The 144,179-nt window shown below is 41.0% G+C and overlaps 6 protein-coding genes and 1 non-coding gene across 8 annotated transcripts in view; 3 read left to right on the top strand and 4 right to left on the bottom strand.

Moving 5' to 3' along the window:
* Positions 1-36,054, top strand: part of nrxn2a (neurexin 2a) — a 219,570-nt gene extending 183,516 nt beyond the window's left edge. The window contains exons 18-23 of the mRNA XM_030781149.1: positions 5,088-5,269; positions 19,816-19,987; positions 23,248-23,337; positions 27,576-27,904; positions 32,540-32,618; positions 35,246-36,054. Of these exons, the coding sequence (XP_030637009.1) occupies positions 5,088-5,269; positions 19,816-19,987; positions 23,248-23,337; positions 27,576-27,904; positions 32,540-32,618; positions 35,246-36,054 (1,661 nt within the window). The remainder of the gene's footprint in view (positions 1-5,087; positions 5,270-19,815; positions 19,988-23,247; positions 23,338-27,575; positions 27,905-32,539; positions 32,619-35,245) is intronic.
* A 12,013-nt stretch (positions 36,055-48,067) lies between these two features.
* Positions 48,068-69,623, top strand: LOC115818662 (pecanex-like protein 1). Its single transcript, XM_030782094.1, has 35 exons — positions 48,068-48,460; positions 51,099-51,307; positions 51,491-51,596; positions 52,077-52,116; positions 52,462-52,557; positions 52,982-54,787; positions 56,021-56,150; positions 56,262-56,428; positions 56,533-56,590; positions 56,676-56,817; positions 56,916-57,073; positions 57,237-57,390; positions 59,185-59,217; positions 59,432-59,603; positions 59,994-60,104; positions 60,250-60,341; positions 60,446-60,555; positions 60,642-60,747; positions 60,849-60,941; positions 61,077-61,227; positions 61,330-61,474; positions 61,770-61,947; positions 62,252-62,360; positions 62,659-62,788; positions 63,124-63,182; positions 63,373-63,588; positions 63,990-64,243; positions 65,116-65,346; positions 65,501-65,604; positions 65,830-65,977; positions 66,176-66,406; positions 66,822-67,096; positions 67,563-67,732; positions 68,445-68,848; positions 69,158-69,623. Exons 1-35 carry the CDS (start codon positions 48,308-48,310, stop codon positions 69,308-69,310), a joined length of 6,894 nt encoding a protein of 2,297 aa, XP_030637954.1. The 5' UTR covers positions 48,068-48,307; the 3' UTR covers positions 69,311-69,623.
* Positions 69,624-75,701: 6,078 nt separating this feature from the next.
* Positions 75,702-80,478, bottom strand: LOC115819542 (immunoglobulin superfamily member 11). Its single transcript, XM_030783051.1, has 6 exons — positions 80,415-80,478; positions 79,231-79,388; positions 78,623-78,821; positions 77,077-77,232; positions 76,350-76,472; positions 75,702-75,901 (listed from the first exon to the last, which is right to left on the bottom strand). The coding sequence occupies exons 1-6, from the start codon at positions 80,476-80,478 to the stop codon at positions 75,702-75,704; spliced, it is 900 nt and encodes a 299-aa protein (XP_030638911.1).
* A 2,267-nt stretch (positions 80,479-82,745) lies between these two features.
* On the bottom strand, positions 82,746-101,083 carry pacs1a (phosphofurin acidic cluster sorting protein 1a). Its single transcript, XM_030782151.1, has 24 exons — positions 100,932-101,083; positions 98,276-98,363; positions 98,084-98,173; positions 97,336-97,461; positions 96,989-97,133; positions 96,681-96,772; positions 96,299-96,376; positions 95,605-95,664; positions 95,110-95,270; positions 94,677-94,770; positions 91,684-91,770; positions 91,451-91,566; positions 90,747-90,879; positions 90,031-90,135; positions 87,306-87,412; positions 86,785-86,939; positions 86,402-86,512; positions 85,559-85,661; positions 85,126-85,168; positions 84,983-85,025; positions 84,717-84,858; positions 84,273-84,511; positions 83,463-83,582; positions 82,746-82,864 (listed from the first exon to the last, which is right to left on the bottom strand). The coding sequence occupies exons 1-24, from the start codon at positions 101,081-101,083 to the stop codon at positions 82,746-82,748; spliced, it is 2,709 nt and encodes a 902-aa protein (XP_030638011.1).
* A 1,555-nt stretch (positions 101,084-102,638) lies between these two features.
* On the top strand, positions 102,639-102,710 carry trnad-guc (transfer RNA aspartic acid (anticodon GUC)). Its single transcript has one exon. It is a non-coding gene; the product is annotated as a tRNA-Asp (tRNA).
* A 2,867-nt stretch (positions 102,711-105,577) lies between these two features.
* On the bottom strand, positions 105,578-112,811 carry bbs1 (Bardet-Biedl syndrome 1). The gene is made up of 17 exons (XM_030782769.1): positions 112,780-112,811; positions 112,091-112,167; positions 111,859-111,893; positions 111,078-111,350; positions 110,909-110,955; positions 110,529-110,567; positions 110,301-110,373; positions 110,051-110,182; positions 109,620-109,726; positions 109,031-109,151; positions 108,163-108,321; positions 107,822-107,891; positions 107,406-107,564; positions 106,641-106,774; positions 106,387-106,521; positions 105,994-106,080; positions 105,578-105,664 (listed from the first exon to the last, which is right to left on the bottom strand). Exons 1-17 carry the CDS (start codon positions 112,809-112,811, stop codon positions 105,578-105,580), a joined length of 1,767 nt encoding a protein of 588 aa, XP_030638629.1.
* A 7,129-nt stretch (positions 112,812-119,940) lies between these two features.
* On the bottom strand, positions 119,941-133,211 carry adssl (adenylosuccinate synthase, like). Of its 2 annotated transcripts, none has more exons than XM_030781238.1 (13): positions 132,975-133,211; positions 127,286-127,388; positions 123,967-124,035; positions 123,757-123,807; positions 123,335-123,401; positions 123,125-123,232; positions 122,727-122,808; positions 122,384-122,510; positions 122,028-122,182; positions 121,521-121,645; positions 121,276-121,373; positions 120,750-120,899; positions 119,941-120,600 (listed from the first exon to the last, which is right to left on the bottom strand). In XM_030781238.1, exons 1-13 carry the CDS (start codon positions 133,197-133,199, stop codon positions 120,548-120,550), a joined length of 1,413 nt encoding a protein of 470 aa, XP_030637098.1. In that variant the 5' UTR covers positions 133,200-133,211; the 3' UTR covers positions 119,941-120,547. The 2 variants fall into 2 exon arrangements, with proteins under 2 accessions (XP_030637098.1, XP_030637099.1); XM_030781239.1 differs by having other exon boundaries at positions 123,973-124,035.
* Between the last annotated feature and the right edge of the window lie 10,968 nt (positions 133,212-144,179).

Genomic DNA, 144,179 nt, shown 5'->3' with positions numbered 1-144,179 from the left:
GAAAACGTTTGCTGTGGGATTTCTGAATGTGCTAACAGAAATAATGTTACTTGAATTCCTCTCTTTTTTGGTCTCTGATTTCAGAGATTAATTTCTTTGGCATTTCAAATGCTCACAACAGATGGAATGCCAGACAGTCCAAGTCTAGTTATAGTGTCATAATCATATCCTGATAGAGGTACACAGATTATCTATTAAAAAAATATGTTGGACGTTAAGATCTTACCTCCCAGTTTGTTTGGTTTGTATTCCATCCCAGGATTGTTTGTTCCACGGACCCAGTCACTCCACTACCCAGGCTGAGCTCTTTTTCTAAGATTTACTGGACCTCAAAAATATTTTGGGGGTGATGAATTCCTCCAATGGTGCACTGGATTCAATTCCCACCACTTTTTTTCCCAAAGGATTTTTGGATAGCTTTAGTAGCAGCACACTCACCATTGTGAAGCACCCTTTAGAAACTTGTTTTCTACTGACAGCTCTCCAACTGGCGTCAGTCAAACTTCACAGAAAAAAATCTGGACCAGAGACTTTACTCAAATAATGATGGATAGACTCTCTGTTCCTATTCTTTTGAATCTAACTCCCTCAAAACATCTGACAAGTACCATCTGTAACTTGTCAGCTTAAAACACTTTTTTTTAACTTGGCTTTTGATATTTAATATGCTTGATAATATTTTTACATCCTTATTTTTTCTATTACATCATCACAGCTAACTCACTATACTCCTATTTCCTTTGCTCAATTTAATTTTTTTATAGAATTTATTTTATGTATTTGTTTTCAGGCATGGCAAGCACTTTGAGTTGTTACCATGACAGGAAAGATTTCATATAATGTTTATTATTGTTGTTACTCACATTGTTGTGTAAAGCAGCAAATAAGGTCACATTCACCAAGTCTCAAAGCACAACTGTTTATTACTTCTAGAGACTGTAGATATTTTAGATAGCAGTAGAAAATGTTCCATTGCACTTACACATTTAAAATGTTTTCCTTTTGATCAAAAATAGGTTTTACATGTAATAAAGGAAAACAGCATGAAAGTACATAAGTACACTGTCCTTAAAAATTTTCATGGAAATCCACACCGAGTCAGGCATAATGCACCTGAGGAATCAGGACAAAAGTTACAGAAGTAGTCTTTCTCTGTAAAGGCTATCCTGTCTATTAATCTGCAGTAGTTAATTTAAGCCTTTTTTTGTCTAATACAACAAACTACTCACTTTATTGTTGTCCTCAAAGGACTGTAGACTTGAGCTATGTGCAGCAATCATTCTCAACGTGTTTGAGTGGTTACCGCCAGCACTCTTGGCTCGACTATCATGTTTTCATCTAAGTGGCTGACTTTGATCTACAGCATCGCGATGGTACAACAGTCCAGAAGGGACTGATCCAGTAACCACATGCTCCCCTGGACAAAGTTCCAATTTCAACAGTAAATATGTCTGTGTAGCCTTCTCACAGTCACCTCCACAGACTGAAAATATCTGATCAGTGGATCACAGAGGGATATTACCTTGGCCCACTCTACACCCTGCTTTTGGTATTTTAGCCGCAGTGAAAATTTATCATTGTCCATTGTCCTGAGGTAGCATTTAAGTCCAGAAAAATGGTGAAAATCAAAACATGCTTAAAAATTCAAGTCAGATGTTTTCAGGAAAAGTTTGTTTCACGTTAAATCACCAGATAGATAGATAGATAGATAGATAGATAGATTTTTCAAATAATACTTTTTTATATTTGCAAGAGAAGGTTTTAATCTGTGACCTGCATACAAGATCATGAAGCATCTATTTAGAGATATTTCCTTGTCAAAGGAAACTCATTGTTTGGATTGACATCTCTAAAAGTGTGATGCTTGTGGACCAGGCTAGAGGTTAGAAAGTCTTTTACTGGAAATCTTAACTGGCTTAATGCTATGGCCAGGCCTTTTTAAAATCAATTGTGAGAGTCAACTGAAGCAAGAACATTGATTTTTTTCTTTACTTTTGCCCAAAGAGGGACTATATGTACTCTCCGGAACAGTGCATGTCATGTGCAATTGCACTGAATTTAATAGTGTCTACAAGCACTTAACCTGGAGTGGTTTGGATTTTTTTGAATAAAAGTAACTGAGTATTTGTATCATTTCACATAAAAGGAAAATCATATTCTTATGATCAGAAAAAAAAAAGTCTGTGGGATTTTTGTTTGCCTCTGCAATAAAATAGGCTTTTATTCTGCAACCGTTTGATTATATTTACAAGGTTGTTCAGATTAGTTGCGCTATTAGCCATAACTTTAGTCCAATATATCAGTTTTATAGATCGTTTTTTATTTTTAAAAGCACTTTGACATTGAGACATCTCGACCTCTCCGATCACTGACCGGAGATCAAAAATCAACCAAGGGATGAAAAATAATTTGTTAGTACAAGTGACAGAGAGATGTAGGGTTGGGATGTGAGGTTTACTAGATATACCTAGCTTGAGTTCTTACCTTTTACAAGCTGTAACAGCATGCTGTCAACATTGTCTTTAAGACTTAATATCCCACATCATAAACAGCAGAGCTAAACTCTCTCTAAATTGCCTTATTGCTGAAATCTCTATAAATTTGCTTATTACAAAGAAGCCTGATAGTTGTCAGCTAAAAACCAGTGGTGATTCGTTGTGGTTGCCCTTTTATGTGATTCAAACGAGAAAATTTCGGGCAACCACGGCCTAATGGTTACAGAAGCGAGCTTGCAACAGGAGGGACCAGCAGGAAAAATGTGGCCGGGGTGAGTGGGTGAACAGCCCCTCCCACAACATCCACAGCTGAAGTGCCCTTGGGCAAGGCACTTAACCCCCAACTGCCCCCAGGTGCAGGCGTGCTGCCCACAGCTCCTGCTCCTGGTTTGTATGTGTGTGTGTGTGTGTGCGTGTGCGTGTGCGTGTGTGTGCTCACTGGCAGTGTGTATATGATGGGTTAAATGCAGAGGTTAAAGTTCACTACTCACTGCTCTCAGCATGTGTGTGCGATCACAGAGATTCTAAATTCTAAATTATTGGCAGTTCAATTTAAGACGTAACGTTCAAGACACTTCTTAGTAATAATTAATTCAGCCGACATGTGCTAAATCGTCTAACTTTCAGAAATAAAATGAAGATATACAGTTAACCTATGAGAACACCACAGAATAAATGAAGCTCTTTTGCATAATGGGTGTGAAGCACTGCCGCCTTTGAGTTAAAAAATTGACCCTCCAAAACCTAGCATATGCTTATGCAATTTAACAGCAAACACTGCTGACATTTGTCTGTTAGCAAGGTAATAACAGTATCAAAAAGCCAGTTGCTCAGTTTTGAACATCTGCTAGACTCTCCTGGCTCAATGATAGACCAGACAAAACTGAGGCAAGGTTATGCATAGCACTACATTTTTAGCTAGGGCATGTCTTGTATTTAAAAACTGACTGCTGGCATCAGTATTGAATAACTGAACACAAACAACCAAAACAGAACTAATCGACTGACTACTGCCACAGGCAGCAATTTAAACTGTTTATTGTTACAACCCCCCTAGTATGGTGAGAATGCAGTAGAGGTTGGGGGCAACAGAAACAGAAAAGGCTGAAGCAAATGCAGAAACTGAGTAGCCAGTAATGCAAATATGAAAATAAACCATGCAAATGTTTTCTAAAGTGAAATCCAGTCTGTTGCACATGCAGGTACCAGACAGCGTGTGGCATTTGGCATGAAGTGTTTCTATTCCTTTTGTATGTGTGGCTATAGACTGGATTCCCAGGTCTGATCTACATATGAGACAGTCAAAACCATCTCTGAGTTGCAACATATCAGTGTGACATAATCAGTCTGACAGGTGCTATATCCCAGTGATGGCTGGCACACCCCAAGATTAGCAACAAGTTAGCAGGTTTCAGGAGCAGGTGTTCAACACTTTGTCACTTGGAGTCTGCCTAAGGGACAGACTTGCCAGATAAGCTAATTAGATCCCCCTCACCTCCTCTGTTATCTCATTTAGAGGGGCTTCACCTGCCAGTAATGACAGGTGGTACCACTCTGGCAACCCTGTGGTGTGGTGAGATTAAAAAAAAAAAAAAAACAGGAAAAATCTGAGGTAGCATTAATTTAGTGGACCAGAAATTCATTTGATGAGTATTTGCTTACAAAAGGTAAGTCTAGGTTGACAATAAAAGAACATTTATTCAATGTCAGATATAAATACCAAGATAGTATTAGGACAATTCTTTGTTATTTCTAAAAGACTGCAGTGTGTGGGAATGCCAACTCAGAATCATTTTTTCACAAGGCCAAGACTGTGGGTACAGTATGTCTAAGTTCATCGTTTAGACCTGCATCTCTGCTGGTCCCTCAACATGGCAGCATCTTTCCAACTCGGCAGTGCTCCTCGGGCCAGCTGACACTGTTTAATTCAGACTCCACCTCATACTCTCTTCCAATATGCACTGGAAATACATACATTTACATAGTAAATATAAACATTTATACATACATGTAGATATATATGCATATATTCATTTGTATATTTTTACTATGGATACAAAAGACCTGCAGAAGTTTGTCTAAAAAAAAAAAGAAAGAAAGAAAGAAAGAAAGAAAGAAAAGGGAAAAAGGAGAGAGAAATGATCCCTCTACAGCCAATGGCATTTGATTCTGCATCACAGAGGGAGGTTTTTTTTTTCTTTTCTTTTTTGCTCGTCTCACTGGATGACAGGGCTAGCGACAATTTCTCCTCCGCCAAAGTAATGTTTTGCAAATGAGCATCCAAATCAGGCTTGAGCTTAACTGCACAGGCATATCAGAACAGATGGCAGTTCTTAAGATGGAGCCTCTTTTTCCTTCTAATTTGAAGCTGTACACTGGGTGAATCTAAAATGTGAGAGACTTGTCCTCTAACATTCATCTCTCTCCTTCTCTCCCTTCCTCTCCCACCTATCTCTTCTCGCAATGTCTTTTGTTCTCTCTACCTTTGCCTATCTCTCTTTCCTTCAACCTGTCTTCATCTCTACTGCTTTCTCTTGCCCTCTATCTATCTATCTATCTATCTATCTATCTATCTATCTATCTATCTGGCAGCTGGCACCACGTACATCTTTGGCAGAGGAGGGGCCCTCATCACGTATACCTGGGCACCCAACGAGAGGCCAAGCACCAGAGCAGACCGGCTGGCCGTGGGCTTCAGCACCCAGCTCAAAGATGCCATCCTGGTGCAGGTGGAGAGCACGCAAGGCCTGGGGGACTACCTGCAGCTGCATATAGTGAGTACCAGCCTTACCATTTCTATGAGCTGCCCAATCTGTTCTGCAAAACAAATCTTTCATTTGTATTTTTTCAAATTTGCTTCGTTTTTTTGCAAATTAGTGAATACATTTTCAGTATTTTACAGAGCTATCTATAACAAGCAATCTGAGAGAGAGTGGCAAATATGGTGTAAAAAAACAAACAAAACATAATACCACATTGTTTCTATTTCATGTACTTTAAGCTGTCCATGTTGGGCAATGCAGAGGGGTTGAGTTGTTGCTTTGCACGTGATCCATGTGAACAGAAACATAACAAAATTAACTATACTATAACTCACTGATTAGTATAAATAGACAATTAATAAGGTAGCCATATGAAACATGAACAATAGGACAGAAGAGATTAAAAAAAAAAAAAAAATCTCCATCATGTCTCTGTGCAGTGTCGCTAGCAGCAGTAGCACAGAGGAATCATCTATTTCTAAAACCTGCTGGATGGAGTTAGGAAAAGACTCGTTCATTTGGACAAATATTCCAAATAAGTTTGTGCGTATTCAGTGAAGGACAATTAGATTTTGTAAAACCTCTCAATCGAGTTACAGAGGTGAAGAAATATGAGGAAAATTGCAGTATGTTGGCTTGGTTTGTGATGATATTTATCTCAAATGAGAGTATACCACAGATAGATATATCTGAAGATAGGGTGATTTTTTTTTTGTTCACAGTATTAGATAATGTTTCAAAAATTGCCCCCCTAAAAAACACTGAGAAAGCACCAGGAACAAAACGGGCGGATTTAGGATCATTTTTAGTCAAGATAATGAAGCACTTTAAGAAGAGTAATGAAAGTGGATATTCCCTATACTGTAGTGCCAGGTAGTATGCTAAATAGTATGGCCCAAGAGGTCTTATGTTTGTAAGATATGGTGGGATGATGTTTCTAATGATGCTGTCAATTCCAGAAACTTGGCCTATGAGATAGGCAGTGTAACTATTGACGCATGACTCCATTGGTCTGTTTATTTGTTGGTGGTGGAGGAGGAAAGACCTGAAATTTCATTGGCAAAATTGCAGACCTAAAGGTTTCATTTAAAAAGTGAGCTAAACTCACTTGTCATTTTTTAAAGAGAGATGTATTATTGAATATTATTGATATGTATTCAGAGACCATTACTGTGCCGCAACTGAAACGCTGATTCCAAATGAGCATGTATAAAGAGAGTACTGAACAGCAAAAAAGCAAAATTTTCCTTGCAAGGGATGGGCTAAATCAATTACATTTGAATAGGGTCATTATTCTCAACAAAGGAGGAAATCCAGGTGACTTCTTTCTACAAAAAAAAAAAAAATTGTTAGCTGAGCAATAATAATTTGTAAATTTTGGGAGAACTGAAGCTCCAGGAAAACCATGCATATTCAAAGAAGCTTTTATTCCAAGTAAAGATGGGGAGATTGTTCAGAGGCCAAATTGTCCGTTTAGTCATCTGAACCTGAGAAGGTCCCAGTGATGTCTCGTCCAATGATTAAATAAATTGCTAGGCCTGAGATTATCTCAGTCTGCCAGGCTCAGTTGGACGAATTACACCCACGCATCCCGTCATGTTACTGTTTGTGCTAGGATTTGAAAGAGGCTACAAATTACTTTCCTGTATCAAACCATCAGTAGCCTTTAAGGAAATAAATAAATCAATAAAACTTCCAAATACCACATGCACTGATGAGTGCCAGGGTGCTCTGTAAGCCTGCTAAATCTCTCTCTCTGCTATATCGTTCTTTGCAATTTTTGTGCTGACTGACCAGTATGCGTAATGTCCATCTACCTGCACTGTTAGGGCTCCATCATTACATGTAATTGATAAAAATGCATCAGATAATGTTGAAATTTGCTAAATCTGGAAAAGATTTGGACAACTTGAATTTGGACTTCAAGTTTAAACCACTGCTGCCTAAGAAGCCCAATGACAGTTGGGTTTCTGCATGTAAAGATACTGTTACTTTTGAAATTACCCTCGTTTAAGTGACACCTTGAGTGCAAGGACTGATTGATTGACCAATGGTCATAAGGTATTTGTCATGTAGGTCGAGCAAGACCATAGCCTATTAAGAACGCACATCCTCTGAAGGTCTTCTGAGCTCTTCTAGGGCTCTCAGTGATAAACAAAACAATGCAAATTAGGTCGGATAAAGAGAGGTTGCTCTCAGGTCTCCAAGGAGTTTGAGGCTGCATTAATGGGCACAAAAGTAAAAAATAAGCCTTGTTGATTGTCCTCCATGCAAAGAAGTTGACAAATAAAGTAGACAAGACTGATTTTGATGGACCGATGAGATCATTTATCTGGGGATCCTTTAGAACCAGGAGACATATTGGTTGCACATTATTTTAATCCCACTTATTGAAAACAACCTAAGGCAGTGAGGGGAAGACAGTAGATCAAGCTGGTAATTAGCTTTTTGACCTCTTGGCTTATCACTCGCCATTAAGATTTCAAGCAAAAAGAGATGCAGTAGTTCTAGTTGTCTTCTGCATGAATAATTCATTTGCTAAGTGACAGTGACTGTTGCGTCAGCATCAAACATGGTCATAAAAAAAAAAAAATCAGAGACAAAGAAAAGCTGCTTAGATCTACTTCTCTCCCCCTACAGAGAACTGCCCAGACCTCAAAAACAACTGTGAATTTTTTCGGGGGTGGGTGAGGGGATTTTATCGGGATTTGTCTGTGGGCTGTTTTGTGGCTCATTCTAAAATAGTCATCTTCTGCTTGGCAAGGTCTTATGGAAATGCTCCTTTCTCAAGGCATTCTCCTTCAAGCTATGGCTTGCAAAACCCCTATGATTGGGCTCAAATAATTTATAATACTATGTTGTAAGTAAGATTGAATGTGTTAACTGAAATGGCTGGTTTAGATGATGGGGACCAGTGCCAGATAGTCTAGAGGCTCCATGCTGCTTTCATAAAAAAAAAAAAAAAAACGCAAGGCTTCTTGCCTCAGTTTTTGTCCTTCATGAAAAGGAGGATTTATTCGGTAGTTGTAAATTACAACCAAGGACACATAATCCAATTGGTCATGAATGTGCAGGCATAGCAGAGTATCTGACTGCCACGAGAGATGGTAGAGCAGAACTGGATGTTTGCTAAGCTTTTCTCATTCTCTCTAAGAATTCACATCGAGCTCTTCTCCCTGCATATCGCCCCTATATCTCCATCCAATGTCTGAGTTTTACAAAGGCCAACTTACCTTCAGTGAAGATCAATGAATTGAGGGCGATAGTTGTTGTGTGGTCCAGCAGTGATAACCACCTGTAATTAATAGCAGGCGCTCTGACATCCCAAGGTGTATGCATGTGTGTGTGTGTGTGTGGGTGTGCGTTTGTGTGCGTGTGTGTGTGTGTGTTTGCGCATCGATCTACACACAAGCTCCAGCCTCTTTGGTCTCTGAATCATTGGGAAGAGTGCTAAGGGACCTGACCAGTGCACCTGTCAGAGGTGTTGTGCTGAATTAGTGAAGCAGCAGGTGCTACAGTCCCTGCACATAGAACATCCAGGGACATTAAGCTACATGCACACTGCCTCTGGCGATGTGCGAATAATTCAAATTTGTCCTCTCACTGTGGCTGCATGCAAAGTCTGAAAGTGCCACTTCAAAATGGAGGAGAGACAATGATCATCCTAGCTGAATAAAAAAAAAATAATCAGATAAATAAGTATTAGAAAAGCGACTGAAGTATTTGCACACACACACACACACACACACACACACATAGATAACAGACTTGCATGGGGAAATAATAAGAAGGATGTCCTACTTTAAAATCAGCTGCTTTTGTCAAAATACTGCTGGTATTTCCCAGCACAATCCTGCCTTCCCATAAAAAGTCCAAGCCATATTTGTACCTATAACATTACCCCAAGCCAGTTTGGTCTTAACAACTTTTTATCCTGACTTTAAACCTTAACAGGAGATCATTGCCAATATTTTGAAAAGTTATGTTGTGTTATGGTTGCCTCTCTCTCTCTCATGCACACCCACACAAATGCATGCACAGTGGTTTCCCAGGCACAGAAATGCTTAGCTTAGTTACTGTGGAAGCAAGCATGGACAAGGAATAATATGTGTTCAGCGGTTGCCAGTTTATTTTTCTCTATATGTTTCTCTGTATTTGAGCTGAATTGTACATAAGAAACAATTAACAAGTGTCCATCTTAAATTGTGGTAAAGCAAGAAGGTGACATCTTATTATATTCAAACCGATCTAATCTAAAATGTATATTTCCATAGTTTATGTAATTTGGAACCAGACAAAATAGACTCAGTGTTCAAATTTATTGGTTAATTTGTGATCTATAACAAAAAGGTAGTCTTAGCTTTAGCAATAAGTTAGGTCCAAGATCCAACCGTAACTGAATAGTTTTGCTGCAACTTTGTGGTAACAATCTCTGATATGAAGACTCGTCCAGTTAAGACAAGTTAAACTATTTACAGTCATAACACACTGCATTAATAGGAATCATCCTAGAGGAGGATTGTGTCCACAGATTGAAGGTAAAGGCATTGTCATCCACTCCTTCACCATTAGCCCTGCCAATCTAAAATTCAGCTCGCTTCTACCACCACTAGCTGGAATACTGAACGCTCTTCACAGCCCAGAAGAAAAGAGCTGAGATCTGCCATGCCCATCATCCAGAGAAACAAAAGGGAGGGTTTTTTTTTTTTTTTTTGCTGATGAGAAGTTAAGATGTTGGAGCCATTCCCAGTGTAATTAGCCTAACCCAGCTGTGTTTGATTAACGCTCAGCTGAAACGAGCCTCTCCCGATCCATGCATCACTGTAAGCCCGTTTTATTAGACCGCTTCAACGACAACTGGGATCAAAGGCTATCTCTGCAGACAGACTGTGAATTCAGAACGAATTTTTGTGTTATTTGTTATGGTAGGGTGAAGGACTTATGTCTTTCATTTGGCAGATAGCAAATACGGATGACAATCAGAACAGTTTTACATATTGATGTTGGTGCTTGTTTCAGTAATAGTAACAAGAGGATTTTACTTGATCATTTTAATCTGAATGCTCTATTCCACAGGCTAAGTATTATTAGTCTCCATGTTCCTGTGAGGAAATTGGTGTTTACTCCATTTCCTTTTTTTTTCTGAGGTGATTCAATACCACAATCCTCCTTGCCAAGTAGTAGCTTAAGTGGAGCATACCCCAGCTGCACAGCTGTGCCCACTGCTCTCACCATTGACAGTAGGTGGCAGAAAAAGGCAGCTTTGAAACATGTGCTTGCTCTGGGTCAGACGGCATGCACCTGACAAGCATCCAGCTTGTTGTAGAGCACTTTAGCCGTCGAGAGGGGCAGTCTGTTGTTCCCTCCCTTGAGAGAGATCAGTCTTTTTGTTGTGTTTGTCCCTCTGGACAGATGTGCCTTGATTAAAAAAAAAAAGGGGGAGGGGAAAAATCTGTCCGAAGGCAGCGTTGAGGCATCATAATTAAAGAAGCACCTGTTCCTGAGAGTGTTAGCGTCACGCTGAAGGGGAAAAGGTTGGAACACTGATTCAGCACTTTTTCAAAGTCTTCTTCCTCTTGTCTCTTTTATTTATCTCACATGGTCTCTTGGCTCATCCAACAATCATATGTTACTGACTGGTGGCCTGCAGTTATTACTCTAGATGTGTAATATTGTTCTTCTTCCAATGATTAGCAGTGTGAGTCTGATGCGCAGGCAATTGGTTAAGTGTGTACAGAGTGTGGGGAAAATGTTTAAACCCTTACTTTAATTCATCACAGGGACATTAGTTAATTTAATTAACCATTAACAGTCCCATTAGGCCTTTCTGACATATTGTTTGAGGAGTGTATTTTGTATTTAGAAAGAATTTCCCTTTAAGAAAAAAAATGAAACACATTTAGGTTAATGAAATCACATAGGACCTTCAAAGAGTGAGAGAGACAACCTAATCTCCTCTGTTTCTTTAACTCAAGCAAAATTAATGTGGGCATTGAAATAAATTGTAATTTGGAGACATTTTTGATCTCAAAGCCTGCCTGCCGCCCCTTCACCAACTAAGCATTATTTAGCCACTTAACAGTATGCTGTGGGTTGTTACTATAAAGTGTGGGAAGTAGAGCAATGTTGTCATGCATTTTGTGCTTATTTTTGTGCGAGACTTTTTGGAGCAGAACTCAGTCCTTATCATAGGAAGAGAGCAGAATTCATCCATAAATTAGCTTTGACAAAAATGAGAAGTTGGGTTGGCTGTTTCTGGTGGTGAAGCCTGTTTGGAAGAAATGTTGCCTCCTGTGTACCCAGCGCTTCCTGAAATACTGCAGACTTGTTGCATTTTACATGAGCCAGTGTCAGCAAGTCAGAAACTTTTGTATGGATGCCATCTCTGTCAGTGGAAACTGTGTTTGTCTATGACCTGGATTCAAATGTTGAAGGGGAAATGCAGAGAACAAATCATTATTCTCAGCTTCTTTTGCAAGATGCTGCTTCAGTCGAATCACAGAAATGTGCAAATAGCTACAAATTTGGATTCCTGACTTCAGATACAACAAAATAATATGATACATCAAAGAACATGTCTCTCTGTATCATAGAATCTCCCGTTAGTTTTTCAGTACCGCCATGCTACATTATAAGCAATCGTTAAACCATCTTTGGGTGTGAGACAGTTTTGGTCAGTAGGCAGCAATGCCTTTTTTCACCATTAGAGGCACTGTCTAACAGTTTTAGGTGGGTGTGTCTTATTTACTGATTTTCCAGTCAGAGCGTAAGACCTGCTTTTTTCCATTTTCTAGAAAGGTCAGAATCGTTGGTCACTTCAGGAGAACAATTCATTTTTCATTAAAAATCCCTGAGGCTGGCGCTTGCACTGATCACACTCTTTATAAGAAACTCAAATAAAAACAGTTTTGTTTGTGTTATTTAACTAACAACAACAAATAACCCCTGAAGAACGAGTTTTCATTGTGGACTTTGTTGATTGGATTTTAGAAAAACAAGAAGCATCTGTCCTTGGAAATTGTTAAAACAGAGTAGTATTTTTACCAGTCCTCTGAGAAAATGATTTTCTGGTACAGTTTCTCTGTATGTTAATTTCTTTTATTTCTGTGTGATTAATGTCTGCCTCGCGCTCAAAAAATGGAGAAAATGTTACATGGTATTCATGGTAAACAACAAATGTGAGTGGGCATCCTTAGTTGGCATTTTAAGGCTGTTTCCACCTGCCACACTGTTTAACGTAGCCATGTTGCTTTAAATGAGTTCAGATGAACTGACTTCATTCCTCATGTCTGTATCATCAAGACACAATAGTTTATTATTCTTTTTCACTGATTCTTCTTTATTTCCCTCCGTAACTAATGAAATGGGCTTGAGAATTACTCATGTAAAAATACATAACGAAGGACCTCAGAGAGAACATCATACACTAAATACTAGACTAGACCATTGTGTTTGGCCTGTTAGTAAGACAGTTGCTAATAAGATATGTAAACAGGATGAATCTCAGCTTTAAAAAGTTGCACATATTTAACAGAGGTCAACCTTTAAAGTGCATAGCAGATGGACAGTGAGAGGAAACTGTTTTAAAATTTTAGGGCTGTAGAAGTCAGTAAACCCTCACTGGACCTGTTGAATGGAGTATCCAGAGAGCCCAGTCAGGAATGAGACCGAATGCACTGGTTTAGAACTGTGATAAACGTGTAATCACAGTGTCATCAGAGTTTCAAAAGAGAAAGAAAAAATACAGATAGGATGTTGTCTGCTAAATGTTGGTTGGCCTGTTAAACTACATTAAATTTTGGCTGAAATTTAAGAACAGCTCTCAGCTTTCAGCTTCTCTTTAGATCTTCAGTTTAGAGTTCATAACAGCTCAGAGAAGTAAATACACTAAAAACAATCGCAGCAACAGAGAAGCCACCGCAATACAATGACTAACTTCTATCTGTGGGGTTTCAGAAGTCCTCACAATGCACCCGTAATCAGCTGAGATGACCACACAAATAAATAAATAGATAAATAAATAATGGACATGCCTCTCAGTTCCCTGGGTGCCAAAGCCAGTCGTTGATTTATGGCTGTCTAAACAGCCAAGCCATTGTCAGGGTTGGTCCCAGACTAGCCCCCCCCCCCCCCCCCCCCCTCAGCAGAGTGAATAGATGACTTGCCGCTGGGGAAATGAGAATTTTGTCCGCAAAGGCACAACTGTAAAATTGCTCTGATGTGCATAAAGAAAGGTTAGATATATACGAGCAATAATAGAACAGAAACAAAGGTGACTTTCTTGTTTCTTGTTAAACTTAACAGAGAAAAGGCTGTAGCATAGAATACTGTCACTCATTGCAGTTCTCTGCATAAAGAGTGTGTTTACAGGGCTCGATTATTTACAAGGAGAGTGGGTGTAGGAATACGTGTTCAAATACATATCGACTCTATTTAACAGACAACCTACTGTTTAGTTTGCTTCAAGACATAATATGCTTTTCTCTCTGAAAGCCAATTAATGGTAGATTGGTTTTCATGTTATAATATTCTGTGTTCATCTCAGTGCTCCTAGACATGGCATGTTTGCTCAGCTGTGTGTGAGTGGAATTGTGTGTTTGTTCCCATCTCCATACATGTGAAAATCCATGCGTGTAACTTTATACATGCAGCAGACATAATAGTGTGTGAGCAGCCCATATGAGAGATTTGTTGATGATGATTATGATGATGGTGATAATGATGATGAAGATCACTACCGCTATCTCGTCCTCATAAACCATATGCAAAGGGCATCTGTGTTCTCAAAACAAGTCGGTTATTTGTTTCTCTCGATAAAAAAAAAAAACTTACTCAGAACTCAAGCTTGGCTTTCGGCTTTCAGCAGTCCACATACATACCCAGGGCAAAAGAAATGTTCCTTCAGGCAAGACTAGCCACGGTTTGTACTTCTGCTCTCACTATATTATTATCAATACTGCTGCTGTTATTGTTATCATTAAAGGTTTTCTGTTTTTTGGGGGGGTGTCAAAAATCCAGGGCCTCTTATCATCAGCTGCTGTTTCAAGTTCTCGGCCCTCTGGCTAAATTGCAGTGGTGGTTTGTACACGTCAGAACAATTTACAGCCAGCTTTTTATTTATGGTGTTGATATTATTAGGTGAGGACAACCACACTTCTCCCAAAGTGTCCACTGAGGCTTCTACCTCATGTTAGTTCCAATTCATTTAATCTGCTCCATTCAGAACAGTTGCTTTCACTCACAGCACTGCCTGTGGGAAAAACTGTCTAAGAACCCTGGCATTCATCTCCGGGTCCCTAAATGTAGAGTCTAGCCCAACAGCACCTTCTCACTCACCTAAAAGGATTTTTACCCCATTTTTGAGTATTATTATTTTCCAAAGATTCAACCCTCTTCTGCCAACCAGACTATAAATCATGTCCTGCTGGCCCTCAGTGGTGTGAAGGAGCTAAGTCATTACAATGTAACACATATGAATATTCATGTAACCTCAAACATTATGTAACGCTTATTCAGCCTGAGAAGGTTGTGTGTCAGACATCACATACTCAAGCTAGACCATCTCTGCCTCTGATGGCCTAGAGAAACCACAACCACATAGTGCTGTGGTTATGCGATACAGGACCTCATGCTTTTTTTAAGTGTAGGGCATAGCATAGCAGTGGATTATGCTACATGGGCATTTATTTGTGTGTTCTTTTATCAGGTACTTCAGAATTTTTAAAGTTGTAAAAGCAAAATAGTGCATTAGTTAAACTAACACCCTCTCCTCTGAGTATTTTGTTACTTACTATGTTAAAAAAAATGGTCTTTAGTGGTCACAAAGGGGGAAAAAATAAACAACTTCAAATAGGACATATTCCAAAATAGTCTGTAGTTTCTTGTCAAAAGCTATTTAGGACCAGAGTTAAGTTTGTCCTCTTCACCAGCCAAGATGGTTTGTGTTGTTTTCAGTGCTTGGCTTCTGTAGAGCCATCCTCAGGAACACTTGTGTCACCCTTAGTTTGAGCAGTTGAAGCAAAACATTAACTGAGACAGCAGCCTTGAATGTTACGCTTGCCAAAAAGCTTTTGCTCTTGCAGTAGATAAAAGCACCTGCTTAATGGATGTTACTGTTGCTTCCTTTTGGGGAAAAGTGCTCAAGGAGCGTTTCAATTTTCCTCTTACAATCAGATCATTAATGCGATACTGAACAATTTTGAGAAGAGTTTTTTTTACTCCTGCTTCCAAGACTAAGCTACAGATGCTTCCCTATCTTTCCCATCATCTCCAACCCTCTGATTGACTGTCAAGGTTGTATAGTTTGACCTCGATTATCCTGTGGTGCTTACAAACAGACAGGTAGGTCCACACACACACACACACAGATATCCCTCAGCTGCCAAAGTAAAGGTCTGGTCCCTCTGTCTCTGAACTCTTTGCCAGCCCTGTTCAGATGACCTGGAAAGGCATATTTACTTTTCATCAGCGTTATCTGTGCAGCTCGGGAGCAGGGGAGATCCATCGCATCGTGCTGTCTGCCTCTTATCTGAAAGACCCTGGCAATAACAGAGAAGTCTCAACTGGCGTTATCACTGCTCCCAAACCAGTAAAACCATTAGCAAGTTCTGTAGACGTCACCATTCTACTCCATCTCGACAGAACAATAACGGAATAACCTCTTATGTAATGGAGTGAAGAACAGATGGGATGGCAACCCTCATTTGACGACCAGACCTAGCATTATAAATCATCTCCGGCTGGCTTTGAGTGGTGTGAAAGATCTAACTCATTACAATGTAACATGTATGAATATTCATGTAACCTCGCATGTTATGTAACTCTTATTCAGTCAGAAGAGGTCTTATTGAGGATCAACGAGCACTTGTGTCTGGTTTCTTGCTTTTGAAACTCTCTGGGTCCCAGTTAGCAGTACCAACCACTGACCTAACTGGGCTGAAAGCATTTCTGGCAGGTGCTGAATAGAAGTCATTTTCAGGTTCAGGTGATGATATGAGCGTTGACCCTGAAAGTGGCTCTAGACCAGGGAAACGCCTCTTGGCGTTCACTGCGTTAGTCATTAGCCGTTTCCCTCTCACCTTGTGCCAGATGAAATAATCTATTTTAGAGTACCAAGGTGGCAGTAGGGGTAAGATACAGCGCAACGGAAAGCGAGAGGAGCTTGACTTCTCCTTCACCTCCCTCTGCTGCCTCCCTTCTTCATATAACACCTACTCCATTTTTCTGACCCTTCAATCCTGTCTTCCCTGCACCAAGTTCCCTGCTGACCCAGGCAGGCAGACAGGAATGTTGTATGACATGTAGGACACAAAGGTATGAGAAAGGATCAAGCTGACCCCTTGGAGAAGAGATGCATCCCTTCTTTTTCTTCCTCCTTCTTTTAAAGGCTCCATGTAAGCAGTACCGTGGAAAGGAAAACCCAGAAGTTAATTGTTGTAATAGAGCAGAAGTGATGGTGGAGTGGTTGGTAGTTAACAATGAACAGTCTGGTTGAACGTCCTAGTTTCCTTTGTGGTTTGGATCAGTTCAAATGAAATCAGAATGCTTAAGCGCTATTCACTGAAAGCAAGCTGAGATTGGAGTTAGCATCAGTCATTTAGGCACAGATATATGAGCCTTTCATCCCACACTCATAACCATGGGTTTACATTTCAGAGCTTCAACATCACTTTATCACGCACTCAGGCTGTTGGCCTTGTCTGAGTTTGGTGCTTCGTCAGTCGGTTTTTTGACATATGACATTCAGGTACTGGAGATGAATACTCTGTCTCCAGGCAGCCATGGGGACAGCCTGCTGACTGAAGACTCTTTCTTCTTCACCCTGTGGTTCCATATGCTTGTCATCACATAACTTGCAGAGATTAGTAGGCCAACATTTCTTTCGTGATTTTGCTCTTGTCCACAACTTTGCATCTCAGAGACAGCAGGCATGACATCTTAAGACCTTTTGCTTGCATCTCTTCTTTTTTTTTCCCCTCTAATGACATCAGTAGTCTTTCTAACTCAGTCATTGGCATCTCTCTCATTCTCTCTCTTTAAATCACAAGGCTAATGTAGACTATCGCACAGCGAATGAACAGAGATCATGTGCCTCAGCCTTCCCCTGATCTGCAGTCAGGACAGATGAACACTCCATATATTTATAGGGTCAATAGGGAATGGTGGAGCTATCAAAAGTTACACCTTTGGCTATTAAGGACTAGAGCAACAGCCCCTGACATCTTCTGACTGGACCTAAGTCTTATGGAGAACAGATTGTAGACTGAAAATAAGCTGAGAAGGATTAGGTTCTGGGTTAGCTCCATTTGTTAAAATTACACTCTATGCAAAATGTAGCTGGAGAGCCGTGTTCAGCGTCCAAGACTTTCCCCCGTCAATGTGTGTGCCACGACAATCAGCCCACACCCACTTGTGCTGTGGTTCTGGTGTCGAATCCTCTTTGGCCTACCCTTTACCCCATCTCTAACCTTAACCACTTAGCGAGGACTGAGAGCTCTCAGGGTAGATTACCCTCAGAATAGCTTACATTCCATTAAACATTGATGGCATCTCTAAACGTCCTCAACGTGACACTTGGCATGTGTTAAAAGAGTCAGACACAGCTGACTCTTCGACAGGTGAGATAGAGGCATGGCCGGAAAAGTGGCTGTCAGGGACAAAAAGAGATAGAGGGAGGCGGAGAGATAAAGGGAGGAGAAGAGTGGACTGACGGAGAGTCAGTGACAGTGGGTCTCAGGGGTACCAACAGATGGCCAGAAGCACAGCATCAGCCTTCCTACAGACAGCCAATACATCTGCCTTATCTGCTACAAGTCTTGTAATGACTTACTTTACCAGTGTCACAGACAGTGCCAGTGGATGTTCATTTGCAAATGGATAGTCAAGCCGACAGGCAAAATTTTAAAATGAGTCATTTCTGTTATACACTTTTTTGGTTCGTTTTTTTTTTTTTTTTTAATCAGTACAATACCATGTGTGTTTTATTGCTTTCTTGTCTCTTCTTTGATAACAAAGCCATACACTGATGGAGGCAGTGCAGTGGCACCCTGTTTTTTTACACTTAAAATGTACACATGTTGTTGTGACATAGCCCCTGTATAGCTGAAAAACTCAGAGATTAAATGTCCATCCATCACATCTCTATCAAAATGTTGATTAACTGGAGAAATCCCACTCTCCACAAAAAGAATGTAACTAAGCTGGTTGTTCCAGGAGTTTGGGCTGCATTGATAAGACTTCAGCTTAACAACAGTGGAACATTACATGTTATATATACTCACACACACTGAAGAGAATGTGTCAGATTGTGAAAATTTCTCAGGACGTTTAAACTCAACTTGATGTCACGTGTCATATGACGTCATATGTCATCATGTTTGGCTGCAGCCTCAACTAGCAAACACGTGTTCTACACCTTAAAAGCAGTCCTGGAGTTTTCAAGGGCTTCAGTTAATATCCCAGGTCTGACAGAATTAAGATAATGCATGGCTTATTTCTCTTGACGTGTCTGCAGGGCCATTGTCTTGAAAAAATAACTGTTACAGTGAGGTGTTTTTTCATGTTTTCGTTGTTTTTTTCCTGACACTTTTTTGGAACAATATTAACACACATTGGCAGGCTTTCCTATCCCTGCCCTTCAAACTGGAGAGCACTCTCTAAATTCACCGTGGGCTCTGTTTGATATTTGTCAAACATCAGTATTTCAATGAGAGTCTTTCAAGTAGGGTCAGAGAGGAAAAGAGAGAGAGAGACAGAGAGAGAGAGAGAGAGAGAGAATTCATCCAAGCGCCAAACGTGGCTAGAAGTTTTATTAGCTTTCCCCACAGGGTCATTTGAAGGGGATAATATAAGAAAACTTTCTGTGTGCTCTCTCCAGATTTTCCAACCATGTTCTGCGAGTGAAACCCAGGGCTGCTATGCCGGGTTGCAGTGAGGGTGTCAAATAGCTAAGGTTTACCCTTAGCTCCTGCAGTGCTGCCACTTTAGCACTGTAACGTGTTATTCCCAATTGCACAGTGACTGTGAGAGTGTCTTTAAATCACAGTATCACCGACTGTGTCCTCTCAGCATCGCCACCTGAAGGTGACTGGTAGAAGTGCAACCACCGGTGATTACAAGGCTAAGGAGTGAATAAAACGACGAACCATTATTAAGAACAGAGCAGCAGGAAACTGTCACTGCTCATCCATGTCAGGGGTTGTTTCCTGGCTACAGAAATGTCATCGCCTAACACACACGCACACACACTCACACACATGTGCACGTTCTGTTACAAAGGACATGGCTGTCCTCCGCCTCCCAAGGGTAAACCACTGACTGCAGTGTGTTAGCTAGAGCACTCAAGCAGCTGCTGTTGGTTTCCATCCAAGGTCTGCACAGTCAGTGTCTTTCTGTTAGTGTCCTGGAACTGTTAAATGTCTATCTATCTATCTATCTATCTATCTATCTATGCCTCGATTTGTCTGGCTATCTATCTATTTATATCACTTCCTTTCATAAATATTTCATACATGAGTACCTTGCAGTCTCCTTCAATCAGTTTTCATTTGTCCATACAGGAACAAGGGAAGATCGGCGTGATTTTCAATGTGGGCACTGACGACATAACCATCGATGAGCCTGCAGTCGTGGTGAGCGATGGCAAGTACCACGTCGTGCGTTTCACTCGCAGCGGCGGCAACGCCACTCTTCAAGTGGACAACCAGCCCGTCATTGAGCGCTACCCTTCAGGTATGGCACAAAAACGGGATCATGGACTGTGTGTGCTGTAGTGGGGAAGGAGGGAGGGAGAGGGAGAGGGAGAGGGGAAAGGGAGTGTGGGAGTGGGTTAGTATTAAATATAGCTGCTCAAGACAGGTTCAAATGGAGAGAGAGAGAGAGACAGACAGAGAGAGAGAGACTACAAGAGAAAAAGAGAGATAAAAAGCAATACCTAAACAAGATTAATATATCACTGAAAACTGACAGAAACTCCATTTCTCAATAGCTGTGTTGTAGTCCTGTTTGAAGCTCTTGGCAAGAGATTTAGAGCAATATTAGAGGCACACCTTTAGCCAAAATGCAAATTGATTTATTTTCTGGAAAGCGAGTTATTCAATTCTGAAGTGTGCTATTTCACTTTCAGACTCTTTCAGGCACTTTGTGAGTCATCACACGCATGGCACAGATAACCACCACACGAACAGACCAATAACAATTGCAAATTGACATATTTCCTCTGAGCGGTTTTCCCTAGCACACTCTGCAGAAGATGGATTTGGATACTGTGTGGTTATTACTGTTGCCAGCTTTGATTCGGGTGGTATAAGGAGGGTGTTAACAAGCTTGAAAAAAGCACCCACTACTGAATCACACAATAACTTTTAACCCTGAAACCTTTTGATTGTTATTTTACAAAATACCTCAGTGACTAGTCTTATGGATACATCTCTGGTTTCAGTGAATTTTTAGATTTAAATGATTCTAAATTTAAAATAAATTCCAAATTCTAAAACTTCCTCTCTCGGAAACCATTCCCCAGTGTTTTTTAATGCTGTGGTATCTCTTATGTGTCCTCATATGAAAGACATAGTGAAAACTCTTCTAGACCTTTTGAAATCAAGTCCCTTTCTAAGGGCCTCATCTCTTGCCCTCCCTGTGCAATTTCATTGAAGGGGTTGAAATCCAACTGCTCTTTAACAAACACGTCCCCTTGCCCTCTTTTGATGAAATTTCAGTGAAGTCTCTCTCTCTCCCCATTGTTTGCTCTGGAAGAAAAAACCAGTGGTACTCTATCATAGCAGCTATATCGGAAGACATTCTCTGCCACTCTAATAACAGCTCGGTGACACCACTAAGTCCCCCGCCTTCACTTGTCCTCGTTGTTCTGTTTTGCTTCTTTTTGTTTGGTTTTTTCTTCTCTCGAAATTTCTATCTACTCTTGCATATCATGCCTAATGGAATATTTAGCATCATCAAAGGAGGTTTCTGGCAAACAAGAGCAAGGGTTGGGACAGTGAATAAGCAAGCACTTTTTCAGAACCCACTTTCCTCTTCGATCTGTTTTTTTCTTTTGTTTTGTTTTGCTTTGCTCTTTGTCGTTTTTTTCCATCACCATCATCTCAACATGTAGTGCTTAGCCTAGATCCCAAGTTGTTAGAATTTGGTCGGCAGACTTAGCGCTGCTCTCCTCAGGAAAGGCTGCACGATTCCTGAGAAGGGAAAATGGGTTTTCTGCACAACCGTGACACATCCCTGCAGTGTGACAGGGTGCTGTAAAGGATCAACACTGTTCCCTTACAGTCGCTTGACGTTCTGCCTTCGTTCAGAAACGTTCATAGTTATACCTGCATGCAATTACTGAGCACATGTTACATAAGCGTCTGAGAAAAACTCCGGCAAAGGTTTACCACATGATTTGGAAACGCTAGCTGCATATACCCATATACGCTAGCAGTATAATAAAAAATAACGAACTTACTCAATCCAGTCAGTGGGTTAGATGTCTAGATATATCAAGACCGAGGGTTAGATGTCTGGATATATCATCTAACGTTAGGTTTGATGCTCCCAATGGATTACAGAACATTTTAAAAAACAAACTTTCTTTTAAGACATGTTGTTTGCAGTGATTGACTCTCTACTTTGCTGCTTTATAAATTAAAACTCTACTTTATCAAAAATCAGGGCAATCTTTTCCATAGTCTCTGCTATCGCACCACCAGTTACATACTCTTGGATGAGTTGTATTTCCAGCTTCCTTTGAAGGTTTGTGCAGAGAGCTTGCTACACATGAGAGCTTTTAACAGGCTTAGTGGAAAGTGGGATGGGTTTGGCTTCCATTCAGAGTCATGCCATGGATAAACAGAATATTAAAAAGGTACAGATGAAGCAGGTGGCAAAGGATGAAGGGAACATATCACACAATAAGAGGGGTAAGACTCTCTGCTGCACATGTTCCTTTCTGGTCTTTGTCTTAAACCGAACATTTAGTGAATTACTGGGTTCATGCACACCAGAATTTACATCCTCGGCCTTGCGGTTGATACCGGGCATGTAATATAGAAATACACAGAGTTGGAGACAAATGGTTGTAAATAACATAATATTGTGAATGGTGATCTGCAAACTTGAATGAGTTTCCAGAATGTGCCCAAGATTGTAATTTAGTGTAGTTCTTGTGGGCTCAGAAACATACACAAGGGTTATTATTTTTTGGCCAGAACATATAGTTTATGACAAATAAACAGGTTTATGTTGCCCAACCAGTACACCCAAGTAATTTAGGGCAACAAAAAAAAAAAAATAGGTTACCTCCAAAAAAAAAAAAAAGGTTCAAAACTCAAAAAGTATACAAGTACTCATTTTTGACTCAGACACATTTTGAGTTTGTAGCTTAGTGTTTGAAATATCTGATTCCTCAGGTTCCCAAATTTTCAGGTTTACTGTGCACACCAGTTGATTTGATTCCAATGTTTTGTATTGGAACACTTATACTGATTTTGATATTGTTTAATCCCATGTTATGTGAGACCAGAAAATGTCTTCCTTATTCCTTAACTGTGTATTCATGCATCTTGTCGATCATAATTTATCATCATTGTGGATTACTGGTGTTTTTTGTTTTTTTTAGTTATAAAATGATGTTTATAAATGATGTTCTAACAAATCGTAACTTAAATTACCCTGGAATTCTCTGCTGGATTATGTCAAAGCACCGTGGCAAGTTTAAATGATCAAACTAAATAATTAAATTATCTCTAAACAAATTCACCCAGTACACTCAACACTTTAAACAGAAATAAACCATTGTCTAACTAGCTCTTAGTGCATTAAAACAGCCTAATAACCAAGTTCGAATCACCTTAAAACAACCTATTTTTATCCTAAAGCTAATTTAGACTGTCTACCTTGCTAAACTTGTTAAACTTGTTGCCTTGCTTTATTTAACCTTGTTAACCCTTGACCTTTCTGATGTTAACCTCTTATCTGTCTCTCTAAATTCTTTGAAGGAAACTTTGATAATGAACGGCTGGCTATTGCCAGGCAAAGAATCCCATACAGACTTGGTCGTGTAGTTGACGAATGGCTACTCGACAAAGGTAATCAAAACTGATTAATTAAACGCTTAATGAATTTATTAAAACTCTGTCAGCGGTGCAGTTCCAGAAAAGCCATTTTTATCTGGCTTAATTTTTTTTTTTTTTTTACAAGACAAATATTGCCATGTTCAAATCGCTGAATGTTTTGTTATTGTCGCTGTAAGAATTCTTTTTTTTTTCTTTTTTTTGGGGGGGGTGGGGGTAAATTTGCATTTACAGCTGCCATTTCAGCTGGCTACTTCTCCCAGTGGTGATTTTGACTCCAGTAGTAAACTGCTCTCTCGTCCTTGTTGGGTGTGGATACGCCTGCCAAATCAACGCTGGCCTTGTACCCAATCTGAACTGCATCACTACAGAGATAAAGATCTAAGATCTTAAACCTAATCCCTCACTAACCCCTTAACTATGCTACCCTAACTGTAATAACTGTATGTAAACAAACTGCAGATTTTTTTTTTACCTTGCCATTACATGTATTCCCCTGTGACCTCCCCCCCAACACTCTAAGCCTTTCTAAACACTTTTAAAAATAAATTAATAATTTAAAAAAATTATATATAGAGAAGAGACACATTTTAAATGCTTTACAGTTAAAGGGACTATTCCATTTTTTTTCTATTGGAGTAATATCACATTAAACTAAATGAAGATTGTTCCTTAAAAACCCAACCAATGTATCTTTAACCCTTTGAGTATTAGTAAGTTGACTTATATACTTTACTGCACCGTCTTTGTTACTTATTTCATAATAAAATACATAGAAATACAAGGTTTGTAACCAATCGCAACAGCATATCATGCAAACAGCCTATACTGAAAAGGACAGCCCTGCTCACATTCCTCATAGCACAAAAGATAGCAACCCTAGCCACACAAACTAAACAGAGATTACATTAACATAATCACATTAACATTTATTCCCGCTAGCATTTTCACAGAGTTCATAAATATCTTCTATTTCTTGGCTTGCATAAGGCTCACTGGTTTTGATATTTGCGAGTCATTGCCCATGGCCTATCTATACGCATGTTGTTTTTAATCACTAAGCTAGTATCACAATTAAAGGGTATACGTGGAACAAACACCAAGAAGTGAGTCCACTTAAGACTGACCTTTGCATTTATGCATCAAGGTAGTAAATGAATTAGAAAACCAAAGAGCAGATACCTAGCGTGTGATCACAAAGAGCTCAGTAAGCTGAATCATAAGGTGGTGGAAGATATACTTCCTTCACTCTGATGAAACTTTTTTCAAATGCATCATGGGCCTGAAATATTTCTTCAGACTTGCAAAAAGTTCCTTTTTCTTGATGACTGCGAAACTATTTGCGCATTGACTTTCGAAATTCTCTGTAAGATATAGGAAGAATCTTTGATCTGCACCACATACATAAACCACCTCAGCACCTTGCACCTCCTCACACACACACACACACACACACACAAATACAGCCTACACTCCCATAGAATTCCTCATGAACCTGTGTGTAGGATTATCCCTTAGATCCTGTCTGTTTCACATTAGCTGTCAGGTATTCAAAACCAAAATGACTGACAACATTGAAAGACATGGAATCCAGAGAAGCCATGCAGTCACAGAGCTTCTTCCAAGCGCCGCTCTCATCTTACAGCAGCTAAAAATACATTTTGAGAAAGCTAAAGCTGTAAATAATTCTAGTTCCTGGAGCCTTGAACAGAAGTGACAGGAAGCTTAGGAAAAGCCTGTTTTTATTTATAGTTCAGCGTTGGGTTGTTATTTTCCAAAGGAAATGACCAAATTTTCCACAAATTCACATTGTTTTAATTGCTTTCTTGATAGAAATAAATAGGCCGATAAATTGAGCATAACTATACCTAAAACTTACCATGGTCCCTCAAAAAAAAAAACTCAGAGGGTTAAACATTTTCTAAATAGAGATTTAAATCCCAACACAACGACCAAATTGTTGTTATTTAATGCTTTGTTGTAACCAAATCATCCACCTAGTCATCGAAGTAAAACAATGTCCCTTTAACCTGTACCATTTCAGAAATGTACTTTAACCCTGCAACGGCTTTTTTTCATACCGCAGGCCAGTGTTGTGTTTGAATGTTGTGAAAAACGACTGAGTGTTTTGTGTTGGTGTTCACTGGGCAGGGGGCGTTGGGTGGGGGGGGGCAAGGGTTGTGTCAGTGCCCAGTCCAGCCACTCTAGTGAGAGAACATGATGTTTACCACCATTGTGTAGAAGTTATCCAGTCATTATCATTTCATCTGTCGTAATTCAAGATGACTCGTAGATCTCCACAGTTCTCTTAAACGCTCCATGGCTGTGGTGGGAAAGCATCACCATATGGAGTTCAGTAACTAATATTATCTCAGATTACGGTCAGCAAGGGAAAAAAGTCATCATCAGAGCAAATGCTGACAATAGGATATGAGTGAACACTTGGTAACCAAAGTTATCAGATGGTATCTCCACCAGTCACGGAGAACCATACAACGAGTCAGCTAATGTTGCCTCTAATATGATGAAATGTGAAGCCCTCTAATAAACCCTGATCATTATTAGCCAAACACATTAGGAAAAATTGAATTTTAATATAACAGATTAGTTTTCTCATTATAAATATTGAATTTTTAATGGTTTAATCTCTCTCAAAGCAATCAGTCTCTGATCAGCTTTTTTTTTTTTTTTTTTTACATATTTTAACTTATTCAGGATTATAGCGTGCTGAATGGATGTGTGAATTGACAGCAGTTATGAGCTGCATCTTTACGTGTGCTGTCATATTAACATACCTCTAGAAGTTAACTATGACTTTTATATGTTGGATGCACCTCTGTTCACTCATAAGACTATGTTCCAGGTGGACGATCTTTTTTGTACTTATACCTATAAAGCTCTGTTCAAACTAATTGTATCAGTGACAGTGAAAGTGATAGCCTCCTCCATGAAACAGGCAACCTTCCGTTAGACATCAAGTATCTCTCATCAAGAAGATAACAACTACCCACTTCATAATCAACTGAGTCAGAGAAACCTACTCATCAGGGAAAAGCATAAGGTTGTAGCCTGAAACTCAGCAGAAGCACAGATGAATTCAAGCTTATGAATTTTGTCATTACAACAAGTAAAATTATGCAGAATACAAAGAAAAAATCATGTTTTAGAGGCTCTTTTGTAGATATCGTTAGCATTTGATTACTTAAGCATAGTAATTCCATCATTAAATGCTTGTTTTATATTGTAACTCTTATTTAATTGGCCCCAGCAGTTATGTGAGATGTTATTACTGTAGACTCTATTTAAAATGTAGATTTTTACCCCCTGCAAACTTGATCAAATAAAAGTATGTCTGGCTCTCAGTGCTGCACAATAAAAATAAGCAAGAAAACATATTTTACAACATATGCACTGTCATAATAAACTCCACATAAACCGTTATTAGGTGAAAATTTAGTTTCTGGAAGAAGGATGTTAACATAAAAACTGCTACTTCAACCTATGTGATCCTTTACACCAAATAGGTTCAACTGGCATTAGAGTCAAAAAATGAACTAAATGTCTTAGAACTAAATGTAAATGCAAGTTAAAGAAACCTTTTTTTGGAGTGTGTGTGTGTGTGTGTGTGTGTGTGTGTGTGTGTGTGTATCCATAGGGTAAGAGCAAGTCAAACGTCGTAACTTGGTAATGCATTAGCATTTGAGCTGGCAGATGACACCTCTTCATGAAGATTAGCAGCAGTGAGGCCGAGGTCTTTGAATAAAACATTTCCCAAAGCGCTTTACATTTTCATAAATATTATTTTCAAATTTCACTCCCCTTATTCAGTTCATTATCTGCCGCTGAGCTCTCCACTAGGTTAATGAGGCTCCGATGATGATATGCGCTCATTTATTCCTTAACGATGATAAGATTTCTTTTTTTTTCCATTGTGCTTTCATAGAATAACCGCTGCGTTCTTTAAGCTGCTTCTCTTATTTATGGTTCGGCTGACACTGACTGTGGCACTGCTAGATAGGAAGAAATCACCATGAAATTGAAGAGTCCAACTGCCAGATAAAAATGTAAAAGGCATTATCAGGAGCCCCAAGGAACTGCCTAATTGGCATAGCAACTTGTTGACATTGACCTACCGCCTTCTTTTTTTTTTTTTTTGCCTTTTCTGTTTTTCTCTCTGCCTTGCTGTCGTTCTTTCTCTCTCTCTCTCTCTCGCTCTCTCTCCTCTCTTTCCATTGCTTCCTTGATTTGCACAGGACGCCAGCTGACCATTTTCAACAGCCAGGCAGCCATTAAGATCGGAGGCCAAGACAAGGGCCGGCCATTTCAAGGCCAAATCTCTGGGCTCTACTACAACGGGCTGCAAGTGCTGAAGCTGGCCGCTGAAGGAGACCCCAACATCCAAACAGTTGGGAACTTGCGTTTAGTGGGGGACGCCCCATCTGTCCTCTCCAGTGAGACCACCTCTGCCACTCCTCCAGCCGCTGCGGATATGTCTACCACCATCATGGAGACGACTACCACCATGGCAACAACAACTACCCGCCGACAGCGCTCCCCTAGCCTGAAGGACAGTATCTCTCAGGTGAGGGAAAGGGGGCCAGGCTGGCACAGGATGGGCAGTCAAGCCGGGGTCATTTCTGCTTTATTGGTCTCAGTTCAGAGCATGATTTTAAATCGTTCATCTCTGTTCCTTTTCAATTCGTTATTGAATTCCCAGCAGTATTTTTCATTTGTTCAGTTCAAGAAATATTGAGACCATCTCTGCTGAAAAGGAGATTTGAGCCAGGGTAGAGTGGTTGGTACACGTTTATCTTTATTTAACCATGACCGTCGTTCTCCAGGGAGGTTCGATCAGAAAGAGATCGGTTTCTCCGTGCCGAGAAGCAGCACTTCTAAATTCCGAACGGCACCCCCTGAGAGCTTTACACGTGGTCGGCAATATGCATCAACAAAGAGCACTGGAGCGTGAACGTTCCAAATGTGTGAAATGTCTGAGGGCCCAACTGAGAAATGCTAACAGGATTGGCACCGACCACACTGTTTGAGAAGCTATCCTCAGACCTCTCTCTCTGAGGGACTCAGTCAGTCTTAGGTTTCTCTGGGTCAGGGTTAGGTAGTGGAATGAAGGTATGTGGACATGTACAGGACTGATGGTTCTGCAGAGAGATGGAGGCATTTACTGAGAAATATTTACCTGACGTTTTGTATCCTTGCTTCGAAGCCTCTCTGCCTGGGTCAGGAGCGGAGATGTGAGAGAACTAGGGCTCAGATAATGTCAGGAAAATATGTTCAATATGCCACAAACATTTGTAAAAGAAACCATGAGGATTAAAAAAATAGATAAATAAATAAAAAGACATGCTTCAGCTGCACTCCTGGAGTTACTTGGTCAAAGCCACACAAGCAAAAAGAACAAGGATCAGAGATAGAGCCAGCTGCCTTCCGGCATCAACATCCCTGAGTGTCCTGCCTTGGATTTTAAGCAGAAACTCTGGTTGTGCTGTCCTAAATCACACCGAGCCCAACCTAGTCAATATAAATGTCTAAGATTAAAGAAACTATTTGCCCATCTATCTTTCACCTAAATTTTCTTCACTTTTGACAAATGTTTTTCATCTTACCTCCCTTCGTGTTGATTTCCCTCTGTTTCATTTGGCTCATACACACACACGCACACACACACACATAGTGTCTCCTCATTGACACTGGTAGTATTGTCACTTATTTACCTCTGAGTTTTTGTCACTTAAAGCTTAAAGAGAATACTAAAGCTTAGAGAGGAACAAAGTTGTACTGAAACCCGTCAGTCTCCTTGGGTGTTTGTCATGCTGACAAAGACAGATTTTTTTAATTCAAGAGTTAGTTTGGTACCTTGACATGTCATTGACATGAATCGTTCTTTTCCTCTTTCAGTTCTCTCATCAGAACTTATCACAGACAAAGCAAAAAGTTTCTGTAGCAAAAAAAAAGTATATCCCTCTTTAATCCTTGTGCTTTCATTTACAAATGTTTGTAACAAATTCAGCGTTTTTTTTTTTCCCCTGACATAATTTGACTCATTTGCTAATCCCATCCAACACGCTATCTTCATCTGGTGTGAGGACACACATCAGAAGGAGGCAGCATACGGTTCATTAGTATTCCTCCTACCCCGCCAACACAGCCATATTTGTTTGACATTCGACTTCATTGATCAGCGGATCTGAATAAAGGGCAAGCTCAATGACAAACAGAGGCAGTCTCTGCGAAAGTGCCCCAGAGCCAAACAAATAGCGTTGCTAGCTCGTTAGCATTAAAATGGACATATGCTTGGATTTTTCTTTTCTCCCTGTACCTCACCCCTAATCCATCTTTTTTGTTCACCGTATAAACAGCTAGCATGTTCAGATGAAAGGAGAAAATTGAGGATTTAGAGGTAGACTAGTGATGGAACTAGATGAGCTAGTGAAGATGAGGAAGAGCTCAGAATGACAGCAAGATAAACATTCATGAACAGGGAGTTGATCATGTTTGTCTCAGTTAGTCATGTACTGCTCCAGCATTTTAAACTGTGAGGGTCTTTGTTATGTTACAGTGTATGAGTTTAAATGAATTTCTGCATCTTGTAAGTTTTAAAACTGAATAAGGGTGCAGTATTGTGGACTGTGAGGAAGAATGATATCGAGTGACAGTTTAAACTGTTTTTCACACAGGCCAAATAGAGACTAACTAGCACATTCATTATCGGTTAGGAGTATTGGACAGACTACAGTGGCTTTGTGTACTTTGCCAAACCATTCAAATGAACGGAAATGAGAAAAAGAAAGAAAATCAGATGTTACTCAGACACGGTTGATTCTGTGCTACAGAAGTCACTTTATATTTCCATCCCGTCTGGATTTGATATAAAGTAACCAGACCCACCATAAGGCTGCAATGAATGAAAATTTCAGGGAAATTGAAACACAACGTCTTAAGGTTGTCTTTGTATGTCTTATTCATTCTGTTTGTGTTTTTGCTTTTTCTTTCATGTTTTGTTGCAAAATAATTGCATTGAGGCACAAAGGAGAGATTTTTCTATTGTACAGGCACCACCATTACAGGGGGTTTTAGCCACCGTCAAGTGGGCAATCTGTCAAACAAGGCCATGGTTACACTGACAACTGTTTCATTTTTCCTCAGGATTAGACTTTTGTGCCCTTGATGAAGAGCGGTTTGCATGTTTGCCTCGCTGTCATGTCTCAAATTAGTCACGGTGCACTTGTCAGAGGCATATATTGAAATAAATGTAGCCACTGATTCAGACACACTTAACAAACTTGTCTCCTGGAACACTTAAACATTGTCTAGGAATACAGATAAGACAAGCTGTAATTATTCAGTAATAAATGCTGTTGAGCAAAGCTAACGCAGCAATGCCTCTTTTAATTAGGAGCACAGAATGTCACATCAGTCCCTTGTGTGTTTTATAAATTGGACCAAAAAAATCTGGTAAATTTGTTTTAGCATTCATTGTCACAAAGGCTGGGGCAGTGGCTTTGATCGTGGTAACTACAGCTGATTATAAACTGGAGGCTTTGATGCTACCTTTGATGTTTTGTCGACATTGTCAGGAATTTTTCTGTCTATTACAGAATTCAGGTAAAACAGTGCTCTAGGAAAACAAAGTAACTCTGTTGTCTTTTCTTTTTTTTGCATGTGAAAATGAGTGAGAAAAGCATTTGATCCAAACAGGAATAAAACCTTAGAAGAAAAGTATTTTGATAAATTTACAGTCGGGATGTGGAAAAGATGTGTCTCAGTGGTATTTTTAAATCAGTCAACAGTTGAGGAACGACAGACAGAGAGAGAGAGAGAGAGAAAGCGAGAGAGAGAGAGAGAGTGTTTTAAGTGAATGAAACAGAAGGAAAGGAAAGGGAACACATTAACATTTGTCTCGAGTGGAGAGACCATTTAGGTGACAGATACAGGGGCAAAGAGTTTATTCCTTATCTTCGGTATCTAAAGTGAGAAGGTTGAGCTTAGGATGGCAATTTTTTATAAAAGCCTCTTAACAAAACCTCTGTATCCCTGTAGAGCAGATTGACCGATCACTCCTCTTCATGTCCTCACCTGCTCTCTGAGACAGACAGACAGAGAGAGAGAGAGAGAGAGAGAGAGAGAGAGAGGAGGGGGGGAGAAAGACAGACAGAGAGAGAGAAGAGGAGCTTTTGTTAAGTAAAATTAGGGAGCTCCACAAGATAATGGGCAGCATGTTAATTTGCGTATGCAGTCTGTCGTTCGCTTATATTTGGCTGATGCGGCCAAGCTTAAGTTGAATGTAGATCAGGTGGTCTAAAGGTCAGAAAGATGTTTGTTTTAAGGAAGACGCATCGCAAATGCAAAACCATTATTAATGTGTGTGTGTTTGTGTATGTGTGTGTGTGTATGTGTGTGTGTGAGAGAGAGACAGAAAAAGGGAGACACACACACACACATCAGGTTGTCTGTTCCCCAGCAGAGCTGAGTCATACAGATTTTTAATATTGCTGTAAAAATAATTGGCATTTATAATACACTAATGGTACCCATTGGCAGTCAGCTTGCAGGACCCACCTCTGTGAAGTGCAGTGCCAGTAAAGATGCCCTCTAACAAATGTCTGAATATATCCTGGCAATTATAATAGCGTTCTGATGCAGAAGATCAAACTGACAGATTAAAATCTGTCATGGACCAGAACCTGTCACATGTTCTATAAATGTCAGGTTCTTGGCCAGAATGTTAATTTAATCTCAACCAAGAACTGAAGAAAAGATATGAATTGATAGAATCTTTTTTTTTTGTTTTTTTTTTTAGTTTGTTTGTTTTTGTGTTAATAAATGGAATAAGCTGAAATTGTATGCTTGGGTCTAAAAATGTCACATCTACCTTTATGTTGGACAAACACCGGATGGAAAAGAACTTGACAAGCTTTCTGATGGTTATTTGTATTCAGTGGAGGTCCTGATGAGTCATGCCAAATCCAGAGACAGGCTTTTGACATTTCCACCACTACTGCCTCTTGTCTTTCATTAAATTCTGTCTTGATTTTTATCTCCTCATTAGTGGGGATTTTGTGTATGTATCATTTGGAAAGTAAATTTTGTGATGTGGGGTTTGGAGCAGACATGAAAAATCTTTACTATTCACACAGCTTCTGCTCTCTCTCTCTCTCCCTCTCCTTCTAACACTTTCTCACTCTCGATTATTCAATGGCAGAATTCGGACGACCTTTTGGTGGCATCTGCAGAATGCCCAAGTGACGATGAGGACCTGGAGGAATGTGAACCGGGCACTGGTGAGTCTAAACTGGGGATACTGGTATCACTGGGGCTTCGTTATGATCTAAGCTTACGTGGCCATTTTAATTACCATTTAGTGTCCACTTGTTGCTAGGAGACAAGCCCAAACACATACAAAGCATCCTCCAGATTCATTCCCAACATTCAGTAAAATATCACAAAACATATGGCTATGTCAGCTTTCTGTTGTGGAGGGTTGTATAAATACTGAGGCATTGTAATGGTGGCCTTCACTGGTTTGCTGTAATTCTGATGCTATACGTAAGAGTTTGGCAAATAAAATCTCAGTTATGCGAAACCAAAGAAAAAACATATGTCGATATGCAGAAATAAGTGAGACATAATGAAACATGGTGTGAAAAAAAATCTCAGGAATTCAAAATTCCGAGGGATAGACATGATATTCACAACAAGTTAGAAACAAAAACCAGCTTACAAACAGTTTTAACTAAACTTTATTGGAATAACATTTAGAAAAACAAGACGCTACCATGAAGGGACCTTCAGCCTAAGTTTGTTTCCTCTCAGTCTGATTGGGTCAGCTTTGACCAGTGGAGGGAATCAGTCCATCCCCACGCTCTTCTGTTGTTGTTAACAGAGAGGAAAATTAAGTTTCACTGTTTGACTTGTCACTGCTGATCTGCAGGTAGGTGCTAGACTCAGGCACTGACAGACAGGGTGACTCTATTAAGTCTCAGTCAGCTGAATTGTCCAGAGAAGTGCCCTAGGGGGATGCTATTTTAGCTAAAAGAAATGGAAATTAAAAGTTTCTAAGGCCTTATACATATGTACATATATACATCAATAGCTATATCTATATATCTAAATCTATTTATATCTATAATATATAAGCAAGAGAGACAGAGAGTCAGAGACAGAGAGAGAGACTGAGAGAGAGATTCTGTCCACCATACAAATTCTTAAGGGTCATTCACCTTCAGCATTTCAACCATTATTTTTTTTTCCTTTTCTTCTTCCTCATTATTTATTTAATGAAAATCCATGAGGAGGGATGCTACAGGGCAGAGTTGTAAGTGCAGAGATGAGAGCTGAATGATTGATGCTTCTTTGACTGGTCTCTACAAAGAGCAGGGCCTCCTGGTGGCATTGAGATTCTTGTCAACCAAATCTAAGGCTTCACTTTAAAGGTGGTTTACCATCAGCTCAAGCATATAATATCACCTCAACTTTATCATTACTAAGAACTTATCCCAGATAACATCACTGGCTTTGAAATTAGGACTTTTGTTATTATTGGCAAGGAGAAGATTTCCATTAACTACTCAAGCCTTGCTACTGTATCTTTTCCAAAACTCGCTGTAATTATTTTATTAACATGAGGTTTCTTTACTTGTGTTCTTGACTCATAATTCAATACTTGTTAACGTGTTAAGTGGTGTGAACAGTTTTTGTAGCTGCATGCATGACAGAGAGATATTAAAATGTGAGCCCTGGTAAGTAACTTCATCTTATTTAATTTAGTAAATCTGAGTAAGTGAGAGTCATCTGATGAACCTGCAGTCCGGTGAAGGCACTGTTAGATTGTTGGATGTGGCATAAATGGATTTCTGTGAATACATTGTGGTGTTTTATCAAAACAGGACAACAAAATGTAGACCAACTTCTTTACCAAATTTCAAGTTAGCCTCTCTGATGTTCAAATGTAAACAAGTCAAATGAAGCTGTCCCCATCATGTAATGTTAAAGCTCGACGGCAAAAAAGACCAGTTTGTTAACTTTAATCACCTTGATTCTAAAAATGACCTTGAGTATTGTTCTTTTAATTATTTTGTCAGATACTTGCTTTTTGTTCAGTCACCCAAATCCATTTTACAACTTTTGACATCTTGTGAATTAGTATATTGAGCTTTTCCTAAACTTTCCCCAGGTTCACCTGTGAAAAATTCCTCACCATAAAGCTGTCCTCATCTTTACCCCTCCAAATAACCATTTACCCTATCTCCTATCCCTTACTAATTTTTAACAGCACCTGTTTTATTTCCTGAGATATTTTGGTTTCTACATGATGTGTAACTCAAACAACTTCACAATCCATGTTTCTAAAGGGGAAAAAACTGCCCAGACTAATAAATGATGGGATCTGAATGTAGTTTTACACATGAACATAAGCACAAAGGAAAGTTGGAGAAAGGTTGTGTTTTTTTTTTTTTTGAGGAGCTCTCTTACGAAGCTTTCTTTTTTTTTTTAATTTGCTTTTTTTCATGCAAAAATCATGCGGCCACTTTGTTGATGTAAGTGACCCAAACACCATGGTTTGTTCTATGTTCATTTCAGTGGAACCAACAAACTCAGTAAAAAAAAAAAAAGAAAAAAGAAAAAAAGTTTTTTATTTTAGCTCTCACAATAGTTTACATAGTGTTTTTCTTAAATAACTAATCCTCTAGACTTCTTTAGCTGACATGTTTAGACTGTTAAATGCCATTTGCCTCTGAGTAAAAGTTGAACATTGATTAATGTACCAAAGGAATCTTAAAACAGTGCCTTGGTACATAGAAATGATGTTACTTTGTTGCTGTTTTTTGTTAACACAAGCTTGGATCTCTTTTTTTGCTTACCATGCTTACTCTTGCTTTTCCCCCCCTCTCTTCCTGTCTCGTCCCAGGAGGTGAATTAGTGTTGCCCATAATTACCGTGGACACCCAAGACCCTCAGCCCGTGGCCACCCGCTACCCAGCCATCCCTTCTCCCCCCACTTCCCTAACCCCCCTCCAGACCACCAAAGAGTCCCTGACGATCAGTGACCCCCGCCCCCCATGCCCGCCAGACCAGGAGGACTGCGGAGACCTCATGGAAGTGTCGGCGTTCGGCTCGGGAGAGATGACCGAGTCGGACGACGAAGACTTTTACAAAAACTCCCATATGGTGACCGAGAGGACAGTCCTGCCTCCTCCCCCGGCCGTGGCCAAGGGGGCGGGGCAGAACTCGCATGACCACCGCCCTCAGGCCCCTCCCGCCCCCACCACCCACCCCGACCAGCTCCACATCCCAGCAGGCAAGATGAACACCCGCGATCAGGTGCTCCTGCCTCCCGTGACCTCCTCTCGCTACACACCCGGACTAACCCACCCACCCAATTTCCCCCATCTGCCCACAGCTCACCCAACATTCCCAGGGGAGAAGGGTCAGCCTGGCGCCGTGGAGGTGATCCGTGAGTCTAGCAGCACCACGGGCATGGTCGTGGGCATCGTGGCAGCCGCCGCCCTCTGTATCCTCATCCTCCTCTACGCTATGTACAAGTACCGCAACCGCGATGAAGGCTCTTACCAGGCCGATCAGGGTCGCAGTTTCAGCAACGCCGGCGCCGAGAGCAATGGAGCCGTTATCAAGGAGAAAACACCCAGCACCACCTCGACTGTCGCCAAGACAACCACGAAGGGCAAGAAGAACAAAGACAAGGAGTATTATGTCTGAGCGAGGAGAAAGGTTTAGTGGAAGAAGGTAGTAGGTTTGAAGATATGAGAATGGATATGAGAATTAGTCTCCTTCCCATTCTACAAAACTTGATCTGCAGCATCTTTTTGTCATCTTTTTTTTAACAGCCTTCCCTCTTCCCTCACAAAGAAAGAAAGAAAGACTGAAGAGAGTACCCGAAGAATTTACGATGAAGCAAATGCTCCTATTCTTTGCGTCTTCACAAACCATTTCTTTTCCTCATCTCCTTGTCATGCAAAAATCCTGAATTTACAGGCAAAAGAGGCAGAGGTTTTGTTATAGGTTTTTTTGTGTGTGTGTGAGCACAGCCTCATCAGTAAGGTAATGAATGACCATGAAAAGGTAATGGGGAATGAAGCCTGGGCACAGTGTTTTAGAGAAAGCACTTCACCAAAGCTGCTCGCTTCATCTCCTTTTTATGAGCAGTGTTTTCCAATGCCTGAAACACAGCTGGGAGAGAGGGTATGAGGACACGCATTCATAATATGCTCATTAAAACACTTAAACAGTAAACATAAAGAAAGTTCTGGTCAAATTAGTTATCTTTCATCATCATTGGTTTTTCCTAACTGCCCAGTTCTGCCTCCATGTGGTGCTATTCCCTGATGGTCCATTTAAGTACTACATCTGAGCCACACACACACACACACACACACAGACATACACACACACACACACACACACATATTTATATATATATAACCTTTCAATTAAAAAGATTTTCCAGTTAAATTCTCAGGCTTGCACCGTAGGTGATCATATCCACAGGGTGACAGATATCTCACTTTTTACGACTCAAACAACAAGCATAACAGGGTCATAGATCTCTTATGTTGCAATATATGCTGTGAACACATTCATCTTAATACACCCTACCACCAAATAGGCATGGATTATACTGTATTCCTACCTGCGGGCCACAGCTTCACCAGTGAAAAGCCAAATCATACTCACCAATGATAAGAGCAGTTGATTTGTAAAACTCTAAGATTTACAAGTCCTCCTTTGTGCGAAGGGAATGTTTCTTTGTTGCAAGGTTGTGTTTCAGGCATTGCGTGTTGTTTCTCAGAGATCAAACAAGTTCTGAAGGTTTTCTCCCCTTTTTAAAGGCAAGTCAAATCTTAAAATCTGATTTTAGCCACCCCAGCTTTTTTATTGCTCATTTTTATCAGGTTACTTTCTTTCATCTCAACTCACAACACCAGTTCTCCAGGAGAGGAAATGACTAAACTTCAGAGGGCAAATGGCTGATATATTAAAGACATTGTATTTATGTACATAAAGAAATGTCATTACCAGAAAACACGTGAGGATCCATGAGTGAGTGAGTGTGTGTGTGTGTGTGTATATGTATGTGTGTGGGTGCGCCTGTGTGTGTGTGTGTGTGTGTTTTTGCTGTGGCATGAGGAAACGGTGGACATGATAAAGACTCAGCAGTGTTTTCACTGCCCCTACATGCTCCAAGCTGTGGATACTACAGCCCCAATCTCCCAATAAACTCCATTAACAGAAAGAGAGAGAGAGAGAGAGAAAGAAAGAGAGAGTGAGGGAGAGAGACGCTCCAGTTACAATAAAAGGATTTTGAAGGAGGGTAAAGTTTTTTTGGAGGACTTGAGTGGCACCTCAGCAGATAAAATGGGGACATGCCCAGCTTTGCATTAAGAAGCCAGCTTCCTCTCTTTCTTCTCCTTCTCCTCCTCCTCTTTCTTGAGAGGAACCGAAAAAAAAAAATACACAACAAAAAAAAAAAATGTAAAAAAAGGAAAAAAAAAGTTACAGCTGAAGAACTGAGAAACATGCGTGACATTTCCTTTTAGAGGAATGTTAATGTGTTCCAGTTTCTTTTCTTTTTTTTTTTTTTTTATAAAAGAGAAAAAAAAAGCTGTATAATGTCTTGATATTTCTCACATTGTTTTGGAAACAGTATTTTCCCTTACGGGCAATCCATGTTATAAAAGAAAACGATTATTTAAGTGAAGAATGACAAAACATTATCCACAACAATGATTATTTACACATGGAAGTGGTTTCCATTGAGTGAGACTATAGATTGTAAGGTTTTCAGGGTCCTTCTTTCCGTTGTTTATGGTTTTTTTTTTTAAGTTGGTTTCTTTTATTCAGGAAATAAACATGGCTTGCCTTTTAGTCATGTAGCCATATCTTTCAAACATTTAGTTTTGTTTGGATTATTTTATATACAGGTTTTTTCCATTGGCTGGTCGGAGTATATTCCCGTTCTTACTTAATGTTATTGTAAAGTGTTCCTGTGACATGAATCTATATATGTGTACATTGACAGAGGGAAAAAAATACACTTGGTTATATACTTCTTATTGCTCTGATTAGTGTGGTCTCATTTTTTTCCAGTTTTACCTCTCACATTTGGGTCTCTGATTTGATAGACATACGGTCATTTTAATCTTCAAAGTGCATTTTATCATAGTTTCACAGAATGAACAGAAAGCAGACATTTCATGAGGTATGCAGAAACTAGGTGATGTTTTGCTCCGTTGCCTTACGCAAGCTTCTGGAGTGAATTGGGCATTCTAGGGTTAATAAAGAATGCCATAATATGTAGACTAATGCAGAGAAATGTGTATTTAATGAATTTAATTAATCTGGATTATTTAGTTCGGAGCAAGACAAAATCAATTATATTTCTTTGATGTGTTCTAAGTAACGTGTTTCTAAAATAATGTTTGGACTACAGCTAGTATTTACACTGAACACCATTTAACATCAATTAGAAAGACACAATATTTGTGAATGAAAATATGAATATCAACAATGTTGATGCAAACCCATGAGTGTGCTCTTACTACAGCGTGCAGGAGCTCGTTATTGCATCCCAGTTTCATCATCTGTTTTTGTGTTGGGATTGTTTCAAGTGCAACAAGTGTCCTTGGAAACACACACACACACACACAAACTCACACAAAGACTAAAGAATAAGGCAAAGTGTAGTTTCAAGAAGTTTTTGAGCTCTCTCTCTCTCTCTCTTATCTGATAGGACCTCACGTAGAGCTCCACATCAACATGTCAACACAGTAGATTCCACTACAATTGTTCTTAATACCGATGTGTTTACAGAAATACCCCAGAGGTATTTTGCAAGTCTCCTGTACACATAGCTTAAGTTGTACTCGCACATTTTCAACAAATCCTCTTTATTAGTATACTTAATGTGAGAGTAAAACAGTATATTCTCATTCAAGCGTTACACTGTACATTGATGTGAAATAAGTTGTCTAATAACCATACTTTTGGCCTGAATTCCTTCCCCCACTTCATTCTCAAACCCATGCTATATTGATCTAAAACTCTCTTATGGATCCACCTGCATCCACATATATTAAGAATGTCAATTGTGGCAATTTGTTTGCTTATGCAGAAAACATAAAATTCACAAACAAATCATTATCTCTTTGCAGATGATATGCTAAAGGTTACATTGTAAGTGTTGCAAAGCCTCAGTTCGATTATTGACACCTTTCTTAAATTATATATTTGTATGTGGTAGGTTAGCACTGTGAGTTCAAGTGAAGAGAATCCATACAAGAGAAAAATATAAATTCAATCCACAAGCACTCCCAGTTCTTACTGAGCAGGCGAATCAGCAAGATTCCAAATTGCATGGCTGAAAAAATTGGTGCTGAGAAAAATACATGGCTATTTTGAGAATGCAGATGAAGGTCTCCTCTTGATTCACATGCATGACTCAAAAATTAACAGCTGGAGAGGCAATGTGTTATACTAGCTATTTAATTTAATAGTTGCCGTCTTTAGCATTTAGAAAAAGAAGGGGGAAAAACAACATATACATATGCGTCAGACACTCTCAAGCTTTAGAACGACTTTTTTAGGAAAAGCTTGTCTTTCAGGTGAGATGTATTACACACCCGTTTATCCCTGTTTTATGGGACATTTAAGGTGGACTAACGTAGGTTGCTTGGTTAGTATGCAGATACTTGTTATGCCGGTGGCACCATCCAACCACCTAAAACAGGCACTCTGTCAAAAGGCATACTGTCCATCCCAGGTGTCATCAGTACTCACACATGCAGGATGCATGTGCTGGGCAAGCTTTATTCCAAATCCAAGTCACAAAGGCCAGGTTCAGTGCGCAATAATCAGGCTACTGAGGGTTAGAATCAGTAACGGTCAACAGGCAATCAATACTTGAGAACAGGGAGGCTAAGAGGAACAGTAAAGCTAACAAGAACAAGGAGGCTACCACAGTAAACATTAATCAAGAAAAACCTGCCTCAGAACACTTAGGAGAATAACTTTGCAACTGACTGAATGAAACCAAGATGTATACATTCGAATGACTCAATGAGTAGGTGAAGAAGGGGCAAGTGAACATGATAATTAAATGTTTGGCTGCTTAACAGATGGTCCAGCAGACAAAGCTGTGATTGGTTGAAAGAGAGTGTGGGAGTGATAGAGGTATAACACCAGGACACAGCAAAATGATATACCCAATGAAGAATTAAAAGCACATCCTCTATTTTACAAAATGCAAAGCTAGATAAAAATATCAATTAAAAAAAAGATAAAATATATTTGGGCCAGTGTAGAGAAGGAAATGGAAAAAGTCCAGAACAAGCAAAAGATAAAAACAGAAGATCAAACCCATTTATGAATTTTAATACTTTTTTTTTTTTTTATTGAAATGTCTGTGGCTAATGAATGTTGACATCAGTAGGCTATCCTTCTTGAAGCAGGACCAATAGCGGGAAGTCATTCTGTGTTTGGAAGTAGCTTTGGTCTTACATAAACTCTGGGGTTCTAGCAGCTATTCTCTAATATGGAAGATAAATAAATCTAAATCTGGTAACCACCATTTTTCAGCCTGAGGTAGGTAAACACAGCAACTCTGCACGAGCAGCTGGTCTAACCAGCGGCATGAAAGGATTCTCTTCTTGCAGTACAAGTTCCAAAAGGGTTCATGTCTCTTTACTTGCTGCTTAAAGGTCTATGGCAGGTCTAGTTTGAGTCTCATGCTTTCACCTCTCTCTTAAACCATCAAGAAAAGAGCATCGTATAACAGATGTCCAGAGGAGAAACAGGGCAATCACACTTGAGCTGTGCCTGGCAGCATTCCCAGCAGGTAAGTTCTTCATCCTCCATTTGTGACAGCCTAGAGGTGCTGCTCCTTTAATGGGACCTTTTTTTGAAATTTAGCTGCACCTGAGGGTAGTCAATAAGAGGTAGTAATAGGTTCCTTTTCCTCCAGACAACCGTGACAGTACACAATGAAGGCAAGGCAAACAGGCAATCCAAGAAAATGGGCAGGCTTGGACAATGCCAGTCTAACAGAAGCTGTCTTGATGTATATAGTACTCAACTAAAACTACTCGGACTATATCGGTCAATCATTTATGAACGTAACAACAATGGAACTACTCAGGCCCTTAGGAATTGGAGCTTTCTGTGCAGACATTTTGTGCAAACTACCTCAGAAAACAAGGGTCCAACAGTTTACCGCGTTCCTTGCCCTATATTCTGTTTGTTGCACATGTACCATCAGCGTTTTCTTATGATATACAAATATAGTCATCAGGGTCATATGCAAGGTCAAAAGAAAAAAAAAGTCTTGAGTCAGAACCTTTACAGGACACTCCCCTAAGACATTTAAATTCCATCACATAAATATATGCATTTTAACAAGTTCTGAGCAGGAAGAAGTGCATTCCATTGTTACTTCAGAAATAGATCTTTTCTTTTTTTCTATCAAAGTCACATAACCTTAACCCTGTAAAGTAGATTCATTATATGTATTTTGTCTTGCAACTTAAAGTTACTGTATTGTGCAAATTTGCCACATTTTTCTCCACAATAGTTCGACTAATGAAAAGAGGTGAAAATACTGTGTACTCAAATCTATGAACCTTCAAATATTGCATCGATGTAAATCTGCCCATTCATCTTTCTGGTATAGTCTGTATATTCACATCAAGACCTGACATCCATGTCTTTGCTAAAGAGTGGGGTAAAATATAGTTTATTAGCAAACTATAACTGGCCCCAAGGAAAAGCAAGGACCAGGAAGAAAAGTTACTAACCAAAGTTAAAGACAGTTCAGAAGTCCCAGTGGTTTCCTCTCTTTCATATCATATAATATTTGTCAGGGTGTTGGGGAGTGCCCAAAAGTCCAAAGCACCCCCAGGAAGGTTCAAGCTCTCCACATGATGACAGTAAAGACAGAAAGAGCAAACAAAGAGTGACACGACCACATCTGAGCCAGAGCAAGTGTACATGTTTACCCTTGTGTGACATCCTTACTGCTAAATACACATCGATACACACCATTCCAACCCGAACATACATCTTCCATTCTTTACAAACTCAGTCCTACAGAGATGTTCATCTTGGCTGAATGTACAGTGAGTTTATTGCAGACAAAAGCTCAAGGTCCTTCAGCAAATGTCACCTCAAAGAAATACTCTGGATTGAAGCAGTCCTTACTGGCAAAGTCTCCTTGACAAGAGGAGGGAATTGCAGCAAAAAACTACATTTGATGTTTAAAGCCAAATCCCATGTGATTCCACAACTCATTCCCTTTGACCCTTAGTGAATGTTTAAACTGTAAAATAAGTTGATGGTCTCACCATTTAGCCAGACAAACATTAAAGTGGAATTTTTACTCCACAACTACAGCCTACTCAGTTTCTTCACAACTGTCTGGTGGTAGAAGATAGGGTGTGATTGACAATTTAGGCCTGAAGAATCAAGAGCCAACTGTCATTGGTGGATTTGTACAGCAGGGGTGGAACATGGAGACCCGGGAACTGAGTGATGAACAGGGATGTAAGACTGACTGTATGTGAGAAGAAAATCCTGAGAGCATGCCTCCCCTTAACCCCTAGTTGAGCTATGGTTCCAGATGGAAAAAGACAAAATTTCATAATATAAATTAAACCTTTGATGGATTATTTCAATTATGAGGAGTGAATAATCCAGTGAAAAGCAGAAATGAATTATCTTAAAATGGAATAACAACACAGATCTACAGCCACTTATGTAACCTCTTTTGCTCTATTCTCTCTTCTGTTCAAAATCTTTCAAAACAAAGAAAATCCACTGAAATGGCAGATATCCCTTGGAAAGTCTGACACTGTATTCTGATCTCTCTCTTTCTCTGTCTCTCTCTCTCTCTCTCTCCTCTGTGTCTTCATGTGCTGAAGCACTGATTTGATGAATAATTTAACACTCAGCTCTCTATTCCCTCTGGAGTAGACACGGGATGAAACTCAAATTTGCAGCATTCGCACATCTGGAGACAGACTTGCTCTGGTAGACACAACAAGTCAACACCCCAAAACTCTGCAGTTACATTCTTCTTTAATAACCTCCTCATCCATTGACCTGGATAAGGTTTATATGATTATTCTACTTAATCCACAACAGTTATTGGTTAAGCAGGGTGCTTTTCACTTCACCTGTGTCTGAATGCCACAGTTTTACATCCCTTACAGATATCATAGTTATTTATTGACTCATGTATATTTAAAAAATCCTTCCTTTAACTACAGAAAACCTGTTAAGTATACTTGCTCTTTATTAATGCTGTGTTTGAGCAAGTGGTAAGGGAATCAAGAGTGCCATGTTGCAGCACACCTGGGGTGCAACTTCTGGTTATTGACCCCTTCAAAGCCACAATAGCACTCATGAGAGAAAGGCCAGGACATTAGAAAGTACTACAGTCAGGTATTAAGTCCCTCTGTGAATTGTACTTGGTGGTGCATTAGGGGGCAGAAGACTTCCATCAGGCGCTTTCCCAATCCTATGGTGTTTTGACCCTTGTCTTAAAGAAGCCAACGTACTTTTGTCATTTCACTGGTGTGAAAATAGGTGGGGTTTTTTTTTAATTCTGTTCCTTTAATTGTCTCTCCTCGTCATTAATATGACTTGTGAGGCAGAGTGAAAAAGGGCCTTTCATCAGCCCCAGCAGCGGCTCATGTGCAAATCATGGAATGGGCTGAGTCACCCCCATATAAGAGGATAATTGGAATGGTGTGTCATGTGCAATATGGATATATCCAGTATAGCTGGTTTAGTTTTCAATGAAGTTATAACAGTTGTGATTTATAATTTGCAGAAATATGGTTGCTTAAATGAAATTTAACTTTGTATTCAACTGAAAGAGTTAATTTTATGTGAAGATTTTATTTCATTTCATTTTTATTTATTTTGTAGAAATATTAGTTTTATTTATGGGACTAGTGAGTTTCAGCACTAAGACCACTTACTATGAAAAGCAGAATTTGTCAGTGTTCATAATGTTTGAGACAAAACACGCCAAACATAAAAGTATAACATACGAAACATATGATAAGATATAAAAGTCTTAAAATGTATGACTGCAGGCTCACTGCCTTCTCTTTAACGCAGTTCAGTTTGTCGCTCAGGACATGAGAGATATTAGACAAAGTTAATCAAATGAGACAGGCACAGGTGTGGAGCCATCCTATTGCTAATGGAAAGTAATAAAGTTGTGCATAATATGGGGCATGCATTTTTATTTAATGTGAATTACAACTCTGTAATTCTATTTGATTTTTGTCTGCTTTACCTAATAATTTAGAATCAGCAAAATAATACAGAATAGAATAGAATAGAATAGAATAGAATAGAATATATCTTTATTGTCCACCATGGTGGAAATTTGTCTTTGGCTTGCCAAACATAAGAACAACAACACAAAAGCAGTTAGTAAAACAAAGACGTAGACAAGGTTACATTTCATTTTAAAAAAGTGAATAAAAGAATACATAAGTAATAAATAAATAAATAAATTTGTTCATGTCTGTGGCTATGCGTGGGTTAGATTACGTGTAAGAAACAAACAAATGAAGTTTTGGGCCATTTAGTTGTTTTAAGAGACAACAAAGATCGGAAGACAATATACAGAGTGAATGTGTTTGCAAACGGATTAGGGTTGTCTGCATGAAGTTTCCTCTGAGAGAACTGATCATTGTCGTGGATTTTACGACCAGCAGATGTCAGTAAAGAGCGATGTGTCAAATGCTTCGAAAAACCGACCTTCTTTTCCCAACACGATTAACACAGCTGAATCTATCCATCGAGGATTGAAGTTTGGGCATAACCTAATGCAGTGTTTCTCAATCCTGCTCCTGGGGGACCTCTGCTCTGCATATCTGCTATCTATCCTTGCTCTGAACACACCTGATTAGTGTGATTAACATGCTCTTGATTAAATCAGGTGTGCTCAACTAATCAAAAGTGCCAATAATGAATTCAGCCACGTAGGTGAAGCAGCGAAAGATAGAAAACATGCAGGGCAAGGGTCCCCCAGGAGCAGGATTTAGGAACACTGGCCAAATGGGTCAGAATTGTTCAAACATTATTCACAGCCTCAATTCGTGGTGGAAAAAGTACCTTATGCCACTAGTAGTCTAATATTTGTACAGCACTGAATCACTTAAACCTCACTGCGATACCATGCAGGTAACTTTGTAAAGTAAATTCCGCTTTGTTTTTAACACATAGAGAAGCTGTCTCCAATTACATACAACTTCGGCGCAGAACTAGCAGGGTGCTAGTTCAGCGTTGATCCCTGCGAACGGGCGCAGTGTGTTCTGCTCCACTGAGAGACTCGCGGAGTAACCAATCACAGTCAACGAATTGTGTTAACAGGAAGAAGGTCTTGGATGGAATTTTGTTGTACTAACAAATCAGCTGTCGTACCCTCAGTGTGAAACTCATTAAACAGCCAACCATATTACAGAATGTTTTTCGCTTCCTGTAGGTGGGTGTTTGCTACCTGTGTGAATGGACAGTAGCTGGAAGTTAGCAGCTAGGGAGAGGATAAGGAACCAACATTTTGGAAGAAGACAGTTTGAAAAATGAAGAAGCCAGACAGGACTTAAGGGAGTAAACATAATATCTCTTTGTACTTGTGTTCTGCATGCGGACATTTACTGAAATTTCGATTAAAGACACCTTCAAGAGGACCATATAGAAAACGATGATTAGTTATCCAGCTACCCACCTAGCTTGCTAGCTTTCGCGGTAGCTCAGTTAAGAAAACCCAGACTACTCTTGGTCAACACGGAATGATAGAACAGGAAGTTGTGGTCAGAGGAATGAACGGGAATCTCGAATAGAAAGTATTTCATAGATTATAATACTTTGGTGTATTCTGTTCTTATCTGGCTATAAGCCATGTGATTTTAATCGGTATTATTTGTTTGCCAGTACTCGTTGTGGCCCACTTATCATAACCAAAATAAGTTATGCATTTAAGCTAGAACGCCTGTTAGCTACCAAGCTAATCACGAAATTACTAGTTACTCATCGAAAATAAGGCTGTATGTAATATAAGCGAAGTAGTTTACGACTGAATGAATGAAGTCCGATGCCAAAGTGAACACGTTTACCATTTCGCTTTACTTATCCGATCCACTAATTTAGCTATGCCATCTAGCCACGGCGGTCACCAGAGACAGCTGAAGTTAAAACAGTAACCACCTAACCAGCGTTTATGTGGCTAGCAAATAACTAGTCCAACATCATGCAACGAATTAACTGTCCCTATCCTTATTGAATTTTGTAGCAAACATGTTGGATATGTCTAGCATAACTAGTCTGTCATTTTGATTTGACTGTATTCTAGAACATCTGTCAGTTTGTTTAACTATATTAGCTTGACTGAGAACTTGACAATCCGTAAACTGGCTTGCTAACCATATTAGCTTGGTAGCTGTATTACCACATACAAGGTTGTAATCAGGAGTGGTCAAATTATTTTATTTCGTCTAATTCGATAGCAGTGAAATTATCTGTTTGTATAAAATCCATGTTGTGTGATTGTAAGTGTTGATTTAGGAAATTATCCAATAATTCGGAAGGCTGGTTGCTCTGCTTGACAGGTCCTCTCTAGCCAGCTAACATAAGCAGCCTAGCCTGCTAACGTTAGCTAGATAAACACCGATAACTTTATCAGCTGTGCTAGTTGATGCTACAGAACAAGATGCAACCATTCTTGTAAGTTAATCAATATGGTAGATACTTTACAAGTCAGTCACCGATTTGGGCGCTAAAGAAATCTCGTGCAATCTCTGTCAGTTATTGATTTGTTGAGCCTTCCATTTGGTGAAAATCTGACGCCCCACGGCCTTGTTTTTAACCAGTCAACTATCAAGTTAGCTAAAGCGCTAACAAGCTGTTGCCGTAGTGACACATGGGCCAAGCCACATTAGTTTATTTCAGCTGGCCGAGAGTACAACAGAAAACAGTAACTTTGCTTTCGTTAGTCGAGAAAAATATTTAGCTAGAAAACATATCTTCAGTGATACAACCAATTAGGCAAGGTTTAGAGTTGCTCTCTTCAACCTGCATGGATGTTGGTGCACGCATTTAATGATGCCTTATCAAGATTCACGCTGAGTAGTATGTATTTGAAGACTGCTGCAGTATGGTTATACTGAACGTCGATATTCCATAACTTAACACTGCTGGCTCAACATTTGAGTTCAGCGTCTCAGTGGAATACGCTCTGCTGTGGTCCTGTTAAGTTTTCCTGGTGCATATCTGAGATTTGTTCACTTTAAGTGAAGGGGGTCTTTTGTATAATGAGAGCTTTCAGTCGTTCGTTTATACTGATCATTTCACCAAGTCGAGGACATTTTCTCAAAACCCCAATGAAGTTATCCATTTTCAAGTAACCTGGATTACTTGCGTTTCATTAGCATCTGAGACCTACAGCTGAATATCATCAGTGAGACTGTTAAACAATAATGGTCGAATTCTTAATATCCTTGCTGTACTGAAGGATGCTATCAGAATTGTCTTTTTATTTATTGAATTGGGTCAGCTTAGAGACCTGGGGAATTGTCAAGGAACCAGACAGGGCAGTTTTGATGGTTCCTCAAGTTGAGTGTTTTCATGTAGTCATTCAGTCACCTGTGTGCCAAAAACTCTTAAACTGTGCTGAAAACAAGACTGAACTGGACGAGCATGTGAGTTCTCTACTGCTATTGAAACAACCTGGACCCAACTCCGGACCCTTTGAGGATTGTCTCACTCCATGCTAATTTGTGGACAGCTTTGCTTCACAAGCTGAGGAGAGTCTGACAGAGGGCCCCCAAATGGAAATGCTACTGTAGGGACTTTGAGAGGTGCCTTTGCAACCTGAGATACAGGGTTTTTTTCTTGAGAAACAGCCCTAAAGGAAGCTCTGCTTTCCTGGGCTCTAAAAGAGAAGATGGGCTCCCAGGCTCTTCAGATATTGCGGCAGGGTGTGTGGGCTTCACTGACAGGAGGCTGGTATGTGGACCCTCATCAGAGCACCTTCTCCAACTGCTTCCACCTCTACCTCTGGATTTTCCTCCTGGCCTTCCCCTTCCTCCTGTATATGGTGAGTTATCTTGAAATGAGGTAATGATTAGCATGCTAATCCATGTATGGGAAATATATAGCACTGAATTTTTTCAGGGGTTCTTTGAAAAGTATATGAATCGTACCTCTTTCATGGATGCCTTGCAAACAGGAACTGCTTTAAGAAAAGTCCGACAAAAGCACTTCTTTCTTGAACTTGAACCCAAGATCTAACCTTTATTATTCAAAGAATACTAAAAGCCTTAATCCTCTCCCATCTCTTGCCTTCTGTCCTCTGGAGAGTTACCGGTGGTCGGCACACGAGCGGAGTGTATTCAAGTCAGACTTATGTGAATTCTGCTGATTATCAATGGAAATTATCATCATCGATAGCCTAACTGTTAGTTGCCCCCTTTTTAATCAGTACCTATTAACCTATTATAGAGGGTGTGATATGCTAGATTGCTCCAGAATAGTGAGTCTCACATTTTATGCTTCTATTAAAACACTCCTATCAGCAGTGCAGCTATTCAGTCCAAATGAGAAACTTGAACAAAATATCTACCACTTATGGCTTTGGTTAGAGATTCTTATGTGAAATTCTGCTATTTTAAATGCCCTCTGCATTTGATATTCCTATTGTAGTCCAAATAGGAGAAAGTGGGCCAAACACTAATGTTGGTCAGTTGTAACACTGGTTCTTTCTTGAGTCAGAAAATTATTTTTGAATTTGCAAACTGTTCACAGGAGAGAGATTGACTGTTGACAGTCAAACATGAAGAACTCAAGAAAATCATAATGTAACAGCTCACTTGTGTTGTTTTTTGCCCTGCCTTCCCATATTTGACCTTTTAAAATTTGAGAGTTCACATTAAAACGTAGAACAGACTGTCCTGTGCTGACAGTAGAAGAAACAAACATGTTCCACTCATTGGTTAAAAATGATATGAAAGCGAGTTTCATGGCTTATACATACAACTACAACACAGGTCAAAGTAGCTGATATAAATAAAAAATTTTAATTAATAATATAATCATATACATGTGTTCAGGGTGCATCTAAGTACATCTGCCAACTGTCAGGCCAGTGGCTGGCAACACTTTGCATTTCATTTTCAAAAGGCAGTCTCGCAAATGGAATATAAAAAGAAATCAAAGTTGTCTGAACTCAATACACATTCTTAATTCTGTTTCTGGATGGCTGGCCCAGCCATATGCTTCTTCATGCAGCCTCGGAGAGCATGACCATTAGTTGCAGTGAATTTTTTAACAGAGTGCTACTCCAGAGAGGAGCATTAGTTACGTAGTCACAAAGTCTACTTTAATGTGTGTTATGGAAGTTTTGCACAACTTGTGCATTCTAAAGTAATCCAGTAACATCTGTTCATTTGTTTCTTTGAGATAGTGCCTTCCAACTGCGGTTTATGATAAAGTTAGCTCTGTAATAGAGAAGTGGAATAGCAGGATTGTGTAATGAAAACAGGAATGTATCTGAGTGCCACAGAGGTAGTTGAGGATGGATGTTGCGTGAATTGTTAAATTAATGGTTCTCTTCTCAGACCCCTAATAGCGTTAGTAAAAATCCAGCTATTTCTCAGTGCTGTATACCATAGGCTCCTGGAAAAAGACGGGGAAAAAAAACACAGTTTCAGCATCTGCACTGCTTGCAACCCTAACAGCAATATTAATCAGAATAAAAGAGTGTTCAAGTTACTTGTACTACTATCAGAACCAATAGCTTCTCAACCACTTGGACCTGTAAAAATGATAATAATTTAAAGCAAAGCAAGAGGGTTCCACCAGCTGTACTGCTTAAACCCCTTCATAATTTGAGCAAAAACAATATAACAAAAACAGCCAATGAATAAGAAAAATAAACGGCGCACAGACAGCAGCTTTTGTCCTTGGAATCTTGAAAAAAACAAAGAGAAAGTTAACTCTTTCACACTCATTTTAGAATAGAAATAAGAAGCAGTAGTAATGCAATGTTAAGGTAAGAAGAACAAGCTTACTAAGCTAGACAGGATGTTGCATCAAAAGCGTAGTTTTTCCATGAACCTTTATATGAGATGTTATTGTAGGGTGTGTCCTGACATGAATGCATTGCATTCCCTCATTGAGTCCAGTGAAGTCATTGTTGGTACCTTTGAGGTATGTGGACTAACACGAATTGTTATCTTGCCACTTGAGATGCTTTTGATATCAGTCATGGTTGTTTTTCTCTTTTTGCCCTTTGAAAGTCTTTGTTTGTAATGACGTGATATATTTTGTGTGGTCATTTTTAGACTGGTGTTTCTAAATGCAAATGCCCTCAGCTCTGTTAGTTAATCCCAGCACTAGTGTGCTAGATCCACTTCATAAAGGTCTTGATGATCATATTTCTGAGTTGTGTCAGGTGAGGCATTGCTGGGTTAAGCTGAAAATACTGAGGATGGTGAAGCATTTTGAAGTGGATTTTGGAACAGCAATGAAGGCCTTTAAACTCACTGACTGATGTAAAATTTCTCAAGAAAGACTCTCATTTCATTTTTGTTTCAGTCTCTCTAGACCTCCAGTGCTATTTTTTTTAATACCGCATTGGTTTACCCCTAAACTAGTTAGAGAGCATCTGCAACATCTACTGAATCCAGTGTCTCAAACCCTCAGCATTTCTAACCTTTATGATCTCTTCTCCCAAGGCACTGCCACCCAGTATAGTGGTAGCCGGGGTGTACTGTGCTGTAGTGGCCGCTTTCTTCACCGCCATCAAGGCAGTGAACTTTCGGCTGCATGCTATGTTTGACCTGGGTGAGATCGTGGAGAAGAGGCAGGCCTCGTTAACCACAGACCCTCAGAGAGTGGAGGAAGGGGACGAGGGCTCTGGAGCTCATGATGGGATCCAGCACAGGTACAGAGCAGAGTCACCAACCCAAAGAACTTCATCCACAATGGGTTTCTTGAAGTGGAAGTCTTTATATCTGCTAAATGCTTAAACATTTTTCACCACTGGGGAGTCCTTGAGTATGGGTGTTCCTAGCCTACCATACCTCTCTGGCTGGCCCTGATTACTAACTGGTGTGCTTCTCCACAGGGACAGTAATGTTGGTGTGGAAATGACAGTGTTCAGAAAGGTTAATTCAACCCCTCCTGTGCGGTGCAGCTCTCAGCACTCGCTCTTTGGACTGAACCAGGTGTCGGTAAGGACCAAAGGCAGTTGCCACGTATCAGATGAGAATTTTCACTGTGATAAGGCAAACTGTCCTTCCAGACACAGAAACGGATCACTATATCTGTCCCCTGCAAAAGGAGTGTTAACAGAGTCAAAATTACTTATATATATTGTGTGTGTTGTCGTTTCTAAGACCAAACAAAAAATGCAAAGCATTCTCCTGGCATGTAAAAACAGACATTTGCAGTGCTTTCAAATCAGTTCAAGTTCACTTTGTGCCAGTTTTGCAGGCAACCAAAGCAGTGGTTAATTTCTGCCTCTGACTTTACACTTTGTCTCATTCACCCAAGCAACTGACTAACTGCACAGGTTTTCACATTCGCACTTCATTTAATATAAAATTAAGACAGAGGTAAATTTCTGAAACTTAGTAATGGTTTATTATGTTAAATGCAAGTCAAAATTAAGTTACATCAGTTTTGCTAAATTTACCTATTTATTTTTTTAGGAATTTTTGCCACAGTTGGATGACCCCAGAGGCTCAAAAGGTACTACATTTCCTCTATCAATGGATTTTATTTAGAAATCTGCTTTACTATTGAGAACAAAGCTCTTGCTACATTGAGCTATGAGGACTAGATGTCTCAGTAGCTATTCCAACAGTGGTAACAGCTAAAAATCGCTGTAAGTAAATCATCACATCTAGTAGCATCCATTTGAGATCATGGTTTACCCTTCTCTGGATTTGGGGATAAAATGCGTGTTTACTTGTAGACAATGTTCAGACACCTTAACTGTCATGTACGTTCCCTCCTTGAGCCATTTTAGGGAGTCTAAAGGCATCTATGAAGGTATAAGGGTTATAATCAGTTGTGGTTTCCTTCGCTTTTCAGATATCAAGGATCTTATTCCAGAACAGAGGAATAATAATGGGATAGTTACGTCTGCTCACAAAGAAGTCCTCCGGCACAACTCTCAGGACACAATCAGTAAGAGCCAGAATCACTTTGGCCTCGTTTTCCACTCATGAAGCTCATGTTCAAAGCAATATTGTGATGTTGGTAGTGCACTGATTTTAGTTCAAATCTCCAAAGCATGACCTGTACATAGGTTTGGTTATTGCTGAGGTTATGGTGGAATATTTTTGATTGTTAATGTTTTGCCAAGCAGAAAAACATTTTTGCTACTTTGTAAAGGGTGTAACTTGCCTGAGACTTGCCCGAGTAACATGCTCTGTAAGCTGTAAGTGCACATTGTGTGTACTTATGGGCTTACATTATTGTTTTTGCACATGTTGGTACTGTTGTTATATGTTAATGATGACTTTATCTTAAGAGTACATCAATACAGGGATGTTGCTGGTGTGTGAAACGTTATACAAAGGATGCCTCTCAACACTTTCTATGTCTTTAGGGATGGCTGGGACAGTGCAGTCTTGCCTGTCCGCAGCTCTGGCTGGGGATTTCCCTGTGCTGATGGGGGTGGGCGGAGTGATGTCCTCGGGCTTTGGGAGCTCACAACCAGGAGAATGCCCTTCTATCCCTCCCTCCCCTTCCAGCCAAGGAATTGGAGAAGAGAAAGAGCTGGTGGAGGAGGGTGGAGGAGTGCACAGAATGCTGGGGCAGCTTTCCCAAAGGAGTCCTGAAGAGATGGAGGGTGGCGTTGGGGGCTATTCTCCTTTGGGCCCCTCCGGCGAGTCAGGTAGCCTGGGTGATGCTCCGCTTAGTCCCCTTATTAAGAGCAGTTTGAGTGAGGAGTTGAGTGAGAACCTGCTTGGTCTCGGTTTGGATCCTGTTGCCTTTGCCCCTGGCAGCAAGCACCCAGGCAGTCGCAGTGGGCTGGCCATGGCTGCTGGTTCTACTGACAGCTGCTTCAGTGGGGGGGGGCCAGCCACTGACCGCGAGACTCTCAGTACTGTCAGCAGCTACCGCAGCGAAAAGACTGACTCCACGCAACTAGAGAGCCCGTCACTGGGTCAGCAGCATCTACCAGCATCTGGGGTCCCTTCTGCAGCGTTAACGCCGAGCACACAAGCTGCGAGGCAGCTGGAGGACCTCGCCCTTCAAGGGGACAGCGATACAGACAACCTTTCAGACAGCGAGCTGCTCCGCTCACCCTCCAAAGAGCTCTCAGCCGGGCAGGGCCTGGACAGAACTCTAGTGGAAGGTGAGGATTTGCATCCATTGTCAGACATGGCTCAGAACCCCACTACTTTGCAGGACTCATCACCGTCTAGTAGCGGCCCCTCGGAGGCTTGCGAACTAGACCGTGGAATCCCAATCCCACCGCTGCCTGCTCCGCGGCAGGCAAGCTCGGTGCCCTCAGGGCTGTCGTTGGGGCTGGTGTGTTCAGAACCCGCCCTGCCTGTTACCTCCCCGCCCTACCTGCTTGCAGAGTCGCCTTCACTGCAGGCACAGCAGCAACAGGTAGTGCGACCCAAAGACTTGAAGCTACTGCGGCCACATGGCAGTGTGGGCCACCGGCCAGGCCGCAGGAAAGTCCCCCGTAAACGTGGGACGGCAGGCAGCAGCAGCTTTGACTGTGGTTCCTCCTACCGTCGCCGACACCACCACCACCACAACCACGGCCAGCATCGAGACTACATCCCTGTACGCAGCCGACTGGGCGCTAAGGCATACAGCGAGAGCCTTTTTGAGGACTCCAGCGACGAAGATGACGGCAGCGACATGAGTGCCAGCTCAAGCCTTGGCTCACAGCGTCGTTACAGCTCTGATGACGATGAGGATGATGACGACGATGAAGACTCCAGCTCCTCTACTTCCTGCTATTCCCCTGACCTGGCTAATACTGGCATTGCCTCTCAACCTGTGCCTGCCCCCGCTGCTCAGTTGCCCAATCCCAGGGAAGGGGAGGAGGAACTGGACGTGGTAGGCCCCTCCCAGTCGCGTGGGGCTCAGAGATCAGCGAGTACGGCCAGTGCCAAGACTCATGCAAGGGTGCTTAGTATGGATGGGGCTGGCGGAACTCACACAAGTACAGGGACTTTGGCCCCTGCCCTGAACCCTTTAAATCCCTCATCCAGTGCCCCAGCCCCACGGCCTCTAACCGTCTCTAAATCGGACCTGGAGGCTCGGACGGTGCACTTAGAGGGTTTCCCCAGGGCCCATCACAGACTTGACTCTCTAGGGGGCTCCTGGGCAGGAAACCAGACAGGCTGGAGGGCAGGGGAGCTACTGGAGGAGGGAGCTGTTGGAGGAGGTGAGGAATGCACTGTCATATCAGTGCTGCATCCAGGCTGTGGCCTCAACACATTCTGTTACCCTTTATTATGAAATTGTTAAAGATCCTGTCACTAAGACTTTAATCAGTTACGTGTCTTAGAGCTTATTGCTGAAGGTTCTGATGCCAGAACAGTGAACAGCTTTGATGAAGAGGGTAGCATGCCACTTGAAGGGATAGCCTACATTTTGCAATCAGTTTTCTCAGTTAGATAGACAGCTTAACTACACACATGTTTACAGTTCAAATGGTCAAGAAGAAGAAAAGGCTATGGTTATGTTCCTAATCAGTCCTGCCCTAGAATTGCTCCGAAACGGAAATTTTTGGCTGAGGCTGAAGCTGAATTCCAGGAAATGCTTGGCCTGTATTTTTGTTTGTTTGTTTGTTTCATTTATTTGCCAATTTGGTTTTCTATTATTGCACAAATGAAATCCATTTTGCTTCTGAGTTATCCTTTGCGATGAAGCTGAATTCCAAAGGTAATAGAAAACATCCTTTTATTATTGAGCAGTCGGTCCTCTCGATAGGACTTTATTCCAGAAAACTGAACTTGAGTGACTATAAAAATGTACATATATGATTTCATTATTATTTAAGTAATATGTTGTTTTGCCAATGTCACTTGACTGGGTCCACAGATGGAGTCAGTTTGTAGGGGATGGATTTTCCTTTTTGTTTCAGTTGTTGTGTTGCACTCTGCGTATTGATCGAGCTGTCGTGCTCTTGGGTGGTGTATTAACTTTGTAGTTCTTTGGCACTGTACCCCCTGTGGATCATTCAGTTGAACTGTGTTTACAAATTGCTAATCTGGTGTCCTTATCAGAAACTGTGAAATGGTTCCATGCTGCTGACTCGTTTGCTGTTGAAAATAGCCATCATTCACTTTTACAGACCAGGAGTAGGGTATAAACGGCAAACATGTTGTCATTGACTGGTACAGGAGAACAACAAAAACGGCATCACACGCTATGCATATTAGTCAGCATTTTTACTCTTTTGGTCAAATACTGAATGTGCTATTTATTCCTGTTTTCGGCTGAATATTTTCTATGCTCCCCTAGGCTCTCCCTCAACAACATGTTTGTTCAGGTTATCTGCCTATCTGACTGTGTAGTTTTGTGTTGTGAATACCTTCATCTCTTTTTTTCAGTTGTCTGAACAAAGGCTTTTATTCTCATTTTTTCCCCCATCAATGGATAAACCTCTCCCCAGCTCTGGCTCCAGAGGACAGGGGTAAGCGCGACTCCGTGAGCAGTGTGAAGAGGACACAGGCCATCCGAAGACGTCACAACGCAGGCAGTAACCCCACCCCACCGCCATCCGCCATGGGATCCCCACCCAGGTTGAGGATCGAGATTAAGTCTTATGATCTGTGTTTTCATTCCCCTCTTCTAATTCTTAATGAGTGTCTTTGCCTTTGTCGTTTTTCTGATCTCTCTCTGTGCCTCCACAGTCTCCAGGACCATCAGCGCACCCGAACCTCCTCTCACTCCCGAACTCGCACCCTGCCCTCCGCCCTACAGTTTGCCTCTTCCCTCTTCCCGCGCAGTGGCGTTCATGAAGCATCTACTTTTGATGACACGTCAGAGGGAGCTGTGCACTACTTTTATGACGAGAGTGGTACGTGATTCTATTTCCAATCTTCTCTCTTTTTTTGCCTTTCGTTAAGACCGTACAGTTTGAGCTGTGGTGAAAGCAGTTAGCCAATTAAATTTGTCATGCAGGAGTGAAGAGATCGTATACGTTTGGACCTGCTGGAGGTGGCTATGAGGACCCAGTGCAGTAAGTTGTTCTCCTACAAGCTCCCACAGTTCCTCTGGGTAGATTGTAAGGGTCTCTGAAACTTTCCTCTTTCCCCTACTTACAGGGAGCGTGAGAGGCAGTCACAGTCCTCCAGCTTCACCTCCACAGATGTCCAGGAGGTGGCGGCAGGGCTGCCCATGCTACAGCCCAGACCGGTGGTCCTCCAGGGAATGCAGGTTCGCAGGGTACCCTTAGAGATGTCAGAGGTAAAGACACCTTTGATTCCTAACTTCCAACTGTCTGCCCTGTCTCCTCAGGATATATCAAGAACTTTTTTGTTGTCTTTCCTTCCCTGTTCTTGCAGTTTGATCTGGACCACGAGTCCCTCCACGAATCTCAGGAGAACACGCTGATGATCGAAGAGAAGGCTAAACCCAAGCAGTATTACCGATTCTGGGTGCTGCCAGGGAAGTGGCTGAGAGTGCGCTATGACAGGCTTGCCCTCTTGGCCCTGTTGGACAGGTCAGAGACAAGACAGTGGTCAGTCTTGTGTATGGAAGGCTGACAGTCCCAAAAAGTTTTTTGTAGAGATAGGCAGCCTAGGCAGCCATCATCGATTATGGTTTCACTCAAATGTTTTATTTTTGCTAGGCTGTAGTTAAAGACCTTACTATTTCTCTTGAAGGAACCGGCGAGTAGGGGAGAACGTGTTTGCGGTGGTGTTGGCCAGCCTGGTGGCCTTCCTGGGGTTCCTGCTGCTTCTCCAGGGTTTCTTCAGGGACATCTGGGTCTTCCAGTTCTGCCTGGTTATTGCCAGCTGCCAATACTCCTTACTAAAAGTGAGTTCAGTTCTCAGCTTGTGTCCTCTGTTTGGTATTTGCTTTCTCAATGGTGAAAATCAGAGTTTTGATTAGCTCTTCATACAATTTTTTAAGTTTTTTAGTATCAAAGAGACATCGTTTTGCTGGTTTAATTTAAATTTAATGTCCAGAGAGCTTATTCAGCCAGAGACTGAAGATATTACACAACTATAAACCTAAGCCATTGAATGATTGAAATCTAGCCACAGTCAAACTGAATAACTATAGATAGCTCAGTGCCCTGAATAACTGGTTTGGAAATTATTAAAATAACACACAATATATAATAGTGTCAAAGGAACTAGAACAACAGTATGCTGCAAATTCAGTTCTCCTAGACAGCCAAGTTCTTGGTCACCCCATTGTGTGTCCCAATAAATCATTTACTCTCCTCATTGTCACAAGAGGGTTGAGACAAGAGCAGAATATAATGCCATTGTTTGATCAAGTGAGACCTGGCATGAGAAGTAAATGGCCACGAAAATGTCTAGGCAGTAGAAAACAACAAAAGGAAATTACAAGGGAACTGTGTAACCTTTAACACAGAGCATTAACAGAGCTGCAATTTATAATAGTTATTACTTTTTAATAGCACACCTAAGAAATGCAGCCATACGCAGTTATGTTGTAGTGAAGTTACTGAAGCCAAATGACATTTAGGGGAAGGGAGAGAAGAATAGGTCCAACAGGTGAATGATAAAGTTCGGAGGTGTTACTGGGCTGCCTATAGCATTTCTGAGCAGACTAGAATCTGAGACAGTCACAGAAACAAATCCAAACTGAACTTTGGTACTTCGCAGAACAAAAGCTTCCAGGCTGCAAATCCTGAAAAGGCATTGAAGAGACTTGAGGTTTATGGACTGTGACACAGAACAAGGACAGCAAAGTATTAGATCTTTATCCAAATCCAAAAGCATTTCATGCTGCTATCAACATCCAGGTGTTACTCTGCCTCACAGATGGAGACACCCCTCAAAACTGGAGGAGTGTTTAATCAGAGCTTGTTTTTTTTGTTGTTGTTGTTTATATTTATTTATATATATTTGCCAGGTTAGAAATAATATTAGTTGTTTCTGTGACATTCCATGGATTTTGGAGATAGTAAATGCATAACTCTGGTATTATGAGTAGCATTGAAATTTTGAACTTGCTGGCTAACTGGACAGTAAATATGTTTCAGAGCCTTGTGCTTCATTCACTGCAGTGTGGTTTGTTTGTACTTAGTACACAAAATTCTTAAACTATACCATAAGCAAATAGTGAAATAATTTGTTTGTGAGCAAGTTAGAATGTGTATTTTAGTGTCTGACACTGTTTGTACTTAGTTTGCCATGTTGCAGCAATACCTATGATAACTATAGTGGTAATTGGAAATTTTCGGTGTTTACTAGATGGCAGATGTTGATGTAACTGCCTGTCGGAGGAGGTCTTTGTCATGCATGAGAATGGGGATCTTTTGGCTGCTGTTGTCTGTTGTTCTCTTGCTGCAGCTGGGCTTGGACAATGAACAATTAGGAGCAAAGACAGGCCATGGGAGAGGGGCAGATGGGCAAAGTCTGTACAATTTTAATCTCACAATCAGTGAAACAGTTTAAATTCCACGTAGTGATCTGTCCCTCTGCCAACCACTGCCTGACAGTTACATGTTTTTATGTATGATGCCAAGATATTTTAGCACAGTTGTCAGCATAAGGATGTGGTGCCTGGTTTTTGTCATTACAGTAAGTCACTTACTCTTTCTGCTTTTTCTGTTTCCTTTGTCATCTCTTGTAGAGCGTCCAGCCGGATGCAGCCTCCCCAATGCACGTGAGTATTTGCTGTCAGTCTACTTCCTTTTCTACAAGATTCAACTGGAGTGTGTTTAAACGCTTACACAGCACTTTGTTCATAGTCACTCATACAATGTCCGTTGCAGACTTATGCAATATGGATTGACTGCTTCATGATACACTCTCTCTCTTTCTCTCTCTCTCTCTCTCTCTCTCTCTCTCTCTCTCTCTCTCTCATTGTCTCTGGGTAGGGCCATAACTGGATCATTGTGTACAGCAGACCAGTGTATTTCTGCCTGTGCTGTGTGCTCATCTGGATCTTTGACCTGGGTGGCAACTCTAGCAGCTTGCAGCCTTTTTCACTTTATGGAGTCACCTTCTTTTCTGCCCACTTTTTGCTCTGTGCCAGGGATGTTCTCATTGGTCAGTTCCCCTGTCATTCACTAGAACTGTTCACAAATGCGGTTGTCAATGAACTCTGTATAATTTTGTCTCAAATGCTCATAGAGATAAACCATGTGTTTATCAGCAGTTCCATGACAGAATCTAGCACTACCTTGCCATTCTATGTGGGATCAGAATAGGTTCTTCAGGTACACATCCACTATAATAAAATAAGAGGCCAGTCATTTTTAGGTTTTAGGTTCTACCCTCACATGATGAGTCTTTAAACTGCTCTATCTGAACATCTAGTCCTCTCCTTTGCACATCACCATCACTGACCAGATGTTTTGCCTTCAGCACATCATCTGGTCTCTACACGATGTGACTGCATGATGTTTGACTCTCTCTCTCTCTCCCTCTCCCTCACAGTGGTCATCCTCTGTTTCCCACTCATCTTCCTCTTTGGACTCCTACCTCAGGTCAACACCTTCCTCATGTGTCTGCTGGAGCAAGTGGACATGCATGTGTTTGGGGGAACGGGTGAGATTTGTGTAGACACACCATGTTTTTGTATCTAGCTTCAGTTTACAGCAGATGAGTCATTTACTAAAGCTCTCTCTCTCTCCCTCTACGTGCCTGTGTGTATGTGCGTGCATGTGTGTTTGTATGTGTTTGTGTATCTCAGCCACAACTAGCCCATTGTCTTCGATCTACTGTCTGTCGCGAAGTCTTTTGGTCGCAGCTCTTGTCTACGGGTTTTGCCTGGGCGCCATCAGGGTAAGGCAAATTTTAGAGGATCAAGTCCTGGTTTTTGTGTAGTATTTGCCTTGCTCCTTACACACATCCGTGTGTCTGTATGTGTGACTGTGAATGTGTTTTAGGCTCCCTGGGGAGAGGCCCATGTTCCTGTGCTCTTCTCTGTGTTCTGTGGTCTCCTCCTGGCCCTGTCTTACCATCTCAGCCGGCAAAGCAGCGACCCCACAATCCTCTGGTCAGTACTGGACCAATTACAGAAGGTTCCATAACTGTGCTGCATTCATGCCGTTTTTTCATTCTAACGTGTGTCTGCTTTGTTAGGACTTTGATCCGCTCCAAATTCTTCCCCGAACTGGACAGCCGTACACCTGAGGAGCCCTCACTGGAGATTAAAGATCCTTTACCTGAAAAACTCCTCAACTCTGTGGTGAGCGCTCTGACTGTTCATGTCGTGGGTTTGGAGGGGAAAGTGTGACTGATGCTGTTGTGAGACTCAGACACACTCTTTGTTTGTTGTGGTGTTTGTAGAGAGAGACTCTTCACTCAGACCTGGTCATGTGTCCTCTTATGGCTATCATCACCTTCGCCATTAGTGCCAGCACTGTCTTCATCGCCCTACAGGTCAGAAAGGACTAACTCAATACAATGAACTTAATGTTAAAGCTGCCTGAAATTGGGGTAACTAAATGACAATTTGTTACTGTTCAGTTACATTGACAACAATCGTTTTCAAGGATCATCTTCTCCTCCCTCCAGCCTGCTCTCAGTTTTGTACTGTATATCTTGGCTGGCGTGGTGGGTTTCCTCACACATTACCTGCTGCCTCAGCTTCGTAAGCAGCTGCCCTGGTTCTGTCTGGCCCACCCAGTGCTGCGCTCTCGCGAGTACAGCCAGTTTGAGGTCCGGGGTGAGTAGGCTCGCATACACACACACACACACACACACACACACACACACACACAGAGCCCATCAGAGAACAGGACTAATATGTGTTGTCACCCCATTCCAGAGGCTGCCCAGTTGATGTGGTTTGAGAAACTGTATGCCTGGCTTCAGTGTGTGGAAAAATACTTCATCTACCCAGCAGTAGTTCTCAACTCCCTGACCACTGAGGCCCACAGCTTCAGCCAGCACCCTGACAAGACAGGCACCTAGTGAGTGAACCTCTAAAAACCCCATGCATTTCTCCTTGTCAGTGCACTCCCTGCAGGACACTGTGACCCAACCATGTCCAATTTTGCCCTGAATCAGTGTTGGACTGAACTGCCCATAGAATAGTCTCCTTTGGTAATGGTTTTATGGACTGCTCTGTGCTCACATAGATTCAGAATATATCTTGATGCGTATCTCCTCCCATAAGTACACTCGCTCTTTTATAGTTTTACTGTAGGTTCTGTATGCGTCGTGCATTTGTAATCAACGTTCTCTTTCTTCGTCTTCTTCCTCTAGTGGCCGGGCTCTGTTCATCTCTCTGGCTGGTATGAAGTTGCTGCGCTCGTCCTTCTGTGCGCCGTCTTTGCAGTACGTCACTCTGTGTTTCACCGCTCTCTTCTTCCACTTCGACTACCCGCGCTTCTCCGAGACTTTCCTCCTCGACTACTACTTCATGTCCATCCTCTTCAGCAAGGTGTGTGCAAGAGCCACAGTGTGGGTCTCTGTCTTAACAGCCCGTTTCATTCTGGTGTTAAATGTGTTATTTCAAATCATTTTAAAAGTAACCATCATCAAAGAAAATCGAATAGATTGATTCTGATAAGTTGGATCTGGTCTAGAGTGACATTTTGTTGATTTGTTGTTTTTGTTTGTTGATGAAGAATTTTTGTTGATTGAATAAATCAGTGTAAAAACCTGTTCTTGTCTGATTATCACATATGACTGATGTTGCATGTCCGTCAGGGTAAATAAAACTTTTGCGTGTGTTTGTGTTACAGCTGTGGGACCTGCTGTACAAGCTGCGTTTTGTGCTGACCTACATTGCCCCCTGGCAGATCACCTGGGGCTCTGCCTTCCACGCTTTCGCTCAACCATTCGCTGTGCCCCGTATCCTTTACTGTCTGTCTCTCTCTCTCCCCCACCGTGGCTGTACATCCAATCACATTACAAACACTCTTACACCTCGCATCACGATCTGCTCCAATGAGAGAGCAGTAACTGCAAAACCAACACTTTTAGAGATGTTGTTTTATAAAATGACCACTGAGCCTTGCTCAGCTCTTTCGTAGTAAAGGTTGAGTCTTACACTAGCTCTCTGCGGTGTCATGTTCAGTCAGGCAGTTTCATCAGTTTCATACTGAAGTCCCCTCACTCTTGTTTTTCTTGACCGTGGTTGTGTAATCAGATTCGGCCATGCTGTTCATTCAGGCTGTGTTCTCCGCTCTCTGCTCAACTCCCCTGAACCCCGTACTGGGCAGTGCTGTCTTCGTCACCTCCTACGCCCGCCCGGTCAAGTTCTGGGAGCGCGACTACAAGTTAGCTCCTTTTAAGTTTTGGTTCAGTGGAGGGGAATAATAGACTTTTATGAAGGGGTTCACTGAGATGGAATTTATTGGTGTGTGTGGGTGTTGGTAGGTGTGTGCTTGTAATATAAATGGATAGATTTAAATGTATACAGATGCATATGTGTGTAAATATAGATCATAATTATATATGTATATAGAGAGAGAAACATCTAGATACATATGTGTCTGTCTGTAGATTGACGTGATATGTCCTCAGTTAAATTAGTGCTGGCTATAAATATTAATGTGATTCTAATGTGTGGTTTATGTGGAGTTAAAGGCATATTGTTCCCATTGTTTTGTAGTACTAGACGAGTGGATCACTCTAATACACGACTTGCCACACAGCTGGACCGCAACCCTGGTCAGTCCCCCACCCACCAGCTCTGCTGGGACAGCTTAGTTTCTGTTTTGTTAAGAAATATGTTCCTTGTTATTTTATCGTATCGTTTTATCATTTATAATTATTGCTCTTTGCTGTTCTACCTTTTTTCACTGTGATAGCTCAGTGATCTCCCATAACCCTGTCTCTGTTTTTCTCTCTCGGTTGGAAGGTGCTGACGACAACAACTTGAACTCGATCTTCTACGAGCACCTGACACGCTCTCTGCAGCACTCGCTGTGCGGGGACCTGCTGCTGGGGCGCTGGGGGAACTACAGCGCGGGAGACTGCTTCATTCTGGCCTCCGACTACCTCAATGCCCTGGTGCACATCATCGAGATCGGCAATGGCCTGGTCACCTTCCAGCTCCGTGGCCTGGAGTTCAGAGGTCAGTTCAGACTGAGGGGGAAGAGAGAGACAGACATAAGCCCCTTTCACACACAAACCTGGAAAATCGCCAGATACATTTTTCTAACAGTGCTGGCGATTACTGCCTTTCACACTTGCACATCTTTCCCAGAGAATTGCCAGGACAAGTGTGTTCACACATGACATGAAGTCCCAGTACATTAATGGATACATTCCCAAAACCTTTATGGATAAAGCTGCATGTGTGAGAGGGGCGTTAGAAGGAAGGGGAGGTAAAGCAGTATCAAAGACTGTTAAGAGCATCCGGCAAAGAAAAGGGTTTTATGCATTTCTTTGTTTCCCAGTGACTTCTGTTTGTGTCATTGACCTGGAAAAGAAGCGTCACCAGTTTTCACTCAGCTGAATTTCTTTCTTTCTCAGGTACGTACTGTCAGCAGCGGGAGGTGGAGGCCATAACTGAAGGTGTGGAGGAGGATGAAGGCTGCTGCTGCTGTGAGCCAGGCCACCTGCCCCACATGCTCTCCTTTAACGCTGCCTTCGGCCAGCGCTGGCTCGCCTGGGAGGTCGCGGCAACCAAATACGTACTGGAGGGCTACAGCATCAGTGACAACAATGCTGCATCCATGCTCCAAGTGTTTGACCTGCGCAAGATCCTCATCACCTACTACGTCAAGGTACTCCATCTTTATCCTTACAAAATACTGTCAGTGCACCTCTGCATGAAGGCAACCACACACTCCACAGTGGGCTCAAATGGTTATTTTCAAGCTTCATGCCGTTTCAGTGTGGGGCTGTTTTAGGGTTTCCTCTGCTCTTACCGGAACAAGATGGGCATTCCCCACCTGCGACGGTTACTGTCTGATTCAGATTCTGAATGTAGCTAATTGTAAAGCATTTAAAGATGGATACAGTGAGCAGCAGATTGGTCTGGGAGTCCGCCAGCTCTTCACCACCAGTCGCACGTTATTGACTGTCTACACTGGGCCATGTTACCATCATCAAAACCTCTGCTCAGAATCATGAGTCATCTTGACAAGAAATGAAGAGTCAGACTTTACCTGTTTACTGGAGAGGAGGCAAACAGCACCCTCTTACTTGTCATCTCAAGCACTTTCCTGCCCTGTTTATGTTTGTCTCTATTATTATCCACTGGTACCTAGCGAAGGAGCAAATTGCTCAAGTATCAAGTAAATCCCGAGAGTGTTTGATCGTAATGTAACACCTTGCACAGATTTGGGCGGTTAGATAATTATAGGTTTGGTGCCCTTAAACATGTAGCAGAACATAAAATAACCAGTCTTTCGAGGAAAGTGTAAAACTGCACGTCAGTGGTTTTAGAGCCTGATTTTGCTAAAGCAAGTCACAGATTTGGCTCAGGTCTACTGCACCAATGGAAGATTTAGCCTTTTCCTACTCAGAGGATCCTGAGGACATGGGTCAGCTAAAAACATGTTTGTCTGTGGTTTGCCCAGAGTATACATGTAAGTCAGCGTATGTCCTCTTCCCTCAGATCTGTAATGCAAGTGTCTCCTTATTCCCATCCCAGAGTATAATCTACTATGTAAGTCGCTCACCAAAACTGGAGGAGTGGTTGGCCAATGAGACGGTGCTGGAAGCCCTACGGCCTTGTCTAAGCCCCTCCTACGTGGACAGTGACCCCACCTTCAACCTCAACATTGACGAAGACTATGATCACCGTGCTGCTGGCATCACCCCAGCCTCCTTCTGTATGGTCTACCTGGACTGGATCCAGTACTGCAACAGCCGCAGGCAGACAGTAAGTGCCCAAACCACTCTCCAGCACTTTTAGCTTGCTGAAAAAAGTCACTTTCATTTATTAATGATCTTTAGCAAATGTTTTCTGGAAACAGTGATGTAATCTGAATGCAAATATATCTGTCTGTCTGTCTGTGTGTGTGTGTGTGTCTTAGCCTGTAGAGAGTGAGAGAGACTCCTCACTGGTCATGCTCTGTTTTGGCCTTTGTATTCTGGGTCGACGTGCACTGGGAACAGCCTCTCACAGTATGTCAGCCAGGTAGGAACTCGCTCAAAAAATGAGATCAAGAAATGAGGGTGTCGTTTCTAAATGGAGCCAGGCAGTCTCATTATCTGCTGGACTGTAATTTCCCTGACGCTGTTAACATCTGCCTGGAACACTTAAGTGCAATATGCCTACCTTATCAATAAATAAATCTCTCATAGTCTCTCTCTCTCTCTCTCTTTCTCTTTCCTCCCCCCGCTTCTTCGTCCATTCTTGCAGTCTGGAGCCCTTTCTCTATGGCCTCCATGCTCTGTTCAAGGGTGATTTCCGTATCACCTCCCCCAGAGACGAGTGGGTCTTTGCAGACATGGACCTGCTGAACAGGGTGGTCGCCCCAGGTGTGCGGATGTCCCTCAAACTGCACCAGGTAAGACTGCCACTCTCCCCTGTCCCCGAGTCAGCGTCTCCAAACGTCACTTTGGCTCAACGAAAGCAGCTCTGAATCACGGATGAAATACTTACATCACCTACCCTTTCCATCCGTTCTATTACAGCTCTTTTCCATCTTTCTCTCAGTGCTTCCCTCCATTCCTCACACTTTTTTTTTCTTTTTTTTTGTCTCTAGGACCACTTCACCTCCCCCGACGAATATGAGGACCCAGTGGTTCTGTATGATGCCATCACAGCCAATGAGGAGAGGATGCTGATCTCTCACGAGGGTGACCCAGTGTGGCGTAGTGCCATCTTGGCCAACATGCCCTCGCTGCTAGCATTGCGCCACGTCATGGACGACGGCAGTGACGAGTACAAGATCATAATGCTCAACAAACGTTTCCTCAGCTTCAGAGTCATTAAGGTACCAGCCGCCGTGTGTTTGGCCTCTAACGCATGGTTTAGGAAGGATTTGTTTCCATGTGGACAAAGAAAAGAGTGTTTGACAGCATAAAAACCTGATAGTTAAAGTAGATTTTATGCTCAGCTTAGCCTTTTGACTGTTGAATGAGATGGTTGTATTATTCAAGGTGCATTTGTACCATTCAGCTGTACTGGGAGTGCAAGGTCTATTCACAGCTTAAGGAAACTGACTGAGAAGAAACGCTTTGCAAATAAGTCACCTGTTATTAGGATAAGAGTCTCTTTCTTTGACATCGTTCTCATGAACTGTCTTTTTGAAAAAGAGCTGCACATCTTTTCCACTCAGACACTCACATTTGAGACACTGCTTCAGTGCCTGTACTTTGTTAGTAACTGCTCTCTGGCGACCTCTGCAGGTCAACAGAGAGTGTGTGCGCGGGCTTTGGGCAGGGCAGCAGCAGGAGCTGGTTTTCCTGCGGAACCGGAACCCAGAGCGGGGCAGCATCCAGAACGCTAAGCAGGCTCTGAGGAACATGATCAATTCGTCATGCGATCAGCCCATCGGTTACCCCATATACGTCTCCCCCCTCACCACCTCTTACGCTGGGAGCCACACCCAGCTCCGCTCCGTCTGGGGAGGACCCGTCAGCCCACACAACATTTACACCTGGTTCATCAGCAGCTGGGACAGGTACAAGACACACACACATACACAAACGTCCTACTCTGCTACTCCACACAGAATCTGTTCGTGGTTCATCAGCCACAGGGATATGTGGAAAATTCACTCACTCACACACACACACACACACACACACACACAGAGAAGAGATTTGAATATATTTACACATATACTTAAACACCATAGCTAGCACTGGCTGACCACTCCACCCACACATGTATGTTAATTTAGTGAAGCATGTGGTGTCCTTAACAGCTTAATATCTCACCCTCATCGCTGTCAGCTTTTCTGCAAAACGCAAACTGTCACATAGACAAACAGCTGCCTCCGATCTGCCTGCCCACACACAAATTCATCACACACATCATCTCCACGAATCCAGATATTTCCAGTTAGACTAGGATCCACTCTTTACAGCGTGGGTGATTCATCAGAACACGATCTTAACTCGCGGCTGTGCTTCCCTGTTGCCCAGGTTACAGAAGGGGTGTGGTGCGGGCTGTAACAGTGGAGGGAACGTTGAAGATTCGGACTGCGGCGGGGGCTCCATCTCCATCAGTAATAACCCCGTGCCCCACCCTCCGCAGAGCGGCACCATGACCGGTCCCACCCCCCACCTCACCACTGTCCAGCCCTCCTCTATGGGTAATGACCTTACATATTCACCACTGTCCAGCCCTCCTCTATGGGTAATGACCTTACATATTCACCACTGTCCAGCCCTCCTCTATGGGTAATGACCTTACATATTGACCACTGTCCAGCCCTCCTCTATGGGTAATGACCTCACATATTCACCACTGTCCAGCCCTCCTCTATGGGTAATGACCTTACATATTCACCACTGTCCAGCCCTCCTCTATGGGTAATGACCTCACATATTCACCACTGTCCAGCCCTCCTCTATGGGTAATGACCTCACATATTCACCACTGTCACACTCTTGCTTTAAGACAGAGGAGTGTCAACGCCCTGGTCTCGTTGTACAGGTTTAACAGGGCTAGATTATTCTCACTAAATCCATATAAATGGTCACATTCTGATCACAAAAGATCACATCACATTTAGAACACATCGAGAAAAAGCATGTAGGTTTCAAATGGAACTTTTCCTCGCAAGAAATGTTATTAACAGATGTTATGACCTATTAACGTTAATGCTTGTACGGCTAGTTTAAGTTTGTTGGGTGTGAAGTCCTTAAAGGTTAAGGGCAAAGAACTGAGAAAAAGGATGATGTTTGCAGAAAAAAGACAAGTTGGCTGTTCTCTCTCCAGCATTTGGCATTCTACTGTTTAAGTATGTTTGATATCATTTATTACCCCTTTTGATCACAACATTCCTCTCTCATTGTCCACAGGAACAGACAACCCTGCTGGCCCCAACTGGCCTCACCATCCTCAGCCCCTCCCACTGGCCCTTCTCAGCCAATCAGATGGCAGGATGGATGCTGGGTTGGTCATGTCCCTCCAGCGCACCTCCTCCATTCAGGGGCTCTTAGGCCAGCACCTGTCCAGCTCCCAGCTGTCCTTTAGCAGTCCCATGGCCTTGCCCACCACCGAGCGCTTTTGCCCAGGCAGCATGCAGGACAACGGTGGGCACAGGGCTTCACAGAGGTCTGGCCTGAGTCTCGGCCAGGGCAGCGGGCTGTCTTACGAAGGCCTGTACAGCAAATGGAGTCTGTCAGGCAGGAAGGGCTTCAGTGGGCAGACAGTGACGGACGGGGATGGAGGAGGGTCCCAGAGCATCAGGACTCAGGTGAGCGTACCCTTCAGTCCCTCGAGATCTTTCTTTTGCTGTTCTTTTGGGAAAAAAGATCTATATATCCTATGTAAAAGTTCACCTTCAAATAAAGTTTCAGCCTCAGATCTTGAAATCTGATTATACACTCATGGACTATTTGCATAAACTCAGCTATGTGCTATATATATGACCTTCAGAAGCATTTACCTCCCTTCCCATTAGTCATTGTTTCACATGTTTCACAGCTGGAATTCTGACCTCAGATTCATTTCTGAGTGAAAGACAGAGACTTCAGAGAATTGAATATTTCATGTTTACTTCTTTTCCCAGCCTGCCCCTTCTGTCCCTGCCCCTGAGGTCTGTCCCACACTGGACCCAGCAGGCGCTTTGCTGCCTACAGAGACTACACCTCTGACGTCAGATACCCCCACAGCCCGGGGGGAGGAGTCTACAGAGCTACCTTTACTTGAGCACCTGCGCTGAGCCCACACATGCTCTGCATAGTGTCCGTCTCACCTGAGGAAGACTGGAGCAGGTGAGACCGGACCAATCTCGGCTTGGTCCGTCATTCAGCTGACAGCCATTCCATTCATTCCTGCTTCTGAACTGCTGGAGAGAGCTAGAGAGATGTTTCCGAACATGATGGTGGCAAGGAAACCCATCGCTGTCCCTCTTGGGAATGAACTTCACTCAGTGGCAGTGCCGGCTCTTCAGGAAAATTAGATTTGAGATCCTCTCGCGCTTTCGTACAGGGGACGCTAAATGTCAAGGACAGTGCTTGTGAGGTCACATGATGGGGTTTTTGTTGTTGTTGGTGGGTTTTTTGGTTGTTTTGTTTCTGTTTGTTGGTTTGTTTTTTGTTTTGGTTTTTTTTTTTGTTTGTTTGTTTTGGCATTTTTATGGAACGAAGCTTGGACACCAAGTAATGAACTCACTGCATAGATGAGAACGGCTCTGCTGTTTGCCCAGAGAGCTCCCTTGGCTGGCCTGTCCAGCACCTTGCTCACAGGCCCAGAACGCCACTGTAATTGTAAGGGATTATTGTTTTGTTTGTTTTTTGGACAGTGGGGACAGAGAAGGCCATACCAGAGAAAAAATGGAACTGCTGTCACCCAAAACCAACCAGCAGAACCTGTCAATCAGTTGTGGGGGAAAAAGGGAACTCTGCTGTCCTCTATCCCAGGACAACCAACAACCATAACCCCCCCCCCCCCCCCCCCCCCCCCCCCCCCCCCCCCCCCCCCCCCCCCCCCCCCCCCCCCCCCCCCCCCCCCCCCCCCCCCCCCCCCCTCTCTCTCTCTCTCTCTCCCCCCCTCTCTCTGTCTCTCCTGCCTAACCTGTCTTCTCTTTTTCTGCACACATCTATGCTGACATGGTTAATTATCACTTGAATGAGAGCATGCAGTGGATGTTACACTGTAAAGGCAGTCGAATGGAGCTGAAATATCTGCTTCTGTAGAACACTTGTTTTTTGTTTGTTTGTTTCTTTGTTTTGGCTGTTGTTAGGTTTGATTGTTTGTTTTCCACAAATTCCTGTTAGCACAGAGGACCCTGAACGGATAGCGCTGCTATCAGTGTGCCAGAAACTCAGTCTTGGCCCCAAACCAGCAGTTCAAAGCACCAAAGCTCTCAACCATCCGTTCCCCCATCCCAGCCCCACCCCACAGTCTTCAGCAAGCTCCTACCATCCAAAAATAACTCCATAACGTTTAACATGGACCACCAGTGCAAACCATAGAGTCTCAGCTGAAGACTACAGCCCTTACCCTTCTGTGAGCAAACATCAGGGATATAAAGATGTGAAAACACTCACGCACCTCTCTCAACACGTGGTGCTTTTCCTGCCACAGTTTACAGCCCTCTCAGGCTAGGCCAGGAGATCAGAGCTTTGAGGGTTTGGGTCGGGTGGGATGCTGGATCGAACGCAGACCGATGACCCACCGAGTCAACCGAGCAGTGCTCTTTCACAAATCTAGGCGGAGGGGATTTTGAAATGGAGCAAGGGGAGTGTTTTTTTTGTTTGTTTTTTTTTTTTTTTCCTTAAACACTTTATGGTGTCCAAAAACATGCCAGGTTGCCCCCTGGTGAACCTTTGCCTCTCTTCCTTTGACACTCCAGCCGGTCGGCTTTGGACGATTGCTGTGGTTGGATGGATCCGCTGCAGGCTACCCTGCCCTCTTTCAGAGCCTCTGCTTCTTCTCCTGCTGAGACTCAGCCATCGCTGGCAGTACAACTCCCCCTACTGTAATACTACTGCTACTGCACCCACCCCTCTATTACTACTAATAGAATTAAACAAAAACTACTGCTCCTATGACTTTTTAAAACTCCAACGTTTTAGTTGGAGGAAAGAATAAAAAGAAATAAAGATGGACAGTTTAAAAATGGAGATCTAACATATTTATTATTGATTGCTGAGGATGGTGTTCAGAGATGGTGAAGAGGGTGTGGTTTGTATTCGTTGTGATGTTGCTGATGCTAACTGGAAGGGTGGAGAAGAGATTTACATTTTCTTAACTGTAACAGTTTTCCCTCCCCTTTTTTGGATCTGTAAAAATCCCTACTCGGAGATGCCCTTTTCTCATTTGTTATATAATACAACTGGAAATGAGATGGAAAAACATATTAAATTTGTACAGCGTTCCCCCTAGGTGGCGCTACAGAGGGGGTAAAGTGCTATCTGCATGGTCAGAGAATGATTTAAGTGACCCTAAAGTCGCGAAAGCAGTCAGTGAGTTCAGCAGACACGATTCTGTTCTTGCTTTGCTTTCTCTGATCATTTTTGTTTTGCGTGTGACAGACACACAATTTGATGCAGAGATGTGGGTCCACATGAGTCACTCTTATGTAATGTGTTTGCTATTGCTACGCTCGGTGTGAGTGGGCAAATGAAACACTGATAGACTGCTAAATCTAACACAGCTTAACAACATCCCCTCCAAAGAACATATATCAATAGCCTCCAGTCGCTGGGCATCATGTACGCTGCATTAGTACCAGGATCTCGATCGTCAAGCCTCTAAGGCCATTTGGACTTTTCGGCGTAAGACTGGATCTGCATCTGCTAAAGAGATGTGTATGTGTCAGGCGAGAGGGTATAAACTGATCTGGCGTCAGCTCGGTAGATGTAGTGGGCGTAAGACCCAGCAAGTTATGGGATCAGTCCAGGATCAGGTTTTGGAATTGGTGCCTTAAATTGAGAGATGTTAAATTAGACCAGGGTTTGGGTTTAGGACAGAGAACAGTGTTGCCAAGGGTCCGAGGAGGACCTTGTAGGAGGCCGAGCTTTGCCGTAATTTGCAGAGTTCTGTTTCAGAGCTGAATGAGCTGAATTCACCTTACTTAAACATGACATTCTTACATACACAAAGTAGTGGTGATTTTATTGGGGCTCGATTCTGATTGTGCCCCATGTCTGACCATTAGCCTATACAGCATTGTTGGTTTTAAGAGTGAAAACAAAGGCTCACACTCATGAAACACCACTGACTTACCTGATGTAGAGCTGAGGGTGTGAACTTCCTGGAGATCCCTCAAGCTTGTAGTGTTGATGTTTGGTTCAATTTGGCCTTGAACTTTCCGGACTGTTCACATTTATTTTTATATATATATATATATATATATATATATATATATATATATATATATATATATATATCTATATATATCTCACCTGGGTGTTTTGCTGCACCCTCACCTTTCACTGATCTCTGACCAGTTGTCAGAAAGGCACAAATTGCTCACAGGAGCACAAACACTAGGGGAAAGGTTGGGGCTCCCATCTCTCTCTTGTGCACAGAATTCACTGATACAGGATGCAGTGATCACAGTCAAGATTCCTCATCTTCGTAGTGATGAAGTGTCACGTGGCGGCAAAAAAAAACCCGTCTGTGATCAAGTATGTTTCATCAGTCTTGCTCCTGCACATTTTGCCCTGTGGCCGTCACCCATTTGCAGATAGTCAAGTGAATTTTCCAGTGGCCCTGTACCCTCTCTGTCTACCCCCACCTCAGGTCTTACTATATATTAGTTAACTATTCAGAGGTAAGCGAGTCCAGTATACACACATTTATAATTAGCTCTATACGCTAAGCTAGCTTTGGCCAATGGCTTGTCTTGGGAGAGACAAAGCCATCTCACTTCTTAAATTAGGACAGGTTTGTTTTTTTTTGTGCATTTTTCTTTTGCATCCATCTTTAGTCTAATTTTCCAAAGCGTCAGGGAGTACTTTTCTTGTTCTGTTTCTTGTTTTCTTTTTGTTTACTTTTTTTTTTTGGCGTGAAAGGAAAGCACAAGCTACTGGACAGTTTTAGGTGTCAATAAGAAAAGGGATTGATCAGAATCTCTGCCATTTATGTACAGCATGTTTTGTATATAAATATATATTTAAAAATATATAAAATCTATTTTATTATTATTGGATTTTTGGGTTATTTTTCAAAACAGGACACTACTTTCAATCTAAGGGGGAGCTGTACTCTTTCGCGAGCCCCACCCTCCCACCCCCTTTTTTTCATTTTTTGTTTTGTTTTATTTTGTTTTGTTTAGAGGCTCAGCTAATGGCACTGAGTTCTCTCTGAGCAGAAAATCATGCTGTATGGGGCAAGAGTTATTGAGTACTGCTTTTGCACATTTATTGTAAAGTAGTACATCATCCCACGCAATTTTGGTTTTCATTTTTTCTATTATTATTGTTATTATTATTTTAGTTACATGGGGAGTTTGTTTTATTTAAGAAATTGTTATTCAGTATTCAAAGTTATGTACAGTTTTTTATGTGATTTTTTTTTTCTTTCCCTATTTAAATTAAAGCTTTTTTTGTGTCATTGTTTGCAAAGCAGTTATTGTGTGTGTGATTTTCTGGCGTGCCTTCATACACTGTTGCAGGTACACCGAATACATACACATCACTCATGTTACACAACAAGCCCAGCACTTAGAGCTAGATTAGAGTTTTGTGCCCGCTAAGCTATTTATTCAGAAGTGTGAAACATTTTAAGACTCGGACTACAAGCAGCACGTAAGTTTAAAGCTTTTAAAAATGCCCTTTGGAGGAAAAGTGACCCGTAAATGGTGTTATGCTGCTGAGCGACTTTGTGACCTGTAGGTCAAGCTGAGGCCAACATGTTAAAGTACAAGAAATGTGCATGATGGTCCATAGATCCCAAATTTATGGGTAGATTCAAGCCTGTGTCATAGACATTTCCCCTCGAGCAACACAGGTGTTACCAATAGAGTGTTACCAACAGAGAGTAACACTTGGCGTTTGAAAAAATACACTTTTAACACGGTAGCAGCTGGAGTTTAAAAAACCAGGCCACCTGAACACACTTGCGCCTTGAACCCAATATGTAAACTGATGGATTGACTGGCTGTGTTGCTATGACAGCAGGTCTGCCAGCAAACCATTCCGTGGACCAGGACAGGCCGACAATGACAACATCCCGCTTTGGGATTAAGCCTCTCAGTGTCACTGAAACTATAGACTCCGTTTATCATTTTATATTCTTTCAGTATGTACATTAGCAGTAGATAAACATTCATTAAGCTCAATAAACCAGTGCAACTTCCTGACTGAGTCATTTCCAGACGAACCTCTCAGTTTTTATTTGATCCTTCGATGCGTCTGAAAGTCATTCGAGAGGCTTTTAACAAGTCACGCTTATGAACTTTTTTGTTCTTTCACTCTGTAATGTCTTAATTAAAGCTGGTGTGTGTAAGAGGTTAGTATCAGTGACTTATTTAGAAACTTGATTAGCTGGCACAAACCTAGTTTTCCAGGCCTTAATGAGAAGTAATTACAGTTTGAGTGTGGTTGATTATCAGACCTGCCTGAGGTAAGCTTAAGTTAATTGCTTAGTTAACAAGAAACAACTGGGCACATCAGAACACTGAATCCTTATTGTCATGACGTCTGTGTGCAGAAATATTTGTCTGCAATAAATTGTTGTCGGCAGCTTCTAAGCACATGACAAAAATGTGGCTGGTGTAAATGTCAGAATGTGATCTCTAGGATCCCAAACAGTCAGGACAGGTTTAGCTTTGAAGCTGCTTGGAATCTTAAACAGTTTTGGTGGCTTCTGCATTGTGAGTTTCCATCTGAGTTTGGCTCACTGTTCAGAGCTATGTTTCTCAATACATATTCTTAGCACATACTGGACATTTCTGCTCTAACCCACCGTCAACTTTCCTGATTCCAGTAATCGACTAATCATCAAGCCCTTAAGTTGATAAAATGAGACTAGAAACAAAAAGGAGCTGTCCAATGGGAACACAAAACTGGGATTTTGAGCCTCAGACATAGGACAAAGGGAATGCCAGACTTCAAAAAGATACTATCATCAAAATTGCATTTACCCCTTTGAGAGGAGCATCTCTGTTAAGTGTTGTGTGACCAGTATAATGGCATTGCGTGTGGTATGAGTTTTATGAGACAACCAGATACATGCCAGTCAATCACTCTGATTATGGTCGGTTTAGAAAAACTTTATTATCATTATTCATAAAGTTACTGTCTGCGTACATGGTCATTTCAGCTTCTGCCTGCACTAAGTTATGACAGAGGGCCTAAAACAGAGAGAAAAAGATATCCGTATGTCTCTATTATTCTGGTCCCATTTACATTTAATGAACGCCTGATTGTGATTGGTCAGGACAACCTTCTCACCTGGTCTTGAACAGCTTTTTACTGAATGCGACTATTTTAACCAAGTGTCCACCACAGTTGAATACTAGAACAGGTACAGTAGTCCTCTCCAGCTGCCTCATTCAAAGAGGAGCCATTGTGTGTCCAAATGATGAGGAAATCAGAGACACTAACCCCCCCCCCCCCCCCCCAAAAAAAAAAGTCCTCATGGCATCTACTGTCCCTCCTTCAGACGAAGGAGCGCTTCATGAGCGAGGGTGTGTACCTGATCTCATTGTAACACTCATCCTCCTCACCGCCATCCCTCCATTTAATCTCCTGGCCAGAGCGATGAAGCCACAAGACAAGCACCAGCAGGGCCAACAGCACCAGGGCCATGGACAGAGTCAACAGCACCCCCTGTAGGATGCCAGGGGAACTGTGTGAAGCTGGATCAGAGAGAGCAGAGGAATCAAACTATCTAGTTAGACGTGACATTGATCTGGTATCTATATCAGGCATTAATTATGTTTACAAAGGTTAAATAAGTATAATGTTGGAATAGTTACAACCACACAGATGATCTCGCCGGTGTCAGGACAACTCACATCAGAGGTGTTTTTATGAATTATGTCCATTTATTTCCCTTGTTTGTAAGACTGTATTGGGTTTTATTTCTGATAAAATTCACAGTGGGAAAATATATTTGTAAAAACTAATGATAATAATAAAAATCATTACTTATTATTTTTAGAATGTTTTTATGCAGCTGTGTTAAAGGTAAAACCACAAAACAGCACTCTGAAACCCAATGAATGTTTGGTGCACTGTCACTGATTTAAAACAGTGACAGTTCTATTTAGGAAACTCATTGGAAACCAAGGTTGGAAAACTCACAGGTGTACACAGACAGGTTCACGTAGCAGTTCTGAGTGCCCAAAACGTTTGTGACCGAACAGCGATACAGCCCCGATGTCTGTGACGACACGTTGGCAATGTGAACAGAGCCAGTGTGGTCCTCTGGATTGAGAGAGAACACAGACAGGTCCAAACATTTATTAAGCTTTCTCCACATCGTCCCAAATTCTGTCTCATTACAACCACTTGTGACTGCAATTATACCCCATTGATTCAAACAGACAGAGCTCCACCAAACAGAACATATGTGACAGCAGTGACCGGGAGCTCTCAGGTCCTGTACTGATGAAAATACCTGCTGACAACTTGATTTTCGATGACAACGATGAAAAAAAAAAAAGTGATGACATTTTTTTTTATGGAACAAAAATCTAAAATCCAACAAATACAGGTGTTGTTCAGTAAATAACAGAAGAGTCAATTAATGTTGCTAAATTACTTTACTACTCCACCACTAATTTAGCATTATACTTATACAAGAAGTTTGAAGACTGAAATAAGATTCAAATAGTCATTTTTGGTACTGATAGACTAAAATTTGATTTTAGTCATTTTAACTAAAACCGTTCAAAATGACATGACTAAAACAGTAGACTGAATCACGAATATGATTTAGTGTACAGACTAAGACTGAAATTAAACCTGGGTGGTAAAAACAACACCGCTCAGGAGCCAGATATACACACGCTTAATGCGCGGCTCTTACCCTCCATAATCACAGGCAGAGAAACCTGCTCTGGCTCTAGCTTTTCCCACCTCATCTCTGGGGTCGGCATGCCCTCCGACACCATGCAGGACAGACTCACCGTGCCCCCCGCCCCCGCATCCCCGTCCCAAAGACACACAGGCAGAGATGGAGGCGCTGCAAAACCAACCACACAACGTCACAATCAGGTACCAGACACGCGCCCAGAAACACAGAACTGGTTTAGTTTCGGAGGAGTATACGGTATTTATGATTTCAGTTCAATACTGTTTATCTTGTTAAAAACATATCTAAACAGAAATTTCAAGAAATATGACTGCATTTTTGAGCTATTTAACTATGACTTTAAAAAAATAAATAAATAACTGCTTTATAAGATATTAGTATACAAAGCACTGGAGATATTTGCTTGTCAGCGAAAAATTTGAAAAACACATTTCTGGAAAAAAAAACCCCACACAATTCCATTAAGGACTTTTTTCTGAGTAATGTCACAGTGGGAAAAAAAACTCAGTTTGCGTAAAGCATAACATCACTGTTTAAAGTGTCTGTTAGAACAACTTGCAAAAGTGAGGATTACATCTAATTCACACCAAAGCTTTCACATATTCATCTACAGTGTTGTTTCAATTAAACATTCTGGATATACTGAAGAGAAATTTTATTTTTGGATTTTATTTTAATCCTGACAAGATCATATTTCAGCCATTTAGAAAAGTTTCAATCCATGAGGTGAAGATTTCGATGTCAGACAGAAAAGGGAGAGACACTGTGTGTGTTTCAGGCAGTCTGTATTAACAGTAATTACAGGAATGTTTTCCCCATGTTACTTTATTACCTTCAAATACTCTACATTCAAATATAATCTGCTCCTTTACGTTCATTGCAAACACCTGTTTTAAAGATTTGTTTCTGGCACGCTAATATTTGAATTTCAGAATAAAAATAACTGCTTTCGTGTAGAATTTTTGTGCCACTCTTTGAGTTACTCAGAGCTGTTTGTATTTTCTGTTATTTTTCAAATATGACAACTTTCTGTCCAAGTCTGATAAACCCCACACTGTGCCTCAGAACTTCCAAGGTAAATTAGCCTGGATTGGTTGTTTCCTATGAGTTATGAGGACCCTCAAATCAAGTGGTACTGCAACGACAGATTTCAGAACCTCCACAAAAGGAGGTTCTCAAAGGTTGCCTAGACAATTACTCTCCCACTGACAAAATAACCTATGAAAGCTGAAAGAGTGACAGCCCAGGCATATCAGCATCTTCAAAATATTCTAGTGCCTTCTGAAATGCACTGTCATCCTCGCAAGCTCTGTAAAGCACTCAAGATGTCTTAAACAGACAAAGAAATAAACTTGAATTGAATAAAACAAAAGGTGTTGCTTTGTGACCACTCAGTATTAGGTAATTGTTGGGGACTTGGTGCTAACATGATCCAGAGATTACCTCAAACCTAAGTTAAAAGTAATTACAGACACCTGGAAAGTCTTTATCCCCTTTTCCAAACTGAGCACTAACAGTTTAACCTTCACTGAGTACTTACCAAGGACACTGAGGCTGAGCTCCCCTATTCCAGGGTCTCCTGTCTCGGGTGGATTGCTTACCACGCAGCGGTAGATCCCAGCATCAGAAACTCGTGTGCTGTTAAGGATGATGTCAGCACTCCAGGGAATGCCAGCGAATCCCACACGGCCAGTAAAAGCCGGACTCTCAATCACCTGACCATTATCATACACGATCACCTAGGGAGACGGAGGAGAGCCAATCAGCACACTCTTACATAGATACATATCTCCAGGACTTATAGAGCTTTAATTCATGACAATCGATATTCATGGGAAAACAACAGGTGACTGAGGTCAAATGAACAATTTTAGTGTCAGTTAGCTCCCTTAAGGAGCCCTATTGAAAATGCATTTTACATAAACCCTGTTCACTGCTAATGAATTTCAGGTCATTGCCTCAGCGGACTGAACTGAAACAGCACAGACATCAACACTGTTTATCACATCACTGCTAAGCATTCAATTCACCTCAGCTGTTTCAGTGCCACAGAATCAGAAGTTGAGAAAGAGCTTTAATGTGTAGCGAGGATATAGTTTGGTACATAACACTGAATCTTTTGGTAGTGCTTTCTGAACTTTTCTGTACCTGAGTGGGAGATTGTGGGTCAGATGGTGACATGAAGGTCCAGATGATGTTGAGTCGAAACAAAGGCATCATGGTGAAAAAGGAACAGGGTAGAGTGACAGAGTCACCCTGCACTACCTCCAGGTTTGTCTCCCGCACTGTGACACGGACTCCCTCTCCTGTTCGAGAGCGAGGGACATGCTGAGACGCAGGCCAGTGAAAGGCCTAATGCACTAAGAGTTCACAAGTAGACACACAGTGCAACTCATGTCTCCCTCTCTCATTCGCACATTTATTCCATCTCTGTAGATCTCTCATTCTCTCTCTCTCTCTCTCTCTCTCTCTCTCTCTCTGTAACTCTCTCTCTGTCTCTGTCCGTCCAACCCCTACACCTTCATTTCAGCCTTACTTGTTGAAAATAGCCTTCAGTGGCCTATCTGTGCCAGTGTAACAAGTCAGATGAGAGTCAAAATGAGTTTCTACTTCCCCTCCACACTTTCCTCTCTTCCTCCGTCCCTCCCCCCTCCCTCCCTGCCCTGCAAGGCTGGCCCTCATCTGCACATCTCTCATTACTGTCATAATGAGCTGCTATGCCATCGGCAGGCCTTTTGTGTGTGTGTGTGTGTGTGTGTGCGTGTGTGTGAAGCCCTGTGATTATCAGGATTTAATTATATTTGACAGCCTTGGTGAAACAGACCAAACACATAGCTTCAAAAAAAAGAGAGAGAGAGAGAGAGAGAGAGAGAGAGAGAGAAAACATAATATGGTCCAGTTCTTCTCTGCAGGGAATAAACTGAAAACTGATTTTTTTTTTTAAATGAAAATCCATTAAAAGCAAATAATTGCCTATTGATATTTGAATTCCTGCAGGGATATTTATTCAATAGTTCAGTAAAAGAACATTTTTATTACTAAGTACAACATTCAGTTTCATGGATTGTACCCACGGAAACACAAAGAATTCTTCAAAGTATTTGAACTGGCAACAGTTAAAAGGTAAGCAGCCCAGCAGGGATGTACTCACACAAAAACACTTACTATGCTCTGAACATCACAACAGTAGCTCTCTAATTATGCCTTTGTCGTGTTAAATTATTTCAGTTATTCATTATTTTGTTATCAGCTGTTTATTCTTTTGTTGGTTTGCAAAATGTTGTATTGCTGGTGCAATATATCATAAAATGTTCAGTATGTGATTAACTTACCATACTTGAGAAGAATAAACGCTAAGCAGTAGCTCCAGATAAACCACCATCCTGTGCAGGCCATCACTGGCAAGGAATGTCTGTTCTGTCCTCCATATAGACAACAGTCTCTGCCCCTCCCCTCCCCAAATTACACCCGCGCTGCCTCTGACTGGGCAAACATAATTACGTTATTGAGGGACATGAGAAACTCCATTCTTTCTTTCTTTCTTTCTTTCTTTCTCTCTCACACTCACACACACACACACACACACAAAACAAACACACAAAAACACACAACTGAAATGCTGCAAATCGACAGGGTGTCCCACTTTTGTGCAATTGTCCCACTTTTTTGGTTGCTTGGTTGCTTCAAACATCATGATCTCTGATAGAGAGCGATTTTGATTGACAGGTGAGAATATTAATGTTGTTGGACTCCCTTGGGCGTTTCCATGCAGCTGTTGATGAAATCAGATGGCTTTGAATTTGCATCATGTTTTACTGTCTGTTCACATCAGTGTGGAGCTTCTCACCGGGGTTGGCAATTACAGGAACAGAGCACTGAGTACATCACATTAATGCTAATATCAGTCCATAAACACAAAGAGAACATCTGTGGTTTCCACTATAGAAGAAATATTGTGAACATCTCCCTATCCATTTGTTTCAGAACCGATAAATGTATTATTTAATGATAGGTCGGTTTCTTACTCACACATCATTCTCACTGACCTATCTAATTAGTTTGACAGAACACACCATCATGAAAGAGATAGTTATAATTATCTTGGTGATCATGTGCACTGTATTTGTAGATGTCTCTTAGGGAGACTGAAATTTTAAAAGTATATTTATAGAAGTATACACACCCAGAGTCCACTTTTATTGTCCACTTGTGTAACAATAATAATATCTTTAAATCCTGTTGTAATGTTTATCATGTATTAATATCTAATATTACATTAATATATCATTTTCCTTGTAAAAGGAAAAAAGAAACAAAATTAAAGAAACATACTGAGTGAGAAAACAGGCTTGCCTAAGTGTCCAGTGTAAATAACAACTAAAATATATGCAGAAACTGAAGCCAATTTATCATATTTATTAATCTCAAATATACATAGCAGGTTTCGGGTTTGAAATACTACATTAATTTGGATGAAAAGATACAACACACCACATACTCTAAACTTCAGTGAATGTGATTTCTTAATATTTATATAACTATATTATAATAGCATGCAAAAATATTATCTCAACATTTTAGCATTTTAAACTTTATATGAAATAACCTCTCAATGGCAAAATAAGCATACACATTTGGAATGTTAGGATTTGATATATTTTTCTGATGAGTCATACAACCCTAATGGTACAGCAATAAAATTCTGAAATTTTAAGTTTTTAAACACAAATCATTCAAGTCATCCATTTGGACTTGTCACAAGTGTAAGTTAGTTGGCAGGTGATTTAGAGGTAGACTTATGAGTAATGATGTGAATATAAAGAAACATAGGATTTAAAAAAAATCCATAAAGATAATTTGATTGATTGTCAACATTAAGACAACGGTAGAGTCAAAAAAAAAAAAAAAAAAGCCTAAATAGCAGCACTGGCCAACTCCATCAAGAGAATCACAGGTACATACATTGACAACACCACACTTCAGCAGAAATTCCATTGAATGACATAATCATATATACACTGTACTTTTTGAATAAAACATAATTAAAAGGCTCTTGCAAGCAATTCCATATATACCAATTTTATGTTATGAAAAAAACTTGCAGGCATTCTAGCACCAGATATATCAATGATAAATATATAAATACTAACCATTATTCTGCAACTAGTAAACTGCAAAGCACTATGAATGTGAGCTAAGCGACACTAGAAAGATCTCATCTTTGAGCATGATGGGTGTCAGATGCAATTGCAACCCAACAAAAGCCCACAAAAAGATTACAATATTTTGGATGTTATTGCAAGATTACTGCACAGGCAATACCGAACCACAAATACGATATTTATTCCATCCAATTTAAAGATCATGTCGGTGACTTGAGAAATGAGCTCATTTAACGTACGAGTCACCACATAGAACGCCTGATATTTGGTCCAAGTTGACGAATATTTCGCTCACTGAGGATCCACCGTTATGGTGCTCTAAACAGTGTTGAGATTAGCCAATCACAACACAAAACAGGGAATTCCATCACCTTGGTGAAAGCATCCTGCTTCCCTGCTGAGCCTTTTATATCAGCGGCCCACTTCAGTCATAGGCCTCCAGAGGACCACTCTGATCGGCTGGCACAAGCTCTCCAGTAGTACAGGTGCCCAGGGGGGACACTATGACGATGGCTTGCTGTAGCCAAACAGTCCCACAGGGAAATACTTCACATGAGTGGGCCACTGGGCTGCCAGCTGGAAAAACTTGACGTCATTCCACTCCATTCCATCAACAGACACTGAAAAACAAGCCAAACACAGCCCAGTCAGTGCAGCCTGCAGATTGCACAGCATGGTGTGCACAGCACTTTCCAGTCACAATGAGTGGTACCACAAGTTCTCTTGTTCTCTTGGAGAGCCACACATATACTGGATCTAAAACCCTTGGGGACCTTAAACCCTGTCAGGGCTTTGATGAGCTGAATCTAGCGTGATTGGGTAGATTTGAGGCCTTTCAAGGGAAATATTCCCCATTCTTGATGTGTTATGTTACACACAGTAACACAAGACTGCCCCTTTTACCATATCTTATTGTATTATTTAATTTTATTCTTATACAGTTGACAAACAACAGTCCTTTGCCACAGATAAGCGCATGTCCTGAAAGCGAAAGAAACATTCATAGATGTTGATAAGTAAATACACTGATTAATCTGAGCAAAAATATTCTCATTCAGAAAATATTTAGGAAAATTAGTAATGGTTTCCAAACCACTCACAAAATTAAAACTTTATCTTCAACACCTCAAAATATGCCTATTATGGATGACTCAAACAACATTTTGTGTTGTTCATCCAACAACACCCCTCCCTGAATGCTGGGGTGCTTGGCAATACCTCTAAGGCTGGTTTGTTGCTGTTTGGAAGAGCAGATGAGTCTAGTGATACCCTCAATGACCTGGCTCTTAGACTCAGTATCTCTCTCCCGTGGTTTCTTCCCCAAGAACAGATTGGGAACTAGAAAAAACACACACAGTCATCCATTATTACAAACACAATATGTGGTAGTTCTAATTTATCAAAAAAGAAAACTATTCTCAAATTAAAATAGTTCTCCAATTTCAACAGGCTATTTGATTATAATGTTTTTTTTTTAAGATACTGTTAGTAAGCAATTTGTTTGAAGCATACCTGAGGTAAACAGATATTATTATAAGTTGATTAACTATTGTGAACAGATATACTAAAACAAGTGGAGTTGTATTGGAGCAACACTATGGTGCCAGAGAGCGGCTCCACCTTTGATCAATTTAAGCCAATCAGGGATATCCCCACAACTGGATCAAGGCCCTCCCATCAGGGACCTACATAAGCTGCAGGATGGGCCAGCACTTGGCTGGTGCAAGGAAAGATTCAAGGCTTCTCTTTGAAAGAACCCATTAGCTTAATTTCTTTGCTCCTGACTGAGGAAACCCTTGGTTAAATCTGCTCACTTCCACCCACCAAACCCTTACGCCGGTCTCTCATGTATACAACAGTTACGATGCTGTAAAAATGCATCCCACCCAAAAACAAAAATAAAATAAATTCCATGTTCACAGACTAAACTTGTTCTGCAAAGAGCCCCTGATTACATTCCCGCGACAACATGAACAAATAACACTATCAGAGAGAAACGCATGTTGACCGGCACAGTGTACGTCTCACCTTTCTTGTTCTTCTCTTTGGTGACCACGGTCATGGCCATTGTGTTGGCGTTGGACTGAGCGTCTCCTGAGGCGGATGACGGGAGCCTGCTGACCTGTAGGGAGCGGAAGGCACTCTTAAGGGTGTTCTTACTCCCCGTGTCCCTCCTCTCACCCTCCTTCCGACGCTCCGCTCCTGAAGCCACCCAGTAGTCCACCTGCAGCCCGATGGCATCGACACCGTGAGACATAATTGGACTCCTGACCAAGAGAGAGGGGGAAAAAAAAAACGCAAACCAAAACACACATCTAAGTGAGGTCATATATTACAAAAGTCGAGTGTTAACCGATGCATTATAACCAGGATTGTACATTTCGAATGTATACAAGCAGTAACAAACCCTGTTCAAATAACTTATGGGCAGAAATTATTGTGCTAGTTCACCATGACTGACATCATGCTTACCCCAGGACAGCCAATCCACTACCCAAGGAAGGCGAAGGGGGCGGGGTGATGTCTTTCATCATGCCAGTGGGAGATCCATGAGAGGGTGGAGATGTAGAGGGAACTGCCAGACTGACAGATACACTTTCCTCACATTCTCCAACTTTTAGAGAGAGGAAGAGAGAGAACAATACATTAGGTAATCGCATCCTCACAGCTCTCTAAATCAGCAACATGAAAAGTTTCGGGTATTCCAAACACAAACCTTTTCCAGAAAAGCAACGCACCTGTTATGGCTGGACTGGGCTCGATTAGTCCTACTTTAACCATCTATTTCAGAGGCAAAGGAGGGGGGAGTCAGTGATGTGACCTTTTCATAGTGACAAATGACCAGACCAAAATCAAAACGATACAACTTTAATTTACTTACGCCAACAAAAGGAACAAAGTTCTGACACGAATCTTCATCATGTCTGGAGAAAAACAGAGAACAAAACAGTCTGAAGCAGACATACAGACCTCTAAAAGAATTAGTCGTTTTAGTAATGAATTAGATACGACCCAATTTCAAATGAGTCCATTCTGCAATCTCTATATACGAGCACTTTCTCTAAGCCACTCTACCTGCATGCTCAATTTCATCTGCACCCCACCCCTGATTCAAGATATCAGACACGTGATTCCTTTTAACGAGATGAGCTGCTGAAGATGATATAAATTAACTACATGGAATTAGTTTGGGCTTTTTTTAAGAACTCTGAAATCAATAAGCCATAATCATAAAACCATGACAAACTACGACCTTGGTTACACCCACACAAACATTCAATACAGATACAACTAGGCAACAGTGATCTACTCACGTCTTGTTCTTGCAGGTAAGCATCGCCTCGGCGATGGGCAGCTGGTGAGTGACTACAGCGCCGCATATGTACTGACTGATGCGACCAGTCACATCCACAAACTCTGTGTTCACAGGGGCTAGACAAAGATCAGATAAATGTTAAACCAGTGTTGCATTGTGGTAATTATGTGGAAGCGGATTTTAGTGTTGCAAAGTGAAAAGCTGTGTGTAGATTTCAGACTGAACTAAAAATGGCATTAATAAGGCCACTTCCTCATTATAATATACACCCATGAGACTGCACAGAAACATAAAATACACACCACAATTCTCCATTCTACAAAGAAAGAGTGGGCAGTATTTTAATTAAATTACTTAAAAATAGGCATTTTAATAGCTTCCAAGTATTTTTTATTCATCTATACTTGATCAGACTGAGAAAAATAGGATGTAATTCATAACAAAATATGCAGAATTATTTTTGCATATGAAATAATCAAATATGAATATGAAATATGAATATATTATTTCATATTTTACAGAAACCTCAAGAGAGACTGAAATTCCAACCTCAGAATCCCTCTTCAGCTAAAGAGCTTTTGCCTTATAGCCCTGACTGTCCCTCTTTACCCTGTGTGCCTGCATACCTGTCACTCCAACAATCCCTCTACCCGCCCTCCGGCCTGTCTGCCTGTCACCCCACCATGAGAATTCCTCCTCGTCGCTGTCACCTTATGAGCATGCTCACTGAGGGTCTCTACTCTGTTATTCTCTGAAGCTGTTTTGTGACGTCGTGTAGGGCAAAAAGTGTGACCTAAATGAAACTGAAATGAACTGAAATCCAACAGTAGCCGGTGTTTACCAGTCTGAGGTGGCTCTGGGCGACTGAAAAGCTCTCTCCACGCACTGTCTTGGAAGGCAGAGCTGTAGCGGTTGTCCAGGGAAGCAAGATGCCTCGCCAAGGGGTGAGACCCTGGAAAAATCCATCACTTCAAACTTGCTCTTGCAACTAAACATGAAGGACTATGGCCTGCGAAATGTACTGACTCACACTGATAACATTAATTACATTCAAACAGCATCAGTTCCGAGCCGGCACCCGATACAGAAAAACACATGATAATGATGATCAATTACTCTCAAATGCTTTTTGAGTGAACATTCCAGAAGCTTCTTTGTCTGTGACTGTTTTTATCAAGGGTTACATCCAAACACAAAACATATATCCAAAGCTTTTCTGCTTACCCAGAGGCACCACCAGGAACCTCATGTGGCTCAACCAATCAGATGTTTTGTTGGCCAACTGGGAGACATAAAAGCGTAAGATAGCACCCAGGTAGCTCTGTCCTCCGACGGCCACCACTTTTACTGGTTTGGGCATAGTGGCATTACAGTTACAGCTGCACACCAGGGAGAGAGATAGAGAGAATGGAAAGGTAAGAGAGAGAGAGCCAGATAATGGGAGTGAGAGAGAGAGATGAGCAAGCATGAGATGACAACAGCAGCTGTTATAGGGATGATACACATTGTGAAGGCTGGTGGTTTCATGGAGAGTTAGGAGATTATCTCTTGTCAGTATGACTGTCTCTAAACTCAACATCACATGCACAGATGTACGTATACAGAAATAATAAAACTACTGTAGGAAAATCACTGTGAAATGTTACTCAGTTTGGGAGTTAATGTGTGCATCTTACAACACTACAATGCCGGCATCTACGGTTTTCTGGAGCATGTAATCCAAGTTTGGGTTTTACAACACTCACAATTTCTGGATGCGAGTGAGCAGGGCAGACAGCACGGCCTGGATCTCTGCAGAACAGCATGTACACACCACTGGCTGTTTCTGGGTCTGCAACTGCTCTGCCACATACTGCACACACACACACACACACACGCACGCACAGGCACATACAGGCACGCATGCAAACGCGCACACACACACACATACACAGTCAGTTCATAATACTTGCAGAGCAACACAAGCCCTGTCATTATAATGGACTTAAAAATCAATATTCTTTATAATGTAAGAGGTAGTCAGGATCCATATAATATAGTGGGTGTAGATAGTACAGCAAAAGTGGAATCTGCCAAGCATTATGGACTGCACTATTAGAACCCCATAATACAGTCAACGTTCGTATAAGTGGCTTTGGAGGTATATAGGAGCCAGCTAGATGAAATTTGACAATGTTTATATACTCTGAGGAACAGAAAATAAAGTTTGCTAACTATGGCTATATGTCTGATAAGTTAACCGTTTACTGACATGGAAACATGACATGCAGTTCTCACATTTTTTGGACTATGTTTTGCCATCCAGGTAGCATGTAAATATATAAAACAGTAATGACATTTACCACGGAATGTTAAACATTGATAGTGCAAGTAAAAGTTTGTTGTTACATAATGGATATGTATCTTTACCACACCAAAGTTAAAATTTAAAAGTTAAGTAAAATTTTAAAAACACTGCAAAAACCTGAGGGGGATGCTGAGGAGAAAAACTATGTCATACATATCAGGCATCTGTAAAATGATCATGGGGCCAGGATGCAACAGTTTTTGGGGAAAAGATGGCTGATGATGAAGTTCAAAAGGTGGACAGAAGTAAACTATCAAACCATGTAACTTTTTAAGCAAACTCAACAGCAAATTAAACATAACTGGATACATGTAGTTGAAATGAAAGTTAGCTTTTACTTGACAGAACGGGTTATACTAGAACTATCTACCAATACAGAATCATTAATGGTTTGTATTCATTTGAATGTAGTGCTAGTAAACGGCTAAATGTGAGAGAAACTGTAGTCCTGCTCCTCGTCCTGGTTTTTTCACATTAAGCCATGTTCCATTTCTCATGTCCCTACAGCCTTGCATTCAGAGGTTATGGCCACACCTAAAATGGAGTGCCCTGTGAAAATAATTTACCTTATTAATGGTTTGCCCTGTGTTTACAGCATCAAGATACAAAGAGGAAATCAAAATAGGAAACTCAGAGGAAGAGGAACTTGCTTCCTGAATTGAAGTCAAAATTTGACTCTGTTCACTTTGATGGAAAGTCAGAGCACGTGCAGACAGTTACCAAGCAAGTCACAATATGTTATGACCCCGAGTCATAAGAGGGTATTGTTTTGTGTGCTACTGTTTTTCTCCCCCTGTCTGTGTGTGGTGCTGTTTCCTCCCCTGTCTGGTGTGTTGTCCCCGTATGTCTCTCTCTCTGTCTCTTTAATGTGTTGATTTGCAGGTGGCGGTCGGGGATTGGCCCACAGCCTGACGGCGCCGTTTTTTTTCGTTGTGCTTTTCGCTAACTCATTGTGTGTGTTTTTCGGAGAAATATTCGTTGTATACATTGTAAATCTTTATTTGTGTGTTTGCAGTTTTCGTTGTGTTAGGCTCTGGTAGATGTTCATTGTATATATTGTAAATAATATTAGTATGAACAGTCCAGGTAGTTGTAGGGGGTGTGAAGCCATTTTTGTTCGCTCTTCTTTTCTCCTGTTTTTTCGTTAGGGAGGTAGGGAAGAATTTTGTATTTTCTTTTTCTTTTATTTTTGGGAAGTAGTTTATTTAGTTTGGAAATTATAGATTGTTTTGGTTGTTGTTTTGGCCCCGCTCACCCTCGACGCTCTTCACTACCACCTTTGTAAATAAATCACTTTTTGGACTTTATTCGCTGGTACGGGTCATCACTGGGAATTGGGTAAAGGGGAGTCACTTTTGTTATGCTCGGTAACCCCTAGGCTGGGCATAACAAAATAAGTTACAGTAAGTGATGTGATAACTGACTGTATAGTCTAGCAGCACTGGTTACCATCAAACACACTGTGATCTTTTTTCTTTTGTGTCTCCAGTCCCTTTATGCACTTTGTATGGAATTGTTACACAATAAAGTTTTAGATTTGTATTAAAATATACTTACAGCTGTCTGTGTATTTATGTTGCTCTTACCAATACATGGCATAAATACTATCCATGACTACATTTGGTAAAATCCATATGGTCACAGTAATACAGTTTTCTAACATCAGCTCATAGTGTCACAGCAGCACAAAGATTTCTAAGGAGAAATAAATGGAACAATGATGCAAACAAAAGGGATTTCAGATTTGTGATGGTGAGTTTTCACTTTGAGACAGCTGACGCAATGTTTTGAGGCAGTTCTAGGACATTTCTGAAAAAAAAAGTGAGTCTGCAGTATGTGTTGTAATTCTGGGTTGTACCACACCAGTCTGCGGTACAATCTGGGGGCGGGGGGAAAACGCCTTCTACACCCACTATATGTTTTAGAAATTCAGTTTAACCGGTCAGCGAACATTTAATCCTTTCATTATGCTTTCAAAATACAAATTTCCTCAGTGCTACACAGAGAGAGAATTTGCAGCGGTTTTGCACCCATAGAGTTAGAAGGAGTACCAGGCATAGGGTAGCCAGAGGATGAGAGTGAGAGAATAAAGAAAGACAACAGAATGAGAGACATATCCATACCTGGCCCTGCCAGTCGGTGCCATTTACCAGTATAAGGCTCTCAGGTAAACTGGTGTCTGATACAAGAATCTGGTTCAGCTGGTCATAAACAATCTTCCTCGGCATCTACAAATAGGAAATGACATTAGAGGGAGTATGATTGAGATTAGCCACATCAGGGGTCAGAGTTCACCATATAAGAGATCAGAGGTCAGAATCTCAGCTGACATTTAGTCATCTGTTGGTGGCCTTCAGAAAGTTGAAACAGTGCTGGATAGTGTATGATCACGGTCACGGGCCAGCCCCTTGTGAAGACATAAAATGTGATCTTAAAGAGTTTGGGGAGAAGCGAGTTTCATTCCATCAGCTGTGCTGGATCATTCCAGATCATTCCAAAACACACATTACACCCACGAGTCGCACACAAGTGTTCACATTCAAAACTGAAGGGCAGAGACATACACTTTACAGAGATCCACTTCCACAAAAAAATTTAGAGTACATTTGAAAAGACTGACTGTTCATGCTTTCATTGAATGTTAACACCTGTCAGCTATACAACGTGGGCAAGAGAAAACATTTCATGTCAACAACAACAGCTATGGTACCAAACGAGATGATAACCCCTATGTAAGCTCCAGAAGCTCCACAGCAGGTTTTGCTGGTTCTGTCTGTCTGTGTGTGTGTGTGTGTGTGTGTGTGTGTTTGTGTGTGTGCATGTGTTTGTGTGAGGTTACCTGTGGGGTAAGGCTGAGCTCAGGTGATCTCTCACTGTCTGTGCTGTTAGTGCGTTCACTAAGGGGTTTAGAGAGCTGTCTCTCTTTCATGGGTGTCCCTCGTTTCAGTTTGGGAGTGTGTCCCCCATCCAGTCTAGAGAACACATACAAACATTCACACATGAGTACCTTGACAGATGATTATGGAGGGTGTTATCAGGTGTTGTGGGTACACATGATAACAAGTACACACTGTGGGTATTCATCTCATAGTTTTACCACAACATGGGCAAATTCAGTGAACTCCAGGCCCCACCCCCTCTATCTGGACACTGGCACTGTGAAACAGCTCCACAGAAATGTTGGTTTTTCACTGATTCTCATGTAGCTGTCTGTCAACGTATTTGAATAATCCAGGTGGAACTGTGTTTTTGCTAAATAATCCAGGTGGATCTGTGTTTTCGCAGACGTAAACGACATGCCTCCTAGTTCAGTTCAATCAATTCAACCTCCTAACAAGACATTCGTTGTTTTTCATAAAAATCCACACACAGTGTTCAACTTATCAAATCATGGCTTCTGCTTCAAATGATCTCTGCAGATAATTTGGCTTTGTGAATCACACTGCACAGTATAATTTGCACAGTATGTTAAAAAAAAGGGATATGACAGTATTGGATAACTCCATTGAGATCTAAAACATATGAATGTGAGAATCTCCAGACCTTGGTGAAGACATGGTCTGGCTGTCCCTTCTGCCGCTCTTCTGTGGAGTCCTAGGTCTTTCTGCCACAGACAACGTGATACTAGGAGTCCCATCATTCAAAACCTCCAACTCATCCTACAACAGCAACAACTCATCAGACAATGAGACAAGAGAGAAAGAGAGAGAATGAGAGAGAGAGAGAGAGAGAGAGAGAGAGAGAGAGAGAGAGAGAGTGTTTTCTGAAAGTCTCACAAGAGTGTCTGTCTCTGAAAAACCATCGTCCAGGTGTGCACTGCTGGAGCGCTGGATCTTGTTGGCTGTTGACGGCTGCTCTCCCTGCTGGAGAGAGATAAAGAGGAAAAGATGAGCAGTGAAAGAAGCAGACTGTGAGAAATAAAAAAAACATGGACCGCACAGATCAATCATATTGTCATGACAGCCCATGCGTATAGGACAGATATCAGATGGTAAACAGTCTGCAAAGTGAATATAAGCAAATTTGAATTTCTAGTGACAGAAAATAGCCATGTGTATAGGTGCTTGGTGGTAAATTTGTTTTATTTTGTTTGTTTGTTTGTTTGTTTGTTTGTTTGTTGTGTTTGGGAAGAGCGGTGACACGACATAACGACGTGCATGAGAGCGGAGGGGCATGGGGTTGGGTTTTCTCCAGCAGAGAGTGAGACAATTCAATTATCACAGAGGGCTCAAGTTAACAAAGGCTTTGTAAGACCGTCTGAAAATCCTCTAGCAGTGTGATTGTAAAGGAGTCGGAGAGAAATCAGACTTTTGATGCCGAATCTAAATTTGTGAGTCAAGGATAAAGGGTTGCACATCCTGAACCTGTGTAGGAGTCTGAAAGGCACTGCTTCTAGTGCTTCATTTATTTTTGAGGAAATGAAGTCTGCACGTAATACTAAACGAGTATCCGGTTTTGTCCGACGCTGTCTCAGAGGGTCTGTGAAGAGGAGTGATATTTTGATATTAGTTATGTGTAGGCAGCCTGATTAAATCTGAATAATTCATAGAATGAACTGCTGCTGCTGGTGCAGATTTTGATACTGTAGCATCTGATACATGCGAGGTGAAGGAGCAACCTTCATCAGTGTTTTGCAAAATTTGTAAGTTGTGGTGACGCAAGGACAGAGGAGTTTTCTTTGGGTCTAGACCAGGCAACCACTCAGGCCCGTGAGGATTCTGCTTGCTTTTTTCTTAGACCGGGAGCCTACGTGTTTGACTCTTTGAGAAGAACGACTCGCTAAACTCAAGTCGCGCAGCAGGGCTGAAAGGCACCCTCAGTGCGTGTGGGGTGAGGCATGACTGTCAGGCCAGGAGAGGACGGAAACAGGGATGGTGTAACTGTGAGGAAATCTGACGAAGCGTTGCATCTATCTTTTGCATCTTTGATAGACACAGAGAGATGATAAGCTCCTAGAACTGCTGAGGGGATGAAGATAAACACTGGGCATTGAGGGCTAAGACACCCACAGGCAGTCTAGCGCCATACAAGGAAGAAAAAGGTGGCTTCAGGCACTGAGGGCAAGATGCCAGCACCGAGACCTGGGTCAGCAGCAGAAAGAATGGATGGCACGCTGTGTTTTAATGGCTGGAAAACTGAGGCAGGACAACAAAACGTTGCTACATCCGTTCTTTTCAATAAACATGTTGGCTGTACCCTATCCATTTGTTAAACCTGGCTAAGAGTAAAACTTTGACCTCCAGCAGAACGTCTTGAAGGGGAGAGCGTATTGCAGAGGAAGCAGCAGACACAGAGTACTGAGGACATGTAACACAGGGGAACAAGGGAGAAACATGACAGTTGCCAAACCAGACAAAAGCGGAGGAGGAGGAGGGGGAGGAGGGGAAGGAGGGGAAGGAGAAGGAGACGGAGAAGGAGGTTGGCTTGAAGTCTCAGGTTTAGATACAAGGGCAGGAGCAAGTAGATGGTAGGAATTAGCATGAGGGGAATCTGCATAGAATCACAGAATAGCATGCTTTGCTTGCCAAAGAAAAGTGATTATCCCCTCTGCTGGAACACGCTATAGCTTAATCACACACCATGGGGCTAAAGGAACAACACACACAACAGGAGCAACTGCCAAAGAGAAGGCATAGTGGGAGGTAAATGAACAAGTTGAAGGACAAATAGATGGATGGATGGATGGATGGATGGATGGATGGATGGATGAATAGATGAGGCTGAGGCTTGCCGTTGTGTTTTGGGGCTTCAGAGAGAGGAGGCACCACGCAGGAGTTGTGCTGACAGGATGATGTAGCAGGAGCGGACTGCATTTGTATGTGAGAGGAATGACAACGGGGAGAGACAGTGGAGGTCTCTATTGGTGACACTGTCACCGATAAGCTCTGCAGCTGACTCCTGCTGCCAGTTTGATTACACAAGAAGATTACAGATGTCAAAGGCATAGTAATGAGAGGTAAATGTTTGGTTCAGAGGATGAGGTTAACGTTGTGTGATTGGTCACCCCAGGTCACTGGTTACTCATGTTGAAAGGTTCTCATTTGTATTTCTATGCTTTTCCATTCCACAGTCTTAGAGTTTATGATCTTCAAATCCAAGAGGCAGAAATGGGGGGATATAATAGAAATATGCACACAATGAAGCATGAAACAGCTTAATTACAGTCCTCGGTAGTGAGGGGGCATTGTTCCCTGTTCACAGTGTCAACTGAAATGGAATCACAGCGGGAGGCTGGTACCAGTTGGGAGTGTGAACATGTGTGGACAAGGCCCAGCCAATGAGAATGGCATCAAGAACATCAGTCACCACGACCAGCACCAAGATCTCCCTCAACATGCCAGGTCGAGCAAATGAATGTTCAGCAAGAAGCGCTGGTGAAAAGATCAGGATTGCTGGAGGAGTAATGGCTCGAGGGTATGCATCATTAGTTTACTCAGGGAAATAACTTTGCTGAAGGAGCAGAAGTGTACAGGGATCTATGCGGCTGCTTCATATCAGAGACTGCTCTGTTTGAGAACTCTGATCTCAGAATCATTATAAATGATTCATTCACTTACTAATGTACTCTGCAAATACCTTTGTGTATCCTGTCGGTTGGTTAGCACATAATTCTGAATTGTCTAAAATATCACACCTTCCCTTATATGACATGCCTCAAACCGAATAAAAATGTCTGTTATAGTCCGACAGAACACGTACAGAAAGAGAATGAAAGAGATTAGTCTAAACGTTTTGATCGCTTTGCAATGTGCCATCAGCTCTCACTCACAGGAGACAAAGTATCTCTGCCGATGCTGGATCTGCCAATCATGCTGCCGAACTCTGTCTGAGAGCTTGACTGAGACATGCCTTCGAAGTACGGCCTGGACAGACGGACACACACGCATGCACGCACACATGCACGCACACATTGTGGGAGAGACAGAAGAGAGTGATCGAGTAAATGCAGAGTGGTGAGCCTGACTGCCTCTGTGCATAATTTTGCATTTGAAAAACCTAATCTCTAACTATGCATTTACAACTAAGTAAAATATGGAGTCTCTCTGTATGTGTGCATTTGTGTGTTTGTGTTCATGTGTTCACTTGTGTGTGTGTGTGTTTATAATAACCTGAGTTTGGGAGGATGCTGTGTGTGTGTGTGTGTGTGTGTGTGTGTGTGTGTGTGTGTGTGTGTGTGTGTGTGTGTGTGTGTTTATAATAACCTGAGTTTGGGTTTGGGCGTGCTGAGGATGCTGTCTGTCTCTTCCATCTCTGGTCCACTGTCACTGGGGTTATAGATCTCCAGGCTGTCATACAGCTCATCCAGGTCCTCCTCCACATCTCGGATGTGCTCCTGAGACACATGGTCCAACCCGAAACCCACCTGGAGTCAGTCAGTAAGCCATCACATTCATACATCAATAATGTCCTTACAAACCAGAGGAACACAAAAGAATAAAGCCAGACCACAGGAGACATGCATCCTGATAACAAATGATGTCATAAATACATTTCAACTTTGGTAAAGTATAATTCAGTGGTCCTTAGTGTAAACAAAATCAGGTACTCTTCCTGAGGGTGGAAAGGACGAAGAGAAAAAGGGAGACAGAGAAAAGAAACAGAGAGAAAAAACAAACAAGGAGAGAGAGAGAGAGAGAGAGAGAGCGAGAGAGAGAGAGAGACAGAGAGAGAGAGAGAGAGAGAGAGACATCATTTACCTCATCTGAAACCTTGAACCTCTTCAACAAGGCTACAAACTTCTGCTTGATGTTTGGCTGCTGGATGTAAAAACACAAATGGATTAGAAAGGAGAGTCAGTGCAAACAAGATCAAATACCACCAATTATCCCTGTGAGCAGACTGGCACACAGTGAGCCCAAAAATAGCAGCTACACAGACATCACAAGCAAAACGCACAGCATGCTGACACCAGAACTAACAGACCAACACTGAACAACAAAATAGCAAACTGCTGAACGAAAGCAGAGAAGAGGAAAAAAACACACACACACACACTCACACCCACAAATGTGCAATACACACAAGCACAATACACACAAACACAAACACACACCCACCAGAACAGATAACAGCACATTCAGCAGATGATCCATGTATGTACAGAACACCGAAATGAGATTCTGGCATCTAGTTAATCTTTCTTTGAATAGTTTCAAAGGTAGTCCACATCTTAGGCTCGAAAGGCCCTGAGCTAGATTGAATTTTCATGCGTCTGATGTGGTTTAATGCCTTTTGGAAAGGACATGCTTTTAAGAGGGAAAGCAAGAGCTTTCCTTCATGTTTTAATGTAGTTTCAGGGCAACAGTCCTCTGAGCTTACACAACACTAATATGCTACATGAAGCCTACTGTGTGTGTGTGTGTGTGTCACGCATGTGTAACAGACATTAGCTCGGGTGATGGACGCTGTGGAGGTGAGTTTGCGACGAGGCTTCTTCTTCCTCACATCATCTTCGTCATCATACATGTACTGCCAGGGGAAAAAGTAAAAAAAAAAAAAAAGAGTTTCACGACATGATTCATGCAGACTCTTCCTCTTTGTTGTCCTTTTTGTCCTTGGTTACTTCTCTCTCAAATGCACTCACTTCTCTCTCTCAAACACACTCACTCATCATTCGTCAACTCTGTCACACTCCACTATTTATGTCTGATATCTTCTTTTCTCATCACATCCTCATTAATCATCTCTCTCTCTCTCTCTCTCTCTCTGCCTCTGAGTCTGTCTCTGCGTCTGGTCTGTGTCAGTTTCTGTGTCCGTCTCTGTCTCTCCTCACCTGGCACTGAAGTGGGTCATCGCTGCCATCCTGCTCGGATGAATAACTCTCCTCTTCCTCTTCAGAGTAATTATCAATGTCTGGTGAACGATCTGTCAGGAGGGTAGAAGGAAACATGGAGGGTGGATATGGTTGAAGTGAGGACAAAACAAGAAAAGAGGGGCATAGAAATTAAGGGAAGTGAAGATGCAAAGTGAGAAATACTAGGAGAGACAAGAATGACCACTCTTCACTATTCGGAATGCTTGTCCACTAACTGGTTTGATAGCTACATGTCATAGTCCAATGAAAACAGTCTGTTCTCTAACCAGACAGTTTGGCTTTAGGTCCTTCTGGGTCAATAGGCTGGCTGGACAGGGAGTAAACCCTTATCTCAGCCACTGGTACTGCCGCATCCTTCACTGTGGTGTGTAGCCCCAAAACCTGAGCACCCTCTGTGGGATGTTGCATCACCTTTTGGATGAACAAAGAAACAGATGAGAAGAGTGATGAAGAGTGAGGAAATACATTGGAAGATGAAACAGAGAGGGACAAAGATAAAAAAAAAAAAAAGAAGAATAGGTTGAGAGTATATTCATTCATTCATTCATTCATTCATAAAGAACATAAATATGATCTGGGGTCACTATTAGACAACCTGTTAAAGAGTTATTACCTCAGCCATGTTGATAAGCCCAAGAGCTAAAGTCTTGTAGCCCAGGAAGGTGCGGTTCTTGTACCTCTTGCGTCGTTGGAGCATGATCTGAAGCCTGTTAGCGTCTCTCTTCAGAAAATGGGGATACTGTTGGAGGAAAAAAGAAAGAGTCAGGCGGGCTCGACGTCACATTCTGACCTGTGACCAAAATAATCTAAAACAATTTTCCATTATGTAGAACGAAAAGACAACAGGGCCCTAGATGATGAGGCCAGTCAAAGAAATGTCTCATAGCACAGGGGTGTGTCCTATACCTGGTGTTAACTGTTTGAGTCCCAGCTGTGACATGCTTGCTGACTGTGGATGGCAGTCTAAGGGAATGACTGGGTGGATGTGCTAACCAAGCTCATTCTCTCACTGGTGACCTACTCATTGGTGGTCAGTGAAAGCAAAGTGCCCTGGTTACAGTGTGTATGTTTGCAAATGGCATGTCACTTGGGGAGGCCACACAGCCTTCACATCAGGAAGAGATACAGTAGATGACTCCATCCTAGTATGTGCTTGCCTCATTTATCTCAACTGAGAAGGGAGTTGTGTAAGTGGGTGACTCACCAGAGTTCAGGAGTATTTGGGCAATCCAGATTAGAAAGACAATATTGATTTTTTTTTTTACATGGATAAGGTGAATGTAAAGTTATGGGAGACTCAGTAACCATAATCTCATAATTTCTGAAGAGTCATCTGCCATTATATAATAATGACAACCCACCTGTAGGGAGAAAGTTAACTGAAGATCTGTCTCGGTGTTCCCAGCCGAGGACAACATGATTTCATTAGAACGTAAAATGCGCTTTGATCCCTAAGATGACCAAAAAAAAAAAACAAAACAGCATGACTTGAACAGCTTTCAAGACTTAGTAACTTGATGCTAGAAGAACACCGTGAGGGATCTACAATTTACCTGAAGTTTGACAGCGATAACCACAGAAGTGAGATCCCTGTCGAACTCTTTTAACATAACCAGTTTCTTCAGGGTGAGACTAAAAAGCCTGGGGAGAGAGGGAGAGACATGCTCTAAAAAACGTCGACATCCTTGTCTGTGTCACAATAACCTGAATGGCAAGCATATCAACGAGGATCTATTTTGCTAAATCAAAAGTCAGGACAGTTTCATATTCTCACTTCCAAAAGCGTACCGGCATGACCTCTAAACCTTGAAAAGAAAAATCACAAAAATGCTAGAAATATCAGCGTGTTTATATAGTTCAGCATGTGTTTTTTTTTACTTGTGTCCGGTACCTTTTATGTTACAACTTGAATTACAACCAAATCCTCAATCCGGTTCTTAATTGTGAAAAACCTGAAAATTCTGAAGGCGGCAAGGGAGCAAAGATATCAAAAACAGACACAAAAGCAAGCAAAGTATGGAGTATAAGAGGCTTTGCGGTCAAGGGCATCACATCAGCAATACAGGCCTCTGTGGATAAATCTCAAAGCCCTGTTGGATCAGGCTGTTCTGACAAGCGTCTCTGAAGTGCACAGTGTTTGTCAGAAGACGGGCCTTTGACAAATTGTGTAAATGTTTTATAGCGTCAGAGGAAAAGAGGATGTGTGGATCCATTCCAACATCATTTCCTAAGTAACAGACATAGCAGGAACAAGACCACAGTAAAACGTCCATTCTCACAATAAGGATTCAAGTTTCTCCCTCGTGCCAAAGACAACCGAGGTGCAAGTATTTGACCTCAGAGACCACCTTACACAGCTGGTTGGAGTCAGATGGGATTATATCATGTCCCAGCCCAAGTGGCATCATCATAAATTCCAAACTGAGATAGACAGTACAGACACTGGCTTTTTTTTAAGCAATTCTGGCTAGAAAATCCCATCAAAGTGAGTCACAGTTGAGCTCTCTGTTTGACTGAAGTCTAATTCACTTATGTGTTGCTTTCCATTAGGCTGTGACTCTCCACTTGAACATCGTGCTTGTGCAGACTGGAAAATGCTTGGTAATGGTCCTCCGTAAGTGGTCTGGGTAATTTTTAAATTTTCTCCCAAAAAGCAAAGGTAAAGTTCAGTTCTCCTCTCTCCTCCTCTTTTACAGAGGAATAGCCTGAAAGCTAATGCAAAAGGTCACAAGATCCCCAAGGCTTGCTCTTCTAAATATGATTTTTTTTTCCTCGGTGGCTGCTGAACAATACACTTCCTGAACAGAACATCAGTAAGAGATGACATCACCTTTGTGTTTTCCAGAAACAAAACCATACCTTGTCAACTGGCCATTAGTAGACATTGTTTTCAATGTAAACATGCATATGTACCCTTAACTGAGGTCATAACTTTCCTTTTCAGCATTATCACACTATTCTCAGAATTACCGAGAAGGCCTAGACAGACGACATCATCAGCATAAAGCAAACAGCTGGAGCTGCTGCACTCTTTCAAAGAGCGAGCTGCATCTTCCTTTCTACGCCTCCCTCCTCTCCTTTTTTTCTCCCTGTAGCCTGCAAACCCTCACAATTTGCTTTTTCAGTGTGTAATGTGTGCCCCCCTCCCTTTTTTTCATAAGCCCACAGCAGCCAACAGACTCTCCTGTTTGCATATACTAACTGACATGGAGTCGGAAAGATCCGCTTCAACACTGGGGCACGACAGTCAAAACAGTGCTCTCAACAACATGCATCAAAAACACTACCTGTGGCATAAGTTCGATAGAGTTTACACTAATCCGTGTAACGAATAAAGAACCATGTTAATATCAATACCTAATGTTAACATCCAACATGCAGTTCGAAATATCTGCCACAACATTGAAGAACGACAGTCAAAACAGTGCATTCAACCGCACCTATCAAAATCTCTACCTGTGGCAAAGGATGGGTAGACTTTACACTGACCTGCTATGACACACAAAGAACGCTAATATCATTATTTAATCTTAACATTTTATAGCATAAAAAGTCATTTGTTATGAGTGTAGGCAACGCTATATCGGGAGCATGTGATTTGCAGGAACAGACAGCGAAAGATGATCTCATGAAGTTTGGTTCTAACTGACATAGGCTACAGCTGGCATTGTGGCCAGAATTTACTGTCTCTGGCCCTAAATTTAGAATGTTTTTCCCCTTGTCCAAACGTTTACAGTGGAAGTCAGGTGAACTAGTCTATTTCCTCAAGTCTGTTAGGTATTAGTTTTGTGCATCACCTGTTCCAAAATCATTAGGCTGCAGGAAAAGCGGCATCACAACGTATTTTGACTTAAAACAAGTTATTGTTACACCGAGATGAGACAGTGTCCAGTCCATAGGAGTGAAATGGTAAATAATGGTTTCCCTTTAGGCTGAACTGCCTAATAGTCTACTTTCAACAGTAGATTGCAAACACCGGAGATAAGAAGCGCGCTTGTCTCTAACACCCAACAGTCTCATACAGCCCTGTTATTCGTAGGCTACAGGGTTTTCTGCTGGAATACTGACTTAGAAGCAAACGACGGCTCAACGTGATGAGGATTAGCTGGAGTAAAGCTACGTTGGTTGCATTTTTGAGCTGAGTTTCTCAAGATCTAAATTGAAACAATGCGTTTAATTCACTTAGCAAATTAGGACTGATGGACATACCTGGGCACACAACTTGGAGAGGAGCGGTCTATTTCCCACGTCGCAAAGAGGTTCATCTGAACCGGGCGACTCGAAGAAATCGTGACCGACTTTAAGGGTTGGAGGTGCGGGGAAGGAGCGCCCGTCCGCTGGAGTCCTCCTCGTTCCGACATATTTAGGGTTTCTGACACAAGGTGTAACGAGCGATCTTCCTTGATGTTAACTCTTAGTTGCTGCTTTTAAACGATTAGGTTACATAGTCATAATATCCTTGGTCATACATTTTATTTTTTCTCCGGCGCTGCTGTTTCTTATCAGTGCATAATCATCTAGTGAGCGCGCATAACCCCTCCACTTGGACCCCTTCTCACTATTTGTTAAGTTTTATATTTAACACTGCAGGAGGCGGAATTTTTTCCTTTTGAAGAGTGCCCTTATGCCAAAAGAACAGCGACGCCTCTTGTTGAAGACGCATGCCTTGTGAACGCCTCCCTCACATGACTGTAAAGCAGAGGGGAAACGCAGGTGTGTGTGTGTGTGTGTGTGTGAGAGAGAGAGAGAGAGAGAGAGAGAGAGAGTCAGCGCATAGTTGCGCTTGTGTGTCCCTTGAGTACGCTTCTTGGATCACAAATCAGCTGAAAGCACTTTAAAAGCGAAATATTCAAATTTACACTACAGTTCTATGCCGGTACCAATTTTGCTTATATGTGACCTCAGCCCATCAAATAACCTGAAGAATGTCTTCACTGCGTCATGTTTTCCCGCATTTAACGTTTACAGACACACACAGCGAGGGGTTTATTCCTCTCAGTTCATCTCTAACGAGGAGGCAGTCATAGTATTCATATACTGATGGCGCGCCCTCCTCTCTCTCTCTCTCTCTCTCTCTCTCTCTCTGCCCACTCACATCCATAATGTTAGTGCCAGCTACTAAAATACAGCCACCCACATTGCCACGGTTTATCTCATGCTTAGGCTACAGACTGATCCCTGAGAAAAAAACGGTAGAAATAACATCTTGCGCTAAAACATTAGGAGTATGTAGGGACTATGCCAAGCGCTTGCGAAAACAACTGCAAGCTATGAAACTCCTTCACATCCTCGTGTCCTAATGCAAAATATCCATGACCAGATATATATTGAAACAAGAAGACAAAAATGTGTTTCATGTGTTGGTAAAATTCAGAAACAACGCGTTCACTAGTACATTTCCTCATGTATGTGGACATAATAAATGCATTGAATGTATATGTATTGGTTGAGAATGCACGTTATCTGACAAACCGGACTATCTGGAGAAGTGAAGTATGTTTGCACTAAATATAAGCCAAAGCTATAAACTATGGTGCTGTTTAGTGATGGGCGTTAAAATCTGGTTTTGGACAACACGTTCTCATGACACTAGTCAGGCAAAATTTTAGTCTTAGTATACTGTGCTTATTTGCAATGGGGGTTGAACTAAGCAGGATTCATATGTTAAATTCGCTCATTTTGGTGCATAATTCAAAGTTATTCTTGTCACGAAGTTGGCTCACTTTTTAAGTGGCCGCATCGCTACGGCAGTTTATGTTCTACTCCCTCTTTTTATTTGAACAAGCGCCTACCTGTGTTAGGAAACCCTGAAGTGACTAACCTGTGAATCACACTTCGTAGCAGACCCACCAGGTGTCACGTTTCCGATGTTTGAATGAAATATAATCATATGGAACAATGTTTCCTATAAGTAACTCCTCGTTAGTATAGTGGTGAGTATCCCCGCCTGTCACGCGGGAGACCGGGGTTCGATTCCCCGACGGGGAGGTGACAATTTTATTTTTTTGGCAGCACGGTGGCTCAGTGCTTAGCACTGTTGCCTCACAGCAAGAACGTCTTAGGTTCGAAACCTGTATGGAGTTTGCATGTTTTCCTCGTGTTTGTGTGGGTTTCTTCTTACCATCAAAGACATGCATGTTATGTATGTTCCTGTCAGTAACCTGGCCGAAGCACTGGCAAAAAAACTGGAGTTGGTCCCCTCTACTCCTAATGTGTGTGCTCACTGCTCCTAGTGTGTGTGTATCGGATTGGTTAAATGTAGAGGATGAAATTCCCAACGGGGATCAATAAAAAGTGCTTCTTCTTATGTAAGAAACACGTCAGGTGACGTTCACATTACTGCAATTCAAGAAATCACTGCTGCCCTCTAGTGGGGGAAAATATAAAGTCGGCCGGTTATCCACTGACGTTTAGGTGTTTCAGTTTTATGGAACTGGAAGTTTTATACTGTTGCTTTGCAGAGCCAATCGGGAGCGTAACTTTTCGAATCAGCATTTGAATCAGTGTTCTCCTGTGTGATACTGTCTAAGTTCAAGGCAAAGTAGATTCATTATTACTTATGTGTTATGCCTCGTTTAAGTAGTCTGTTCATCTACAGAGTCCAGGTAGAATCGCTAAACCACAGTTTAGATTATGAATCCCAAGTAAATGGGTAGTCTCCTGTTGTTTAAACTGTGTCTACACTTAAAGCATTAATTATAATTAAACCTTAGACTTTTTACTTTTGAAATGATTTCCTGACTCACACTCCCCTAGTTCAACATTGATACTGGAGGAAAGTAGCAAAATAAAATGTGAGTTTTTGCCACTGGTTTGGCCACTTGTTTGAGGAGTGAGTGGGATTGTGATGCAGCTTTGGGAGTGGTTCTGCGATGATTTGTCCTCAGTGTGTTTTCAAAAGGTCCACCAAAATAAGAAACACTATCACCCTGGCCTATAAATTCACTGCCACCACCATGCTTGCATAAGTAGAAATTATTCTGTTTGACAATATTCACTTCAGATCTATAATTAGATCCCCTGCCACAAGCTTATGGTTATCTGCTTAACACCGTTTGTTGCTGTTCGTTCAGTTTGCTGCCTTGTGAACGAGATGTAAGGCGATGCTTATCAAATAAGATCTGCGCATGTGATGCGGCTTGACGTCGTCCAACAGCCAGTTGAAAGAATAAAAAAACTTTATCACACAACTACCATGGAAGAAGAGTCTTCTCTAAGAGGCCAGCAGACTCTTAAAGAGTGATGGGTTCAGGACGGAGTGTTAAAGAGACATGGAAAGGGAAGAATGTTTACAGTGAAGAGAAAGGGAAGCAATGGTCACTTCTGACACGAAGTTGCCGGCACACTTTGAAACAATGTTTTTCTCAGTATAAACTCTTAGATAAAATTTGCCAACTGTGAATGAGTGAATAAATGAATTGTTTTTAAACAACAACAGTGAACAGCATAAGGAGTGTTTATACATGATTATACCATGGGTGGTATAAAGATGTATATCACTTTGGCTGTGCTGAATGCTTCCTCTGCAGTTTCACCTGGATGAGGGACAAAAGCCTCGTGGCTCTCCGCACACACCTGAAGGCTACGGAAGAGGAGGAAAGAGTGAGAGTACCGGTGGCATTTGTGGTTTTCTGTTTTACTCTCTTCAGCATGTTGTGCTGATACAAAACAACAGCCAAAACATGTCTTTCAATGGGTCTCCTGAATGGGAGTGGACATGAATTGCTTTAGTCTAGCTAATTGCTAGGCATTTGCTCACTTGTCCAGACTTTGTTAGTGGTTCGCAGGAGTGTAGTATTCTAGCTAGTTCTTTGTTACTCTCCACTCCATGTTTGCCTCTTCCTCCAACTTGAGAACTTTGGCAACTGGCTTGTAATACAGGCTACTGCTTTTGAGACAAACATCCGGCAGATATCTAGAAAGCTTAGTTTACAGAAGTGTTGCACAAATTAAGCGTATTTTGTAAGAATCCTGTCTGAAGTAATGATCATTTGCAGCTTACTTAATGGATCACTCAATCTAAATCAAGTGAACCAGTTTCTTGACTGCCACTCAGTGACAGATGTGTATAACATTACCTCATTCTTTACTTCAGCCTAATGTTCTGCAACCCCAGTTCACATAAACATTAGTTCTGGATTACATTGGTGGAGTGCAATGCAGCAGGACTATACAATGACCACAGGGATGCAACGGAAAGACATGGAGGTAGCTGAATTAAGTGTGTTTATGAAGTTAAATGCTCTAAATGACTACACATTTTACACATAATAAACATTACATTCTTAAAATGTAAAGATATATTCACTCAGTGCAAGCTTTTTTTTAGGACAACCTTTTTTTTTTTTTATCCACACAGAACAAATACTGATGACACATGGACCAACAAAGTATCAGCAAATATACTCATAATTTCTTTATTTTGCTCAACAAATAACGGCACCGGTGCAGAAAATACAAAGAGATGATTTCTGGGATAATAAATAACATATATGTTACATATAAATATACATAACTACACAACTCTGTACATACACATTCTTAAAAAGGTAGAAACTGGTGCAGATATCCACTTAACTACACAAAAATAACCTTATAAAAGAGTGATCAGATTTTTCCAGCTGTCTGTCAGGCATTCCACCCCATACATCTACATACTGCTTGGTCCCTCCCCTCCTGGAGCTACGCTAGACATACACTGGGACTACCTCATTGGCCAGTCCAGGCATCCTGTCCATCTGTCTGTCTGTGGTGCTGGCTGAAAGCCCTGTCTCTAGAGCTCTGCTATAAGCACACAGAGGGCTCGTCCAGGAACCTCGGGGACTGTCTGCCCTTTCCCCCCCGCTGTGCTGTGTTCAGTTGAGAGCCAGTCCCTCGCTGACAGGCATGTTGATGTGAGCGGTCAGGAGGGGCGCGCTTTTCCCCTCACGCAGCACAAACACCTGTTCATGATACAACGTGTCCCATGATACAGAACCAGTGTCCGTGACCAGACAAGTAATACTAATGACTCACATAAACACATAGGTAACATTATTTGTTAAAGATGTACAATCTAGATTAATAGTAACTTGAAAGAACTTAAATAAATATTTGTTAATGCCATGTCAATTGTAATACAGACGACTAGAACATCTTGTTAATGATGAGAGAACAGCAGTAATTACACACTCAAAAAAAAAAAAAAAAAACGAAACCAGACACTTGTTACTACTATGGGAGCAGCGTGACGATAAACAAAAACGAGGGTGAGAATGAAAAAATCTCTCACCTTGATGACATCAGAGATCCCTTTATCAGTCAAGCACTCCACAAACGTGTCAATGGGGTAGTTTAGTCCTGGTACCAACAGGGGAATCTAAAGTATATTGTATTTTGATTAAGACAAATCAGACTTTGAGCATTTGACATTACGCAACATTAGTTTTTTAATCCTGGGCCCTTACTAGACATCGTGTATTTTACTGTTGCTCTGTGCTGACATTCGTTGTTTAACTAATTAAGAGGCTGGATTGGCAGACTGCACTGATTATTAACTATGTTAGGGAGGGGTTAGAGCAAATAACTTCCATCCAGTGAACCCCTCCCCCCCGGGGCTGAACGTAAAAACACACACTATGACCGCCGCAGTTGATCAAAGCCATACCACAGGACGGCAGCTCACCTTGAAGAAAGCCGTTCTCATGCTGTACAGAGCCTCGTCATAGAGGAAACTGATGGCTAAGTTCATCACGGGCCGACACGCAGCCGTGTTCTGAATGTTTAGAGTGAGTTTGAATGACGGGCCCAACCCCTGGACCTGAACCGCGACCACCACCACGACAGCGAGAGACAGGGAGAGGAAAAACGTTAGAACGGTGACTGGATATATAGACAACTACTGGATGACCTCATGTGCCCCCAGCGCATCCCACTCACCACGGCGTTCATCTTGAGTGGCTCGGAGAGGCTGGCGGACATGGGCGTTTGGCTGGACTCCAGGGCCTTGACGTAAGCCCGCGCCGCAGCCAAACGCATCCTGCTCAAGTCCATCTGAAAGGCCCTGTGCATGGCTACAGACACACACACACACACAGTGAGACATACACACAGAGCAGCAAGAACAAGAAGTCTGGGAGACCAAGTTCAGTCAGGGTTAAAATACAAAAACTGACGACTGATCAGGGCATTTCTACTGGAGTCTAAAACCATGCTTGAGGAGCAAATAATGTCATTAAGAATCACTGCTTTTCATAGAGAAATTTAAAACAGTTTGATGTTAATATCTAACAATCCAGTGCGTGGCAGATGTGTGCAGATATATTAAAGAGCAAGCTCTACAAAGGCATGTAAATAGAAAACCACTTTCAGCCCTGTGGTGGCCATCAGCTGCATTCACTCAGCTCTGGCACGTTTTAATGGAATACTAACTGTGATTTTTGTTTACTACGATGAACACGAAATACTCCAGGATGTCACTAGGGGAATCTTTTTTTTCCCTTCAGTTTTCACATTCTAAAGTACCGCATGGCAATCACTGACAAAAAATATATTAAAATAAAAATAATAATTCCAATTGAATGCATGCTACGACAAGATGAAATATTCTAAAGTTCACGAGGGGTGAATACATTTGATGGTTTACGTCGGGTTAAAAACATGTCCAACTGATTGTGTTTAGTGTTTGCAGTGCTGTTAACTCACCTATGGCATTCTCCCTCTCCCTCATCGTCTGGTCAACGTACAACTTTGTCTTTTTGGGTACGTTGAGACGAATGCTCTGAGCCAGTGGGGGACCAGGGACTGAATCCTTCTCTTCAAACACAGCTGTCCTTTTCAGGATCTTCACAATCAAACCCCCACCTTGACACGCACAAACACACATCGACACGTCAAATCTGTATACTTTTTTTTAGCATTTAATACAACCTGTGAGATAAAAAAGTGTTGTCTCTATTGTCAAAAAAATGTACTAAAATTTGCTTGCCTCTTCTTCTCTTTTTTTGGCATTTCCTGCTTATATTTCTATGCCGTAAAAAAAACTTGCAGGTATATGAAACAAAATCATTTCTTATCTTCTTAAACAAACAATAATAAACAAATAAAAAATAAACTAGTACCTTTAGTGGTCATAATCAGGGTCCCATCTTCTCGCCCATAACGTCCAAAACAAATACTGGTCACCACGTCCTGACAAAGATCAGAGAGCAGAAGCCTGACTGACTGTAATTCACTGAAGTGGTACAAATGCATGCACACCAACAAAATTACTAAACAACATAACATTCATGTTTTATTCAAGTCCAGCCCTGGTGTGAATACAGTCAAACTATGGTCAAAAATCAGTCTAATATCCATATTACATTAATAGTACAGATATGACGTGAGGAATATTCAAAGTGTCTTAGATGTAGTGCGTAGATAAAGCACTCGATAAAGCACTGAGGTGGAAGCGTCTTACTGGAGTCTTGATGGTGCTGACAAGATTCTTGTCCCTGTACACGTGGACTTCACAGTTGGCCAAACCCACAAGCACTGCCTGGAAACCTCGTGTGGGGAGGTCCATCATAGCCATAGTGGTGACAGGAGCAGGCAGGTAGGTCGTCCACAGCTTCTTCCCCTAAACAGAGCACACGTTTCTTCTTTCAGAAGAATTCCCCGATTTCTTTAAACAGATAATTGTCTTATGTGTGCCATCAACAAATATCCTAGTTTGTAGTTTTGCCGCAAAAGCCCTTCGTGTTCACAGTCAACAACAACAACAAACAGATATAGTGCCAAGATTTAAAAGTAAAACTCTCAGCTCTTGCTGGTTGATACTGAAATATGATCTCTTTCTCTGCCAGTACTGACACAGAACTGAAGGAGAGAAGTGATGCTTCCAGGCATCACCCATAAAACTCCCCAAGGACGATGAGACTTTGAGCCCTCAAAACCCAGGAAAACCAAAAACAAGACTCTTTTCTACTACACTGAACAGTTTTTTTCACACAGTTCATGCGCAGCTTTAAAAGTAATAAAAGGACTTTTTACGCTGCGAGGCTTACCAGCTGAAGAACATCACAGCTGTGAATGTCATGAATATGTAAATGGTCTAGACTGTAAAACCAGTATAATTTGACACTTGGAGAGAAAACCTCACACTTGGAAAGAAAACCTGCTTTGAGGCGTCTGCATAGCTGAACAAAGGATTTAAGCTCCTCTGAAAAACATGAAATGATATCTCATTTTAACAATATCTCAGCGAAAGCCAAAGGCACTGGATGGATGGATGGATGGATGGATGGATGGAGGGATGGATGGATGGATGGATGGACTAATGAGATTACCTTCTGAGTGTAGCACTGTAGGGTCTCCTGGGCACATCCCACCACCACGTTCTTTCCCATCCTGACCAGCCCCACTGGGTGAGAGGACAACTCAATGCAATACTTAGGCTGAGGTGAGTCCCTACAACACAGTGGAGAGGTCACATGGTTCAGCAGCTACTGCAGAGCAGACAGTACCTCCGCTTATCAACCTCAACACAGTACAGAATATCAATACTGGATAAACTCGTTCCTCAAGACAAAAGGCTTTCAATTAGTGTCAGTTAGACCTTCTGACATTAGATCTACAGAGAAAATTCTAGCAATGACTTTTCAATGACTTTTTCAATATTTAAATATAATTTGCAGTGATCTTGCTAAAACAGTAACACTTGATAAATATAGATGAACATGGTAATGTTCCAAACCTGGTATCATGAAAAAAAACATCTATTTCAAAGGTCAAGGCATAAACAACGGTAAGCCTTCACAGTGTTAACTCATAACTTTCCAGAGGGTGTATGTGTATGTGTGTGTGTGTGTGTGCGCGCGCGCGTGCGGGGGGGGGGTGTCAGTCTCTTTATGTGTTTGCGTATGAATGCTCACTGACCTACGCAGTATGTAAATGTTCCCACTGCGACACGCCACAGTGATCCTGAACTCAACGTCAAATTGACCAGTAACGTCCATCATGGTGGGAATACTGGGCAGCGACATCTGCACAAAAAGAAGAAAAGGAGCAAGGCAAAGTTAATTCAAATAAATCTGTGCCAACTGAAAAAATCAATGTGCCAAAAGCACAGAATGACACCGTTTATTACTGTGTGTCTTGAACAACCACTCACTTACAGTATAAGTAAGTGAGCAAATAAGGCAAAAACTTTCTCTGCAATATGGTGCATAACTTCACCAGAAACTCCACTGAGAATTTCTGAGAACAGCAACCAAATACCTTTGGCAGTTCTTTGGCAGTTTTTAAAAGGTTATGAGAAGATGTAGGGAGTGGAGTGGAAAGGAAACACTGGAAAAGCTCGGTCTCACCTTACAGAGGATGGTGAAGGCCTCTGGGTCCAGGATGTAGATATCTCTGCTCTCTGCGCCAATCACCAGGCAGCTGATTGCATCCTCATCAGCCATGTTCTTCTTCAGGGTTCCTATACACGTGATGACCGTCTGAAAGCATACGCCCACAGCTTAGCGTGTGAGTATGTACAAATCTCTGAGTGTGTGTGTGTGTGTGTTGCATGTTGGTACCTGTCTGCATGTGTATGTGTGTGTAGCATGTTGATACCTGTCTGCGTATGGGCTGCTGCTTGTGTAGGTTGACAAATTCTTCCATATCTTGTGGCTCAAGCATGAGAAATCTATGTAAACAAAGTCAACAGTAAGAGTTCCTTCTATACCAAAAACACGTATAATGGGAGAGATCAAACTGTAAAGCTTGTTATTTTGATTGTGCACGAAAGGAGAAAAGTATGACGTGTTCAAGTGTCTTTTGTGAAGTGAAAGTGACTGTTACCGTAGTGATCTGACAGACAGTGGAATATCAGCTTTATCCCTGAGAAACAGGCAGGAAAAGTTTTAGTTGTAGTTCCAGCAATTCTGGAATTGGCCACAAGTTATAGCATGTGGTAAAACAGGTATAAAATGATCAAAACTGACTCATTAATACATCTCTTCGTCAAATGCATTTTCTGACGTATTTATATTAATTAGATGTAATAATTTGTGATCCCGAAGTTCAACCTGAGAATCATGAAAGACTGATACAAAGACCCAAAAAAGAACAGTTCAAGACATCTAGCAATAGTGTCACAACAAATGTGATTCAAACGAAAGAATGCTTGGATAAATCTTGAGTGTTAACAATAAAAAGGTCTATTCATACTTGAAATTTACCTTATCCCCTCCAGCATCTCCTTTAAGGTCATAGGGTCAATCATATCCTACAAGACGTAAAGGAAAAAAAACAGTCACTTGTTAGCATGAAAGCGCAGTACAAAAACAACCTGAAACAAAATGAAACAAACGAAAAACAATCTAATATGATGTAAGAGCCGCTCCACACCTCTTTGGCCTGACTCCAGACATCCTGCTCCAAAGCGTTGACTTCGAGGGGAGGAAGAGTGAATTTGAAATACGGACGCAGGTTCTTGTAAATGTAGATGAAGGGTCCCGAGGCCACGGCAATGGCCGGCGTCCGTGGCTCATGCTTGTCCATGAGGAAGGAGACGAGGCCCGTGGGTAAATCCAGCAGGGTGTTCTCACTCAACAGGCCTGTTCCGCGATACACCTTCAACTTCATGTTGCACGCCCCAGTGCCCAAGTCACCCACCACCAGCTGATACATTCACAAATGCAACAATCTTAATGCATAAAACTCAATGCATAAGACTAACCTCAGGGTGGTACAGAGTCTGTCTGCTACAAAATATGTCTGAGATTAGTCACCATAAGCCTAGAAAAAAGCCATATGGATCCTTTCTAGACAAGATGACTAGTAAAATCCTCATTTACCTCATATAACATGTCTTTTAAACCCTACGCTTACTTAAAGGGCATCACAAACACAATTTGGATAGACAGACAAACAGAGATAAAAGACATACAGATAGAGAGACAGATAGATAGGTAGTCAGTCTGATAACAAATAGAAAGATAGATAGACAAATGACAGATAGATAGACAGATGGACAGATAGACAGACAGATAGATAGACAGATAGATAGATAGATAGACAGACAGATAGATAGATAGATAGATAGATAGATAGATAGATAGATAGATAGATAGATAGATAGATAGATGAGTACTTGGTCAATCCCAGAAGGAAACTGTCACTTATGTACCTTGTTTTCACCATCCCCGTGCAGGTCTGCAAGGGCTGTGGAGAAAATATTCATCCGACCTTATTCACAGGTAGTCAAAGAATGGGTTTAACGTGGTTTACAGCTGTAAATGCAGCAGTGTGATGCATTTTCCAGGGAAAACAGTGAGGGTGCGTCAAATTTGATGAAGTACTGTGTTAGCTACAGCATGTGGAGGCTGACTAAGTGGTGAAACAATGTGACATCCACTCACCAATACAAGAAGTAAAGGTATACAGGTTGGCCACAGGGTCGTAGTGTGCATCAAGCCACTTCGAACTTGCAACAGTACTGTAACGAGGAGAGACACTCAGCACAGCGTATCGCGCTTGAATGTATAAACCAGAACCAAGAATTCACTTAAGAATTATCTTAACAATAGTCTGGTGTTAACAGCTGGTTAACAAACGATCGAAGTGGATCCGTTGAGCCGTCACCTAAATGCCAGTAGAAACCTCTTATGATTTCAAGCAGTCGTTACTGAAACTCCATGATTTAACCACTGCCTGGCTAATCTAATACTTTACGCCAATCTGTCTAATGCTAGTCAACGAACTGATTTACTACATCTATGTTAGCTTAGTTAAGGTTCAAGTGTGTTAAATCTGTTTTGACATATAACGTTAGCTGTCCCCCTGGCTTCACAAACCACCATTTTGCACACTTTCTACATAGAATACACACATTTTGAACGGTTCAAACACACACATAAAACAACAATTCAAACTGTTTCTTAGCTCATACATTGCGTGTCTAGAAGCTCCGACAGCTACCACACAGTTTGTCATCTGGTAAGGTACAGCGACTGACTAGCTATGAGTGGCTAATGTTAGCTAGATTAGCTAACGAGAAATGCTAAGAAAGTTAATCTACATTACAACACACATTACAATATACACTTACTTTTCTTTCATTTCCATTGGGACTGAAGACATGATTATTTGTACAGCCGTATGGCTGTAACGACTCCAAGCTTGACAATGTTCACGATGGAACAATCAGCGTTGGTAAAGGTTGATTTCCAAGCCTGCCAAAGATGTGACAATGAAATGCGATTAATCCCTAGATCGGCTTTCCTGTCTCTATGGCAGCAAAACAAGCCTCAAGAAGGAGATAACCAACCTAGAGGGACTGAGGGCGTTACGCAAAGTAGTTACCTCCTCCCAATGAGGTTCTATCTTTTCGCAATCGTATAAGGCAAGCTCTACTGATTGGTCAGTCGTCTTCATCACGTCCCAAAGACGCACTATTGGTTTGGGAAAAGCCAATCAAGCTAAGTAAAATTTACTTGATTGGCTTTCCTTACTTTTTGACTTGGCGCCTTATCCGTCTGGAAGCATACGTGCAACAAAGGGCATGCAAACGGATACACCTGGTCAGCAACATAAACGCATGGTGCGATGTCCAAACGTTAACTGGTAACAAGGGACCTGGTTTTCCTCTTTCCCACACAATTACACTACCTTCATCAACATTTAACGCAAGATGAGTGCACGGCCAAACCCTGACTCTGCCTTAAACATGACACGACAGAAGCCAGGTGACGTTTTTCCACTTCTCCACCCATGGGGTGTTGATGGACCAGTGCCCGCTGGATCTTCATCTTCTTGTGTCCCATGCCCACTGGAGCAACTCTTTCTTCTTGGTTGATTGCTCATCCATGACAAGGACGAGGAGTCAGGCATTCTTATGCACACCACTGCTGAACTGGACCACTGTACATGTGGATGCCTACACCTTTTCTCTAGATTTGCACAAAGTGGAGTGATGGGTAGAGCCCTTTATCTGGCTGACCCTTTGTGACTGAAGAATTGTGCTGACCCACCTGATGGGGAGCACTGCAATATACCACTGCGCCATTGAGGTGCCCTTCATTCTAGTGAAGAGGGTGATGTAGCTAATGAACCAGCCACTGATTGTGTATCAGTTCTGTCTCTGTGCTTAACACTTCTAGATGGAATGGACACAGCAATGCGGAGTTCTGTTTGGACAAGTTTATTTTCATGAGTTAATACGTGTTGCAATACGTGTTGTATTTCATAAATATCTGACTTTCATTATCATAGTTTATACAGATATGAACACACTTAATAGTAATACCAGTTATTTATGTGTATCAATAAACAGCAGTATGTTTTGAATCATTCTGACTCTGAAGTCTGAGAAGAAACGAAAGCCTGAAAGGAAGGAAAGAGGACAAACTGCATGAACCCAAAGGCTTGTCAAGATGAGCCCTTCACTGAGAGTCAGATTTGATAACTTAGGGCTAGCACACTATCAAGTACTTCTGAATGTGTAAGTGTTTAAAAAAAAAAAAGCTTGTCAATGTGATTTTTGAGACTTATTTAAGATAACTACATACAAGTAATAACAATACTACTACTACTAATAATAATAATACTAATAACCACCAACAACAATAGTAATAAAATAATACAAAAATAATAATAATTATTTCACTGTAATGGAAGTTCCAAGTGAATTGCACAGTAAAGTTACCCACAAAAAAGTACAATTTCTGAAACATATTGTAACAATTACTCAACCTTTTGTAATAAATGACATGACTGATAGTGAAATCAGTATCTGGATGTGTCTCTCATTGCCTCTGAATCAGAATCAAGCTAAAGAGAGAGAGAGAGACAGAGAGAGAGTTACAATTATTAGCATACTTTGGAATAATGACCCCAAAAATAGGGGATAGAGAGTTCATGGTACAGAAAACAATGGTAATGATAAAAGTACTAAATATCAAGGCAATAAAAAGCCAGGAGATTGCTGCACTTCGGAACTCTGAATGAAATAATTCGTTAGACTAACCTCAGCAAACTCAAGAGGGAAGGCATGTTTTCTGACACTGCAAAAAAAAGCCCAACTCAGTAAATATGGCAGCACGCATGACTATAACGCAATATTACATGAATAGGTACCACAGATGATACAACTGCTGAATCATTTAACTATTAAATGATTACATTATTACAAGAATGATATTACAAGTACTTGTACAACAGATTGTCAAGAAATCATCAAGAGGAAAAAGAATGCCACAAACATTTGGGTACGTTCTTTTGTATGTACCAGTTATGGGTATATGCCCTTTTCACAGAGAGGAATTATTGATTTTTGTCAAATTAGAGACTTTGCATTCTGAAATGCAGTCTGAAATGTTTTTGAACTGAATGTGGAGACACAATAACCAAGCAGTTTCACTGACCAGATGTAGTGACATACCACTTTTGCACCCTTACTACTGGCAGAAACACTGTGTATTTTAAAGCAGTTTGTGCAAGCATGTGGTCCTTGTGCATGCTCACCTGCACCGGCAATCACTGTGCTCAATGAATGGTAATTGAACTATCACATCTGTGGAACTTCCCCCTTCATAGACTGTCTTCTTCAACTGTGTGGTAGAAAAAACATCAGTTGTAAATAGCACAAAAAAGAATTTATCCACCATGGTTACACTGATAACCTATTACTGGAGAAAACAAAGTTATTCTCAAGAAGGTAATTCTTCAAACATTTGAATTTTTAACAAAGCAAAAACAAGTGGTTTCATTCTTCAGAAAACTGACATAATTGTTCCTGGTTTTAGAAATATTTACCTGACATGTAAGTTACAACCACAAGAATGCTTTACCCTTAAGCCCTAGTACCTACTGTGTTGGTAGTCATTTGGATTGGCTGTCATTTGGATCGGTTCACCAAAAAGAATCTGGTCTCTTAGCCAGTTCAAGTTCAATTAAATGTTTTTTTATTATTACAGCGTAGTGTAAGATGAGATAAGATAAAAAGGTTGCGATGAGAGGATAACATATCTACAACTTGTTTAACTTTGCATACAATTTTCCATAATGCTGTCATCCTTTCGATGTTACCTAAGGTCATGCAGACCTGTTTGGACAACCTCAGATAAGTTGAACTTAAAAGTAATCTTTTGTTCAGCTAATTGTTCCTTCAACTGGTGAATCATAGCATGTTCCATGTTCCTCAAATGCTACTGGGTAACCAGTGGCAACAGGCCCCAGGAGAGTCCATCCAAGTTTGATTCAACTGACAACAGGTCAGTGTTGAGGACTTGCACAAACCGTTGGTACTCAGGTAAGCAGGTGAGGCACCTATGAGCCAGTAAGGATCAGAGGTTGAGCTTGATGAACAACTAACAATGGCAGTGTACAAAGACACTCACAGTACTTGGTACTGCAGTGGAAAGCACTGATGCAAAAAACAACTTTACTGACTTATTGCTTCACATGCAGGGAATAACCTATAAGTGCCATCACTAACCCTCAAAGGAAGCTGTTTAAACACCAGTTACATCACTGCTCATTGGAGCCATATCTATGGAACTTATTGTAGCTACAGGCTCTATACATTTTTGTAAATGTATGTGGCTGTCAACTTATTATAAAAAATAACAGGAAAACTTGACTGAATACTTGCACGAGTTGATGCTGTAAAAGATAGTCTAGACCAGGGATCGGCAACCCGCGGCTCGTCAGCACCTCTGCAATGGCTCTCTGTAGCTTTGACCACAGATTACACCGAAATAAATAATGGTTATTTTTGTTTTATGTTTACTCATTTTTGTTGCGCAGTGGTTAATCTTTTCATAGGGAACACTTCTTAATTTCTGTGGAAATTAAAAAAAATGTTTTAATACTTTGTCCACTAAAGTATGCGTCACACCCTGTGTACTCGCACTTCTGGGCGCTTTTCCAAGCAGGTGGCTAATATGCAAATCTGACCCCCGCCCCCGGCAAGCTATTATGGATAAATCCAAGAAAAGAGAGGTGTTGGAGGAAAATAGAGTGTTTAATTTTGCTTTCACTATCAACAATGCTGGCTTACTTGTACGGTTGATATGTGGCGAGAAATTAGCAAACAACAAAAAAAAAATCTAATGCTGTAGGCCTATTGTATTTCTACAATCTCATAAATGCATTATAAACAATAGTTTTTGTATATAGAGTATAACTATATACAAAATTCTATAAACTGTGTTATCTTTATTTTAAGGGTCAAATAGGTTTAGCGGCTCCAGATGAATTTTATTTGGTGGGAGGGGGCAAATATGGCTCTTTTGATAATAAAGGTTGCAGACCCCTGGTCTAGACATAACTTAGTGACATTAATACAAGTGTCATCCCAGTGTCAGAGTCACGGCAATATCAGAAACATGCGACTAATTAATATTCATGAAAGACTTTAGCCAGACAACAATGTTTGTAGTTACATTCTAGATATTTTTTCTGCCTAAACGCTTGTTCAACATCTACATATTTACTTTGTAGTCAGCTGTAGCAATTTCTATAATAAGAATGTCATATTATCATCTTTTCTATTAATTGTAACTACTAAAGACTGCTACAGAGCACATACATCATTCTGGGAAAAAAAAAACAAATAAACAACCAGTTATAAAATGGTACGTTTGGAGAGGTGACTTGAGTCACAGAGTGGTCACACATGGTCCATTCATGAGTGAAAAATTCATATATATACATTACATATATATATATATATATATACACACACACACACACACACACACACACACACACACATACATACACACACATATATATACATAATGTGTGTGTGTGTCTGTGTGTATACAAAACCTGGCTTATGCCTGGCTGTACCTCCACTATGATTGTGTGGTTTTTAACTGGGGCACACTCTGTGGCTTCATCACTGCAAAAGCCTCCACAGCGCTGGAGTGGTATAGAGCAAGGTTTTAGAGCATGATGCACCTCCTCAGTGATCTCCTTCAGCACTTCAACCAGAGTTTCCCGTGGCTTGCACTCAGTATGACAGTATGCAATCGTTACATTTTTTGCTGTTGAAGAAAGAAGATGTCATATGTGTATACTTGCACAGATGTTTTCCATCACAATATAATATTTGCATATGTCATGTTATGTCCAAATCACAGTTTTAAAGGTTTTCTCTGATGCTGTTGGCCTTACAACCACTTAGGGAAAACAGCAGAGAGTGGCGTAAAAATGATGTGCTGCTTTGAACACACAACAGTTACAATCAACAGTTACTATTTTACTTGTGTGAAAGACCGTGTGTCATTCAGGCAGTGTGGAAATTAAACTTCCAAGTTGCTTACATCCATCTATGGAATTTTATATTTTACTTTTTTTGCTCATGAAGTTCAAGACAAGAAATACAAAATAAAAATATTTGATGAAATTCCTACCCTTGGACAATCATCTAGAGGAACAGTACCTTTCGAGGACTTGGTGTTCTCACAAATGAATTCAGAAACAGGCTGTAAGACAAAGAAAAATATAAAGATATGACTGTGAGTGTACAATGACAAATCCAGTTGTGTGTCATGTGAGTCAGCTGAACACCATCAAATGATCTGTGATTGAGCATGTCCACTACGCAAGTCCTGGAGACACTTAGGATTGGTCAGTCTCTCCTACACTGCAATTCCAGGGTGTGTGTGTGTGTGTGTGTGTGTGTGTTTGCATGGTCACCTTGTCATTCTGTCACCTTGTCATGAAAGTTATAACTCAGACCTGTCCCATTGTTTGGTGTGAATACATACAGTAATGAATATGTTCCACTGAAAACTGATGTAACGGCACATTTGTCCCGCATGCAAACCAGCATTCGTGTGCATTTAAACACGCTGTCTGTACAGTTAGACAGATGTGAAGCACGCAAATACGCATGAGTGATGTCAGACTCAATATACAGTCGAGAAAGAAAAACAATCTGACAAACATAAAATTAGCGGTAGTTAACTCCAAGAAAAGGCATGAACCAATAAAACGATTACAGCATTCAGGATTGCTCAAGAGACTTTAGAATACTGAAGTGCCTTGAGAAAGCAAGTGTTTTAAAATTTCCAGTAAATGCCAAAGGCCAGACTGTGCCATTTTTTCCCCAAACACCACAAGACCTACTAACAGGAAAAAGTGTCAAATAATTAGAGCTGCAAAATATGTTTCTGCGCTGAAAAATTAGATTCAGTATATGTATCGTATATAAACAAATTATATTTAGAAACAAAGGGGGGAAATGATACGTTATACATTTACATGTTATACATGAAACGACGTTACATCTGTAACATTTTACTTAACATGAAAAGACACACATTTGTTCGAGTATTAAAAATGAGAATGATCAAAGCGTCAATTAGTTAATCAAGTAATCATGTCCCCTACCTTAGCATTCATGTCTGATATTTTGGAAAATATCATGATGTAAAGCATTCCAAAATAGATTCGTAACCTCGCTCTCATTTTTCTGCGTTCACTACAGTTTAATTCGTGGTTAGTTGGCTACAAAGTTGTCGAAACTCGTTTCAATGAATTTTAAGTGAGCAGCTACACCGTGGGAGGTATCAAAAGCAATCTCGTTTCTCCAACCAGCGCTCTTCAATAATTTGCGCTCGCCCCCATATCTCTGTCAACATGTCTGCGGAAGACTTTTTTCACTACACATGTGACGAATCATTAAAGTATTGTATTTCGCTAGAAGCTGATGACATTAAGCTTAGTCACGAAAACAAGGAGCTTGTTAACAGAGACACGTCCTTTGGAAAAGAGAGCGGAAATAATTCAGGATCAAAATGAAAGCTCGCACCTGACGGTAATTCTACACGTTATATCTTAAAACTTCGGGAATTATAAAAGCTAATCATTTATAAGAATTTATTATTTTGAATAAACTGCCATAAATAGAGAGAATGCGCTTTGAAATTTGACCCCCTGTTTAACTATCTCCATTTGCTCTGGCAGCGTACCTTCAGTTTCTTCTTACATAAGATAAAAGGGAACGGTCTAAAATCTAGAGCTGCGTAAGTCAGAATCGAAAAATTAAAAATAAATAAGTAAAAAAAAACCTTTCCCAAATATCAGTTAATGTTTCTTTGATTGTGGAAAAAGTTGCAAAAGTGAAACTGGATTGCATTTTGTTTTCACATGAAGCCAACTGTAAATGTGAAACTGGATCACAATATTTCATCACTCCAATGCATCAGTAGGTGGGTGGAGACAGAAGTATTTACACAGAGTAAAACTTAAAGATATCCACTTTACTTTATTTCTCATACATTTGACTTAATTTCTCATCAGTCAACTGCGATCCCAAACAATGAATATTATCTAACCCTAGAGAAATCTGTTCACTCATAGAGCTCAGCTTAAAAGCATACTTTGTATTAGAGGTCTATTACTGACCATTAAAATTGGACTACATGAAAAAAAAAAACGTGTACAGAGGAATCGTTTAAGAATGCTAGCTGCATGAAATACAACATGCTAAAAATCGGTCCGCTCGTCTACATTGCAGTAATTGTTAAGGGTGAGAGAGAAACATCTTTGTGAATTCGTGCTGTGCTTCTGACCTATTTGTCAAATATGAATAACAGCTCCATTGATTAAAATAAGGTCCAAATACTACTAATTAAAGGAATTTTTGCTCTTGCACATCATAGGAAAGTTATGGAATGAATTTTTGAGGTGACAGTTCTGAGACAATACAACAGAGGTGTAGGTCCCTTTAATGAAATCTTGGTTCTAATACAGTGCTGGTGTATACATTCAGGTAATGTAGTCTCTGAGGTTCTGAACCTCAGGGTCATCATGCTGATCGTTTTATTAAAATTCCTGGTCCCACAGTGATCCCATTGTTCCGGTCAGAACAGCTTGATCATGCTCTCTCTGGACTTGCCAACTCCGACCCATTTCACTGGGAAGCGACAGAGAGATAAACGGATGGTTAAACAATGCGGTCAGAAAACAAGACGGTTCTAACGAGTGAGGAGCTCAAGTTTGGTAAGCTTTTTTGGCAAAGGTTTTTTTTTTTCTTTAAACTCAGCGTTTCCTTTGTAGCCTCACCTGGCACCTGAAGGAATTTCTCGATGAAGCGGATGTAGTCCTGCGCTTGGGGAGGCAGCTGTTCGAAATTGCGCACGCCCTCAGTGCTGCAGCACCAGCCGGGCAGCGTCTCGTACGTCACCGAGACCCGCGTGAGGACGTCCATGTTCGCTAATGAGACAACAAGAGAACTCCACGTGAGAGGGAAACAATCATCTACAATTTTTTGATTGTGCAAAGAGGAGAGGTAACATGTGAGGCAGAAATGGTTTAAGAAAGGGGTTTAATGAGCTTGGTAATGTGGTTAACTGTACTTAATTCAGAGACTAGTTATTTGCCACTAGTTATTTGTGGTTTTATATAAATTTTATTTTGAACAAATCAAATCTTGGATGTAGAATAACATCTGAGAACTTTTGTTCGTACAAGTTGCCTCAGAAAGCAAACCATACAGGAATCTTTCTTTTTGAATCTTTCTGAACTTCAATCAATGATTTTGTGGCACCATATTGAGCCTTGTGATTCATTCTGAGCTTGGAAGACATACCAGGAAAACTTGGAAGGGGTTTTCCATCAACGCTGTATGCCACGCCCACTTTAATCTCAGGTAAAGTGTCCAGGATATCCAACTTGGTTAGAGCGATGCTGTTAAACAAGTTCAAAGGTCAGTGTAGAATGGTCATTAATGGAAATTATTAATACACATTTGAAAATTAATATTCTGGCATGCGTATTTCATATTTAGCCTTTATCCAGAAACCTCTAAAAATTTCTATAGCAAGCTGTCCTTACGCTGTAAATCCGTTCACCATGTGGGCATATCGGACCAAGACTAAGTCCAGCCATCCACAACGTCGCCGCCTGCCCGTCGTAACTCCAAACTCCCTCCCCCTGGACTGCAGCAGTTCACCAATCTCCTACCACACAAAAAAAACATAAAAACATTCAGCCCATTACTGTCTCATAGTACAGGGGCATGTCCTGCGTCTGTGGTTAAGGGTACACATTTGAGGTGTGGATCTCTTGCCAACGAACGTATTGGTTACTCTCCCTGTTACTGCCCATCAGGCAACTATCTAGCTGCATGAATTTTTATACAAACAGCACTCTCTCCCAAGTGAGAGGCAAACAGATCATAGAAGGTACCAGATCATTCCACACTTAATGTTAATTTGGTACACAAAACAAACTATGCATCATCCTAAAAGACTAAACACAACAAAAGGAAAAACATGCATATTAACCAGACTGAATTTTAGTCAGTCACACAAACACACACACAAACAAAGTGATACTTACATTGTCCTGCTCTGTGGGGAATGCCCCCACACCCACTCTGGTGGTATAAGCCTTCACCACTCCATACACACGTCCCACATGGGATGGGGGCACACCGAGACCAGTACACACACCTCCAACCGTGCAGTTAGATGAGGTCACAAAGGGGTAGGTCCCTGGAGAAAAATAAGATCATTTGTTAATGTTCATACAATTCCAACTAACTTCTCTTCAACAAATTGGGGAATTTCCATTGTGAGTGACTTCACAACTGTAAGAAAAACAAGGGAGTTTAAGAAATGAAAATATCTAGGTTCAGATCATATTAGATTCATTTTGACCCACATCATTTTAGGTTGGACGCCTGCCATGCTCACCAAAGTCAATGTCCAGGAGGGCAGCATTGGCCCCCTCAACAAGGATCTTTTTGCTGGGTCCAGTGAGAGCTTTGTGCATGAAGTACACACCGTCAGTCACCAAGGGGCGCAACTTCTCTGCAAAAACCTGTCAAATCATCAGGTATGTCCATTACAAAAAATATGCTGTGAAACCGAAAAATGTTTAAATAATAGAGCAGAGCAAACATCACCACATCTGTCAAACATATATGTATTTTTACTTCATTGGCTTATGCAGTAGGATTTCAGCTCAAAAAGAAAACAAAAAAAAACACTCGCAGGCCTTGAGGCCATTCTACTCCAGGTTCAGCTTTCTAATTACCTTCAGCTGCTGCAGCTCAGCATCAACATCAATGTTAAGTTTGGGGTACATGGTCTGAAAATGGCCAGCCAACATACGGAACCTGTGAGAAGTCGAATAAAAGATCATTTGAGTCGAGATACTTCTGCACAAGACCTGTGATAACTCAGCAGCTCTCTGTAAATATAAGCTAGATGTCAAACTATCAGTCTTATTTCATGCTACTACATGGTAATCTCACCAAAAAATCTTGTTTGAAATTGAGATCACCCACACCAAAACTCTGAGCTTTATAATGAATAATTCAGTGAATACACGATTTGTTTCTACACATGATTGTGAACAGTTTCTACACATGACTTGTTGGTTTAGACAGTTTGTGTGCATGACACAGAGCTTCAGCCAATGCCAGCACTCACTTCTCTTCAAAGATGGAGAAATCAGAGACGAGGTCACACACTCTCAGTCCATTACGTGCAGCTTTGGAAGAATATGCCGGACCAATGCCTTTTTTGGTGGTTCCCAAACTGGAATATAAAACCAGAATGACAAACAGCAAGACATGAGTGTCATGGTAGGGCATATAACTGTGTCAATATGAACCATTTTCAGGGTGAGAAAGAGCTCACTTCTTTCCAGCCTGCTGCTGTCTTTGCTGCTCCTGGATACCATCAACAGCTTGATGGAAGTTAAACACTGTGGGAACATGAACCATAGGGTTATATGTATGAACATCTTATGATGAATACACTAACAAATGTAAATACACTAACAAAACTAACACAACATCAACAACTGGTACAATGTGAGGAGACCACAGGACACAGACAGAGAGGCAGTAATTTGTTTTCTATAAACAACAGAGCATAAACATACATAAAATCTCGATTTACTTTTCTCTGTGGATTACAGGTTTGGGCACCAAAGTTTGATTTGTACAAATATTTGAAGGCTTTACACAAGATCTTTGTAAAACTCCATTACCAATACCTCACCATGACAGTTCCTGGTTGCACCTGACAATAGTAAAAGCAAAGTCAACAGATCTTACCAATATGTGCCCGGTCTGATATCTTCAGTCTCTGTTCCCATCCTTCCAGTCCTGCATCAAACACATGAAAAAGCTCTTAAACGGTATGTATGAGAGCATGAATGGAGAATTTGAAATGTTCAATTTTATCCAAAGCAAAAGGGCAAAAAAAAGTCATTCATTTTCCTTCTGTTTTACTTATATAAATGCTACTGCAGTACTTCCTCTTACCATTGCCTTTTTTCAAGTTCTTCTCAGCCTCCTCAAACAGCCCTGGTAGATGTATGACCACACCATTTCCTGAAAGAGAGAGAGAGAGAGAGAGAGAGAGAAACTATATTATGAGGTAGCCATAGTGATTCATAGAGTAGCAATGAACCCAGTAAATATCTTGCCAGATCCATAAGGTAGCTCATTGGAACTGTGTCCCTTGGAGGGGGTGCTAGTGGTACGAAGAGCTGAAGAGGCAAGACCACCTGTCCATCATTCATCATCTGAAAGCCACACCTTTAAAGTGGCTCAAGATGGTGTGGCCCTGATGAACATTAGGTCCAGTGGCAGCTTGATGTCTTAGCCCTTTCGGTTACGACTGAGACATTCTTGAACCTGTTGCGCACTGTTTAGTAGACTCATTCCACTTGGCTGGAACACTGAGGATAAGGGGCTACACATCGTGCATACCTTAAGTCTTGCAAACTTGGACCATAATGAATGCTGTGAAATGGGTGCTTTTGAATTTACTGACTGTGGAGTCCCTGACGGCTAAAAACATATTTGACAAAGTGAAAGGCTGAGTTCTCTGCAGAGTTATTTGATACTGATGAGCATTTCGCTTTCTAAGTGAAGGAGTCGGTCACATTTAGGGCAAATAGGTATCCTACGTTGGAGCAGTTGACTGGGCCAGTATATTTAGACATATACAAATGGCTGAGTGGGTTAGACGGACAGGAGAGGCACTTGATAACAGTGAAGTACTGGTTGAAACAACTAGTTAGGCAAGTCCTGCTGCAGTTCTTCACATCTGTCCAAATGCAGGGCCACTGTCATGCTTGCACATGTGGACTTGTCTGTGGGGTCTAGTCTTTGGGGCTATGGCATGTGCAGTACTGTGCTGTCTGCAAAGTCTCTGCAGATTTCCAAGATGGTGCAGTTTTTCCCACACCAAACCACCCTCTGACATAAACTGGTTTACTTTTCCATGAGATGAGCCATCCACATAAACAGCTGCGAAGTCTGTAAAAGTGGTATTCGAGAAGTGACAATGTCTGGAGGGAGGCAAGTGTGTTTCTTTGACTCATTCATAGAGGTGCATGACACTGGAGCTGGCCAAGCAGTCATGCAGCTGGTGAAGTGATTATCCAAAGGGGAGAGGATTTTGCTGGTATAGAAGATACCCAAAGTCATCACTTTGCCCTTGCTTGAGCACAACACTGATGCTGTGTGGTTTAAATGTAGTCATAAGGATGAAGGGTTTTGTTTTGACTGGGACAGCCAGGTGCTGTGGAGATGCTTCCACTTTGTCTCTGCTTACCCTGTTATTGATCAGGATGTCACCGACATGGGCTGTCCTTCCATAAGGCGCATAAAGTGGCTTGGCTATAATGGCACACTCAAGGACAAATTCCAGATACGCAGGAAGCTACGCAGTTTTTTCAAAAGTTGCTCACTCACAAAGTTAGGGCTTATGTACATATTGTTAGTAGTCTGGCACCTTTGGGTGCAACTTCAAAACCTTCAAAGTTGTCAACTGCCCTCTGTATCACTGGCCCTTTTCTAGAGAGATCTTTATTCCTGCTTCTGTGTACTTGCTAAAGAAACAGTAGAGGAGTACTCATGGGCTTTTTTTCTTCCTGTGGTACATCTGCCAGATGCACTCTGTGGTCCCCTGTGCTTTAGTAGCATAGCCATCTCTTTGACTACCTCAGTGAAAATCTACTTAACATCTTCTCAAAGTTCTCAAAGAAAGCAGTATGCAGGCACTGATCATCCAGAATGGAGTGGTCCCTATGATAATTGCTGGCAAGTTCAATCAAGTAATCCTTTGGGCTCTAACAGTGACCTTGTGTCCGCTCTGCCCTCAGTCAGGATATTGGTGGATGGCTGGTGTTTGTTACGGGGGCTTGACACAGTTCCCATTGCTCCGTAGAAGATGCATTGCTGATTTTGGTGTCTAGGAGGCCGTCTCATTCTTCTATTATCTTCCTCAGTGCTGCCAGCTCCTCTCCACTGACACGCAATCAGACCTGGAGACACTTGTCCTCCTGGTACTTTAGTTTTCACAGTAGTAGCTTTTGTGTGTCCTTGCTCAGGGCTTTGCCTTTTGACACTGTCCAACTCTGCCTTTTTGTCGCTTAACTGGAGAATGAAACTCCTTTGTGTCTCGGTTGAGATCTTGGTCAGCAGAGTGTAGTTGAAGTTTATAGTTTTATACCACACAAGTGATGTACTACTGTTCCTCATTCTCATCCCACAGCCTCTGCTTGTCTTTTATGTGCTCCATTCATAACTGCAACACTTTTTTCTGCTCTCTTTGAATGCTCTCCTATAGCTGGAGCAGCTGTCCATGGCAATCTTCCAATCTCTGTGGGATAAAATTCGACCATACTTACTGTTTTCACCAGTCTCCGTGTGAGAGTTAGTGCAAGCTACTTTGTCCACATGTGCTATATTCTGAGTCTCATGGAAGGGTTATGTACAGACAGGACTGAGCTGCTTCATGACTGAGTCACCCCTTTGATCTGCCTTGAAGTAGATAACTGGGTCATGCTTTGGAATCCTGAGAAGGTACACCATGAATGTTCCCTCGACATAATTCTTCAAGGGCCTTGGAGTTTTGAAGATTTGAGGAGATTTGAAAGGAGGAAGAAATTTCAAGTCATACATGGGCTGCCACTGTTTCAGCCAACGTTATGACAACCATACTTGACAATCCGAATCCAGCCCAAACAGTTAGCCTGCTCTTAACATGTATACTTATAGGTCAGTGTTCTGAAAACTGGACTTGGAAATCATTCAAAATAAGTCATTGGTCTTCACATATATTATTAGAATTAAATTACTGAGTGCAGTAATACTCTTCATATTCAGTTCTTCCAGATCTGCAAATTGTCCTGGACCACAACATTTGTTATATGAAGAAAGCATTTGACAAATGTCTGAAGTATAAAAAAAGTCATTGTCAATGTAAATTTAATGTTATAAAAGGAATCAGATAACAGAATTTAATGCTATTCCTAGATCAAATGCATTTATGGCTGAAAGCCATATAACATTCACTAATACAGACAAAAACCTTCTGACAAGTGCTATAAGAAGTGAGATGCTAGCTGCACACCGAATGTGCATTCTTCGTTTTCCATCCTGAAGGAAAAAAATTCCTCCCAAAACACAGCAATATCATTCATCACATTTATTATTACATTTATTATTTTATAGCCGACTTAGATAAAGTTTCTTTGACACTCAGAACCTGTGGACAAGCTGCCTGCTTTTGACATTCAGGTCTCGGTCTGTTTAATTCGTTGTAAAATACATACTACGCAAATCTTACCAATGAATGAAGTGGCCTTCTTGTTGAGCACGCCGCTGGGCAGCAAGTGGAAGTCATACTCCACTGAGTCCACCACCACTGTATGTCCAGCATTGTTTCCTCCCTACACAATCAACAAGAAATGATAATTGGAAAAAAGTATGGAGGTGCTAACATTGAACTTGTTCATTTTTAACTGCTGCTATTGGAGATACCACATCAGTAGACTAGTGCTTGGACCATGAAACTGATAATAAGAGCTACTCTATTTGATTTTAAGATAGATGCAGGGCAGGCATGACTCATTTCAGAGCAAACTTTTTTAAAGATAAAATATTCATGAGATCTAGGAAAGTCCAAAGCAAGGTTTAACAGTCCAGAGGGCAGAAGTGTCTGTGGCGATGGATTCACATGCCAGTAACTTGCTAATCTGATGTACAGCTATGGCAATGGGACTGGTACAGGGAGTTGAGTTCAACAGCACACACACTACCCTCTTTTGCCATAAACAGAATACGCAAAGTGAGACACCAAGTCACAGCATCAGATTTGTAAATATGTTACTTTTTTCATTTGTTTGTTCATTTTTTGTCAGCTGTAAATATACACCCTCTCTTTTTTTGCTTCACACCTGGATGAATTAAATACTACAGCTGAGGGATAAGGTCTTTCACTCTGGAACCACACATCACTTCCTTTGACAGCATCCATCTCCTGATAGGCTTTCACTAGGACATGTTTCCTTAGCCGTGTATTCAGCTAATAAACCCAAATAAGAGTTACGTTTAATGTAAATCTTCTAAAATCTGATGATGGTTGCCAAAACAACAAAAAAAGATGTATATATTACACACACACACAAACACACACACACACACATATATATAAATATCTGAACTTCCTGACGAGAAATTATATTTACTACAATATTACAATAAATGTCATTTTCTAAGCGTCTAAAATTAAATAACATTCAATATCCTTTAGCTTAGAAATGGTTCAGTATCCTTTAGCTTAGAATGGTGATTAAACTTTTGATTGGATCTATGTTTGAGTTGCCCTGATATACAGTATTAATGGACACCTGCCAGCCAGTCAGAAACGAGTATTTTCCATGGCCATGATATAACTACTGACAAACACTGTCAAGATGGCACCATGCTAACGCTTTCTCTATATGACACCTCCTTTATTGCTATGTTAAAAAAAATGTGAGTTTGTAGATTTGTGTGCTTATTTTTGTCTGGGAAGAAAATTATTAACAACTCACAATGAAACAATAATTTACAATGGCAAATGACATTCATTTTCAAACAATAATAAAAAGAAATAAATAAACAAATAAATAAATGTGAGTTTGGGACTTTTTTATAGCTTGCTGACTTTTGGAACGAATGCATGCACCATGGAAAACAAACTGCCAAAAATTCAAACAATGGAGATTGTATAACTTTGTCCTCAGAGCAACACTCTGCAACCACAGAGAGCTCATGCAATCAGACACGATTACAAGAAACCCCCTGAGGCTGAAAGCTATGATGATGCGATTCTCCTTCCCAAAACTCATGACACAATCTTGTAGTTACCAAGAAATTTTGTGTCAGCTGCTGTAACCTGGCACCTCAGTCCTTTTTATGAGGAGTGAAGAAAAACGAAACAAAACAGAAAAAAACAGGAAATTGCGAGGAGAATCTTTGGCTAAGCTTCATTCTGTGGAAGACTGTTCAATTCACAACCTGTACTTCAATTCACAACCTGATCTCATCACTGGAGTTCTTTGGCAAGGAAATTGAGGAAATTATCAAGAGGGTTGCCTCTCAGGAAAATGAGAATGTTAAGCGCATAACCCTGCATGTGATGCGTTTGGGAATGTCTCACTGGACTCTGCATTGAATCTCTCTAGTTCTGTTGACATTGTGCACAGACTAGACCCCAAGCATTTCCTCATTTCTCAGTTAACATAAAATTATATTGGTATGTAGGATTGGTAATTGTTAATTCTGTTTTTAATTTATGAAAGTGTCTAAACTTGTTGCTCCTGTAAATTCATATAGACTTAAAACAACATTAATATTACATCACTATGCTCTTAGTATTGCATCTTTAATAATACGCATAATGCTGTTTATGTGTGATGCCTCTGCTTGTAACGTTTAGATCCATGAGCCACTGACTGATGCATCAGATGTGAGGAGAAAGAGTGAACAATGTGGTCAGGCAGTTGGGTAGAGCGACAGTTTTTCTGATCATAGCAATCGCAGTCAACATAGTTATTTTGGCATGAATGTATCTACACAGCAAGAGTTATTATTGTTGTAGAGTTGTTATACACCTGTTTCATTTTCTGTTTTTAACTGAAGTGATGGCAAAGATAAGAAAAAGCCTACTGCCATACAGAGCTGCATTTGAATTTACACTTAATATTTGGGGAATATGAGATTTAACGTTAAGGAAATCTGCATTTTTGTTTTGCACTTTGTACAATATGTGTTTACTTAATGCAGGAAACTCAGTCTTTAAGGAGAATGAAACTTTGAGTTGGAATCAAAAGGGAATCAAAGTTTGGTGTGAAACTAGTCCCTCAGTGCGGGTCGCTGTTTTATTTTGGAAAAATATCAATGGCACATTTTGTCTTCACCAGAAGGAAGGTTGTTGGTGTCAGTGATAAATACAGACGACTCTATGTTGTTATATAACCATGTCATTTAAGTTAATGTGTATTGTGTGTGGTGGAGACACAGTATGAACACCACCCTTATGCTCATGATATCCTCTTTTGTTACTGAAATTCAGCAAAAGTTTCCCACTGTTTATGCTATCATTATTTTAATGAAGCCCCACATTCTTTCATTGATAGACATGCACCGTGAAGAGGTCTTACTCCTGTTGGTCTTATATTACTAATGATTTTGTCAGACATCACACTTAACTGATGCAAACAGATCATGTCCCACTTGGTTTAACTCTGACTTAACTCCAAGTCCTGTACTGATTTGTGATTAATCTCAGATTCATTCATTCCTTTTTTGGTTTCTGTTGCTGGAGCCCCTTTGCCCCTCACCGATTACTCTAGTATTGATATAATCCTAACAACACAAAAAGTCAAACACAATTAACACTGCCTATTAGAAGCTTAACTGCCCCCTGCGTCTTCACATACCATAATGCACAGAAATAAAAGATATTATTGATTGTGTTAAATTAATGTCAGAATTATCTGCCATCACTAAATGGGAACTTGTAAGATCTGAAAAACAGAATTTTTACAGTTTATTTATTTTAGAAAACTGCTGTCCTCTGAGAGAACTAAACAAACAAAAGCTTTGAGAGAATTTCTGATCTTCAGGCATGTAGTGATCACACTTAGGAAGACAAGACAACTCTGTACTCTTTACAAGAGAAATTAAACTATCAGCCACAGGAGCCTTTATTAGACTAGGGCTATATGTCTAGTGGGAAAAGATTATATTTTTCAGTCTTGCAAAGCCATGTGGAAATAAGAGGAAAATACATAGCCTTTACATTAACAGCACTCTTACTTCCTATGCTAATCACATCAGACATTTTGACTTTTATCAAAAGCTCTACTCGTCTTGGTTTGACCATCTTGTTACCAATACAATTTCTGATGAAGTTGCTTTATTTATTCCCCAAGTAAGTGTTAAGGATAAGACAGCTTGCGAGGAGCCTATCACATTTTAGGAACTGGATAATTTATTGGCCAGTTTGCCTTGGTTCAGATGACTTGTGGGACTGCTTTAAGGACTTAGTTTTGAAGTGCTGAAAGAATGTACTGAGGTACGTTAATCTGATTCCAAAACAAAGACACACATTATATGGATCACTGGAAGCCTACAACTCTCTTTAACTCTGATCATAAGCTTTTGCAGCTGTGTACACCAAGAGACTCAAATGCTGTCTGGAAGAATTAATCTCAGAGACACAGTCAGGCTCTATTAGAGGCCAGCAAACATCCAAAAACATTTGTCTTGTCTTATTAAATTACTTTAAACTGCTAAACAAGGATGCTCTCATTCTTTTTCTGGACTCCCTTAAGGGCTTTGGATTCAGCTGTGCATAATTTTACTTTTAAGGCTTTAGACAAATTCGGCTTTAGGGTCAACTTGTTATACTGTGGTATGTGGTACTTGGTATATGGTGTCGTTATATCCATAGACAGTGACATAAACGTGTGTGTCTCTCTTGCCAACGGGACCTGCCCCTGAATTGATATCAATGGAGGAATAAAGTTCTGGATGCCTAGTATGATGTTTAAGCAATGTGAAAACTTACATTTCTTACTTTTTGAGGACTTCAGATGTACAAGACATCCTGTTAAGTTATCTTACTTCCACAAATTGGCCCATGATTCTGGGAAACTGATTTTCAAGCATGACTTTTCTCCACATATTATTTATAATAATCAGTTATAGGTCATAAATCTTTATTTTTCAAGATGTTTCATCAGGGCATTTTATTTATTTCATACTTGTTGAGGGACAGGAAAATGTGGAGTAAACACTACTGGATGAGATTATGTGAAAATCTTGAAGTGCATTCCCAACAATCTGTTATTAGTAAAATCTTCTATGATGTTGTATTGCAATGTTACTCACTATATCCCACTACTTTCTAAAGAAAGAATTTAGAGATTAAATGTGCCAACTGATTCATAAGAAAATCTATCATTGCCTATAATGGTGACCTAAAGCCTGTGGTAAATAATTACCATGATATTCTATTGTCAAACTTCATAAGCTGTGGTCAATAACAAAAACAATTTTTTGATTCATAACTAAAGAGATGCCTTTAAAAGCATTAACCATTATTATTCTAATAACAAAAATTTTAATAAATTAAATGGACATTTTGTCTCCTCTGTGCTCCTTCTGTTCAGCTGAGAAAGAAACTATTCCTCATCTATTTTTATTTTTGTCCTTACTGTAAGTATTTCTGGGATCAAATTTCCACAGTTTTATTGCTCATACACTTCCGTTTTATTAATATGCCTGACAGCATGGTGTGTTTTCATGATGTTGGATCTGACAATAAGGAATTGGAAAACGCTCTACATCTCATCTATATGTTGAGCAAATTCAGCATAATGCTACATGTCCTAATGTCTAAACCTAGATGACAAACCCCAATTCTAAATATCTTTCACCGACCTATATACACACACACATATATATACACACACACTGAGTATGTATAGATAGACAGATAGATAGACAGATATACACACACACTGTCTCACTAATCAATTAAAATTACTGATTAAAAAAAATTGTGTCACTATCCATTTCCGGGTCGCTGGGTTACTTTGCCATGTGTTTGTGGTGCCATCTGGCGATTAAATGAGCTAATAATTCTCCTACTATAGTTCTCATGTGATTCTGTGGAAAATAAAGTATAGAGTTTCCCTACTGGGGACCCACTACACAGTACATTTCAGCTAACCTCCGATACTAGCATAATAAGCTGAACAAGTCGACGGTTCAGATGTCAGTTTATAAGTTGAATCAGGTGTGATAATGCCAGGCTAATTCTAAAATGTCCTCTCTTTTGGGTCCCCAGATCGCCGAGACAATCACCACTGTATACTATTTCGTTTGAAACAAACCATGCTAGGTTACATCAGCAGCAGCAGGGCTTCATTAAGAACTGGACACGATACGAAAAATAAATAAGCTCACAAAGGCTCACTTACTTGACACCTGCATACAATATCCGCATCCATCGCCAACAAGTCAACCACTTTCCCCTTTCCTTCATCTCCCCATTGAGCTCCGAGGACAACGGTGACTTTATTCTGTGGAGGCCGAGGGTTCCGTAACGATTCAACTTCTTCGCTGTCACGGGGCCGCTTCGTGGCCGGCTCGCCATTCAGGGAAGCGGTTTCTTGTCCATTAGACATTGTCGTATCTGCTGCCATGCTTCTATTGTATTGTGAATACAACGAGGACTTTCTGCCTCTTCTTCTGAAGTGTTTAATTTGGCGGTAGGTCCTACAATTTCCTAGTGCATTACCGCCCCCAAGTGTGCTGGAGCATTAGCTTCGTCTACTCAGAGTCAAAGAAAGAAAGAAAGAAAATTGTGTAGCAGTGATCGTAAGTATATTCAGTTATCTAACCCTGTTGCAATTTGGTTAGCATGACGTTCCTAGCTTTGTCATATGTCCTGCAATGTACTACGAAATGCTCTGTTGTCTCTAGATTATTTTAATGTATACATAACCCTGCCGGGTGCTTTTTTCATTATCATGATTATTATTCTGTGTCGGCATTCATTTGACCTTAGTATCCAAAGCAAAATTGTATTGAGACGTCTTCTTTCCATCTGCTTCATGTTCTAGGTCTCTCCTCAGAGAGATTTTTCCCAGTTTATCTACTATTTCCTTACCCTCTACCCCAGCATGTCCTGGTGCCCAGAGAAATTACATGTCCATCCCTTGTTCTTGTAGCTTCAACAAGCACTGTGATACTTCATACAAGCTGTCCTGCCTGCAGTCAGAGCGAGCACACTTAAGGCTTTAGGCGAGTCAGTGCATACAACCATCCTTCCAGATCTCACTTTCTCCACACTTTGAAGCACCAACAGAACAGCTACCAGTTCCACTGTAAATATGGGTAGGCCCTTTTATGATGACCATCTGGAGCTAATTATAAAGCTAAATATACAGCTGATCCTGTCCTCCCAGTGACCAGGTTCTTTGATCCGTTAGCGACTCACTTGCTGATCCGTACACTATGCTGTTATAATGTAAGGCTGATCTAATTAGAGGACAATATATGTGCCTGACTGATTTACAGTCAGCTCCTCACTCACTTCCTGCCAAGCAATGCATGATCTATTCCAAACTCTAACATTTGGCTAGCAGTTTTTCCATGTGGACTCCAAAGGTCAATTCTGAGTCCAGTACAAATGGAAAATTCCATCCCCTTTTCCATCATATCCCGTCATCAGGATTCAGTGATCTCCCTACTCTAGATTCCGCTTGTGAAACATGTCATTAATCCTTACAGAACTTGACTGCATGCACTATCTTGTGGTGTTCCGTTGTCTCTAGAATACATGCTATAATATGATGTTCCTACCCTGACTTGGATAGTCCATTCAAACAGAAAACCTAATACTCAGTTGAACATCCTACCACCGATGCTCATTGATTTAAGCTTTATTGGCAGCCCTTCCTTCCACAACATGTTTAACGCTTCCTCTATGCCAAACAACACTGCTATTACAGCTTCCTTATTAACGCCATCCTTTCAGACATCTGACTCAAAACAAAGCACAGCATCCATGGTGGTCCAACGTTTTCAAAATCTGCTTTGATGAGGAGAGAAGAGGAGAGAACAGCACATATCAGTTTCAATACCTCTGTAATCATTCTTTCCATATGTTCATAACTTTACAGAGATCACGTTAGAGCGACTGGTCTGTAATTGGTTGCCTCAGAGGGGTCTTTCCCTGGTTTCTCAAATGAAACAGTTATTGACTGTTCCCATGAGGAGAGGAGTGTACTTGTTGACCACTTGTTAAAGAGTTCTAATACAACTACAAGAGCCTAATAAATTCGATTTTCAGCCACGCTATAACATACTAAAACAACTATAACAGCTATGACTATAACATCTAGAGGGGAGTTTTTTTGTCCCAGCAGTAGCTCTTTTAAAATTTCAGCAAAGAGAATGTATCAGCCATAGGGCTCTCAAATGTGCTGCATTTCTCCAACACTCCCAAGATTTCTCTCCTGACTTGTTTTCCACATATCCTTGCTTCCTTTGGAAGGTCAGATTCTCATTACTATGTGTTTCTGTAAAAACATCTGCTGGCATTTCAGCTTTTTACTGTTTAGTTATGGCAGTCTTATCTCCAAAATACAGAACAGGCATGTTCTGACTCTTATGAATCCTTCTCATCTCCTTTATCATACTTCAAATCTCACTAACCTGGGTTTCCCAAACGATTGTGTTGCAAAACTGCCTACATCTGAGAAATCTACCCTTTGCCTGATGGACTTCTATTCTAGTTTTACAGTAGATAGTGTAATGGTCGCTACCTACTGTTGATTGAATCACAATATTTCAGACACTACTCCCTACCAGATTCTCTGATGTTATCTTGAGATCTCAGGCTGATTCTTGTCCCCATTCCACACCGACCCTTGTGCCTCTTCCATCATTTTAACACACCCACCCTTGATCGTTTAGCATATCCTCAATTATTTAATCATTGTGGTCTGCCCTTGCACTCCCCCATAGTGTGGTATGCACATTTAAATCCCCACACCAGACCACTCTGTGATTACCCGTGACCCCTATAGCCTCTATAAACGAGGGCTATAAAAATTCATTATTTTAATGTTCCCTGTACCAGACCATAATTTTTCTACTTCTGATTCAAATTCATCATTACTTTTAACTATCTTATAATCCAAACCCTGTTTAATAACCATATTCACTGCATCCAATTTCCCGCTCGTCTATTTCCATGGACTACTGCATAGCCCTGCAGTACAAAATGAAGCTGTGGTTTGAGCCATGTCTCCTGTTTACATACAACTTATGGTTTCTCCTGAATATCATCCATTAACTTTTTGAATTCTTGGGTTTCTTGAAGTGTGCATTTTAATCATATATAGTTAGAAGGAAAACATTTGTGAATACTTTTTTAAAAAAGACTTCTTTTACTTTGTTTATGAAAAAAATAATGCAACTGTTTCCTACAAGTATTGCTTGTAGAAGACATGCTCCTATAAGAAACAATTTAGCGGACTGAGTGGAAGGAGATAAAAAAAAGTTAAAAAGAGAGTTAACAAAGGCTAAGTGATCACTGGAATTTTATGAAGCACCAAAAACTCTTTATGGCTCAGAAAAGATCCACCATCATTAAATATTTGGTTCAGTAATAGAGTATTGTGATTATATCCATTTTCAGAAAACAAAGATTTGCTTCTATATTAAATATCTGTGTTGTTTGGGGGTAAAGCACTTGTGAGGAGGAATGTTACGCTTGTAGATCTCAGACAATGATAAAAGTGTGTATTTATGGTTTTCACATAATTTTGCTGGAATTTAATCTACATTGTAAATACAGATTATAACAAATTGAAGACCTCCTAAATGAGAAAAGATGTAATGAGTTGTGAAACTGTAAACCGAAACTGGACTTTTAGCTGTGCTTTAAAAAAAAGTATTATAGATTTCCAGACCACATTAATAAGAATCTGATTGGTCTTCTTTTGCTGGCTTGGTTGTCAGCTGACAGAAGAAAGCTAGGTGTGAAAGTCTGGCTCAAATGTAGCCTACTGTTAAGCCCGCCCTCTCCACTGACCAGTTATAGGGGCAGATATTACTTTCTATGTCAAAATATTTCCCTGACAATTTTGAGAAAAGCAATTACATAGCAAGAAAAAGGACTGATGGTTGGAAACTTCCCAGTCCCTGCTTTGCCATTATTCACATTTCCTTCCCCTTAGCCTACAGTAGATAACTGGATCATGCCTTTTCCTGTAATTCTAAGCTGCCACAGAGTCAGTCTCTTTCTGTAGAGTGTGAGAGGAAGACTGACAGAGCAGCTGAGTTCAGACAGTTCTCAAGTTGAATAAAATGTAGATGATCTATCCTGGTTCTAAGAAATCTCAGAAAAAAAGGCAAGCAAAGACAATTATACCCATTCCCTTTTTACAGTGTTTCAACTTGTAGTGCGTGCACACGTGGGCGGGTGCCTGTGCGCCTGCGTGTGCGACATATGGTGACATATTTGATTTTGTGTCCAGCGTTGGTCAGAGGTATAACAAACAGCTCAGGAAACCACACAGACAGAGAACTGAAACAGGGTAGAATCCTAATGTTATTTGAGGAAGCTACTGTTCTACTGTTCAGGTTCATATTTAAATACAAGGAATTCAGCACAGAAATTGTTTTTTTAGGTGTTGAAAAGATTGTACTCTTACCATGTGAATGTAATGATGGTTGTGAGTACTGTCCCTTTCTTAATCTTAAATGTTTGGTGGTGAGTCTATTAAGCCAGTTTTAAACTGCGTTCTATGTGGAAGTAGAGAGCCAGCATACGGAGTAAGGTGTCAAAAAGTGTGTGATTACACAGAGATAAAAAGATAACAAAGATAAATCTGTTCATTTAACGGACATATTCAGCACCTTTAATGGTAGAAATATTCATCACTTCATAAGTTTATGTGTGCTTCTGCTCTTGGCAAGAATGCAACTCAGTGGTCATAAGACACCATGAAACTCTCATACTTCCTGCTTTGGATCGCAAGCGGCAGTGTTTGAACAGCATCATAAGTTTATGGGTAACACTACAGGATAAATGCACCCAAAAAGTACTTAATATGAATTTAAAGCCTGTTGACTGAGGGTGAAAAGTTAAATATGTTCATATACTGCGTTTGAGAAGGCAAGGACAACAAGCATCTGATGTTTTTATTAGATATACACTAATAATATAGATTGGTGTGTGTTTTTCCAGGTACCAGAAAAAGTAAAAAAAAAAATTATATATATATATATATATATATATATATATATATGTGTGTGTGTATATATATATATATATATAATTTTTTTTGGCAATTTCACCTGCAAGGTAAAAAAAAAAATAGGGACTCTTCAGGGACTTATAATTAAATAGTCATACTTATAGTTAAATACGCCTTTTAAAAGGAGAAACAGATTTAAAAGAAGCAGAGAGAAATAAATAGATTCTGATAGGAACTGCTCACAGCCAGAGGTTTAAGCACAGTACAGATATCACATATGACTCAGTAAGAATAGAACAGATAAACAAACTCATAGTCTTGTCAATGCTCCTTTCAAATGCCACATCATTATGAGATCTATAGACCATAAGTAACATCCCTGGAGGGCTCACGAGGAAATCATATGGGTTTCCACACGTAGAAAGAAGTGAACAAGCCAAGGACAGGGGAGAGACTAACTTTGAGCAGTTAAGTGAGTGTGTATGAGTGTGGGAGAGATCAGTCTAGCTTAGATGTAGACTAAATTATGCACAATACAGCAGCAACAGGATAATTTAAGCTCCAGTTCTATCAGTGCCCAATTTTAGACTGTAACAGTTTACTTTCAGAAACCCTGAGCATCACCACTCTAGTCTGTCAGTACTTGCGAGTCAAGTCTCTAGAGATCACACAGTTTTGCATGTGTTTGAAGGCATTATTCAACCCGTGATGCATGATCATCACCACAACATAAGCAGTAATGCTGAGTCCACAAACATAATGAGATAAAAGCAAACAAAGTGAACTCCAGCCATCCCACATGACTGTGGCGCCTTAAAGCCATTTTTCCTTGCACTAAAATAGTTTTTATCAGTTTCAGTAGTCTTCCTGGTGAATATGAAGGCAAACTCAATCTTAGCCATAGATTTTCTTACCACCTACACAAGTTTCAGTACACCAAGTCTTAGGATCTCTTGTGATTATGTATTTAGACTTTTTTAACATTGCTTTGGCTCTTCATGTCAGGGTTCCCAAGTTTTTAAGAGGTCTTATCCTGACTAAATAGGGGCTATGCATAGTGCGGACCCCCAGTGGTGGTTTTTTACAGAATGGTGCTTGTTGAGGGCCATCATGCTGAACACTCTGTGTCCACCACATTTGATCTTGAGTGACGTTGACATGGATAAGGAAGCACATGTACACCCCAGTCCCTGTGGGCAGATGAACGAGCAGCCCTTCCTGAATGGCCTCATCACTGACCCCCTTCTTCCTTCTCTTGGACCAGTACGGGTTAATTTAATTTCCTGGCCTCAGTTGAGGCATAACAGGGATTATCTCCCCAGTGATGTTCATGTCAATTAGGAGATGGTGAACAGCGTAGTTGGAAAATTTTGTCCCTCTTTTGTCCCTGTCAATTTTCAGCTTCAGAGCTGACCCAGATTTTGGGCCATTATGTAAAACAGGACAGTAGCCTGACTAAGGTAGTATCCTGTGGTTGTCTCACCTCATGAATGAGAAGCATACTCAAAGACTACCTATATATAGCTGTCCTCCTTCTTAGAGGATGCCCTCTAAGTTTTTTTCCCCTCCTCAACAATAGATGGCGAACTTGAGCTGCTTTTATTTGATATGGGCCCTGTACTGGTGTGAAGAGCCTAATACTAATGCTATATTGCTGTATAAACATTTATCTATTTATTCATTGGTGGTACAATGAATTTTGCACACTTCCTCTTGAAGGCATTATTGTTTCTCACAGGCACATTTTACACTTTGACTATGACATAGTGCCTAAGGTCTGACTATATGTGGGTAACAGCTCAAATGAGCCAACAGCATCTGTGTATGTCATTTGCCTTGTTGGTGTCTTATCCTAAGGAGCCCAGTCTCACAGGCTTTTGCACTATTGTTACAAATGTCATTTTGTACTCCTGGCACAAAGTTTTCGCGATGGCCCCAACGCTTGTTGGCTAGCTTCTGGAGGTAAACGTCATCGTCTAAAAACTCACTGCTTGGAACTTTGCTATCGCAATATAACCTTTGGCAGGTGAGTTTATTAACAGTTCATAATCTATAATCCACTTCCTCTATTGGGGAGGTATGAAACTGGTGAAACAAACTGTCCAGAGACACATCAAAATAGATTTCTATGATAAGGATGTATCTAACCTAACCCTAACTCTAGCCACATATGCTCAGTCGCATATTTTTTGAAACATAATAGTAATTCGTTTGATGTTTTCTGCGATTCTGCACTGTATACAATGATTATAAATGCTAACTACGTAAGATACTAATGTAATGTGCTTCGATGCTAACGTGCTAGCCATGTAGATGCTAACTTCTAGGGGGAGTATCATGATAGCAAGCTCCAAGTGGTAGGTTTTTGTGCCCAGGAGTACAAAATGACATTTGTAACAATAGCGCAAATCCCTGTGAGACTATGTTATGTCCTCAGAAATGGGCCAAGATGTAACACAATGGATAGAAGCGCCCAATTCATTTCAGACATTCTTTATGATGGATAGACTCCTCCTAGAGGGAGTACCCAGAAATATTGTATGATTAAAGCAGCTTTCAAAGGAAAAATTAAAAATAGTAGCATAATTATAAAGAAGTATAACCTTCAAGTATCCTGTTTCAACCTTCAAACATATCAAGAACAGATATATTTGTTATGTCTAAAAAAACGTAGTAAACAGCAACACTGAACATTTTGAAAGGCGTATAAAAAAAGGTAGAGAGACATTAATACATTTTAAAAACTACAAACATATTTAAAGGATGCTTTTCTGTGGTTAACACATACTATATTACCCAAGTTCAAGGCATTCAAAACATCAGCTCATGTGAAATCTGCGTAAAAATCCATACATTTTCTCTTTCTTTGAGACATCTACAGTAAATCATGTTTATGGTTTAAGAAGAATGCTGACAGAAATGCAAGCCACTGTCCCATCACTTAAGAAAAATATCACAATGAGTGGCTGCTAAAATAAAAAAATGCAAAAAAAAAAAAACTATGAAAAAGACATAAGTTACAGGGACAACTTCTTTGAAGCTTCAGTGCTCCTCAGTTTGTTTCGCATACTGAAACTAGTCTAGAAACCAGACCTCACATTTTAGAGCTCTCAGAACTGTGTTTGCTTTACAAAACAGCCTGAATGAGATTGCCATCAACAAAGTTACTAATCATTTGAGACTGAAGTTGGACATTTCAGGGCATTTCAGCAGATGTCAGGAACAATCTTGGAGAGAACACAGTGATTGCCTTTAATGATGGAATGGAGAGTGTGCTGAAACGTAACTCAGCTGACTGTGATTATGATAAAAGAGGCATTTGGCCTAAGTCAAAATCATTCAAATAGACATGCCCAGATTAGCTGAGTTTGAGTTTAATGTACAATTTGCACAGAACTGCTGGCAATATTTAGTTATCAGCCAGCCAAATGCCTTTGTTTCAGTGCTGCTAAATGGGCCAATCATGAAAGATCAGGATACTATAGTAAGTGCATCAAGCATGCTTCACAGTTTTTCAGCTCATACTATTCAAAGTTAAGAAAATGTTTATAACTGCAGTGGTACCCTCAAGGTGATCTAAAGTTTATGGATGTGCTCTCCATCTTAACTTTGGTCTGGATGTCTGCTCAGGGACAATCAATTTCTTGATCATCAAAGGGACCTTAAATTTACACTTTGTAGAGACTGCATGGAATAAGGCGAGGTCTGCCCAACAATCCTGAGAAAAGGTCTGTTTGCTGTTGGTGCACATGATGACATAAACCATTCCTGTTCAACCATAATTCAGGCTCCTTTCATGTGAGAGGAATAAATGTGTTCCTATTCCCCACATTCACAAAACCAAGTTACCACTGACGTTGGTGCAAATGAAATTTTCCCTCCTGAAAGCTGCACAACAGCTCCAGTAATCAATTGCCATAAAGGGGTATCTTTTATTTCTCATGGCAGATCAAAATGATGTTGGGAATATACTATCAAAGCCAAGAGTGAGAAAAATAAATGGGCTTAACACGCAGTCCAGCTCCTACAAACTGATACACTGGACAAAGGAGATTAGGACTCTCTTGGGCAGATCCAACTAAACCATTAGCTGTGAACTCACATGGATTCCTTCTGTTTATTGAGAAAACAGGAAGTTCTCCAGCATGTTTTTAGTATCAGTATCATCACAGGGCACCTCAGCCTTGGTTGGCCTCTAATGGTATTTTGATTAGTCACTGTATGCCCCCACAAAGATGGTTCCATGGAGATTTCCCGACACTTCCTGAAAGAATGATTTTGTGGATGTGGTCGGCAGACTGCACATATAGATGCTTCTAAGGCACACAGCTAGACAGTCTCAGGAAGGCTCTGGTTGCACAGTAGCTTTGACTCAGGCTTTTGCTTTTGACTCAGTCGCTGTTGACTTGGTATGGCCACCCTGGGAGATAGCAATCTCATTCTTAAGGGCTTCGCACTTGGCAAGAACCCGAGCATGGTCATGAGGTATCACTTCTAACACTCTCAAAACTTGCAGCATAGCTGGCACTGTGGAAAACAGGGATGATTAAAAATATCCAAGCCTCCAGGTCTGAAGTTAGATTCTGGATTATGAGAGATTCATGTTGATTTTAGTTCATGCAGCCGGATCAAAGAATTTGATCTTTATGTAGAGGCCTTGGGGCTTTGGTGTCATGTTTTTTCATGCATGATAGAGCCACTTATAGAAGGTCGATTGTTTTCCACATTCAGGATATGAAAACCCTACCAGCAAGCATGAGGAGGAAATTTTCTGCTTTCTAGGTAATCCCAGAAACATAAACAAGTTCTCTTGGATGCTGATATATCAAGCACATGAACAAAACAATCTAATAGTAAAAGGTACAAGTGGTAGCTTTGATGAAGAGGTTTATACTAGAGTTTGAACCAGAGAAGGTGCAAACACTACCCTAATGTGGACCTTTGGTATGCCACTGGCATGAATCAGACCTATCAGGAGATTAGTCTGGATGCTGTCAGGTTGGGAGGGTCTGCCAGGATTCACTCAGAAGCTTGCAGTTTTGAGGTAAAGTAAAAAGACAGCTTTGGGATGTCATGGAAACCATTTCAACAAGTCACATCTGCTTTTGTCGTTATAGAAATTAATCCCATTCCAGCCACTAAGTCTTGATTCTTCCACTCTTGCATTTCAGGAGAGATAAACTTGTGTTTCACATGACCAAATAAGTGACCCTCAGAGGCTTATCTATGGCAGACACTGCTCCTGAAAGAGTCTTTCCATGGAAAACATGCCTCCAGCAGTCTGTATCACTGTAACATTCAAATGGATCAGTGTACCGAATGAGCATGTGGTCTTCAAGCCTTAAAGTAACTCAAACTGCACCATCAACAGAAAGATATGGATGCACAAAACTTTTAGATTCTTGGCCACCAGAGGCTGCTAAAGCTGTAAGAGAACAGTTGAAGAAGCAAATAACTTTGTTCTTGAAAATGTTACTGCAAAGATGCTGGACTATAATACATTGCATTGTGATTTTGCAGAATCTCATGTATTTGATAGGTTGAAAAGTAGCTCACAGTTGAAGAGAATTGAAGAGAGAGAAGTGATACACTTCAGTAAGTGTGGAAAGATAGAAAGATACAAGAGAAATAATTGAGAGATTAAAAAATCTCTATTCATTATTCTTGGTTAATGAGAATTTAAGATGTTCAACTTTTTTTAACCTGGTCTAATTTTAATACCGGTTGATGCCAATATCTATCCCTTAGGCAGTAATTTGGAGTTTAGCAAACAATTTACTTTCTGACATTGACAAACAGTGTAGTATGCTGCAGCATCTTTAATCGTCTCAGTAACCCAAGGGACATTTTTATCCATCATCAGAAATTGCTGGATAAGCCATCACGCTATAACTCCGAGGTGCCTTTGTGTCACATTTCCACCAAGTTTTGCTATTTTTGAAACATCTCTATGTTTGGAGCTTAAGATGCTCTCCTGAGAGCATTTTTCATGTAATTCCATAGACTTGTGCTTTTGCACTTTGGAAGCATTATGTATTGTGTATTGGGTATTGCAAGCTTTTGATGTATTGGTGAGCTCCACCCTGTTAAAATGGCTGACTGAAGTATAGGATGACTGGCTTTGCACCAGCTCTCTTCCTCAGCTGCTCCTTTCCCTCTCCCCTTTTCATTCTTTTCTTTCCTTCTCTGATGTACTGTAAATTTTAATGGAGCAGAGAGAGCATAAGCAATATTAAAGAAACCTGAGGATGCAAAAGAGAGTCATTACGATATTATATAATATTATATAATTATATAATATAATCAGTCTAAACAAGTTGTTAAGAATGGATGGATGCAAGGGAGGTGGCCACACAACTGGTCATTAATTGTACATTTTATACAAGTTTGGGTGTTTCTCTCTCCTGAATG

This window comes from Chanos chanos, chromosome 8 (genome assembly GCF_902362185.1).
Source record: "Chanos chanos chromosome 8, fChaCha1.1, whole genome shotgun sequence".
NCBI classification, from domain to species: domain Eukaryota; kingdom Metazoa; phylum Chordata; class Actinopteri; order Gonorynchiformes; family Chanidae; genus Chanos; species Chanos chanos.
Note: the sequence above shows the minus strand (reverse complement) of the source record. Positions and strands in the feature narration are given on the sequence as shown.

Coding starts and splice junctions, on each gene's coding strand:
- LOC115819542 (XM_030783051.1), bottom strand. CDS start 80,478: ATGGCCTGCACAGGATGGTGGTTTATCTGGAGCTACTGCTTAGCGTTT. Junction 77,233..78,622: donor GCTCAGCCTCAGTGTCCTTG/GTAAGTACTCAG, acceptor TTGGTTTTGCAG/CGCCTCCATCTCTGCCTGTG. Junction 75,902..76,349: donor GAACCTGTCTGTGTACACCT/GTGAGTTTTCCA, acceptor TCTCTGATCCAG/CTTCACACAGTTCCCCTGGC.
- adssl (XM_030781238.1), bottom strand. CDS start 133,199: ATGGCAGCAGATACGACAATGTCTAATGGACAAGAAACCGCTTCCCTG. Junction 123,233..123,334: donor CAGCAGCAGGCTGGAAAGAA/GTGAGCTCTTTC, acceptor TTTATATTCCAG/TTTGGGAACCACCAAAAAAG. Junction 122,809..123,124: donor TTCTCCATCTTTGAAGAGAA/GTGAGTGCTGGC, acceptor GACTTCTCACAG/GTTCCGTATGTTGGCTGGCC.
- bbs1 (XM_030782769.1), bottom strand. CDS start 112,811: ATGTCTTCAGTCCCAATGGAAATGAAAGAAAA. Junction 112,168..112,779: donor CCAATGGAAATGAAAGAAAA/GTAAGTGTATAT, acceptor TCCTCGTTACAG/TACTGTTGCAAGTTCGAAGT. Junction 108,322..109,030: donor TACAGTGCTACACTCAGAAG/GTAATCTCATTA, acceptor TGCTCTGTTTAG/GGGAAGAAGCTGTGGACGAC.
- pacs1a (XM_030782151.1), bottom strand. CDS start 101,083: ATGTCGGAACGAGGAGGACTCCAGCGGACGGGCGCTCCTTCCCCGCAC. Junction 98,174..98,275: donor TTATCGCTGTCAAACTTCAG/GTAAATTGTAGA, acceptor TGGTCATCTTAG/GGATCAAAGCGCATTTTACG. Junction 94,771..95,109: donor ACGCCCAAACCCAAACTCAG/GTTATTATAAAC, acceptor CCGTCTGTCCAG/GCCGTACTTCGAAGGCATGT.
- LOC115818662 (XM_030782094.1), top strand. CDS start 48,308: ATGGGCTCCCAGGCTCTTCAGATATTGCGGCAGGGTGTGTGGGCTTCA. Junction 57,391..59,184: donor GCCAATACTCCTTACTAAAA/GTGAGTTCAGTT, acceptor CATCTCTTGTAG/AGCGTCCAGCCGGATGCAGC. Junction 66,407..66,821: donor TCAGCTTCAGAGTCATTAAG/GTACCAGCCGCC, acceptor CGACCTCTGCAG/GTCAACAGAGAGTGTGTGCG.